We start from the raw sequence: 144,179 nt of genomic DNA on the forward strand, positions 1-144,179 counted from the left end.
TGACCTCCTCTGTAAAGTGCTTTGAGATCTACTGATGAAAAGCACTAGGTAAGAGCAAGGTATCACATTACATTGTGAATTGCCACCATGACTAATGTAGGGCTCAGAAACTTTACCTGTTTTTAAAAACACAAAGTCTTTACTGTCATTCAAAGAACACAAAAGCATCTTCAATTTATTTTCTTCCAGTCCAACTTTTTTTTTTTAAACCCTTTAGATGGTTATTTGTTTGATATAAGCATGGCTACACTCAGAAAAGTGACTTGGAATAGGTGTATAGTGCCATGCTTGTGATTCCCATTAAAATTGCTCCATTCATAACAATTTAATTTAACTGCCAATCCTGCAACCTGAGTTTAGGATCTGAAAATCAGAGATTATTTTTGGGTCACACATGACCAAGTTCTGATTGCTGAATCTTTAATGACTTTATTCATCATCCCAGAGGCAGAATAGACTCCAAATGTCTCAAACCTTCACAATCATGTTTACATGATCACTTTTCAGACCAAACCCACACTTATGCTCAAGAACTTGATCCTGCAATAAGCATCTGAGAGGAAAACACAAGGCCTACGAAATCTCTTTAGAAATTAAACTTTGTTTTCCCTTTTTGGCATTAAGAACCTTCTCTAAATTACATTAGCATTTCTTGGGAGCTGTGGGATGAGAATAAAGATCTAGGTTTAATTCAAGTATTTTTTACAGTATCCACACAAACAGAGATGGTGCCCCTGTGCTGAAGAGTTGACAATCTACATTTAGATGCAATGTGATGAGTGAGTGTAAACTTCGATAAGGAAGGTCAACATTTCAGCAGCACAATCATATGGTAACTTGCTGGCTTAGACTAGCCATGTTTAGTTTTTTTTTTTTTTTTTTACAAATGCATTTAACACACTTCGTTACATCCTGTGACCACTGACACGTCCTTGGGGTATCACGGAGGAAGTGAATTAAGGAGGGATTGGAAGACAAAAGGGTGGAGGCTGTGTGGGCCATGTATGGCTGCCAATGGGGGAAAACCACCTGGAGATAGTTGCAGAAGAGGACATCAAAGATGGCATAATTGCTGGAGGAGTGGGGGGGGGTCAAGAGCAACACTCAGATTATAGGTTGAATACAAAGATGGAGGTGGAGTTATAGAGGGAAAGGAGAAGATGTTACCTCCATGCAGTGGAGGGTTCAAAGAGGTGGATAACAGTCAGATTGATGGGTAAGGAAGATGATTTCAGCTCGGAGGAAGACAGGAGATGATCAGGGCACAGATGTCACATCTAGCTGCAAGTATAGATAGGAAGGGTTGGAACTTCACAACAGCTGGGAGAAAGAATGGCCAAGATTTGGCTACTGTAGCAGAATAAAAGCAGATAGAAAATGGTTAATCAGTGGAATAACCAATGTTCACTTATTTCAAACAAACTTTTTTCTGTGTCAGTGATGAAGCAAGCATGATGGCTGGAGGCCAATTTTTATTCTCACTTGATATAAATTCTCCTAGACGATCAGAAAGGGAATTTTAGCAAAACCAGGTATTTAACCCCTAATGATCACCAAAATCAGGTTTTTTGAGGGGGTCAGTTAAAACTTACAACAAGAGCTATATGGTGTAAAGGTTTATAGATTTGCTAGTGATGAGAGCATGAGGTTGTCTTCCCAGCAACTCTTCCTTTCTGAGATGGTCAGAACTCCTTAAGAAAGGAACACAGAAAAAGATGGAACACTCTTGGGTGGAGCTCTGTTTGTGGGTGGAGCTCGTGAGTACCACTACTTTTTTCTGCACTGGATCCACTGATTAGGTAACATGAAATTAAAGTTACCTAATCCATGGGTCAAATGCAGGGGGAAAAAAGTAGTGGTTTGCATAAGCTCAACCCACAAAGCTTCACCCAAGAGATACCAGAACAAGATACCACTTTGTGTGCTGCAAAACTTCATACGAATCGTTATCATTATTCCTTTTCTTTCATGTGTATTCTGATGGTGGATTGCCATCCTTCTTTCTTGCCTGCTTTGATCAGGAGGGAAAGTGAATGTTATCCCGTTAGTGTTCTAGTTCAGCATCAACTCTCCACTGGAGGTAAATGGGAGCAGTTTACATCTCTGAGCTTCTTTATGGCTGTCTGCAGACTCAGGCAGACACCACTATGTTAAAGAATCTTCAGATTGTGAACTGTGTATTTGCTACAATAAAGACTGGAACAAATTTTAATTGAAAGCCTAGAGGCTCGGGGGGGGGGGGGGGAGGGGAAGTTTGCAGGAGGGGAGTATTATGATGGCAGCCTCCAAAAATTACTGGCTCACCGAGCCCACTGGAAGCCAAACCCATTCAATCCCTGTTCTAAAATCCATCCACCCCCTATTCAGGACTTCACTGCCACATTGTCTATAGTGTCAAGAAGTTTCTTCTGAATCGAGCCCGAATTTGTTCTCTCAATGTTGCCACACATTTGTTCCTGTGCTACCCTAGTTCCTCTCCCCTCTTGGAGTTTACCTCCTTCAGATATGTGTAGAATCTAATGTCTTTTCGGTCGTCACTTAGAAATAATTAGAGCTCAGAAAGCTAGTTATTTAACAAGCGAGTTCTACCAGCTCCCTAATCACTTAGGCAAACTGTAGGAAGTTTTAAGAAAAACCAACGTTTTTCCCATAATGAGGTGTCCAGAGCTGAATACAATACTCCAGAAGCAGTCTCGTCAGGGCTGTACTGAGATCAGGCAGATAAAAGATTAAAACTGATTCTTTAAAAAGCCTAATTTTTTTTTTTTATTGTTCACGGGTTCACTGACCTCCAGAAGGTTTGTGATATTTCTTTTGAAAGAGAGACTGAACAAATTAACATAAATATACCAGGGAAGTTAGATTTATGGGGCCACAAGTTAGCAGTCTTTTTTGAAGATGGGGAAAAATCTAACAGTTTCAGTTATCAGTACACACAAAGCTTCAATCATGCAATGGAACGTGCCTAGGAATACTCAGTGGAGAGACGCCAATGGAGCGCCACCCAGGTCTGCCGGTATGGATCAGACTGTTATACTAGGAAGTAAGTCTGTTTGAAAATTGGGATGAATATAAAATAGCCAGGCCTAGATACTATACATCTTAGAGCATTAGGAAAACTAGCAAAATCAATAGTTCTTTTCACAGAATCTCACCTCCTATTCATCCAAGCTATTTATTTTACTTGTTGAAAATAAATTTTAAAATAGGAGCTCAGTGTTTCAGACATTTTGGATAGCCATTCATTTATTCCTTCTCCATGTTCATTAGTTAGTAACCAATCTAAAATGTATATGTTACAAAGAGAGCATGAGTGAAACATTTGTTATATACATATATAAACAATTCTTTATTCAGTTTCTGAAGCAGACTTGGATAATAAAGAGCAAAGCTTCTCCTCACATTGGAACATAACTGTGACAAATTGTGGAATCATGAAACTCAATTTTAAAAACGTATTTTTCCCTTTAACAAAAATCCTCATTGTGGACTGATCCTCAATGACTTTTCTTAAAGTCTTTCAAGCCAACAATAACTCAATATTGGTTCAGTGCAGTCATTGCTACACTACACTTCAATAAAGGCACATACTACAATACCCACTTAAGTACTTAATCTATATCTAAATTTCTCTGAGCTTCATGTCTTTGAAAAGTATAAGCTTCACTTATTAAAGGAAGATGGAAAGGAGAAGGGATAGTAGAACTTTCCAACATAGGAACAGAATAATAAAAAAGTCAGCAAATTAAATGTAATGTAATGAAATAGCTTGCAAGCACACAAATTCTTTCCTTATTTACCAAATTTTTATCTTGGTACTCATTATGTGAAGTGTCTTCTGAAAAATGTGTGGCTTAACAAAATGTATGTAAAATGGAAAAAGGCTGTGCAAAACAAGGTCAGTTTGAGGGAGAGACAACTTTGCTGGCCTCTGTCAAGTCTTTCAAGAGAATCCTTCCATAAATATAGCATTACATAATTCAACTGCACTTGGCTCAAATAAAGAGTAGAACCAAATAATTAGAGATTAAAATATCCCCTTACCTCCCGACTAAAGCCCCAATTCAAGAAAGGACCTAAGCACCTACTTAATTTGAAGCACATATGCAGCCACAGTGAGTCAGGACTGTTCACATGCTGAAAGTTAAGCATATGCTGAAATTTTTTGCTGAATCAGAGCCTGAAGGCGGGGGACTCAGTCACTCTGAAGCTCTGTCCAAAACAGTAGAATTCTGCTCACCTTAATAGCAGGATCTTCCCACTTCTCTCCCAAAGTTTTAATAGTCACCATAATGAGGTCTTCTACTACTAAGACTACTACACTTACAAAATAAATGATACAAGATTTAGTAACATACTCTAAATCAATACAGGTACTGTATCCAGTCACTTTGGCAGCAGTAGTTGAATTATAATGAAAACATTTCACTTTCTTTTTCAGAATTTGTGTTAGAACACTTCCTTTTAATAGTTTTACAGGGGTTTTTCCAGCCATGACTGCAAGGTTTTGTAGTGTATCTGATCAGATCATTAGTTTTCTCAGCCTTCTAACAGAGAAAGGCAAACTTGAAGCATGTGATGAACACTTAATTGTAGCTCAGTTAAGGATATGTGGTTATTTTTAATTTATATATATCCCATTCTCATCCTATCATCTAATACATGTTAAAAAAGTACAGTTTATTACAAACGATATATGCTCCGGTGTTTGGTTAATTCAATGTATTAACACCAATACTCTTTCTGAAGAAACCACTGAACCTGACTGCAAATGAAATTATGATGCATGTATTATAAGGGAACATATAAAAAAGAGTTTAGTAATTGTAAGCACTGAAAAATATTTTACAGAAAGATACTGAGAATTAATTTATTAATTGTAATGATCCCAGTTACCACACACATTGGTAGAAAGATGTCGTTTCATCATCGAGCAAGAACTAGTCTTACAATAATACAGTAAATGTTTTATTTACCATAATCCAGAACAGCCTTGGACAGCACAGTGTTTAGCTGGTATTAGAAGCAACCATGTATTCTGTTTCGGTTATACATACCCCTTTTATTATTGGGGATGTACAACCAGCTGTACAACACCCAGAGGAGAAACATTTTTCTGCCCTTTTTTTTTTTCTTTTAACCTATTGAGGGCTATCAAGTCAGTCAAGCAAAATTACAAAAGTCCATTTAATTTGATTACCTTAAAATAAACACAATAACCTTTTCCTGAGTAAAAAAAAGTTCAGTATTCCATCAAACACTCTCCTTCTCTCCTAAACTTTTTAATAACTTAGTGTATAATGAAAAAGGAGGCATCTAGAGAAGAAAAACAGCACAGTGACAATATATTTCTAATTTACAGACGCAGCTCTCCAGACCTTTTTAGGTTTTGAACACATTTGCTCCTTACTTTGGCCAGTTTAGTGTATTTGTTCCGGAGATTAAGGAAATGCTGAAATCAGTTTCTGCTCATGTTCCTGATTAACAGAGAGAGCTTCATTATATGGCAAGGAGTAGAGTTTGGACTTGTTGCACAATGGAAAGATTTAACATAACAGAAGAGGCAAGTACTGAAATGTCACACACACTGTTTAAATCAGTCACCTCTGCAGGGCTCAGATGGAAAACTATTAGTTTGCTGTTGGGCTGCAAACAGTTTCCTGTTGGGCTGGAATTACCAGTGCTGCAGAAAAAAAATATATCAACAAAATGGATGCAGAGAGAGGGGGCGGGAGCATGAACCCAATTTTGATTTAAACTATTATAAAGCTCAGATTTATCAACCAGGCATGTGAACAAAACCTAAGATCTAATAATTTCAGAAGTCAAAAGAGTCAAACAATTCCTTTTAGAAGTTACATGCCTGCATGAAAAAATAGCTTTGTAGTGATGGTATAGGATAGCAATGTCAGATAAAAATACATATATGATTATTACAAAATAGTCACTGAAAGATTATGTACTATAGTAATCCATTTTCTCATTGATAAAGTGCATTTATCTAGCCTGAGAGTAAGTTCCACATTGATAAAGGAATGCTAAAGCACTTCACCAATATAGATTACAGGAAATCCAGAGCTGTCCTGAATCCTACAGCCAGTTGTCTCAGCAGAGAGTCAGGAGGACATTTCTGAGAAGACCATCCCTCTGCCGGTCCAGTTGAGGTACTCCATTCTAATTCAGTACATCATTGGCAAGAGTCACTCAGCAAGTCACCTGTCCAATGCTATCTGAAGATTCCCACATTGATGGAAAGAGCCACTTCTGGTTTACGATGCTTAGTAGCCACCTTTCCCTCAGAGAAAACATCGTTCTGTAAACGCTGCGCTTGTCGGCTATAAGAAAATCAGACAGTGATATTAGCACTACAGCTTAATAATTAATATCAGTGTACTTCTAGGAAGCTGTAAATCAATTTGGAACCTGATTATTACTTTGGCAAAGATGACATTGCACTCCCACACTTGCTAATTGTGTATTTAAGTGTGCCCCAGGTGACCAAAGGGCTGATTTTCCACTGCTCTGTATCTTGGGAGGTCAACCTGTGCAGAGAGGGTGTAACATGCTACAAAATCAGAATGGTCACACAAAATGCAAGCTAGGGGAGAAGGGAAGGTTACTTACATGTAACTGGAGATTCGTCGAGATGTGTGGTCCCTATCTGTATTCCACTGAGGGAATGCACATGTGCCATGCACCGGAAATGGATCTTTTCAAAAGTGGTAGTGTCTGTTCTGTGCACGCACCCCTGCACTGCCTCGTGATTTCACCCGAGGCGATAAAGGATGGGGTAGGCCGGCCACATCTTTCGTTCCTTCTCCACCTACCATATTCACAGCAGAGGCGAAGGAGGATGGGATTGGAATACAGATAGGGGCCACACATCTTGAATAACCTCCAGTTACAGGTAAGAAACCTCCCCTTCTTCTTCAAGTGATGGCCTCTATTGTATTCCACTGAGGGTGATTAACCCTAGTTTCGAGGAGGGTCCCAGGAAGAGGATGGAACTGCGAAGTGGAAGACCGCTGCACTGAACAAGGTGTCCATTGCAGAATCATGCACTAGAGCATAATGAGAAGAAAAGGTGTGTACCGAACTCCACCTGGTTGCCTACATAGGTCCACAAGGGGTACGTCATGAAGCGCAGCCGTAGATGATGCCTGTGCTCTTGTGGAATGGGCCCAGATCCACCCGGTGGGGACCATCCTGATAGTTGATAGAGTGTAATGCATCCTGAGACCCACTTCAAGGTTCTCTGGATGGAGATGGCCTGCCCTTTAGTTCTCTCTGCTCCGGCAACAAACAGTCTGGGAGACTTCCAGAATGGTTTTGTCCTTTGTAGGTAAAAGGCCAGGGCCTTACAGACGTTGAGGGAATGAAGCCGCCATTCCTCATCTGAGGTGTGCAGTTTGGGAAAGAAAGTGGGTAGGTGTATGGGTTGGTTGAGGTGGAAGCAGGAAACCACCTTTGGCAGAAACTTGGGATGTAGGTGCATAAGGAGACCTTGTCTTTATGGAATGTGGTGAAAGGGGGATCTGCCATCATAGCCCCCAGTTCACCAACCCTCCTTGCAGAAGTAATTGCAACTAGGAAAGCTACTTTCTTAGAGAGAAGAGAAAGAAAGCAGAGGCCAGAGGTTCGAAAGGGGGTGGGGGTTCTTTAATGAGGGGAGGACCAGGTTGAGATTGCACTGAGGAGCAAGTCTGGATGGATGGGTATTTGCATACAAGGCCCTTCCAGAATCAGGCAATCAAGGGGTGGGTGAAGATGGAATGCCCTTCCACAAGAGACTGGAAGACACTAATGATTGCTACGTGCACTCTGATGGAGCTGAGGGCAAGCCCCGAGGCCTTTAGAGACAGAAGATAGTCTAATAGCACAGGGATGCCCACGGCTTCAGGGTACGACCTCTATGTTGGGCCCAGGCAATGAAATGAGCCCACTTGGCCTGATAGGACTCCACAAGGCGATCCTTTCTGCTATTGGAGAGAATATCACAGACAGTTGGCAAGCAGTCCTGTGCTAGCAGAGGCGTCCATCCAAAAAACAAGCTGTCAGGTGAAGTGCCCTTGGATCGGAGTGTCTGAGTTTGCCACTGTGTTGCATAACTAACTTGGGGAACACTGGTAGTGGGAGCGCGGGATGTTTTGACATACAGAGAAGAAGAGGGAACCAGAACTGGCAAGGCCAATATGGGGCAAGCAGGATGACCGTCACCCTCTCCCATCTGAGTTGGCAAAAAATGAGTAGTAGGAGTGGCAGTGGAGGGAAGACCGTTGTTCCAGTCCAACTAGTCAACCATCAGTGTGTTCCTCCTACAAGTGGGTACCGAGACCTCCCCTGGAGCAGCATTGGATGCAATTGGTGTTGGTGTGAGATGCAAAGAGACTCTGGTCAGAGTTCCCCAGCAGCCGAAAACATCCATGACTACTGTGTTGTGCAGCACCCATTTGTGGTCAGTTGCAAAGTTTCTGCTGAGGGTATTGGCAATCACATTCTGGGTTCCCACAAGGTAGGCTGTGGCCACGAGTATAGGCTATGATATGCACCATTTCCAGAGGCGTACAGCTTCCGCATACAGTGCTGGGGACCGTGTGCCACCTTGCTTGTTTATGTAGTAAACTGCAGTGGTGTTGTCCGACATGGCCAGGACATGATAAGAACAGACAGCTGTTAAGAACGTGTGGCATGCCTTGCATGCTGCTCGTAGTTTGAGGATGTTGATGTGCATCCTGGCTTCTTCGGCAATCTAAGTGCCTTGTGTCATGCAATGTCTCATTGGGTTCCCCAGCCCTCGAGTGATGCATCCGTTATAATTGTAACACTCGGTGAAGAAGGGAGGAAGGGTTTGTCCACCATTAAAGGGAAGAGATGACTTCCAGTGGAATGGTGAGAGGGGTGCCCATGGATGGGCACATGGGGGAGCAGATTGTAGCCAGAGTTGTAGATAGCAGAGGTGTAGATGAGCAAAGGGTGTGACATACATGCACGCTGCAATGTGAGCGAGGAGGGAAAGGCAAGTTCTGGCTGAGACCGAGGGACTGACGTCACCAAAGATGATCAGATCCAGTAAGTGCTGGAACCTGTCTTTTGGCAGATAGGTGTGTGCGGAGGCCGCACTGATGCATGCTCCTATGAATTCTAGGAATTGTATAGAGCGCAAAGTTGATTTTACTACACTGATGCTCATTCCCTCTCGGGGGGAGGGATAGCTCAGTGGTTTGAGCATTGGCCTGCTAAACCCAGGGTTGTGAGTTCAATCCTTGAGGGGGCCATTTAGGGATCTGGGACAAAAATCTGTCTGGGGATTGGTCCTGCTTTGAGCAGGGGGTTGGACTAGATGACCTCCTGAGGTCCCTTCCAACCCTGATATTCTATGATTCTATGATTCTTAGGGGAGAGTAAATAAGTTGGGATATCAATTCCCGAGCTTCTTTTCTGGACCGTGACACCAGCAGCCAGTCATCTAGGTACAGGAGGACAAGGATTCCTTGTTACTGGAGGTGACCCGCTACCATAGAGAAAAGCTTTGTGAAGACTCGTGAGGCAGTGATATCTCAAAACAGCATGGGCGGTAGGTGAACCGCGGGCTCGGGGAAGCTAGTCCCTGGCCCTGCCCGCCCCTTCAACCTGAGGCCCGGCCCCTCTGCCCCCCTGCCCCTGCTGAAGCCCACCTGAGGAGTGTAAACAGGATTCCCTCCTCATGACTACGGCTGCAATTATTTCACAGAGGTCGCAGAAGTCACAGATTCTGTGACTTTCCGTGACCTCCATGTCTTCTGCAGCGGCTGGTGCGGCTGACTTCAGGGCCATCCGAGCAGCTGGCCCCAGCGGCTCCCGGAGACCATCCGGAGAGCGGTCCCCAGAAGCAGCGGCCAGGGGGCAGTCAACCCCCTGCACTGGAGCAGGGCTCCCAACCCAGCAGGGCCCCAGAAGTAGAGATTTAGTCAGGGGTATTTTTGGTAAAAAAGTCATGGACACGTCACAGGCCATTAATTTTTATTTATTGCCCGTGACCTGTCCATGACTTTTACCAAAAATACCCCAGACTAAATCTTAGCCTTACTCATGACTATTCCAGTTGCCAAAACGCACTAAGATGTGTCTGCTGAATCAACTGCAGCCTGAAGTATGGCCTTAACGACCAACTTGCCTTCCTCTAGACTAGCTTGGAATTCAAAATGATCCCATTGAGGTAGCTTATCTGTGAATTTTGCCATCTGTCCATAGTGTAAGGAGTCGTATATGACCATTAGCACCAGATGGTTCGAGATCTGGAACTGGAGGCTGAGGAGACGGTCCAGCCTCTTGCCCTCTTGGTCAGTTGGGGTGGAGCGTGGGTGCTGTTGTTTACCAAGCTGCTTAGCAGCCTGATTCACCAGGGAGTTGGGCGGAGGAAGAGAGAACAGGAACTCTGACTCCTTGGATGTCCGTGCCTTTCATGGTTGGGGGCAAACATGGCCAGGGTCTGCCACACAGTGCGTGCAGGTTGCAGAATGTCCTCATTGATCAGTAGGGCCACTCTGGCCAGTATCGAAGAATGCAAAATGTCTAATAGGTGGCACTGCTTGTTCTGCATCTCTTCCCATGGTATTTTGAGGGCATGAGCTATCCTATGTAGCAGGCTCTTGAAATTGATGGTAGTTGTCTGGGGGAGAGGAGGAGATTGATAGTCTCATCCAGCGATATTGAGGGACATTCCTCTGGATCTGCCTGTGTGGGCTAATCGGGGTATCATCTAATCCTGGTTCTGAGCATCTACTTGGCAAAGGACAGGTTGGTGATACAGGAGAGTCCTCCCGTATTGAACAGGACAGTTCTGAAGGTAAATATTAGGGCCATGAGCTCCAATATGGCCAGCCTGGTTGATTCTGGCCATATTGTTACAGCAGTATAGTCCAGAGATACCAGTGGCTCCTGGGTTAAGGTAAGGGAGGGTATTGCCATGGTGCCATGGGACCTTCTGATAGTCATGTCTTCAGAACGGAAGCGGTGGGCCATATGTAATCTCCGGGCCCTCAGACTCCGAGGAGGAATTGGAGTCCTGCATCAATGGTGGTACTGACGGACCCAAGAGTGTCGTATGAACACGGCCAAAACGTGGAATATTGGATATGGAGATGGGCTTTTAGGAGGTGAGAGTACTGGGCACGCAGAGAGTACGTCTCTCCCATTGTCAACAGTTCATGAGGCCCGGGAGTGGTTGCGAGTCTCCCTGGAGTCAACACCACCTGATCGATGGACGGAACCAAGGCCAGTAAGATTCACTGGTTCCGAGACAGGCATTCACTGGACGCCGGTGGAGCTGGTGCCTGGGTGTGCTGGTCCGTAACCAGGACTGGCGGATCTGGCAAGCAATGCAGGCTTTTGTCACTCTTGTGGGTCTTACCCCTACCCCTCCTTGGCCAGAGCTCATGGATAGCAGAGCATCTTTCTTAGCCCTGGAGGAAGAGCTACTGCCATGTTTATGCGTGTGCTTCTGTGATTCATGGCTAGGCTCTGGCGTGGGTGCATAGCACTGGTGGAGCCAGTCTGGGGTTCCGTGGCAGGTGGTGTGCTCTTGGGAGTGATCAGGGCGATGTATGGGGGGGGAGAGGGGGTTCCCCGGCCAGGGTCTGACTGTGGCCCCATGGTGACCTCCAGGAGGTACTTCTTAAAGTGGAGGGCTCTGCCTTCCCTTGTATGGGCAGGGAAGGAGAGAAAGAGATGCTATACCTGGACATAGTGTGGGCTTCCCCCAAGCACTAAAGACAGCACTGTTTTTTGTCGTTGAGGGAGAACAAACAAGGGCAGGAATCCTGGCCTCTTTGTCATGCTCCAGTACCCAGAGGCAGGTTTGCTGGAGGCAGGGGATTTTTTGGCGGGGAACCACTAAGGCGATGTCCTGAGTCCGGAGACTTGCAGGACTTTCAAAAACAAGAAAACTACTATATAAAACAACAAAATCCTGAATAAAGAATAGAGTCAGGTTTTTTTGAGAAAAGTTTGGAAAATGTGTCACCAAGGATGAGAAGAGAACTGAAGCTCCGACTTGGACCATGCGGTGGTGAAAAGGAACTAAAGATGCAGTCAGTTCACCCTGCCCTTTATCGCCTTGGACGAATCCACGGGGCAATGCAGGGGCGCTTGCACGGACCAACAGACACTACTTCTTTGAAAAGCTCTGGGCATATGCCCATTACCCGCAGTGGAATACAATAGGGACCATCACTCGAAGAAGAACTGAGCCCCATAAGTTGAATGGGTTCATGGTACAGAAATAGTATTAAAAACAGTAAGTTTTTGAATTACTTTTATTCGGTGCACCTCCTTTGGTACTGTCAGGACTGAAAACTGTTACTGGGCGTTGACTATCCTTAGTTACATCTTCTGCCTCAAAGTATCACAGCACTAAAAATCTGTGAAACCTGGTAAACCCTTTACATATCTGAGAACACAAAAATACTGTAATAAATACCTTTTCTTTTTTTCCATTGCAAGCTGCCTCTGTGTCTCCTTTCCAATATCATCTCTCACAGTACTGAAGTCCTTACCATCCTCAAGTAGGAGATTCTGTTGCCAGAAAGTATTGAGTGCATTAGTTTATTGTTTTAGTTCTCATAATATATTACATCAGCCTCTTAGTAGTTTAATACAATTCATTTGGCTGAACATACACCTATACCCCGATATAACACGAATTCGGATATAATGCGGTAAAGCAGCGCTACAGGGGGGCGGGGCTGCACACTCCGGCGGATCAAAGCAAGTTCGATATAACGCGGTTTCACCTATAATGTGGTAACATTTTTTGGCTCCTGAGGACAGCGTTATATCGGGGTAGAGGTGTATTTTTAAAACTTACAATCTTTGGACCAAAACACCTGGGTTACTGAATCTGAAATAATACAGAGTGGTGGGATCCCCACAGTACCCTCCGCACTCTTCCATTAGGCTGGTAAAGAGCATCGGGAGAGGCAGCAACAGGAACAGTGCCCTGTCCCCACTTTCACACAAAGTGGTGACAGATGTTTATATGCAGTCACTGTCATACCCATGCAAAGGGATACAGAAGAATGAGGCAGAAATCAGGACACAGTGGATATTATTACTGTTGAAACTAAGTGCTTGTTCACTAATACGACTGGCTGTTAAATCCCAGCTATTTTCACAACTGTGTTAATTCTTAAGTTTACCTTTACACCGATAATGTCTCCATCTTTCAGGTGAAAGGGTGCTGACTGCAAACTCTCCTGTTTTTTCTTCCGTTTCCTCTTTGAAATTTGCTGGGTCTGAATAAAGCCAAAGTATCAAAGTGTTCACATGTCCTAAGCCTAGAGATTTCAGAGATTCTTAAACTGATTTTTGTTGGTTTCACCTTCTAAGGTATAAAACTCCTGTGGGCAGCTGCTCTTCAGCAACTGAAGAGTCTTATTTATTCTTAGAATTGCACATGCACCTATGTCAACAAGTTTTCCTCCACGTAGGCCCCTTACCCTCATTCACCCTGAGATTTCCCACTTATCCTTCCTCTTCTCCATACACATACTTTAAATCTCCCACATCCCTCCGACAAAGGAGGTCTAGATTATACTACATTTATAATCAGTTAACTATGGTCCTTAATCAGAGGATCTGCTTACTTCAGCAGAACTCTCAGTGTTATTTCCGTAAACTCATTCCAGCACCTATGGGATTAGAAAAAACCCAAAAAGAAAAAACAAAAAAGCACACATGAAAATTCAAACCTGCATTTATGGTATATAATCACATATTAAAATGGTTTCTGGTTTTATACTTATCTCTGGCCTGCAACCTTAGAAAGCTTTTCAATCTACATAAGCAATTTCTGAAGTACAGTAAAAGAAGCTGAGTGGAGCATTTCATCATGTGATCAATGCCACTTCCATCCACCCCAAAGGTCTTTTACCTCATTAACATTGCAGAACTTGGAAGTTCTACTGCAGGTGTGCCATTTCAGATTGGGGAGGGGAGGGGGGATACTTTAACTGTGATTCCAGGGGCTACTTAGGCACTTGAAAACTCTAGGTTTTTGACAGATAACTTAGCAATTAGCTGACAGGAGCACTGTATCTAATTCCTATCTAAAAGAAAGAAAATTAAATAATTATTAAACCCACTCAGCTCTAATACTAACATGGTCTGACATCTTTTGGCAAGTCACTTAAGGGACACTGGTTAGGTTTAAAATTTTAATGTATATTCTTATTTTGTTACTAACTCTACAGAGAGAGACTGACCCCGTCAGGACTCCTGGGTTCTATCTCAGCTCTGGGAGGGTAGTGGGGTCTAGTGGGTTACAGCAGGGGGCATATATAAGGTTATATATAAGAACATTAGAATGGCCATACTGGGTCAGACCAAAGATCCATCTAACCCAGTATCCTGTCTTCCCACAGCGGTCAATACCAGGTGCTACAGAGGGAATGAATGAACGGAACAGGCAATCATTGAGTGATCCATCCCCTGTCGCCCACTCACAGCTTCTGGCAAACAGAGGCTAGGGACACCATCCCTGCCCACCCTGGCTAATAGCCATTGATGGACCTTTCCTTCATAAACGTATCTAGTTCTTATTGGAACACTGTTATAGTTTTGGCCTTCACAACATCCCTGGCAACAAATTTCACATGTTGACTGTGAAGGAATACTTCCTTTTCTTTGTGTTAAATCTCCTGCCTATTAATTTCATAGGGTGACCCCTAGTTCTCGTGTTAGGTGAAGGGGTAAATAACATTAATTTCTCCACACCAGTCATGATTTTATAGACTTCTATCATATCCCCCCTTAATCATCTCTTTTCCAAGCTGAAAAGTCTCAGTTTTATTAATCTCTCCTCATACGGAAGCCGTTCCATACCCCTAATAATTTCTGTTGCCCATTTGTGTACCTTTTCCAATTCCAATATATCTTTTTTGAGATGGAGTGACCAAATCTGCTTGCAGTATTCAATATGTGGATGTACCATGGATTTATATAGAAGCAATATGATATTTTCTGCCTTATTATCTATCCCTTTCCTAATGATTCCCTACATTCTGTTTGCTTTTTTTTATTGCCATTGCACATTGAGCAGATGTTTTCAGAGAATCATCCACAATGACTCCAAGATCTCTTTCTCAAACAGCTAATTTAGACCCCATCATTTTGTACGTATAGTTGGGATTATGTTTTCCAATGTGCATTAACTTTGCATTTGTTAACATGAATTTCATTTGCCATTGGGTTGCCCAGTCACCCAGTTTTGTGATATCCCTTTGTAACTCTTTGCAGTCAGCTTTGGACTTGAGTAACTATCTTGAGTAATTTTGTATCATCTGCAAATTTTGCCACCTCACTGTTTACCCCCTTTTCCAGATCATTTATGAATATGTCGAACAGTACTGGTCCCAGTACAGATGCCTGGAGGACACCACTGTTTACTTCTCTCCATTCTCATCATTTATTCCTTCCCTTTGTTTCCTTTCTTTTAACTGGAGCCTGGCAATGCTTTCAGGATCATCTAACTATCCTTAATTTAATTTAATGACAAACCTTTTGTTATCTTAATCACCCTGCCTCTGTTTATAGACAAACTCCCTGCCCCAAAAGTGGAAGCTGTGAGCAGCACAGAACTCATAATATATATCACACTCAAGCTATGTTGCAGTTAAGAGCTCCGTCTGGGATTAGGGCGAGCGCTGTGAGCAGACCTCAGGTATGAAATGGGGTGGGGGCTCCTAAATGGCGCCCCAGTTCTACTGGCTTAGGATGCAACTGAACTCTCATTGTCCTTCCACTGACTTCAGTGAGAGTTGGATCAGGCCCTTAAAGAATAACCAGCCCCAAATCCACCTGATGGATAACACTGAATGAAATGTGTGTTCAAATGTATTTAAACTTTCCTACTTTACTTTTTTATTAACAGTCTCTGCACAAAGTAAAATCGTTGGCATCTGTCATTCCAGTCCCAAATTAGTTCCTCTGTCATTTCAGATCTTACCCAGCTGGAGATTGTCATCCACTCAAACTTCTCAGGGAAGTATTTTGCAATTTCGATTTTCTCCACAGGGAGAGAATAGTGAGCAGCAAGTCTATGCCTCAGTGCCCATGCTGTGCATTCTTTGGAGATATCCCACACCAAATCCACAGAGTGGTAGTAATCCCTCTCCCCGGGTATGCCCATCTGCACCCGAAGCAGCAAGTCACTGGGGCTGTGATCAGAAAAAATAAAATAAGGGGTAACAAAGTTCTTGTGAATCAAGCTTCCAGGAGCCATGCACATTCCTGATCAATTCTTCTCCTTCTAAGGAACAGTTCTGCTGGGAAATAAGAAGTAAAATAATCTGGGTTTGAAATAAAGTATCCTAGAACAAAGCACTGGCTGGAACCTTGACAGAAAGTTTTAAGTTAAGAACTGCTAGATTAAGTCTCATCTAGTAATGTACATCAATAAAATACTAATAGGTATTTGTAGTACTTACCCCAGATTCTCTTCCTTCTGTAAAGGCTCTATACAGATTTCTGTTCTGCCTCCCAGTTTATATTCACTAATAAAGAAAGACAGATGAGTTTTATTAAGATTACACCTTGGTTTTGTTTTTTTAATATTTAAAAATCATGTGTTATAATTTGACAAGTTACAGTTTAAAGTGCTGGAAAAACTCTCTTATGTTGAGTTGGAAAACTAAAGTCATAGCCTGTTTGAAAGCAACAAGAGAAAAAAAAAATCCAATAAGGTGCATACTGCATTTCAAAAATTCTAAAAAAAAAAAAAAAAAAAGTTAGCATAACCAATAAACTTAGCCTGATTAAAAAAATTAAAACAAAAACATGATATTCCAGATGAAAAACATCTAATTTATAACAGTTACTCAACTCACAACATTGAAATTACCAGGAATGCGTTTTCTGTTAATATTGACTGAACTGGTATATTTCTCCACCAATCCATCTCACAATCCAGTCATGTAGCGTTGCAACAGACTGAAGGTTGAGTGTTCAATTAGAAACCTACTTGAGTTGTTGCTGGTTGTTTCGTAAAAGCTTGCCTGGGCGCTTACTTTCCAATGTCCAGGCTCTGAGAAACTCGGGTGATGGGACACTGAGCTCCTGGAAGAAGGGCAAGGTCATGGCCTGAAAAAACCAAACATCTCTTCAGTAATTTTAGTTGCCAGTCTAGTTGCAAAGATGTAGTAATGCCACACAATGTAACCCATTTGACTGATCCTCTGTGCAGTATTTAAGCAATTATAAATACAGAGAATGAATTTACACAGATCTACTTCTACTCTGTTGTCCACTTAACTACTGTCCGGTGAGGACTACAAGGGGTGGATTTCCTTTTCAGCCCCAAAACAAATCTGAGTGAACTCCCTCCCCAACATTCCTCAGTTTAACAAACAGGTTCTGAGATTCTTTGAAAACACTTACAGACTCTGGTTTATATTTTGGTTTTAAAAGTGAATGTGATGAGACATGATCACTCCAGCCAGGTGCCGAGTAAGCTTTCCCTACTCTTTTGCAAAAGGTATATCAAATGCACACTGCTGTTCCCATTCTGAGTTGGTTTCTTTGATGTGCATAAAGGATGTAAATGTTCAACATGGCCTTTCATATTAGTTGGCCACACAAAAAGTGTTTGACTGAAACCAAGCTGTTCCAGTCTAACCTAAAAGTGACATGTAATATGGAGCATAGTTAAGAAGATAGTCACCCATGCAGTGAAAATGGAACAACCAATTGGGTGAATAATGTGCCCTTTGCAGTGGAATTTATAAAAATCTATTCAGTTAGTTATGTTTTCTTCTCCAAAAGCTTGCTACAATTGCTAAGGCATCAGGAATAATTACTAAAATGCATCTTAGATTCCACCCAAAAGGGCCAAATCCACATCTTCCAAAATGACATAACCAGGTCTTCTTAGTACCAAAAGCATTTATTGAATCATTAAATTCAACATATGAAACACAAAAAACTAATACAGGAACAATGTAGAAATGGAAAGTGGTTCTTTTGATAGTGTTTGTAGAGGTGTGTGTTTCTCTTATTTATCACTTTTACAATAACAAGATAAAAGTAAGCCTGCAAACCATAAAAGGTAAAGTTTCAGATGAAGTGCAGCATGATTCTAGCAGCTGGGAACATGTGAAAGGTAGAATGGCAATTGCAGGAAACAGATACTAGGAAAATGTCTGAGCTACATGCTCATAGTGCCTGTTGGTACTTACCACTGAACATGGCATAAAAGCAAATGCCATATCAGAACATACTGGAGATGAGGGGAAAAGGAAATAAGAAATATATATTAATATAGCTCACTTATGGAATCACAGTAGCATGGTGACATAGAAAGGATAATATCTAACCTGAATTTTCAGATCCTCCAGAAAAGCTTCTCCAGAGATTTCCACATCGCCTGCATAACAAAGCCCGATGTCTGACTGGACATATGTTGGGGAATCTTTAAAGAGATCAGTAGATACAGTTAAAGAAAACTGACATTATATAACCACATGTATTGTTCTATACCGGGGTGGGCAAACTTTTTGGCCCGAGGGCCACATCGGGGTTGCGAAACTGTATGGAGGGCCGGGTAGGGAAGGCTGTGCCTCCCCAAACAGCCTGGCCCCCGACCCCTATACACCCCCCTCCCATTTCCAGCCCCCGACTGCCCCCCTCAGAACCTCCGACCCATCCAACCCCCCCTGTTCCTTGTCCCCTGACTGCCCCCTCCCGGGACCCCCGTCCCTAACTGCCCCCCCCCCCAGGACCCCACTCCCTATCCAACCCCCCCCGCTTCCTGTCCCCTGACTGCCCCCCAACCCCTATCCACACCACCGCCCCCTGACAGGCCCCTTGGGACTCCCACACCTATCCAACCCCCCGTTCCCAGTCCCCTGACCGCCCCCACCCAAGAACCTCCGCCCCATCCAACCGCCCCGTTCCCTGTCCCCTGAGTGCCCCCGGGACTCCCTACCCCATATCCAAACCCCCCCTCCCCCCTCCGCTTCCTTACCATGCCACTCAGAGCAGCAGGAGCTTGCAGCCCCACTGCCCAGCCGGAGCCAGCCCCGCCGCCATGCTGCCTGGCAGGAGCAGCGGGCCAGAGCGCTGGCGGCGCAGCAAACTGAGGCTGCAGGGGAGGGGGGACAGCAGGGGAGGGGTTGGGGGCTAGCCTCCCTGGCCGGGAGCTCAGGAGCCGGGCAGGACGGTCCCGCAGGCCGGATGTGGCCCACGGGCCGTAGTTTGCCCACCTCTGTTCTATACAATACCTTGCTAAAAATTAGAACAGTTAATGAACAGTCAATTCAGTGTTCAATAAATGTGAGATTTCACTTTCATTTGTTTAATTAACCATCCATTATTATATAATTTGATAAAACCTCTAATACCTTTAGTAGGATGCAAAACTAGAAAGAATTCAGCCTGTCTTAATACTCCAAATTTCAGCTTATGACTGATTACTGACAACGACAAATGAAGAAATTCTTAAAACCCCAAAGGCAATATTGAACCATTTACCTCAAAATGAGTGGTGTGTCAGATTTGCCTCCTAATAACGTCTTAATTAGAAAGAAAGTATGTGCCTACTAAGTAGATCAGAAACCAAGGCAGAGTGTAAAATAACATGATTTTCTCCTCTGCCAATACATGTTAAGATGGTGTTCAACAACACAGGTACCAGGAATTTGACAAGGTAGCCCCAACGAAAGCTATTATCTGAACAGCATTCCAAGAAGTTTGGTACAGCTCCACATCGTACATAGCAAGAGTGGGAGATACTAATTAGTGAACAGTTATGCTAATTTGGAAGTGGGTAACAAGTAACAAGAAAAGATAGATAATGCCGAGTTCTTCTGTAATGCAACAGAACTCTGTACTGAAGAGGAGGGTTTTTTTCTTTGCTTGGCAGCAGCAGGAGGTGGAAAGTAGCTTTGTTTTTTCCAGTTTGCATGATTTCTCCACCTTCTTTTATTCCTTCCCCACTTCATTTTATCTTCCTACCTTAATTGGTTTTGTTTGATTTTATAAATTTTAAAAGAGCAAACATTTCTAGAAGAAAACAATGTATACATCACCCTTAGCAGCTATGCCTTATTTAGGTTTTAGAGTAGCAGCCGTGTTAGTCTGTATCCGCAAAAAGAACAGGAGTACTTGTGGCACCTTAGAGACTAACAAATTTATTTGAGCGAAAGCTTTTGCTCAAATAAATTTGTTAGTCTCTAAGATGGCACAAGTACTCCTGTTCTTTATGCCTTATTTACTCACCCATCATTTTACAGCTTATGAAAAGTTACATATCTACACTATCCCACAGTTCAGATTACAGAGGTGTGAACAGCAACCAGCACCGAACTGCTGCGCTGTAACTAACCAGTGTGAATGATGTGGGTGCAAACTATAAGGTTCCTAGTTCGCATTAATGTAATCCTCTTCAAATAGGACTACATTAATGTAATGTAACATTATGTGGGAGGAGTTATAGCGCAGCATGTTGGTGCACACTGCTGTTCACACCCCCGTAATCCAAACTGTGGGGCAGCGTACACAGCCTAAGGATTGTGGTTAGATGTTCGGCTGCATGTGTATGGTTTTTTTGTGTGCTGCCCCAGCTCTGCACAAACAGCCGTCACAGCAGAACTGGAGCAATCCACCCAATAACAAGATCCGTTAAGGTACGAAGGCACCCAGCCAGGTTTATTGTTGACAAAGCATGGTAATAGCACCTGGCAGACTCTAGGAGGATACTAAGACATGTATGCCCATGACAATGGATGCAGCTCAGTGAATGGCAGGACTTTCCATTCCCCCCTCGGCTGGACAAAGATACTCCCTCTGAAATACATTTTTATACCCTAATACAAACAAGGTAGTAGTGCCTCTGACATAGTTAGTTAGTGCACTCTGAGGTGGCTAGTTATTACCCATCACCTTGTACATGTTGGTTCAATTAAAACACTTCTATTACGTATTGTCATCCTAACCTTATCTTTTAGGAGGGGTCAGTGCGTTCCTGTTATTCTTGGGAAATGCTTATGTACCATCCTTAATATTGGAATGTTCTGGTACCACTTAATATCAGAATGTGTTTCCGTAAGAACTTTGTGCTTAGCACTTCTTAGGAAAGTGTATTTTTGCATTATTAGCCCTGTTCTTGCCAGATTCTGTGAGCAGGTCCTGCCTCATACCGAGCCTCTAATACAAGGGCTCTCTTCCTACTTAGGTTCTCTTCCTACTACAAGGATCAGAAGAAGATTGTACAACCCATAAAACATCAGGCCCTTCAAGAAGATATTCTAGAAATATTGTTGCCTAATTGGTAAATATGAGCTGGCCATTTGGTTTTGCAAAAGGCAACTCTCTCTACTCAAGAAGTTCTTGGAAATCTTTACTTCTGAACACCTACAACTCACCTCCTGCTGGAGATACTCGCAATGCCCCCATCATGCAGTTCACTTGATCCTGCATGCTCTCTTGCTGTCCAAAGTGTATCAAAGGCTTGTACCACCAGATGGGCACTTTCAGGAATCCCTGTACAGTGAATGAAAAATACTTGATTACTCACTTTCTGTACTATTACAAGTAAGTTAAGTTTGATTTTTGCATCAACAGAGAAGAAGAGTATTAATCTGCAATGTTAATTTTCCATCTTTGTTTTTTTTCTAATCTTGTTTTGTGTAAAGCACTCCTGCACGGGCCTCGGATTCCTGTTTGTTCTACCTGTATAGGGCCCACGGAGAGGGTTAGTGACAAAACTGGTTACAGCATAATGATGTCACCCCGTTTTGTCTCCAATAGGTGCAATGAACCCCTTACTCAGAGTCTGGTAGAGACTGAGACATGGTAAGAACTAGCTGACTGAGGCTTAATTAACATAAGACCTAAGTGACATTGCTAGTTTGGGGAAAAGCATCAGGCTGTATGACAAAGATTACATCTGCCTCTCTGACAGGGGTGTTTGTCCACCTTTGGTGACATTGCTTCACATTATGGGGCTCTGGTTAGATTCCCGACTGCTCTTAGATGATCAGGAAGTGGAAATGACCAGGATGACTCTCTCTGTCCACATCTGATCAGGAGGTTGCAACCATTTCTTTCTGAGGCAGACGTATTATCACACACTTCTTTGTCACTTCACTTCAAGCCTATTGCAATGTGCTCTACACATTTTAAAACCATTTGTGAACAACCTGATACAAAATGTGGTGGCCTGCTAAGTAGAGTCTCTCACCATGTGCACTTTACTGTACAGATCTGGACTGGCTACCTGTTGGTTACCAGGTGGAGTTTCAGGCTTTGTTTTTGACTTATAACGTTCTAAATGGCTTAGGATCTGCCCAACTGTAGCATGACACAAAGTGAAAATGTTACCTTGGGTGGCAGTTTCCCTTCAGTTATGACCAAAGTATCTCCACTGCAGACATTAAGCTCCTTCAGTCTGGCACCCTGAGGGAGCAGAAAGCATAGTGTGTTTTGTTAAATGAATGAGTTTTTTCACTTGTAAAAAGCATTCTGGGTGTGCAGGCCTTAAAGCCACAGGGGCTTGTTTTTCCATACAAGAGCATTTTATGCAAAAATCAAACTTTACTCACTTTCTGTACTATTAGCCAGGATGGGTAAGGAATGGTGTCCCTAGCCTCTGTTTGTCAGAGGGTGGAGATGGATGGCAGGAGAGAGATCACTTGATGATCACTTGATGATCACCTGTTAGGTTCACTCCCTCTGGGGCACCTGGCATTGGCCACTATCCGTAGACAGGATACTGGGCTGGATGGACCTTTGGTCTGACCCAGTATGGCCGTACTTATGTTCTTAAACTTCATCTGGCTGCTGATTACTTGATGGAGACTCAGCAACTGTTCAGCTGCACTAGACGGAGCAGGAATTTGGAGTATCGTGTTGTGCCACCACCTGACCAAATGTCGACACCAATGTACAAGTGTTCCCTTTATATGGGTCTGTGTTGCAAGTTTAATAGGCGTCCTATTGCTCTCTGGTTCCCATTTCCTCTGAAGCAAACTAAGTTATCAATAAATAATAATACCTAGCACTTATCAGTAGGTCTCAAAGCTCCTAACACACCAAATCCTAGGCTTCAGGAAACAATTTTATGGAAAATCTTTAACAATAGCCACAGCAAATCACTACAAGGCAAATACTTTGTGTGTTACATATTCTCTGTGTGTGTACATTCTCACTCTTGCCAAATCACCAACAACATAAAATAGATGTGGCCTGCAATATACCACAAACCTAGGAGCCCTTAACATATTTGCTTTTTAATGTAAAACATAGGGTTCTCTTACTTCCTCACTTAATGCTTCTCCAGCTTCAGAGCACCAGTCGATTCTTCTCAAATGCCAGTTGTCACCTGCAAAAAGCAGAACACTGAAAACAGTCAGCAAAATATCACTATTACAAAAGAATATGTAAACATGCTCTTCCCAAGGGTAATTCATACATTGCTCAACTTTGACAAATGTTAGAGATTAAATGGATGCCAAATTTAAGAGAAGAATTAAAAACTAGTTATAGATACCACACATGCTCAACTCCCTAAAACAATTTGTCGTTTTGCAACCACATTTTCCTATTTTATAAATGTTTCTCTCTCTCACTCTCTCTCTTCCCCTAACCCAGGGATGGCCAACCTGAGCCTGAGAACGAGCCAGAATTTACCAATGTACATTGCTAAAGAGCCACAGTATTATGGAATGATTATATACACGTGTGTATGTGTGTGTGTGTGTGTGTGTGTGTGTGTATACACACACATACACACACACACACACACACACACAATCATTATACACGCCTCTACCTCGATATAACGCGACCCAATGTAACACAAATTTGGATATAACGCGGTAAAGTAGTGCTCCGGGGGGGGGGGGGGGGGGGGGTCTGCGCACTCCGGTGGATCAAAGCAAGATCAATATAACACGGTTTCACCTATAACGCGGTAAGATTTTTTGGCTTCCGAGGACAGCGTTATATCGAGGTAGAGGTGTAATTTGATAATGTATATTATGCATTTGTAAGGTATAAACGATAATAACAACAACTTGTCTTAACGTTTTATTTAGTAGGACTTCTGGCAATCTTTGCTTTCAACAATTCCCTTGAAGTTTGGTTTGTGTTCAGTTGTGCTCACCCGCAGCAGTTAGCTTAAGTGGTTGTCTGTTAAAAACGGATCGGTGCTTGGATTTCACGTTTGAGTGTTGAGAAAACAGACTCACAAAGATAGGTCGAGGCAAACATCGAGATTAATTTTAGGGCCGCACCTCTGATGTTGGGGTATTATCCTTTGGTACAGATTTCCAGAAAGTAAGGATCCCCTCTGTCTTCTGAACAGATTTCAATCTGTCATCTTCCAAAAGTTCTATTATTTCCATCTGGGATGTTGCTTCGTCAGTGACTAAAGGGGGCTTCAGACAATCGGCTTCAGCACTAAAAGGGTCAATCAGAAATCTGATTTGAGGTCTTTTCTGCTGCAAATCTTGGAATCTTTCCTCAAAACTGTCCTTAAGATCTTTAATCATGCTCGCATATCTAGTCGTGCTCTGTTTTAGGGGTTCTGCTGCATCTTCTTTTGATCTGTCTGGAAGTTGTGACATTGAGGGAAAGTATGTCAGCTCTCCCTCAAGCATTTGTCTGTGAAACAACTGCAGTTTGTTCATGAACACAAATACACTATGCACTAGATCAGACAGCAACCGGAATTTTCCTTGTAAGTCCACGTTAAGTTTATCCAAATGCAGCAGCATGTCTGCAAGAAATTTCAAGTCTAGAACCCACCCAGGATCTGTAAGCTCAGGGTCTATTCTTTGCTTCTCCTCCATAAACAATTTTACTGGTTCCAGGAGCTCAAATAAACAGGAAATAACTTTACCCCTCGAGAGCCACCGAACTGTGCAGTGAAATGGCAAATCAGCAGGGAAGTTGTCTTCATCAAGTTCTTCAATTAGATTTTGAAATGGTTTGTGATTGAGTGCATTTGAGCGAATGAAATTCACAATTTGCAAGACTGGTTTCATGACGTGATCAAATTTGAGATTTTTAGATACCAGTTGCTCCCGATGAATAATACAGTGAAATGTCCAAAATTCGGGAAAGCTCTCATCAGACTTACAAAGCCCTACTAATCCATTCACAGATTCCCCACATGGATGGAGCCCCGTCCGTTGCAATAGCAGTGAGCGTCTGTAAAGAGAAGTGGTGTTTCGCAACTAGCAACATCAATGCCTCTTTTAGATCTCGTCCACGAGTTCTGTCCTTTAATGGCACGATATCCTGGAGTTCTTCCGTTACAACACAGTCGTCAGACACAGTCCAGACAAATACCCATAATTGAGCTTTATCCTGTACATTGCACGACGCATCCAAAGCGATGCTCAAATACTCACACTGCTGAAGTTGCAAGTGCAGTTGCAATGCAATGTCACTGTTCAGGTCGGAGATTCTGCGTTCTATTGTGTAGCGTGAAAGTTGCAGGCCAGAAATTTTCTTCTGTAGATTCTCATTCTCGGGTGACAGGATTGAAATCACATCATTGAGGCACATTTTTATAAACTTGTCTTCAGAGTAAGGCTTTTTTGCACGGGCTATGTGCCAGGCCACATAATAGGAGGCTAACGTTACAGTTTGCGATAGGTTGGCAAATCTGGTGAAGAACTGGGCTTCTACATCTGTTTGTTTTTTCAAAGTTTCCAGTTTTAAAGTGCAGAGTTCAGAACCTTGTGGGAATTCTTGATCCACATGTGCATGGCTAGAAACGAAATGACGCTGCAAGTTTGAAGATTTGAACTGAAAGACACACATCTGGCAAAGACGACACATGGCCTTACCATTACATTCAACAAAAAAGTACTCATTCTCCACCTCCTGTTGCAAGCCTCCATTTTCATCTGTGTATTTTCTTTTCCGTTTGAACCTGCCTTCCATTGTTAGATGGTGTAAGAAAAATTTTGATAAAAAATTTCCACACCAGCTAGTAGTCACTGTGTACTTTATTGAAGGAGACACAGGCTCCAGCCAGGGGTTGCTGAACCCCTGGCTCTGCCACAGGCCCCGCCTTTCACTCCACCCCTTTCACCAAGTCCCCACCCCCACTCTGCCACTTCCTGCCCCTGCCCCACCTTCGCCCCGCCTCTTCCTGCCCCATTCCGCCCCCTCCCCCAGTGAGCTGTGTCCTTGCTCCTCCCCCTCTCCCTCCCAGAGCCTCCTGGCGCGAAACACAGGCAGCAGGCAAGGGGACGGAGGAGGCGGCAAGGGAGGGGAGAGGCTGTGCACCGGGTTGAAACAGCTGATCGTGGCAGGAGGTGCTGGGGGAGGGAGAGGGGCTGGGCGCCGCGTCCTCGCTCTTCCCCCTCCCTTCCTGAGCTGCCTCAATACCGCGAAACATCTGATCACGGTGGAAGGCGCTGGGGAAGGGAGGGAGGCTGGATGCCGCGTCCTCGCTCCTCCCCCTCCCTCCCAGAGCTACAACACTCTGAAACAGCTGATCATGGCAGGTGGGAGGGGCAGGTGCTGATGGGGGGGGGGAGCGCCGGCAGGCGCTGGGGGGGGGCGCCGGCAGGCGCTGGGGGGGTGAGGGATTGATAGAGCTGCCAGTGGGTGCTGAGCACCCAACATTTTTTCCCCAGAGTTGACTCCTGGCAAGAACCGCAGATTTTCTTTTGAAGAGCCGCATGCGGCTCTGGAGCCACCAGTTGGCCACCCCTGCCCTAACCAGAGGAAACTAAGGCCTGGTCTACACTAGGAGTTTATATCGAATTTAGCGCCGTTACATCGAATTAACCCTGCACCCGTCCACACCACGAAGCTATTTAGTTCGACATAGAGCTCTTTTAAATTCGACTTCTGTACTCCTCGAAAACGAGAGGAGTAGCGCTAAATTCGAAATGGCAATATCGAATTAGGCTAGGTGTGGATGGAAATCGACGGTAATAGCTCCGGGAGCTATCCCACAGTGCACCACTGTGTTGACGCTCTGGACAGCACTTCGAGCTCGGATGCTCTGACCAGCCACACAGGAAAAGCCCCGGGAAAATTTGAATTCCTTTTCCTGTCTGGGCAGTTTGAATCTCATTTTCTGTTTGGACAGCGTGGAGAGCTCAGCAGCACTGGCAACGATGCAGAGCTCTCCAGCAGAGATGGCCGTGCAATCTAATAGAAAGAGGGCCCCAGCATGGACTGATCGGGAAGTCTTGGATCTCATCGCTGTGTGGGGCGATGAGTCCGTGCTTTCAGAGCTGCGCTCCAAAAGAAGGAATGCAAAGATCTACGAGAAGATCTCTAAAGCCATGGCAGAGAGAGGATACAGCCGGGATGCAACGCAGTGCCGCGTGAAAATCAAGGAGCTGAGACAAGGCTACCAAAAAACCAAAGAGGCAAACCGACGCTCCGGATCCCAGCCCCACACATCCCGTTTCTACGAGGCACTGCATTCCATCCTAGATGCGGCCGCCACCACTACCCCACCACTGACCGTGGACTCCGAGGATGGGATATTGTCCACGGCCGGTTCCTCGTCGGAAATGTTAGGTGACGGGGAAGATGAGGAAGGAGATGAGGAGGACGAGGCAGTCGACAGCGCTTGCACCGCTGATTTCCCCGACAGCCAGGAGCTCTTCATCACCCTTACCGAGATCCCCTACCAACCGTCCACAGCCTGTACCCCGGACACCGAATCAGGGGAAGGATCAAGCAGTGAGTGCTTTAAACATCTAAACATTTAATTTTAACATAACTGGAATATTTATATTGTTAAGAATGGGCTTTTCATTCACTCATTTAAACATAGAAACTTTTATTTATAACAAAACAGGAATATTAACTATATTAGCAATTTGGTGTTCATGATTTAGTTGGCTTAGTCAACTATTTAGTCCTAACTATGTATAAAAAATCAAATAATGTCCGGATATTCATGATTAGGCCACCACAGGACGCTCCACTCTGTAGTCCCTTATGCTGCACTTAAAGGAAAAGACGGTCAATGTGCCCGGGAATGGACAGAGAGTCCTCCTGGGATAGCTCGGCATAGCTCTCCTGGAGGTACCGCTCAAGCATGCGCATCAGGTTCCGCGGCAGGGCGATCTTGTTCGGTCCACCATGGTAACACACGTTCCCACGCCATGAGTCCATTAGGTAGTCCGGGATCATGGCACGGCACAGCATGGCGGCATACGGCCCTGGCCTCTGCATGGTCTCCCGAAGCATCCTTCCCCTCTCGGTCTCCGAGATCCTCATCAGAGTAATATCATACATGACGCCCTGCTTTAAATTAGGGAGGGGAATGTTAGTATTGGGACTGCTTTGCAGCCACGCAGTGGAGGCGGCAGAGGGGCAGCATACAGGGAGCTTTCCCGGGGACAGCCGCGAGGTGGTGGGACAGGGGAAGAGCTCATGCTTCCCTGATTGCTGCCAGCAGAGAGTGGCCTTGCATTCAGTGCGAAAGGAGCCCAGTGCTACTATTACATTTTTGAGCTGCCACAAGTCTACGGCTTACCATGTTTTCCTGCAACAGAAGTAGAGGTGTCCTGCCACGCTTCTCTGATCGCAACTGCAGGACCCCAGGCACTGAAGGCGAGGGCCGAAAATTCGACCTTGTCTTGAGTGCGCATGTGAAAGGTCCAGTGCATGGTGTTGTTCACAGAGAAAGACTATGTTCTTTGTTAGCAACTTCATTTATCTGTCTCAGGAATTCACTCCCTTTTTCCCATTCCCACAGACACATCTGCGACTGTCTCCCAACCCAGCCTGGCATCACACTCCCAGAGGCTAGCGCAGATTAGGAGAAGGAAGAGGAAGACGCGTGAAGACACGTTTTATGAACTTATGGACTGCTCACGAGAGCAGGCAGCCCAGACGACACAGTGGAGGGAGAACTTGTCACAAATGCACAGAGCAGTCATGGAACGGGAGGAGAGGTGGCGCCAGGAGGACCAGCAGGCTACTCAAACCCTGCTTGGACTAATGAGGGAGCAAACGGAGACACTCCGGCGCCTAGTGGATGTTCTGCAAGACCGGAGGCAGGAGGACAGAGCCCTGCTGCTGTCTATCTCTAACCACCCTCCCCCGCCACCAAGTCCCACACCCCCCTCACCAAAAGTCCAAAGAAGGAGGGGCGGCAAGGGCCGTTAAAACTTTCAGTCGGCCCCTGCACACTGCTGCAGCACTGGAAGGCTCTCGTTCCACAAAGTTTGAAAAGTCCTTTCCTACCCATCTCACACTAGCCCACGTCCAAGTTTCCTCCCCCCCCTTTTCATGTGCGGTTCATAATAAAACATCTGTTTCTGTTAAGTACTGTTTCCGAGAGTGTCTTTTAGAGGGGATTCTGTCTGAAGGGGGGGAAGGGGTTTGTTACTTGGACAGGACAGTCACCTGTAGCAGGCTACAGAGGTGGGGGCAGGTCCAGCATCAGGACACATACACAGTGCAGTCACCAGTTACCCTGGTCAGTCTGGGAGGCGGTTTTCATGTTCTGGGGTGCGAGGGGGTTGATCTGTGACTTTGTGGCGGGGGAGGGCAGTTAGAGATCTTATGCCGCGGTCCTTATCCTGGATCACAGAGCCACGCAGCAGGAGGTCTGTTACCCTCCGCCCCCTGCCAGAAAGTCACTTGGCCGACACATACACGCAGTCCCGGCCAGGACTGCTGGCAGGCTGCGTTGAAACAACCAATCCAGCACTGCGGAGCCTGTCATTCCCGGAGTTTAGAAGCATCATTTGCATCAGAACACTAAACCCGCCCCCCGCCACAGTCTGCGTCCCCGGTTTAAAACATTCCCGCGAAAACAGTAAGAAAGAGAACCTTGTTCATTAACAAAACGGAACAGATTTTATTTGTTGGGAAGGTGGGGAAGGGGGTATGTAACTTGGAAGGATAGTCAACAGTAACTGGGTAAAGAAACGGGGGCAGGTTCAGCATCTGTGTCCACAAAGTAAACAGTCACTGGAGACCCTGCTCAGTCAGGAACCTGGCTTTCAAAGCCTCCCTGATGCACAGCGCGTCCCGCTGGGATCTTCTAATCGCCCGGCTGTCTGGCTGGGCGTAATCAGAAGCCAGGCTATTTGCCTCAACCTCCCACCCCGCCATAAAGGTCTCCCCCTTGCTCTCACACAAATTGTGGAGCACACAGCAAGCAGCTATCACAATGGGGATATTGGTCTCGCTGAGATCACAGCGAGTGAGTAGGCTTCTCCATCTCCCCTTGAGACGGCCAAAAGCACACTCCACCACCATTCTGCACTTGCTGAGCCGGTAGTTGAATAGTTCTTTCCCTGAGTCCAGTGCGCCAGTGTAGGGCTTCATGAGCCAGGGCATTAGCGGGTATGCAGGGTCCCCGAGGATGACTGTAGGCATCTCCACATCCCCAACAGTTACTTTGTGGTCCGGGAAGTAAAGACCTTCCTGCAGCCGTCTAAACAGACCAGAGTTCCTGAAAACCCGAGCGTCATGAACCTTGCCAGGCCATCCAACGTTGATATTAGTAAAACGTCCCCGATGGTCCACCAGTGCTTGCAGCACCATGGAAAAGTATCCCTTTCGGTTGATGTACTGGCTGGCCTGGTGGTCCGGTCCCAGGATAGGGATGTGAGTCCCATCTATAGCCCCACCGCAGTTTGGGAATCCCATCTCGGCAAAGCCATCTATGATGAGCTCCACGTTTCCCAGGGTCACTACCTTAGATAGCAGTAGCTTGACGATTGCCTTGGCTACTTGCATGACAGCAACCCCCACGGTAGACTTGCCCACACCAAAGTGGTTAGCGACGGACCGGTAGCTGTCTGGCGTTGCGAGCTTCCAGAGGGCTATGGCCACTCGCTTCTGGACAGTCAGGGCTGCCCGCATCCGGGTGTCCTTTCGCTTCAGGGCAGGGGACAGCAACTCACACAGTTCGAGGAAAGTCCCCTTCCGCATGCGAAAGTTGCGCAGCCACTGGGATTCATCCCAGACCTGCAGCACTATGCGGTCCCACCAGTCCATGCTTGTTTCACGGGCCCAGAATCGCCGTTCAACAGTATCCACAAGACCCAGTGACAGCGAGATGTCCTGGGCGCTGGGTCTCATGTTCTCTGAGAGGTTGGAGCTAGTGTCCGACTTCATGCCGTCACGGTGGTGCCGTAGCCTCCTCTCATGATTTATCTGCAGCTGCCTCTGGTACAGGTGGATGAGAAGCTGCGATGCGTTGAGAACTGCCACAACTGCAGCGATGGTCGCAGCGGGATCCATGCTCGCACTGCTGTGGCGTCCGCGCTGTCAGTAATCAGAAAAGCGCGCGAACTGATTTCCCGCCGGCGCTTTCAGGGAGGGAGGGAGGGAGGGTGGGAGTGACGGACGGATGACGACAGGCGCCCAAAAGCACCCTCGACACATTTTTTTACCCAGAAGGCATTTGGGGCTCGACCCAGAATTCCAATGGGCAGCGGGGACTGCGGGAACTGTGGGATAGCTGCCCACAGTGCACCGCTTCCAATGTCGACGCTTGCCCCGTTAGTGTGGACTCACAAAGTCTCACAAAGTCGAATTACTGTCCTTAGTGTGGACACACACGTTCGACTTTGTAATATCGATTCCACATAGTCGAATTAACTAAAATCGAAGTACTCTCGTAGTGTAGACATACCCTAAGAAGATATAGAGGGGAAGTGAATTGTCGGCTTCAAAAAATGCTGTCAAATACAAAGAAAACAAAATGAAAAAAATTGAGAAAAATTAATTTTCAGTTATAAAAATGTTAAGCGTTACTTGTAGGTATATTTTCAAACAGATGTACGATTTAAGTTGATGATGGCCTCTTAAAAATGAACACAACTGTTGCTGTAAGAAAAGGGTATTTTTACTACCTCCAAAATTTCAGGGCTGATTTGCACTAGTTCTGGGATTATAATATGTTAATTACTGCCACAGAAAGAGCAGAGTGAGTACAAAGCATTATGGAAGAGCAGTTATGTTTGTTCTTGAATTTTTCCTCTGAGGAAAGTATTATAAAAATATTTATATATATTTGCATTTTAAGGTCTAAAATTTGACCTTCCTAAACTAAAATCCCTAAATCCAGACAGAATTATCTTCTTAAAGTACAGGAAAAAAGCATGTCCAACAGTCTTTTTAAGTGGGGGGAAAAAAGAATCCAAGTGATTTGAAACACAAATTTTATTAGAAAGAGAGCACCTAGTTCCACATGAAGTTCAAATTAAGGCCTAATTCAGCTTTTCAGGGTTGGTGATATAAAATGAGAACACGTAAGGAGCACAGTACTATTGCTTTCATGGCAGAGAAATCTATACTTACAGAAATTAATGAGGTTAATGTTTTTCAAACATGAATTTACCTACTGGGTGGCGCGCACACATACAGAGAAGTTTTAGTTTTTAGCTTGGCTGCTTAACATGTATTCTAATACAAGTAAATGAATGTAGATGAAAATGTTTTTTGAACATGAACTTTCCTATTATCTGACTTGCTTAAATTTGCAACCTTTACTTTACACTAACATAGAATGTTGTATTTAATACATATTAATTTCAGTGCTCAAGATAGAGGAAATGATGGCATGCTCCTTTTTCTCTCCTTTTTTCAAGCTATTTCCATTTTTTAACCAGCAGCAATGAGAAATGCTGTGCTGACAAAACCACCAATATAGACAGTCAATCACTAAATAGCTTCTGCATGCTCATTTCATTTAGCACTTTTAATAATGGAATGGTCCAAAGCACATGCTCACAGATGCAATTTTACCATTAATTTCACTTTTACAGCTTTGCTTTGGCAAAGTGATTTAAAGATCTCTTTTTATTTATTGTGATCACTGAAGTCAAGGGTGAGTTTTTGCCCAATTTAGACTGGCAAAGTACAAAGCATGAACTTTATTGGGCTGAGATTCCAGACCTTCATTCATTTTCTCTAGGCTCAATAAATCCTCTCTCTTTCACTGCATCTCACAATGATGCAAATGAGCTTAATTTAAACAATTACTTTTTAAGCTTGTAGGGTGTGCAAAAGGAATCTGGAAAACACTGAACACATTAGACAAACTACCTTGTACAACTAACCTGGTAACCCAGATTTCTCCAGCATTACGTTTAGACACTGAAAGAAAAGAAAAATACATGGTGATATTTAACCCCAGTACATAATTTGAAAAATAATTTCATTTACAAAACTAGATTTTCCAAAGTGTAACCTGATCTGCTACTATCTTAATGAATAGAACTGCACGCAAACCCTTACTTGACGCTTGTCGGAAAGCCATATCTGAGCCCTTAGAACAGAGGTGGGCAAACTACGGCCCGCGGACCACATCCCGCCCGCGGGACCATCCTGCCTGGCCCCTGAGCTCCCGGCTGGGGAGGCTAGTTCGCTGTGCCGTCAGTGCTCTGGGTGGCGGGGCTGCGAGCTCTTGCCAGGCAGCACGGTTGCGAGAGCCGCCGGTGTACTGTATTAAATTGCTCTCCGTAGGAATGTGCTACTTATGGTGTACTACTTACGGCTGCCAGTCCTGGTGCTCTGAGCGGCATGGTAAGGGGGCAGGAAGTGGGGAGATTGGATAAGGGGCAGCAGATCCCGGGGGGCAGTCAGGGGACAGGGATCGGTTGGATAGGCGTGGGAGTCCCGGGGGGCCTGTCAGGGGGTGAGGGTGTGGATAGGAGTCGGAGCAGTCAAGGGACAGGGAGGGTTGGATAGGGGGTGGGGTTCCAGGGGGGCAGTTAGGGGTGGGTGGTCCTGGGAGGGGGTGGTCAGGGGACAAGGAGCGGGGGGTGGTGGATGGGTCGGGGGTTCTGAGGGGGTCAGTCAGGGGGCGGGAAGTGGGAGGGGGCAGACAGGCTGTTTGGGGAGGCACAGCCTTCCCTACCTGGCCCTCCATACAGTTTCAGAACCCCGATGTGGCCCTCAGGCCAAAAAGTTTGCCCACCCCGCCTTAGAATATAAAATTGTTTTCATGTATAAATGTATACATATACAATTTTAATATTCTAGAGGAAGCAGCTTTCACAGCCTGTCAGAAAATAGACTTGTGCTATCCATTTATCACTTCTATGAGAGGACTTCTGTTGTGTAGGAGTTTGACACAACAACTTCCTCCCACAGGTTTCCTTTACTAAAATAAAGCCAGAATCTTAAAAAGCCCAACTCCCTCTGATTACTTTTAGTCTAAACTATGTGCGTGGTAGATACTACGAGTTTATGCTAGTTGCAATGAGAACTGCTGTGGCAGCAGCAGGGCATCTGCTATGAGGGCAGGCAGATGTTTCTTATATTTGCATTAATTTGTGGGAGAAAACTTCTTGACTTCTATACATCCATGGGATGGAGGTTAAAAAACTATATGTAAAAGTGTCTTCCAAAAGATTTTGAACTCACATAATATGTGTCCTTATGTTCAGCACCAACACTTTGCCTTAAAAATCCACAGGACCAACATGTGCGTGTTTTAAAGACACAATGACTCCAAAACACAGACCTCTCTTCAGTTTTCAAAAAGACTAATTCCACAACAAAATTGCAGATCCAGCCGCTTACACCCCACTTAATCATGATCCGCCCTGTCATAGTATTACATAGTCCCATATGACTAATAAAGTGACACTACTTGTAAAGACGATCACATGACCATGTCTAAGTCAGCTGGATTCTGATCAGTCCACAGGCAGACTCCTCTCCCCACCATCTTTAAGGAACTCAAGACATTTCTCTCCCCTTTTCTACTTTTGAAGTTTTCCCCAATAAATCAATTCCTTGGGGCACCTGCTGTAACATGGATGCTATTTTGAAGCAATACACAGTAGCAAGCAAGGAGTATCCAGGTGCAGAGGAGCTGGCATTGGAGAACTCCTGTAATTACCTCTCTCACAGATGCAGTCTCTTCCACTACTATCTCCATCTCTGGGGCTCCCTGCAGATCACTCCCAACAACAAAATACAAGAAGAGCTAAGAAAAGGATAGCATGTCAAATTAAAGTTCAGAGATCATGCAGCATGATTTTATATATACATATAATAGATTTACATGATTTTTAATTCCAGAATAAAGCTAAAACAGACTACTTCAGATACAGTACAAATATGGGGGAGTCCATCATAATTACTTATCTAAACTCTCAGAAGATATAGTTAAGAATGAAAACAGGTTAAGTTTTCTTTGTATTCACTGCATGTGCATGTTGGTTAATTACAGCAGGATTGTTTCTCTAACAAAACAAACAGCACTGAAATCCTCTTCTGGCAAAACATACAATAGGCAGTCCAGGTTCATCTTACAGTTAAAAATGAAATAAGGCAGGGAAGGTGCTGAGTCTAGTAAATGACAATGTTCCTGTTACCCCTAAGTCTCCAAAGTGAGTAAGCCCATTAGCATATTTTGTAAAAGGAACGAGCATTTCTCCTATACTGCTATTAACTCTACAAAGTGTTATGACGAGAAAATACAAATCAGGAATATTGGAAAATGTAAACATGATCAAAGCTCTTTTGTGCCAAGTCCTCTTTCTGTGTATCCCTACTCTTTTACCTGAGTGGAAGTTGGAGCTTTTCCATGACACAGTCCCAACAGGCTTCCCATCTTTAGCTCTGCTTCTTTGACAGTATAATCCTCAGGCACTTTAGAGAGGAGAAAAATATAGAAAACACAATAAAAGTTTGTTTCCAAAAAATATTAGTGCTGCCAGTGTGGTCATTAAAGTGATGATGCAAACACTTAACTGTTAATATATTTATTCATGCTTAGTTATCCAATCCATTCTAAAATCCTGCTATTGTGTATCAACTTTAATTATTTAACAATATTAACATTTATTTTATAATGTTTATAGGAATAGATGTTGTAAATCCACAAAGAGGGATTCTACTTTTCCTGAAACAGTTAGCAAGCAGCCTTAAAAATGAAAAGAGCTATGGACTCATATTTTTAGCAAGATTCAAATTACTCTATTTTCTTTATATATTTATTTACATGGCTTACTTACTGAATACTGATAGTTCTTTTCATCTACATACAGTATATTGTATTGGGTAGCTGTTCACCTTTTGTGCATTTCTGCAATGATCCAGCACCCAGTTCCTAATTAATACATGATTGGTAATAAAGTATTTAATATCAGTGAATTTAGATGCAAGTAATAAAAAAAAGACAATTAAATGGTTTATTTGTCTGATAGTGGAAATGCTAATAGACAAGTATTACTATTGGAAAAAGTCTCCTGTTTTGATTAATTATGGAAACACCATGAAATGCTGATTCATCACTTTAATGTGATATTAGACTTCTATATAGGAGCTGGGTGAAATTGTTACAATGAATAGTTTATTTGGTCAACCTGAAACTATTTGGCAAACACAATAAGAATTCATGAATAGATTAGACATTACTGAAAAACTGAAATATTTCAGTAATACATCTCTACCTCGATATAACGCTGCCCTCGGGAGCCAAAAAACCTTACCGCGTTATAGGTGAAACCGCATTATATCAAACTTGCTTTGATCCACCGGAGTGCGCAGCCCCCCCGCCCCCCCCCCCGAGCACTGCTTTACCACGTTATATCCGAATTCATGTTATATCGGGTCGCGTTATATCGGGGTAGAGGTGTATAACAACAAAACAGTTTCATTTCAACATTACCAAAATATTTTGAGTTTTTGGGCTGGAGTCACAAAGTAGCCTGAGGCAACAGCAGTGGCAACACCACAGCCCTCCTTTTAACTTTTAGCCCGTGGCAAGGGTCCAATTCCTTCTCTTCTTGACAGGGAGAAGTGATTTGAACATTGGTGTCCCACACTGCAGGCGCATGTCCTAGTCATTGGCCTAGGGGGTATTCTGGGGTGGGTCTCTGTCCATCTCTTCTCTCAAGTTGCTCCAGTTTGTATCAACAATTAGTCAGAGAAGAAACTGGAACTTGGGTCTCCCAGGTCTCAAGGGAGTGGCCTAGCCATTGCGCTACAGAACAACTCTCACTTTCTCCCTGGCCCAATGACTATTCATTATAATTATGAATGACTATGAACTGCCACTATGAATGACAGTGAATCCATTATTCACCCAGCTATACTTGTATGTTCTATTAAATGAGAAATATAGCAACTATGCATTTTCTCCTTAATTTTATTTGAAAGATTACTAGAGTGGCTTACCTGGAGAGAGAAGCTTCCCATTTCTGTTAATAGGTCTGAGACAGCTATCATCCACTACAATGGAGGAAAAAGAAGGACAAGATGGACTAAATAGATTAAAATCAAATTAAATTTGGCTCAGCTGTTTGGAGTGATAGAGGACTGAAAATTAACAAACTAACAGGTTTAGCTAATTAGAGGCATCTCATAGTTGAAAAATTGTTGTCCCTAAGGTGCAACACCAACATCACAACTTGGTAGCACTTCCCAGAGGTCCAGAAAACACTGCTAGCCTTGCCTCCTCGGCTGGACATTGCTTTCCTTTTATAAAGTCAGCTACCTTAGCAATAATGGCTTGAATACTGCGGCTGGCCAAAGTTTCCAACTTTGGACACACATTTTGAAAAATGCCTTGAAATAAGTCTTATAGAGAGGGATAGAAAGTATCAGTCTTACAGGAAGTCAATTTACCGGTCTCAGAATTGCTTTCCTTTGCAATGTGTTTGGTTTGTTTTTTAAAACAAGATGACAAAGTTATTTGACCTGCAAAAAATGGCTTCTAGGAAAAGTAGTGGGTGGATATAAATAAGGTACTCCTAGAATATGTATTTTTTCAACAGCAGTCAGTGTGGTACATTGCAGTATTTTTAGCCAGGAAGGTTTGTCATTTTATTCACAACTAGAGGAGTCTCAAATCCCTTACATCCTACAGCAAAGAAAAATTATTAAAGTCTTAATAGTAAAGATTAACTCCCATATCTCAAGTAATCTCCCTTTTGTAAACTATAAAAGCCATCCAGCAAACTGCAATAACCATATTACCAACTAAATAATTATTGAACAGTTATTTACCTAGCTCCTCCCCTAATTGCAGCTCCTGTATTGCTTTAATTTTGATATCTGACATCACCTAAGAGAGAAATATTAGTGACTATGTAATATAATAGACGATGCAAAACCAGAATGCAAGCTGTGTGTATATATAAGGCATTCAAGCACTAAGAAAGACTATTACTCTTCATTTAAAGTGCATTAATTTCTCTTTCATTTTGCTGTAGCATTTTACAAATCTGAGAAAATATCTCTTTAATATATTACCAATTTTCATGGTCACATTTTGGGATTTTTAAAACCATCAGCCCCCCCCCCCCCCAAAAAAAAGCAAATACAATATCATCAGACTACAGAGCAAAAGAAAATGCACCAAACAAGGAACGACAAACTGATGCACTATCCTGCACATAATGTTTAATATTCTTTCTATAGAATGAAACAACAATAGGAGAAAGAGCAAGAGAAATCTCAGAGGATTTATATCTTATGACAAGTTTAGAAAAGTGAAGTTGTATTTAATGTAGAAGGAGATTAAGAAGACAACTTAGGTGTATAAATAATGTGGGTGATGAAATCAGATAAAAAGATTTGAGGAGATGGGAATAAGATTCAGAAGATAGAAGAGTTTGAGATTTTGTACATAAAGTAATTAACATGTAAAATACTCATAAAAGAAGCAATAAAGGATGCGGACGTGAATATGTTAAAAAAGAGGAATTACACAGAAACCAAAATCTAAGTTGAATAATTAAAATAGCTTTAGATGAAATGCACAAATTCCTTCTGTTCTTTGACTTAAGATCTTTCCAAAACACACAGTCCACCATTTTTTCCTCATCGTACTCTTGCAACAAGAACTATTTTCTTCATAAAGAGATATTTAAAGTTCTGTTCTCCAGCACAGTCTCATGCAACACATTGTTTTCATGATGGCCCCATAGAAAAGCTGTTGTAGAAGTTTACTAATCTAACTCAGTAAATTTTAGTCTTCTTTAGGTTGTGATGCATTATGTAATTTAAAAAGTTTCTTCAAAGCAGACATGCATGTGCCTGTCTCTTTTACACAAACAATGTAGCTTATTTCGGCTCGTGTGGGTGGCAACGCCAAGCCTGCCACCCATGCTGTTTTGCTGACATAAGCTATTGTACTTAACTGAAAATTCCCAAGATGAAATCCTGGTCTCACTGAAGTCAATGGGAATTTTGCCATTGATTTCAATAGGGCCAGGATTTTACCCCCTGTGATTAGCCCAACTGAACTGAAGAAGCTGTGCAGAGTAAGAGAAGAATTCTGTTATATCCCTGAACAGTAACTCCTTTACTCACTGTTTCAACGGTTGCAGTAATTTTAACTTGCTTCTCGTCAGCTTCCAACCGGCAGAAATTTTTAACTTGTAGCCAGCTGATATCATGCATAAAAGCAGTCAAATTGCCACTTGCCACGTTCACCAAGCTGCAAACAAGATATACTTAGAGCGCAGATTTATGTACTATATGTAAGCAAAGAATACAGGGAAAATGTACATTACTTATGCTGAGGAAGACTGCTAAATGCCACAGTGTCTTATTGTTTATATATGAACTAGGTCTTATTACTACTGCTTATAACATGGTGACACCCAAAGACCCCTGTCAGTATCAGGGTCCTTCTGTGGTAGGTATTGTTAAAACAGAAGTAGTTATAGGGTAAATTTTTCAAAAATGCCTTAGGGACTTAAGGAGCCTAATTTCAATTTTCAAAAGGGATGTAGGCAGTAGGGAGTCTAAGGGTATGTCTACGCTACAAAATTATATTAGCCTAAATTACAGTGACGTATAGCCACCGCAGTAATTAAACCGCTTTTGCATGTCCACACCACGCTACTCGTGTCAGTGGTGCATGTCCTAACCAGGAGCGCTTGCACCAATTTAACTGGCATTGTGGGGCGGCTTCTGAAAGGCAACAACAGTCAACCTAACTAAATCAATGTTGATTTTATGCTTCTCGTGGGGCTGGAGTTAGTAAGTTTGTGTAGTGGGCAAGTTACATTGGCAGGAGTGACATTTTAGTGTAGTCGCTTACAGAGTTAGGTAGATATAAACTGCCGTACGTCGACCTAACTCTGTAGTGTAGACCAGGGCTAAGTCTCATCAAAAGCCAATGTTATTTTTAAAAATGGGACTTCAGCCCAGAAACTCCTGTCTACACTAGAAAGTTAGGTCAACCTAGCGATGTCGCTTACAGGTATGAAAAATTCACATGCCTGAGAGATGTGGTTAAGCCAACCTAAGCTCCAGTGTAGACCATGCTAGGAAGAACACTTTCCATCGCTGCAGTACATGTTTATGCTACAGCGGCACAGCTGCAACAGCAACATTTCTAGTGTAGACATACCCTACATCAGTCATTCAGAAAAATTTTACCCATAGCCCCTGCACTAAAAAGCTACTTTGATCTCCAGAGGCCCAGGTTTCTATTTGTTTTTATACACAAAGGAAATTAATTTGGTGGGCTTAAGCCAACATGATCTTACTACTACTACTACTACTAATATATGGAGATATACCTATCTCATAGAACTGGAAGGGACCCTGAAAGGTCATCGAGTCCAGCCCCCTGCCTTCACTAGCAGGACCAAGTACTGATTTTGCCCCAGATCCCTAAGTGGCCCCCTCAAGGACTGAACTCACAACCCTGGGTTTAGCAGGCCAATGCTCAAACCACTGAGCTATCCCTCCCCCAATCATACAATTTTTCCACAATCAGAACTTCTTGCTCAGCACAATGGCAAGTGTTGGAATATCAGTAGCATTCCATTTAAGAGGAATGATTAATGAGCCGATCTGCCGGTGGAAATGTACTCTGCTCCTGACAGAACTTCTGTTAGATCTTGCCATTTGTTTTTGTCCTTGTGGTTTAAGGCACTGGCGTAGGACTCAGGATATCTGGGTTCAATTCCTGGGTCTCTCCAAAGACTTCCTATATGACCATGGGCAAAGTCACTATTCACTTCAGCTCCCCGTCTGTACGATGAGGAGAATATTCCGTTTTCCAACCCTTTCCCAGTCTTGTCTATTAAGATTTAAGTTCTTCAGGGCAAGGACTGTCTCTTACTCTTCCACACAGTGTCCAGCACAAAAGGGCAGGCCCCTAGGCACTACCATAACATTGACAATAATGAGTAAAATACAGCCAGTATTACACACACACACAAAAAGTCATAGAATCATAGAATATCAGGGTTGGAAGGGACCTCAGGAGGTCATCTAGTCCAACCCCCTGCTCAAAGCAGGACCAATTCCCAACTAAATCATCCCAGCCAGGGCTTTGTCAAGCCGGGCCTTAAAAACCTCCAAGGAAGGAGACTCCACCACCTCCCTAGGTAACGCATTCAAGTGCTTCACCACCCTCCTAGTGAAATAGTGTTTCCTAATATCCAACCTAGACCTCCCCCACTGCAACTTGAGACCATTGCTCCTTGTTCCGTCATCTGCCACCATTGAGAACAGCCGAGTTCCATCCTCTTTGGAACCCCCCTTCAGGTAGTTGAAGGCTGCTATCAAACCCCCCCTCATTCTTCTCTTCTGGAGACTAAACAATCCCAGTTCCCTCAGCCTCTCCTCATAAGTCATGCGCTCCAGACCCCTAATCATTTTTGTTGCCCTCCGCTGGACTCTTTCCAATTTTTCCACATCCTTCTTGTGGTGTGGGGCCCAAAACTGGACACAGTACTCCAGATGAGGCCTCACCAATGTCGAATAAAGGGGAACGATCACGTCCCTCGATCTGCTGGCAATGCCCCTACTTATACAGCCCAAAATGCCGTAAAGTCTTTGTAATTAACCCAATAAATATTTGAAACTGAGGGGTATATTACTATGTATATACTAAATGCAAGTTTGGACACATGCATTAGGATTAATTGCACTTCCCTCCTAAGAGGAAAACCATTTCGTGCTTACAACTGAATTTTTACTTTTTGCCCTTTAATAAGTGCTAGTCAAGTAGTAGTGTTTTACAGGAAATCACCAGGTGTCACTACTCATAACTGTTCTAGTTATGGGTGCGAAGCAGTTTCCATTGCAACCTTGTTCTCACATCTCCATAACCGACACTAGTTTGGCTGATGTTTTCTATACCTGGTCTTTGACCAAAATGTGAAATTTGTTTGCTTGACAAAACTCCGTAGGGTTTAAATGATGTATTTTGTGGGGAAATATGCTTTTCTGCATTGTAAAAATATTCTAATCATGCTGAGTACCATAAAACACTTGAAATTTAAGTCTTGTATGAATATAGTCCCCAATGGAGAACCTGTTGCTTCACTTTTTATATTTAAAATGTTTTAAAACTTTAATGTAACCGATAAGTCAAAATTTATATCAAGAGCACTTGCAGTTGAAAATTTCCTTATGTCTGGAAGGGTACACTTAACTAATTGCATTTTCATGCACAGAGCCTTCCATTTAAGTGGAAGACCCGTCCACACAACGAAGCCATTTAATTCAAATTAAAGAGCCCTTTAATTCGATTTCTGTACTCCTCCTCGACGAGAGGAGTAGCGTCAAAATCGGTATTGTCAATCCGAATTAAGGTTAGTGTGGCCGCAATTCGATGTTATTGGCCTCCAGGAGCTATCCCACAGTGCACCATTGTGACCGCTCTGGACAGCAATCTGAACTCGGATGCGCTGGCCAGGTGGACAGGAAAAGCCCCGGGAACATTTGAATTTCATTTCCTGTTTGCACAGCGTGGAGAGCACAGGTGACCACAGAGAGCTCATCAGCACAGGTAACCATGCAGGCTGATAATCGAAAAAGAGCACCAGCATGGACCGTACAGGAGGTACTGGATTTGATCGCTATATGGGGAGAGGATTCAGTGCTAGCAGAACTTCGTTCGAAAAGACGAAATGCCAAAACTTTTGAAAAAATTTCCAAGGGCATGATGGAGAGAGGCCACAATAGGGACTCAGATCAGTGCCGCGTGAAAGTCAAGGAGCTCAGACAAGCCTATCAAAAAGCAGAGGCGGCAAACGGTCGCTCCGGGTCAGAGCCGTGGACATGCCGCTTCTACGCCGAGCTAAATGCATTTCTAGGGGGGGCCGCCACCACTACCCCACCTCTGACTGTGGATTCCGAGATGGGGATAATCTCATCAGGTACACCTGATGATTCCGCGGAAGGGGAAGAGGAGGAGGAGGAGGAGGAGCTGGCAGAGAGCACCCAGCTCTCCGTTCTCCCCAACAGCCAGGATCTGTTTCTCACCCTGACTGAAGTACCCTCCCAAGCCTCCCAAGCCAGTACCCAAGACCATGACCCCATGGAAGGGACCTCAGGTGAGTTTACCTTTTAAAATATAAAACATGGTTTAAAAGCAAGCATTTTTAATGATTAATTTGCCCTGAGCACTTGGGATGCATTCGCAGCCAGTACAGCTACTGGAAAAGTCTGTTAACATGTCTGGGGATGGAGCGGAAATCCTCCAGGGACATCTCCATGAAGCTCTCCTGGAGGTACTCCAAAAGCCTTGCCACAAGGTTTCTGGGCAGTGCAGCCTTATTCCGTCCTCCATGGTAGGACACTTGACCACGCCATGCTAGTAGCAAGTAATCTGGTATCATTGCATGACAAAGCCTGGCAGCGTATGGTCCCGGTGTTTGCTGGCATTCAAGCAACATCCGTTCTTTATCTTGCTGTGTAATCCTCAGGAGAGTGATATCGCTTAGGGTAACCTGGTTGAAATACGGGAATTTAATTAAGGGGACAGAGGTGGCCGTTCCTACTGGGCTGTTTGCCTGTGGCTGAAAAGAAATCCTTCCCTGCATTTAGCCAAGTGCAAAGGGGCGGGGGGGAGGATTGGCCCAGAGCTTTTCGCGTTTTGCTAGCAGGGATCTTCCCTGATACCAGCCACGCGGTGGGGGGAGGGATAAAGCACTCATCCCAGAGAATTCATGGCGGGTTGGGGGGGGTGTTAGTTTGGTTCCTGCAGGGATCTTCCCTGATACCAGCCACGCGGTGAGGGGAGGGATAAAGCACTCATCCCAGACAATTGGATGGTGGGGGGGTGTTAACCTTCAGCAGCAGAAAACAAGCTAACAGGAAAACTGCAGCACAACGGGCTTTGCTTGGTATGTGGGAAAGCAGGGCGCAGAAGCCTAAAGACAGTGGCTTACCATGGCAGCATGCAAGCTGAATTCTGTTGCCCGGACCTGCGTCTGTGATCTCTAGCAGCAAAGCCACAGGCACTCAATATTAAGAGGCAAAATGCGACCTTGCACAGAAATCACATGTGCTATGTAATGTGAATAGTATTTGTCACCGTGAAAGAGTATAAGCATTGTTCTGAAAAATGTATCTTTAAAAAAAATTCTCTCCTTTTTTCACTCCCTCCAGCAGCTGCAAATGTTTCAAGCCTCCCTCCTCCTTCGCGAAGGCTATCCCAGATAAGGCGTCGGAAAAAGAAGACGCGAGACGAGATGTTTGCAGAAATCATGCAATCCACCAGGAGTGAAAGAGCTCATCTGAATGAGTGGAAGGACACGGTTTGCAAGTATAGGAAAGAAGCCAGTGAACGTGAGGACAGGAGGGACCAACGTGAGGATATGAGGGACCAACGTGAGGACAGAAGGGACCAACGTGAGGAGAGGAGAGATGCTCGAGATGAGAGGTGGCGTCAGGAAGATCAGAGGAGGCAGGATGCAACGCTGGGGCTGCTGCGTGAGCAAACAGACATGCGTCTGGTGGAGCTTCAGGAACGGCTGCTGGAGAACAGAGTGCCGCTACATCCCCTGTATAACCCCCCTACCTCCTCACCATGTTCCATAGCCTCCTCACCCAGACGTGTAAGAACGCGGGGGGGAGGCTCCGTACACCCTCCCATTCCACCCCAGTGGACAGACCAAGCAAAAGGCTGCCATTTTTTTAACCTTTTTTTAGTGGGCTTTTCCTTCCCGCTGATCCTCCTCCCAAACCCCACTCAGGTTCTCTCCCTCTTTTTATAATCAATTAATAAAGAATAAATGATTTTTAAACAATAGTGACTTTATTTCCTTTGAAAGCAAGCTGGGGGAAGGGGGAGGGTGGGTTCCTTACAGAGAATGAGTCAATAAAGGGGGCGGGTTTTCATGAAGGATAAACAAACAGAAATTTCACACTGTAGCCTGGCCAGTCATGAAACTGGTTTTCAAAGCTTCCCTAATGCGCAGCGCTTCCTGGTGTGCTCTTCTAATTGCCCTGGTGTCTGGCTGCGCGTAATCAGCAGCCAGGCGATTTGCCTCAGCCTCCCACCCTGCCATAAAGGTCTCCCCCTTGCTCTCACAGAGATTGTGAAGCACACAGCAAGCAGTAATAACAATGGGGATATTGGTTTGGCTGAGGTCTGAGCGAGTCAGTAAGGATCGCCAGCGACCTTTTAAACGGCCAAATGCACATTCTACCACCATTCTGCACTTGCTCAGCCTGTAGTTGAACAACTCCTGACTCCTGTCCAGGCTGCCTGTGTATGGCTTCATGAGCCATGGCATTAAGGGGTAGGCTGGGTCCCCAAGAATAACAATTGGCATTTCAACATCCCCAACGGTTATTTTCTGGTCCGGAAAGTAAGTCCCTTGCTGCAGCCGTTTAAACAGATTGGTGTTCCTGAAGACGCGAGCGTCATGAACCCTTCCCGGCCAGCCCACATGGATGTTGGTGAAACGTCCCTTGTGATCCACAAGTGCTTGCAGCAGCATTGAAAAGTACCCCTTGCGGTTTATGTAGTGGGTACCCTGGTGCTCCGGTGCCAAGATAGGAATATGGGTTCCATCTATCGCCCCACCACAGTTAGGGAATCCCATTGCAGCAAAGCCATCCACTATGACCTGCACATTTCCCAAAGTCACTACCTTTCGTAGCAGCACCTCCGTGATTGCTTTGGCTACTTGCATCACAGCAGCCCCCACAGTAGATTTGCCCACTCCAAATTGATTACCGACTGACCGGTAGCTGTCTGGCGTTGCAAGCTTCCACAGGGCTATCGCCACTCGCTTCTCAACTGTGAGGGCTGCTCTCATCTTGGTATTCTGGCGCTTCAGGGCAGGGGAAAGCAAGTCACAAAGTTCCATGAAAGTGCCCTTACGCATGCGAAAGTTTCTCAGCCACTGGGAATCGTCCCACACCTGCAACACTATGCGGTCCCACCAGTCTGTGCTTGTTTCCCGGGCCCAGAATCGGCGTTCCAAGCCTATAACCTGGCCCATTAACATCATAATCTCCAAAGCACCGGGGCCCGCGGTCTGAGAGAATTCACGGTCCATGTCCATGTCCTCATCACGCTTGTCGCTGCGCTGCAGTCGCCGCCTCCTCCTCCTCGCCTCTTTTTTCTGGTCCTGGGTAAGCATAAACTCCACGAGAACGCGCGAGGTGTTTACAATGTTAATGACTGCGTTCTGGAGCTGAGCGGGATCCATGCTTGCTGCAGTATGGAGTCTGCAGAGTTCACTCAGGAAAAAAGGCGCGAAATGGTTGTCTGCCGTTGCTTTCAGGGAGGGAGGGGGAGGCTGTACCCAGAACCACCTGCGACAATGTTTTTTGCCCCATCATGCACTGGGGTCTCAACCCAGAATTCCAAGGGGGGGTGGAGACTGCGGGAACTATGGGATAGCTATGGGAAAGCTACCCACAATGCAACGCTCTGGAAATCGATGCTAGTATGGTAGCTTGGACGCACACCACCGAATTAATGTGCCTAGTGTGGCCGAATACATTCAAATTTATAAAATCGGTTTCCTAAATTCGAATTATATAAATTCGGATTAATCCCATAGTGTAGACATACCCAGAGAATTGAAAAGGTCAACTGGCAAATCCAACACAGCTGTATGCTGCCCAGGACAATTGTTACAATTCTCCTCTCCCACCACCACATATAAGCCCCTTAAAGATATCCTATGAAGTTAAATGCAAAATTAATCTCCCATTCCTGAAGTTGCATTAAGTACTTAAACACCATGAAATTCCAGAAGCATTAACTCAGCCATGCGGCATACATAAAGAGCTTCTTATTGCTCTTTCCCTTGTTAAAATGTAAACCTCTTTTCTTCACATACACCATAAATGCACATAGGATGTTCAGCATGGCAAAGTTAATGTTGCTGTAGCAATCATAACTTTTTGGAATTTCCCCGACTTCTAAGTGCTCCATTTCACAACCCTGAGATCATCGCATTAATGGTGGTGGCAAAATGACTAACAAGAATAGCAACGAGAACATGTAACAATGTAATTCTAGTCAAAGGAATTCTGCTTTGTTAACTGTCTCCTCATTTTGAAACAAGTGCTTAATAGGAAAGAAACACAATTATGATATTTACCTTTGGTCATGGCTATCTAAAACTAATATTGAGCTTCCATCTGCCAGGCCAACAATTCTGACTGTCTTCTTCATATCCTCTTCAGGAACGACTTGCCAATTGTCCACCTCTTTGTCAGATCCCGAACGGTTCATTAAGATGATCCCTCCTGGCGATGCTAAGGCTTTCCACAGGGTGCTCAGTTCTGCACTGCATGGAACGACATGCTGGGATTCGATGAAATGCTGACCTTTTCCTCCTTCATTATAGCCCGCCAACCGAAGAACATTTAGAAGCACGGGTTCATGGTCAAGACCTGGTAACACCTCCATACCACCAACCTGTAGGAAGCGTGTAATATCTGCAGATGAAGGGTAATCAACAATAGCAAGAGGCCTACGAAGTGCTGATGGTTCTAGTTGCTCAGTCATTCAGGACAAGGAAGTCTTGCTTTTCCCCCCCACCTCATTAGAATTAAGCCTCCCCTGACTGAATTCCACCTGAACAGCTTGCTAAAGAATATCAGAGGTGTCAAGAAGGGGATATAATGGGAACCCAGGGATTGCTGTAACTCTGCATCCATTCTGAAAATACTGGTGGTAAAGGAAAAAAATTGGGACAATAATGGAGCCATTTAATCTTTTAGCACAGAAATCCAGAGAACATCTGCAGCAATATTACCTGGATCTGACCACAAACATACTGAATCTAAGCTTCAGTCAGATGAATAATCATTGTCAATCCTCACTGATTGACCCCTTCAAGATATTTATGAACTACACACTTTTATTCAATACAAAAATATATACGAATAAGACCAAGGCAGCCCAAAAAATTAAAGTAATTTGAAAGTAAAGTTGGGCTATTCTGAAGTATAGCAAGAGAACAAAAATAAATGTACATGTCGAGAACAAAAGCTGAGACTGTTAACATTAAATTAGTTTTAATTAGTTATTGGATAAATCCTTACTATACAGAGACCTTTATGTTCAAAAGAAGAGAACGATCCAAGGAGAGTGTGCTGTGTTCAATGAATTATTCTTTTATATATGGTGTCAATCACTGATGCAGATTTAGCTGTCTGCTGGATGTTGTGCAGCTGAGCAAATTTTTGTTATTGCATCATAAACTGACCTAACAGACAGCAAATTTAAGAATCTGCTTTAGTTTAATTGGTATGGAATTTAAAAAAAAAAAATCTATATAGTAATCATCTGGGAATCTGATTGACTATCACACACTGTATGTGATACAGTCTGTTTACACATCTATATCCTACCAGGAAAATAATGTACCTTGAGATATATGAAGGGTATAGTCACAAGCAGCATAGAGAGAGCCATCTCTGAAGGAGGCTGGAGCAGCATCACTGATGCCAAATATCACCAGCATTCCTCAGGGAAGTATTATAAGGGATTTAAAATGACCAGAAACCTTTTTGAAGATTAAAAATCAGATCCTCAGGAATTGTAGAATATGATTTATTTTCCTGTTGTCTTACCTCCTTGCCATTCCACACAAAGACATCTGCCCCATCGGCAAGTCCAATGCCACCCAATGTCATCTCATCTCCTGAAAAGACCAAATCATCAAGATTTTCACAACAGGTAACCCATGTCAGCTGGCAAACTGGACACAGAATAGATTTCATTAATATTTGGATGTTCTATCTAGATGTAAAGTTGCTATGAAGAACAGATACAGAAGCCCAGGGCCCAGTTGTGTAAAGTTGATCCATGCCCATATGCCTCTGAGGAGTCCCACTAAGTCAACAGGACTACTGGTAGACATAAGGGTCCACCTAGGCAAATCCTTTTGCAGGACTATGACATTAAACTCTATTTGACGAATCTGTATGGTCAAAAACTTCCCACATGAGATTTTAAAGTACATTTTTATATTTAATTAACAATGCTAAATGCTGAAGTAGTCATGTACTGTATCCTTACAGCCAGTATTTGACATCCATGTGCTTAATTTTTGCATGCAACTAGTTTGATCTTCTTAGCATAATACAGATTAAATGGCAATTACTTTAAATCTACAAGGATTACATTAAAATTTGCAATTTACAACAGTTTTTTGTTTAGCTTCTGTTTTCTGACATTTATGCTATAAAAATTACTTGACTATTTTTGGAAAAAACTAATTTTCTGAGGCAGACAGACCAAGGCCTATCATAAGAACATAAGATCAGCCATACTGGGTCAGACCAAACATCCATTTAGCCCAGTATCCTGTCTTCCGACACTGGCAAATGCCAGGTGCCCCAGAAGGAATGAACAGAACAGGTCATCATCAAGCGATCCATCCCGTCACCCATTCCCAGCTTCTGGCAAATAGAGGCTGGTGACACCATCCCTGCCCATCCTGGCTAATAGCCACTGATGGACCTATGCTCCAGGAATTTATTTCGTTTTCTTGAATCCTATTATAGTCTTGGCCTTCACAACATCTTCTGGCAAAGAGTTCCACAGGTTGACTGTGCATTGTGTGAAGAAATACTTCCTTTTGTTTGTTTTTAACCTGCTGCCTATAAATTTCATTTCGTGACCCCTAGTTCTTGTGTTATGAGGAGTAAATAACACTTCCTTATTTACGAATAAATAACACTTCCTTATTTACTTTCTCCACACCAGTCATGATTTTATAGGCCTCTATCATATCTCATATCATATCCTCTTAGTCATCTCTTTTCCAAGCTGAAAAGTCCCAGTCTTATTAATCTCTCCTCATATGGAAGCTGTTCCATACCCCAAATCATTTTTGTTGCCCTTCTCTGTATCTTTTCCAATTCCAATATATCTTTTTTGAGATGGGGTGACCACATATGCACGCAGTATTCAGGATGTGGGCATACCATGGATTTATATCCAATTAAAAACTGAAGCAATAGATATTGTATTTCACTCAACAACTCAGATTTTTAAAAAAATCTGTCCTAATATCTAGAATGATAAAGCCATATTAAGTTGTAAGTGTCAAGACTAATGAAAGCCAAATTGATTATATCTTAACGGAGCTGTGTATTGTGATATTTATATAAAAAAAAAAAAAAAAAAAAAAAAAAAAAAAAAAAACACTTTCCCCTTCAAGTTTTCACTTCCACTAAGACATTCAGTTTAAAATGTCCAGTCCACTTGTTTGCTACTATCCTGCCTCTCAGATCCTCTACTTTTTAACTATTAGATAAATGCTAATAAGACATCATAAACATTCAAACGGATATCACAGTAAAATCTTACATGTCTGCAAATCTGATTAATTCTCAGAGACCTACACTTTCATCCTGCTTCCCACCAAAGGTTTCACAGAAGAGCCACTGTAAGGATCATAAAACTTTATTATGTTTTAATATTCTATTATTTATTATGTGTATTATCATAGTTCCTAGGAGTCTGAGTCATGGACCAGGTCCCCCCGTCGTAGACACTGAACAAACACAGATAAAAAACAGCCTCTGTCCCACACAGCTTCCAGCTAAGTTAAGTTTGCCATACATAAGATCAAGACTGAAGAGACTGCAGTGGATTTGCAAATACACCTCTACCCCGATATAACGCTGGGGTAAAAATCTATCTGGGGATTGGTCCTGCTTTGAGCAGGGGGGTTGGACTAGATGACCTCCTGAGGTCCCTTCCAACCCTGATATTCTATGATTCTATGAACGCGACCCGATAGAACACGAATTTGGATATAACGCGGTAAAGCAGTGCTCCGGGGGGGCAGGGCTGCGCACTCCGGTGGATCAAAGCAAGTTCGATATAACGCAGTTTACCTATAATACAGTAAGATTTCTTGGCTCCCGAGGACAGCGTTATATCGAGGTAGAGGTGTAGGTCAAACTGAACACTGAAGTAAATAAAATGTAATAATATATTTCTCAAATAAGTTAATAAATGGAACACCTTCAAAATGGCCTAAACAAAAGTATAGAGCATGCAAACAAACAATGAAACCTTATTTTATGCAGGTCTTACCATCAAGTGTTTGGTAAAGATGAAGTCCTGCTGGTAGAGACTTTGCAGTACTGAGAATCTTGTCTCCTTCCCAAAATTCCAACAGCTAATGGGTATAAATAAAACAACCAATTGTGAAAAAAAGCAAAAGTTGTAACCCCTCAGCAAAGTTTCAAACTGGTTGTAAAGGGTGAAATCCTGGCCCCCAAAATGAAGTTGAACAGAGTTTTGCTAATGACTTCAATGAGGACAGGGTTTCATGAATTATATTTACATTCTCTCTGTAAAGCAGATAAGCAGTATGCTAGAGCACTTTTTAGTTTTTCACTCAAATATTTTTAGCCAACTGTCATAAATGATTACCTAGCCAATAAAGTGTAGATCAAGCATTTGTGCCAAAGTTTGAAAATATTTTGTCTTTGTTTGCACTCTACATGAGAAATAAAAAGTGACTTGAGTTCTAAAACAAAGCCATTTCTAATTCCTGTGCTATTTGTCAAACTGAACCCGACCACTCTCTGGGAATTGTGATGTTTCTTTGGTATACTGGGGGGAAAAAAGTTAGATTTTCCAGTTTGATAGTTTCAAAAAAATTCTAGGACTTCTTTTCAGTATATGCTAACTCTAATTGCTGGGTATTTTCTTGACTCTTTTTCCAGTCCAGGTCAGCAAGCTCCCTCCTAGTATGTAGCTGAAACAGCAATACCCAGATTGCAGACACAAAATGTACAAGTCTGTATGTCAACTTTCAGGTATATTTTCATTACGATGGTGAAGAGTTTGTTTCATCATTTCTGTGGCTTCAGACAGCAAAATGTCAAATACTACAGAAAATTTCTTCTTCTCATACAGAGCACAGTCGTGTCCACAATTTTAAAATTGTCTTTAACTCAGGTAAAGATAAAATGTTTGGGTTAACACTCTTAAAAAAGTAAATACCTGAAATATCGATTGTCGCAGATCTCCTAGGGTTTTTCTTTTATCAATAGTCAGATCCAGCACACTTTCCTTCCAAGAAAGCGATGGGTGTAGGGCCCCATTGTAAAGTTTATAGTGAGAGCCCAAATGGAGGTGCAAATCAATATTATTGTCTGCAGAGTCACAATCCATCCTGTTTAAAAAAAAAAAAAAAAAAAAAACCATCAAAAATACATATCAATACCAATAGGCTAAAATGAAAGGTGATTTACTGCTGACTGTTCTAGAGTTGCCTCTGTGCATTCACATTTACGGGATTGGCACACCGTGGTGCTGAGCTCACAGCTTAACTTTATATCAGCACCAGAGCCACATGTGGGAATGCACAGAGGCCCAATGACCCTAAGACCACCCCAATGTCAGACAGCACACTACTGTCATGATATATACCCAAAATGTAACATATATTTGGAAACCTAGTAACTCACTGATCATTTTCAGAGTGGTAGCCGTGATAGTCTGTATCAGCAAAAACAAAACATAACAAAACAAAAAAAAAACGAGGAGTACTTGTGGCACCTTAGAGACTAACAAATGTATTTGGGCATAAGCTTTCGTGGGCTAGAACCCACTTCATCAGATGCATGGAGTGGAAAATACAGTAGGAAGATATATATACACACATAGTACATGAAAAGATGGGGGTTGCCTTACCAATTCTAACGAGACAATTCAATTAAAGTGGGCTATTATCAACAAGAGGAAAAATCACTTTTGTAGTGGTAATCAGGGTGGCCCATTTCAAACAGTTGACAAGAAATTGTGAGTAACAGTAGGGGGAAATTAGCATGGGGAAATTAGTTTTTAGTTTTTGTAATGACCCATCCACTCCCAGTCTTTATTCAGGCCTAAGTTGATGGTGTCCAGTTTGCAAATTAATTCCAGTTCTGCAGTTTCTCGTTGGAATCTATTTTTGAAGTTTTTTTGTTGAAGAATTGCCACTTAAATCTGTTATTGAGTGTCCAGGGAGGCTGAAGTGTTCTCTGACTGGTTTCTGAATGTCATAATTCTTGACGTCTGATTTGTGTCCATTTATTCTTTTGCGTAGAGACCGGTCTGGCCAATGTACATGGCATCATTAACACTTTTGCATGATGTATACACAATAAACCCACAAAGTACCTCATAGATAAGTGCTGCAAATATGTTCTTTTAAAGTATTTGGCAAGCAGGGTCTAAGCCATGCCTGTTCCAGAGAAAGGAATGAGGATCTGATGTAAATTAAGCAAGGCATCACCCAAAAACAAAGAAAAGCACATTTACATGCAAGGTAAACAAAGCCCTCAGGAGAGCAAGTGGAGAAAGATGAGCACTTAATTTCAAAAGGGGATAGAGACTACATCCTGTGACACCCTATACCCCATATGACACCCTGTACCCCATGCTCATCCTGTTATAGGATTATGGTATACTGTGTGCAAAGTATGCCTTGTGAGCTAAGTTTCCTCTAGGCTGCACCGGGGCTCAGGGCTGCGGCAGGAAGAGGCGCCTTTCCCCGCCGGCTCCAGCACGGAACTGCCCTGGACTTGCCAAGGCTGGGGGAGAGGCGCCCCTCCCCCAGCCCCAGCACAGACCTGCCGCGGCAAGGGGAGAGGCACCTCTTCCCCCCAGCCCAGGTGGTGCTGCAGGGGAGGGAGGAGAAAGCTGGGGGGAATCCTCTCCCCCCACCATAGCCCCTGGGCAGCCTGCATCCCAAACCCCTCATCCCCGGCCCCACCCCAAGCCGGAGCCCTCAACCCCCTTAGCACCCCAACGCTCTGCCCTAGCCCTGAGCCCCTCATCCCTGGCCCCACCCCGGAGCCCTCACCGCCCCCCCACAATCCTCTGCCCCAACCCTGAGCCCCACTCCCACACTCTGAATCCCTCGGCTCCACCCCCACCACATGAATTTTGTTATGCGCACCAATAACACATCACCTCCATATTGGTGCGCATAACAAAATTCATTGAGCACATGCGTGGGAAAAATTAGAGGGAACACTGCTTGTGAGGTATCATTTGAAAACTCAATCTGCTGAATATTATTATCTTGTTGAAATGTGTGCAACACTGCACATGAAATTATGATTTTACTTTATGTTTGTTACTGAAATATGCTGTAATTCTGGGCAATACCCTCAGACCATCTTCACAAAGCCAAAGCATGCCAGCTGGGTGCTAAAAGGCCATTACCTGATTAATCGGAGATTCACCAGCAGGGGCGTTGTAAACAAGAAATTTACAATTCTCCTGATGGTTGACAGCTTATGTATACCATGGAACTGCCTGACCCCATGACCCAACAAAGACTTTTCCACTACAAAGGGTCAGAGTATAAAAAGCAGAGACAGTGACTGCCTCATCACCTCTCCTCCCCCATCTCTAATCACAGCAGCAAGATCACTTGAAAGACAATAGGAGCATCATTGAACTGGGGGGAGTAGTCCTACCTGGAAGGCTTTTTGGGTGAGAGAAACCTTTTTGCTTTCAAATCTTATTTAGCTTGGTAAAGTTTAGGAATTAGCTTGCATGTTTATCTTTTCATTTCTTTTGTAACCAACTATAACTTATATGCCTTATCACTTAAAACGTATCTTTCTCTAGTTAATAAACTTGTTTAATGTTTTATCTAAACCAGGGTGTTTGACTGAAGTGTTTGGGAAGCCTCTGCTTGAGATAACAAGGCTGGTTGGGCATTTTCGTTACCCTTTGCTGGAATGACAAACTAATTTATAAGCTTGTACGGTCCAGTGGGATACTGAACAGTACAAGACGTGCATTTCTGGGGGGCAAGGCTGGGTCTGAGGGATATGCAGATGTAGCCCTGTATCTATTCATGGATGGCTGGGCATAGCATTCACGTACTCAGCTGGGAGTGATTTTGCACGCTGGTGGCTGTGAGTGATCAGAGCCTGGAGAGGTCTGCTATTCACTAGCAAAGCATTGTAAAAGGCACCCTGGATTGGAGATTTAAGGGGACACAGAAGTTCAGGTTGCACCTGGAGGAAGTCACACACCCTCCAGAAGCATTCCTGCCTCTTGAAGCTGGTTCAACGAACTTTGCAAAGACAGCACATGTCTACACCCCAGCAAGAGGAAATAAGCTTTGCCTGGGCTTATTTTTCAAATAATACATTTCAGTGATTTCCTGGTCTATAGAAAGAAAGGGGAGACAACCACATAATTATCTGTCACTGCAGGGACTAATGGGGCCAGAGCTCTTGAAATCATAGAATGATGGATCCTTGAGCCAAGGGAGTTGAAGTCTCTGGGAACTGAATACAGGTGAAAAATCTGCTTAGCAAAGACTAATTTGCTGAAATTTAGTTTTAGTCTTAAGAGACCTGTTTTTACTTTTGTTTGCTTGTAATCCCTTCCATCTTTATTCCTTATGCTTGGTATCACTTAAACTTTTGACTTTATAGTAAAATTAAAACAAATGTAATAAACAAATTCAGTGTTTTGGTTAAAATAGAGTATTTGTTAACCCCAGTTAAGGTAACAAGCTGCTGGGTACTGCCTCTTTAGGACAGCAGCAGATTTATCTTCTATAAGTATACACCAAAAGGGCTGGACAGTACAGGGCAGATAGCTTTGTGGAAATTTGGGACAGAGGAGTGTTGAGGTCACCCTGCAAAAGTACATGGCCAGTAGAAGCTAGAGTATGACCTGGATGCTTGGCTGCTGGCATCAGAACAGTGAGCCACAGCACCATAGCATTTAAGGCACTCAAAGTTTACAGGGCAGGCGATGACAAAACTCCTTACTGATCTGGGTTGAATCTCAAAGTGTCAAAGGCCCTCAAACAAACAAATGTATGCATTGTGCAGTGCAGAATAAAGAAACCCTCCAAAAACATGCTAAAATATTTGTTAAATAGTGCTGATTTCTTCCGGGCCCTTCAAAGATCCATTTGTAATATATTTAATTTGTTTTATGGAAGATAACCCTAATCTTAGTTTTTCTACCCAACTTGCAAATCAATACTCTAACACAACTGCACAATGGAAACAGAAGCTGCTCAGAGCCCCAAGATCTACAGCTAAGACCAAAAAGGTACATCAGCCCTGATATCTGCTACTTGCATCCACTTTTAATCTGCAAGGCAAAACAAGGTTTTTATAAAAAATAAAATTCACCCTGTGCAAAGGGGCCACACAAAGCCTATACATCACTTAAGGCTTCATTTGGAGAACTTTGGGTTTAAAGACTGCAGAGAGTGAATTCCAATAGCACAGTTTAAGTGAAAGTTTCTGTTCTGCTACACACCTGCTATTTTATTGTAGGGTGGTTCCTTTCTCCCCCCATATCTCTATAAAGATACACCTCTACCCTGATAGAACGCTGTCCTTGGGAACCAAAAAATCTTACCGCGTTATAGGTGAAACCGTGTTATATCGAACTTGCTTTGATCCGCCAGAGCGCGCAGTCCCGCCCCCCTGGAGCGCTGCTTTACTGCGTTATATCTGAATTCGTGTTATATCGGGTCGCGTTATATCGGAGTAGAGGTGTAGCTCTAACAAAATTCCTTCCATTCTATCCCAGGAGCTACATTAATTTACTTAAGTCTAGCACAATTTTTCATTTATTTTTTTTAAAGTGAACTTGTTCTACAATTATATTAGTTTGACTGAGAAAGTAGGCCAGTAAAGGAATGTAACAGGGAGGTAGAGGAGAAGGCAGCAGACTAGAGTCAGGAATCCTGGATTCTAATTCCTGGATTCACCAATGACCTGCTATGTGACCTTGGGTTAGTCATTTCATCTACATGACTCAGTGTTTCTCATCTGCAAAATTAGGATAATGATACTTTCCTTCCTTTGTAAAGCACTTTGAGATCTACAAATGAAAAAGTATTATGATGATGATTATATTACATACCTTCTCTTCCGCAGTTCAATGTTCGCAGCATCCATTTCATTCAAGAGATGGCCAGGAACCCGATATCTTGGATTTGCTTGTGCTGTGACCAAAGCAAGCTGGTTAGTTTGGATTTAGTTGTGTAAAGCCATACTGACAGGCTTGGAAGTGGCTTAAGGCCAGACCTCCCAATATGGTAATCTTTTAAAGTCTTTAATGAAGAAGGTGGTGGCTTCTTTTATAATACAGTCTTAAGTTACAGGTAGATACAACATGCAAATTTTATTTCTGTTTATATTCCTATTAAGTGTTACTTAATGAAATATTAGGCATAACTGTTACAGTATAAAAATTGTTGCTTGTATTTTCATTAATTTGCCAGTTTGTGGAAGAGGCTGGAAAATCTTGGCATCTGGAGACCATTAGCTGCCTAATTTATTACTACCATTCACACCACCCCATTAAATCTCCTACTAACCCTTTCCTCCATTATGTAGTGGGAGGATTTTTCTATTCCTTCTGAACAGAAAATATATATAAGAACTCCACTGCTGGGTTGTTGGGTTTTGTTTGTTTGTTTGTTTTAAGTAAAAATAATTTTGTGGCGGTAAGAAGAGTATGGTGAGTATTTTTCATACCTTCAGATGGTCTTTTCAACTGGGATTTTCGATAAAACAGCATGTAGGCACTCTCTTTACCTTGAAATTGTTTCTCAATATCCTTCTCCTTAATGGGCTGGACTTTTGAATCATTCAAGTCAAACCAATGGGAACCAGAGGCGCTGTCCTTTAGCACTGTACATAGACTTTCTGAAGTCCACTGGACATCACTGTTCTGAGAAGGGCTTTGCAGAACTTGTCCTTGGCAATCTGACCCAAACTGGAGCTGATGGTACATCTCCTTTAGACTAACCTTATTATCATCAGGACTAAGTCGAAATATCTGAGAATGATTCTGCAAATACTAAAAAGGAAGAAAAACAAAGAAAAACAGTAGTGTCATAATGAAGGAAACATCTATTAAATGTGCAAAGCTGCATTTGCCACCTCCAAGCCTTCTTTGCATGGCTTGACCTCCCTGAAGTAACAACCACTTTTAGGTATCTCCAAAAAATCTGCTTCTGCCATGCTTCCTATAGTGATTCATCTTGATTTGTATAAAAAAAACCCTTTGTTGCTCCCCTCTCCCTCATGAGTCAATCCTTGGGCTGCAAGCTCCTCAGGGCAGGAACCTTCCCTTCTTGTCTGTAAAGTGCCAGCCACATTGTAAGCACTACCACAAAGAAAAAAAAACAGCATCAAGAGTGAGATCACGAATTTTAAAGTCACAAATTTTAAAGTTACTGGCCTAAATTCATTTGGTACTCAACTTGACACCATATAAGGGCCCCAGTTTTCCAAAAGTGCTTTGCTCCTGCCTTCTGAAGAAGAATGTAGAGAGTGTCCCTCACCTAAACAGAATACAGCTTGGTCCATTAGCACACTGTAGCTTTCACAGAACTTGAACCTTGGTCTCTCTCAACTTTTGCCATAACCCCACCTACCTGACACCCCCCAAAAAGGTCTACAATGAGAACTACAGGAAAAAAAACCTTCAGTAAATTAAAGTGTGAAATAATAAAGATAGGTTAGGGACTGACAGCCCAAACAGGATCCCAAAGTGAATACAGAAAACTAAGAACAGCTACTTGGCAAACAGATATAGTAAACACCTTTGATAAAGTAGAACTGCACATAAGTGACCAAAGGACAGGGTTGTTTCCTAAACTCCCAGAGTTTTCCTATTTAGTTTTTATTTATTGTATGTCATTTTGTTTTCTTCTTGTATATGCTTCTCAGCAAGTCTCCAGAATAAAACCCGTGTTGCAAGATTTTTGTTGAACTAATATCGTTCATTAATTTAAGAGAGAATCGTCTGTTCCAGTGGCCTACCTCTGGAGACAAACAGGATAGATAAGTAACATGGCACTGAGTTGACAAACAACACTGTTATCAAGCCCAGCAAACAGACAAATTGAAGTGGAATGTTGGGTGGGGAGTAGGGCAGCGGCGGGAGAAGAAAGATGATAAACCAGAACAAGGATTTTCCATGGATGAAAATTAATACTTTATACCACTGTACCATACCAATCAGAGCTTATGGACTTTAAATTGGTCATTCGTCCATAGGACTAGTGGTTTTTGCCACAGACCAGGGCCTTTATATTTCAGGAGCATCCAGCGGTCCCAATCTTGATTGTGCCAAGTGAAGTACAAACACACATAAAGACACCCCTGTCCCAGACAGCTTACAATCTAAGCACTTTATATAGTAAATCCAAACCTCAGATAAGTGTAATTTCTGATCACTAACAAAAGCACATTCTTGAAGTATCAAATGAGTTGATTTCAGTGTATGTTCATATAGTCTCATTCAAATAAGCACACACATGCATTAATCAGAACATGTCAGACAGATCTGTTCACTGAATGTACTGACATCATGAAAACCCACACATATGTGCATACACATTATAGTTGTTGATAACAGACATTCAATCATGACAGAAAACATTGTGCATGTTCAGTATGCTTTTTTGCTCATAGGTTATTTCTCAGTTTACTTTGAATCTCAGCAAAGCAGCTACTCCTCTAAGACAGCTCTGTCTGAATTTCACAATTTAAAGTATTTTTGAATTATTCAAAATGTGAAAATAGTTTTGCATTTCAGTGAAGCTTTCTCGGGAGTGCTCAGGACTGCAAGTCACCTTGCTACCTGATTTTGCGGTGTGTGTGTGTGTGTGTGTGTGTGTGTGTGTGTGTGTGTGTGTGTGTGTGTGTGTGAGAGAGAGAGAGAGAGAGATTTCTAGTGCTAAACTGGGTGTCAGCTCCATGTCACTCTAATCTGTTAGCCATCAAAACAATCTCATCAGAAGCTCTGCCAGCCTTTACCTTGCCTTGCAGATTAACTCTAGGTGCACCCCAATCCTTGAGCCCCCTTGAACAGCATTCCTCTGTAGTATCCAGCCCCTGACACCGGACACTCACAGAAATCACCAAGTTCGCTGTCTCCAAAGAGACAGTGTACATACCAGCCTGTCTAGTTCAGCTAAGGAGTCGCACCCTATATATATAATAAAACCAAAAATAAGTGCATTAACAAAGAACAGAGATTCATGAATACAAGGGACTGGTCAGTAAGAATAACATGCTCCTACAAGCTCTAGCAAGGGGTGTTCCTCATTGAAATGGATAACAAAATGTCTTTTTTGCTTCTCCTTATATTTCCCCAAAATTAATTGTTTTGATGCCAGAAACAAGACAACTTCCCCATGGTTTTAGTTTCTGGTGCCTTCCCATGTTGATTTCACATCCCCACCCTGGTCAACCTGACTTTTCCTGTTGGACTTCCTCAAATGCAGCTTCCTTTATGTTTAATTTACAATAGAGACAGCATGGATAGGTGATTTCACACCCCTTTGTCTGGCAAAAAGCTGCTCGTCAACCCTGCCAGGAACACAGATTCTAAACATATTTTCAATACATGCATACGACTTCTTAAATAACATGCATACATATAGCTGGCAATACTTACAACCAGCATGATATAAGCTTTCATTTGATACCTCACACAACATCCTTTATAGATAAATACTATGACAGCAAAGTGGTAGGTGTAGTGAATTTATCTGGTCTGACAAGAGTTACACAGAGTGATGACCCACCAATGGGCCTGTGTGTCACAACTCTTAAGAAGAATAATTCAAAAGGTTAAAAATGAGTTCAAACTCAAAATTCAAATGCAGCAGTTTCCTTTACTATTGCAATGCAATTCTTGAACTGGCAAGCCTGAGAATTTAGCCAAAGTGATAATTTTTTGGATGTGTTCTAAACTACCAATGAGTAGGATTCAGAATAAGAGTTTCATTACAATCATGACTACTGAGTTGCTAATTCAAGTGTACTATATTTTTTAAATCATTAATATTTCTATATGTACTGACACTTCTAAATACATTGCTATATGCATTTTCATTCATAAATTAAACTTACATTACAGATAGTCTGCTGGGAAAGGAGAGCCACTGTTTCTACTACTGTTCTTAACATTTGAAGTTTTAGAAGAACACAAGTTTAAAAAAATTTCTTAAACTGAAAATTGTGAAGTGATTTGTTAGTAATAGGTTTAGCTAAAATTTAATGTACCTATTAGAGTTTTACTGTTTTTGTTACCTTTCGTATTGGTCCATATTGTTTCTTGTATTTTTTGTTCCAGGACATTCCTTTTTTCTCCAATAGTTTCTGCCCTAACTGATCCACAGGAATTTGTTTGGATTCTTCCTAAAGGAACACAGTTAACAGCCATTGAAATGATGAAGTGGTGGGCAAAACCTCAAACACACCAACCAAGAAGTATGCAACAAACAGGAATGGTAATAAACTAATGGGTTTTGCTAACCTTTGCAATAGCTTGGGTAAACTACTTAAGGCTACTAATGGATTGGCCAAACAAGTATTCAGAGAGATCCAGTGGATGACTACTTTTATATTAAACATCAACTTCACACTTTCAGTCTCATGCTCCTTGCTGAATTACTAGGACAAGTTTAGATTCTTTTCACTTACCCCACCCCTCTTCCAGATCAGTAATTAACAGGAAGCAGTAAAGATCTGTTTACATACCATACCTCTGATAAGATCCCTTTCAGAATTGTCAGTGGATTCTCCATTTCTTTGATATTTTCAGTATCTTTCTGAACCTTCTCTTCAGTCATCAGTTTGCTTTCCTCCTCCTGAAAAAGATCATTGATGGGGTCCTTACTACAAAGCTATGGAAATAAAGATTAGTAAATACTATTATTTCAAACAGAGACGTGTATTTTTCCTTTTGCTTTCTAGCACAGATTCTTTTCTTTTACAGAATTATGGGTACCCATGCGTAACTGCAGCAGTTAAATGTGGAGAAAATGTCATTGAAGAAGTCATATCAGACCACACACACTTACTCGCCAACAGGGTTGGCCATAGGGGCAGGCATCATATTGCTTGGGTGCTCCACTCCCCCCACCTCCTTTTTTTAAATAAACTTGGATGCTCAGAGGCATCAAATACAATTTCCACTCTGGATGGCAAAACACTTTGGTATGCAAGGCTGGCCCCATTACTGTTGTCTACAGAAGGCTCCTGATCACTCAGGGTATGTCTACACTACGAAATTAGGTCGAATTTATAGAAGCCGATTTTATAGAAATCGGTTGTATACAGCCGATTGTGTGTGTCCCCACATAAAATGCTCTAAGTGCTCTAGTCGGCGGACCGCGTCCACAGTACCGAGGCTAGCGTCGACTTCCGGAGCATTGCACTATGGGTAGCTATCCCACAGTTCCCGCAGTCTCCGCCGCCCATTGGAATTCTGGGTTGAGATCCCAATGCCTGAATGATGCAAAACAGTGTCGCGGGGGGTTCTGGGTACCTGTCGTCAGGCCCCTCCCCCTCCGTCAGAGCAACGGCAGACAATAGATTCGAGCCTTTTTACCTGGGTTACCTGTGCAGACAACGTACCACGGCAAGCATGGAGCCCGCTCAGCTCAGCTCACCGTCACCATATGTCATCTGGGTGCCGGCAGACGTGGGACTGCATTGCTACACAGCAGCAGCAGCTAACTGCCTTCTGGTGGTAGACGGTGCAGCATGACTGATAGCTGTGGGGCTGGCAGCCGTAGGGCTGCATTGCACCAGCCCCTTGCCTTTTGCCTTTTGGCAGTAGATGGTATATTATGACTGGTATCCATCGTCGTCATATTGCGGTTCGATCAGAGGCACCTGGACAGACATGCTCAGTCCTATTGAACTGTCTTGATGATGATGGCTACCAGTCGTAGTATGCTATTTTCTGCCAAGCGCCCAGTATTTTCTGCTAAGCACCCAGAAGAGGCCGAGGGCGATCTGGGTGCTGGCAGACATGGGGCTGGCAGACGTGGGGCTGCATTGCTACACAGCAGCAGCCCCTTGCCTTTTGGTAGAAGATAGTATATTACGACTGGTATCCGTCGTCATCGTACTGCAGTGGCTATCAGTCATGCTGCACCGTCGGCTGCCAGCTTAAGATGTAAAAAATAGATTTGTTCTGTATTCATTAGCTTCCCCCTCCCTCCGTGAAATCAACAGCCTGCTAAACCCAGGGTTTTGAGTTCAATCTTTGGGGGGGCCATTCTGTGTCACAGTTGTTTGTGTTTCTCCCTGATGCACAGCCACCTTTGTTGATTTTAATTCCCTGTACCTGTACACCATGTCGTCACTCACCCCTCCCTCCCTCCTTCCTTCCCCTGGTCCGTCAGATACTAGTTTCGCGCCTTTTTTCAGACCAGGCGCCATAGCTAGCACTGGGATCATGGAGCCCGCTCAGATCACCGCGGCAATTATGAGCACTATGAACACCACGCGCATTGTCCTGGAGTATATGCAGAGCCAGGACATGCCAAAGCAAAACCAGGACCAGCCGAGGAGGTGATTGCAGCACGGCGACGAGAGTGATGAGGAAATTGACATGGACATAGACCTCTCACAAGGCACAGGCCCCAGCAATGTGGAAATCATGGTGTTACTGGGGCAGGTTCATGCCGTGGAACGCCGATTCTGGGCCCGGGAAACAAGCACAGACTGGTGGGACCGCATCGTGATGCAGGTGTGGGACGATTCCCAGTGGCTGCGAAACTTTCGCATGCGTAAGGGCACTTTCATGGAACTTTGTGACTTGCTTTCCCCTGCCCTGAAGCGCCAGAATACCAGGATGAGAGCAGCCCTCACAGTTGAGAAGCGAGTGGCGATAGCCCTGTGGAAGCTTGCAACGCCAGACAGCTACCGGTCAGTGGGGAATCAATTTGGAGTGGGCAAATCTACTGTGGGGGCTGCTGTGATCCAAGTTGCCAGGGCAATGAAAGACCTGGTGATATCAAGGGTAGTGACTCTGGGAAACGTGCAGGCCATAGTGGATGGCTTTGCTGCAATGGGATTCCCAAACTGTGGTGGGGCCATAGACGGAACCCATATCCCTATCTTGGCACCGGAGCACCAAGCCACCGAGTACATAAACCGCAAGGGGTACTTTTCAATGCTGCTGCAAGCCCTGGGTGGATCACAAAGGACGTTTCACCACATCAAGGTGGGATGGCCGGGAAAGGTACATGATGCTCGCGTCTTCAGGCACTCTGCTCTGTTTCGAAAGCTGGAGGAAGAGACTTTCTTCCCGGACCAGAAAAAAACCGTTGGGGATGTTGAAATGCCTATCGTGATCCTTGGGGACCCAGCCTACCCCTTAATGCCATGGCTCATGAAGCCGTACACAGGCAGCCTGGACAGGAGTCAGGACCTGTTCAACTACAGGCTGAGCAAGTGCCGAATGGTGGTGGAATGTGCGTTTGGACATTTAAAAGCGCGCTGGCGCAGCTTACTGACTCGCTCAGACCTTAGCGAAAAGAATATCCCCATTGTTATTGCTGCTTGCTGTGCGCTCCACAATATCTGTGAGAGTAAGGGGGAGACATTTATAGCGGGGTGGGAGGTTGAGGCAAATCGCCTGGCCACTGATTACGCGCAGCCAGACACCAGGGCGGTTAGAGGAGCACAGCAGGGCGCGGTGCGCATCAGAGAAGCTTTGAAAACGAGTTTTGTGACTGGCCAGGCTACGGTGTGAAACTTCTGTTTGTTTCTCCTTGATGAACCCTCCGCCCGCCCGCCCCCCCCCCCCGGTTCACTCTACTTCCCTGTAAGCCAACCACCCCACCCTCCCCTCCCCCCTTCGAGCACCGCTTGCAGAGACAATAAAGTCATTGTTACTTCACATTCATGCATTCTTTATTAATTCATCACACAACTAGGGGGATAATTGCCAAGGTAGCCCGGGATGGGTGGGGGAGGAGGGAAGGAAAAGGACACACTGCAGTTTAAAACTTTAACTCTTATTGAAGGCCAGCCTTCTGATGCTAGGGCAATCATCTGGGGTGGAGTGACTGGGTGGCCGGAGGCCCCCCCACTGTGTTCTTGGGCGTCTGGGTGAGGAGGCTATGGAACTTGGGGAGGAGGGCTGTTGGTTACACAGGGGCTGTAGCGGCGGTCTCTGCTCCTGCTGCCTTTCCTGCAGCTCAACCATACGCTGGAGCATATCAGTTTGATGCTCCAGCAGCCGGAGCATCGACTCTTGCCTTCTGTCTGCAAGCTGACGCCACCTATCATCTTCAGCCCGCAACTTGCTCTGTTCATCCCGCGATTCAGCACGCCACCTCTCCTCTCGTTCATATTGTGCTTTTCTGTAATCAGTCATTGACTGCCTCCACGCATTCTGCTGTGCTCTGTCAGCGTGGGAGGACATCTGGAGCTCTGTGAACATGTCATCCCGCGTCCTCCGTTTTCTCTTTCTAATCTTCACTAGCCTCTGTGAAGGAGAAACATTTCCAGCTGGTGGAGGAGAAGGGAGAGGTGGTTAAAAAAGACACATTTTAGAGAACAATGGGTACACTCTTTCACGTTAAATTTTGCTGTTCACATTACACAGCACATGTGCTTTCGTTACAAGGTCGCATTTTTCCTCTTATATTGAGGGCCTGCCAGGCCACAGATTTCGGCTTGCAGGCAGCCATGGTAAGACAGTCTTTTGGCTTTTTTAACCTTCTTAACATGTGGGAATGGTTTCAAACAGTAGTGCTCTCATTTCCCATACCAAGCACCCATTGGGTTGGCCATTTAAAATGAGTTTGCAATGTAAAAGGAGGGGCTGCGGTTTCAGGGTTAACATGCAGCACAAACCCAACTACCCCCCCCCACACACACCCAATTCTCTGGGATGATCACTTCACCCCTCCCCCCCACCGCGTGGCTAACAGCGGGGAATATTTCTGTTCAGCAGAGCAGGAACGGGCACCTCTGAATATCCCCTTAATAAAATCGCCCCATTTCAACCAGGTGACCGTGAATGATATCACTCTCCTGAGGATAACAAAGACCGATAAGGAATGGATGTTGTCTGCATGCCAGCAAACACCGGGACCATACGCTGCCATGCTTTGTTATGCAATGATTCCAGACTACGTGCTACTGGCCTGGCGTGGTAAAGTGTCCTACCATGGCGGACGGGATAAGGCAGCCCTCCCCAGAAACCTTTTGCAAAGGCTTTGGGAGTACATCCAGGAGAGTTTTCTGGAGATGTCCCTGGAGGATTTCCGCTCCATCCCCATACACGTTAACAGACTTTTCCAGTAGCTGTACTGGCCGCGATTGCCAGGGCAAATTAATCATTAAACACGCTTGCTTTTAAACCATGTGTAATATTTACAAAGGTACACTCACCAGAGGTCCCCTGTGTGCCCTCAGGGTCTGGGAGCACGCCTTGGGTGAGTTCGGGGGTTACTGGTTCCAGGTCCAGGGTGATAAACATATCCTGGCTGTTGGGGAAACCGATTTCTCCGCTTCCTTGCTGCTGTGAGCTATCTACATTATCTCCATCCTCATCTTCCTCGTACCCCGAACCCGCTTCCCTGTGTGTTTCTCCAGTGAGGGAGTCATAGCACACGGTTGGGGTAGTGGTGGCTGCACCCCCTAGAATGGCATGCAGCTCCGCGTAGAAGCGGCATGTTTGCGGCTCTGCCCCGGACCTTCCGTTTGCTTCTCTGGCTTTGTGGTAGGCTTGCCTTAGCTCCTTAATTTTCACGCGGCACTGCTGTGCGTCCCTGTTATGGCCTCTGTCCTTCATGGCCTTGGAGACCTTTTCTAATATTTTGCCATTTCGTTTACTGCTTCGGAGTTCAGCTAGCACTGATTCATCTCCCCATATGGCGAGCAGATCCCGTACCTCCCGTTCGGTCCATGATGGAGCTCTTTTGCGATCCTGGGACTCCATCATGGTTACCTGTGCTGATGAGCTCTGCGTGGTCACCTGTGCTCTCCACGCTGGGCAAACAGGAAATGAAATTCAAAAGTTCGCGGGGCTTTTCCTGTCTACCTGGTCAGTGCATCTGAGTTGAGAGTGCTGTCCAGAGCGGTCACAATGAAGCACTGTGGGATAGCTCCCGGAGGCCAATAACGTCGAATTCCGTCCACACTACCCCAATTCCGACCCCCTAAGGCCGATTTTATCGCTAATCCCCTCGTCGGAGGTGGAGTAAAGAAACCGGTTTAAAGGGCCCTTTAAGTCGAAAGAAAGGGCTTCGTCGTGTGAACGTGTCCAGGCTTAATTCGATTTAACGCTGCTAAAGTCGACCTAAACACGTAGTGTAGACCAGGCCTCAGTTACTGCCCCTCCTAATTTCCACCATTCCCTCACCCTCATGATGCAGCCTGTCAGACGAGATGACAAATATTAGATTCAAAGATTGCCAGTGCAGACAAGGTTCAGTGAACAGAAATTCCATGAGCTTTTACAGTGTAACAAAATAATGTTTGAAGAGGACTATCAAAACCTCTTACTGTATAGGACATTGACTTCTATAGATGCTGAAGTCATTGGAAATTTTTGATATGGGCTGGTCAGCCTCACAGACAAAGCTGAAAGTTTAGCCTTCTAAACTTGGTAGGCCCCTTAGAGTCTAAATCCCTCTCTAAATCATATACTATGACTTAACTCAGCGGGATAGCAAATAGACAACCAAATCTAGTCACAAGGTTTGATACAGTTTCCAGTCTCTGATTAGAAGAAATCATTCTTTGACTGAATAAAGGGTCTCTTCACATGAAATGAGTGCATGACAAAGGCCATGAAGGACAGCTTAAGTGAATGCCTCACTAGACTATTTTGTTGATACAAAGTGTACTTAATGCTTTAGTACAGTCTACATTAATACATCTCAAGGAATTGAAACTCGCCAAGCAGGAGAAAAGCCATACAAAATGAGTGTTCTAGACTTACTTGCAATTGCCAATTTCCTAATGCATCAACATCTTTGATATAAACATGGTAGTGTCCTCCATAGCAGCCACCTTTGTGTATAATAACAGAGAAGAGCTCATACATGTACTCCGAATCCTCCAACTGAGTCTAAAACAAGAGGAAATTAATAAACCCTATAAGTCTTTTACACAACAACAAGGAGGATTTTACACTATGGACAAAATTTCAGCTGTTTTAGTGGGGAAAAAGATCAATCAATGCAGTTCTCTGTTATCCACCATTATTCCAGAGTTAGAGATACATTTGAACCAAGCCAAAGATGCATTTAACTACTTTAGAAGTAAAATATTTTCAGTAACAGTGGTCAACATAAAAGTATGTTTTATTCAAATACTGAAACATGCCAACTCGGCTGTCCCTGAAATTACTATTCATACTTAGTGAAGTATAGTTAGCAGCTCCATTAGCTAATATTGTGTTGAATATTTCAATTGAATGCTGTTGAAATCCTTTTGTTTGGAAACAAAAATGTTTATCATAAACAAGTTTATACCACTTATTCCTAGGCATAGTTGCAATTTTCTGGAAAGTTACAAGTAAATAGTTTAGGAGTTCTAAGTTAAAAGTGACTTCTTGAGAAATGATGGTGGGGGGTGGGCAGTGATGAGCTGCCAAAATATTAACAACAGGTTCCCTCCTCCTCATCCCACGAGGGAGTCGTGGCTCCCCCCCGGGACTCCTGCCCCATCCAACCCCCCACGTTCCTTGACGCCCCCCCGGGAACCCTGCCCCATCCACCCCCCTTCCCTGTCCCCTGACTGCCCCCTGCCGCCCCATCCAACCACTCCTCTCATTCCGGATGGCCCCCGGGGACCCCTGCCCCATCCAACCACCCCTTCTCTCTGTCCCCGACTGCCCCTGGAACCCCTGCCCCTGACTGCCCCCCACCGCCCCATCCAACCCCTGCTCCTTCCTGACTGCACCCCCGGGACCCCTGCCACCATTCAATCCCCCTGTTTCCTGCCTTCTGACCACCCCAACCCCATCCACCCCCCACAACCGCCCGAACTCTCCTGCCCTCTTACAACACCCCCTCCCTGCCCCCTTACCGCGCTGCCTGGAGCCGCTCGGCCGGGGCCGCGGGGCCCGAGCCAAGCCAGGGCTGGGCTGGGGCGCTCGGCCGAGGCCGGGGCGCTGGGCTGGGGCTGGAGCGCTCAGTTGGGGCCGGGGCGCTCGGCCCTGGGGCGCTTGGCCGGGGCGGCCAGAGCGCTCAGGCAGGGCTGGAGGGCCTGGGGCTGGAGCGCTCGGCCGGGACCGGGCCAGGTCCGGGTCCGGGCCAGAGCCGCTCGGACGGGACCGGGCCGGGTCCAGGCCGGAGCTGCTCGGGCGGGACCGGGGCCGGAGCGCTCGGCCGGGACCGGGCCGGGTTCGGGACCGGGCCGGAGCCGCTCGGCCGGCCGGCACTGGCGCCGGGGGCCCGAGTTGGGCCGGGCCGGAGCCGCGGAGCCCGAGCCGGGGGCACATGGCTGGGGCGCTCTGCTGGGGCCAGGTCGGGGCTGGGGGCGCTCTGCCGGGACCAGGCCGGGACCGGGCTGGGGGCGCTCTGCCGGGACCGGGACCGGGCTGGGGCACTCAGCCGTGGCCAGGCCGGGACCGGGCTGGGGCACTCAGCCGTGGCCAGGCCGGGGCACTCAACCGTGGCCGGGGGAGCCAGGCCAGAGGGGGCCGGGGCCGGGCTGGAGGGAGCCGTTCGGCCGGGCTGGGCTGGGCCTCGCCGCACCTTCCTGGAGCCCCCCCCCACGCCCCAGCCTGCCTGCTGCTTCTTTCAGGCTTCCCGCGAACATCTGATTCGCTGGAAGCAGGGGAGGGGGAGGAGAAGGGGCGGAGCGTTCAGGGGAGGAGGGGGACGTGAGCTGGGGCCGGGGGCAGGGTGGACAGCTGCCCGAGCCTTTGTTAAATAAAGCCCTTTTAGAACCGGTTGTCCGGGAACAACCGGTTCTAAAAGGACTTCTAAATTTAACAACCGGTTCCTGCGAACCGGTGGGAACCAGCTCCAGTTCACCACTGGGGGTGGGTGTCTAATTTCACTGGCCCCTCTAAAAGGCTTTGTTAACTCTGGAAACTTTGCGAAGCTTAACAATGCAGCTTAACTTTTACAAAAATTAAATAAAAGCAAAATTATAATATGCTCCTCCCGCAAAGCTAATGTTGAAAAACTCTTCCTCAACTGCCAATTTGCAGAACTTTAAAGACCAAAACCATGGTGATTAAGATTTTAGGAAAGCAGACTTTAAAGTGTGTCTGCAGTAAGTATATTATTTACATAGTTTAAGGACTAAAGTTAATTACATAAAGGCTTTGTTTTGTTAATAACTATGTTTTGGTTATATTAATATGACTATTCATCTGTATAGATTTCTAAGAGAATGCATAAACTATAAGGGTGTGGCAATATACAACTGAGTTTCTATATAATGCTATTAGATAATACCAACATAAAAATTAATGTAATGCAACAACTAACTTTCAGGTAATGAGGTTTTTGCCTGGAAATGTTCAATTAAGTTTTATGCTATTACTGATTTTTCCCATTTGTCAGTACTACACATAAAAGCTTTGTGTTCGCACCACAAAAGTTAGAGTTTCCAACACTATTAAAAGAGATCTCTTTTGGAAGGACAGATTGCAGACAGAGGGAAAGCCATACAGTTTCTCCTGCAAATAGCCTGTGACCTGACCAAAAAGGTAAAATGAAATATGGCTCATTCTGGAGATAAATTTCCCACATATTCAGACAGAGAACAAATTAAGACAAAATTGTTCAAACCTGCTCACAAAAAGGCCTGAGGTTAATCCGGATAGGGAACGTATAGCAGCCTGTTTCCTTGTATCGTTCACACTTCTCAAAGTCAAAGTTAAACCTCAGGAGCGAGACAGTAAGAAAGGGAGGCAACTTACGTAGTTTAGCACACTGTAAAATGAACAAAAAAGTTTTAAGTATGAGTTTACTACAGCAAAGAAGCAGCATGTCCTCCATTCTAAACACAACTCTCTCAGGCTGTCAGAAGAAAAGTTCCCCAAAAGGTTTCAATAGAAAGCAATCAGCCATTATGGATTTTGTAAGAGGATATCATTCATTAAAGAGAAGATTCCAAAGGTAATGACAGTGGAAAGTAAAAATTCAAGCAAACTATGTAAGGGAGAAGTCTGGATAGCACATCAAAAGATGTATTTCACCACATTACATATTATGTGAAATGGTAAGTGTCGTAGGACAGATGAACAGTTAGTGACCTAGTTCTAGTAAGTGCCAAAACAATCACTAGTCAATTCTTTGACACTTCCAAGAGAGACCCAAGTAATAAGTAGTAGATGCTATACCATCTTTTATTCAGACCCACTCCTTGACAAGTCGTCCAGTACTGCACTAGTCTAAATGTTTCTCTTTCCCTCTGACAGGTTATGAGGTCCATCAGAGAAAAACCTTTGACTCCTTCGGGGAGTTCAGACATACCAGTTTTGAGGGACAGAGCACACAGACAGCCTAAAGAGTTTACAGCCTGCTGAGATGAATGAAAGCAGTTTACCTTCTTTTAGAGGTGAATAATCCTGCCCTCTTCCCCACAGAGAAAGAAGTGCAATGCAGGAGTTGGGGGTACAATTAACGGCACAGGATGTGAGGAAAGGTTTAAGGAGCTTAAGCTGGGGAGGCACACTTCCTGGACAGCACAGAAGAGTCCTTTAGGGGCTCCCCTGTGCAGTATGCTCGGCAGTGGGGATTCAGGGTCATGGGTGACTGATCCACTGCTACATTTCCCATCTTGTGCACTCTGCAGACATTTACAGTCAGGTGATGTTGGTGTAAAATGCCACCAACAATGATCTGAGTCCAAGATTCAAGAATGAGGTGATTCTCTGCTTGTCTAGCACTTGTACAAGTGGAGTTACACTGATCTGCAAATTAAGCATACCTGACAAAAATAAAGACGCCCTGATTTTTGGCATTAATGTTTGGACAAGATTGCTGGTTTGCACTTGCTGCTTACAAAGCAGCTCTCAGCCACCTCTAAATTTCTGTGAAAACGTAATTATTTCCATTACAAAAAAACAAAAAAAACAAGGCTTTCCTATACAGAAAATATTTGAAACTATTCCTGAATATATCCATGCAGATATGAATCTAAGTCAATATTTACCATTGTACATGTACACCAGATGCAATATGCACTTTATATTTTTAGTATCTGAACAAAACGATATCTGTTAAATTCAATTAATACTTAACTTGTAAGTTAAACGTATTTTGCAAAATACATCTACTGGCATATATTACATATATTTCAAATACAAAATTAACCCATTTCATATGTTCTATATTTTAAAAGTTAAAAGAAGCTTTCATATAGTGAACAAGATGCATTAAACATGTATGGTTCTCACCCTATAAGGGTAGCAAGTCAGCTTTTATAATAGTTAATCTGCCTGCTCAACACAGGGAAACTTGAGATTGTTTTCCCTTTTGCTGATCAGTGCATTTCCTACTCCTGGGGGAATTCTGTGCCAACAAATTAAAAATTCTGCACACAATATTTTAAAATTCTGCAAATTTTATTTGACAAAATAGCACTACATAATCATGCCAGTTTCAATTTTGGTAATTTATTTCAAAATACCTGTCAGCAAGTATATCTGTAACAATACAGACACAGAAAAATTCCCCCAGGAGTAGAGAGTTAAAGAAACCCTTATGACAACCCAGTTCCTGCTTCTCTGCTTCCCCACCCCCGGCCCAGACACTCACATCCCCTATCAGACAGCTGTGGGTCGTCCCCCCGGGCACAGACACTGACAGACCCTACCTCCTAGAGCCCAGGGATCCAGAGGGAGAAACAGCCTGATGCTGGGTCCCGGGCTTGCACAGAGTTTCCTGCGCACCGCCACCTCCGTCCTATAGGGTATGCTGGGAACTGCAACTGCTGGGAACCCTCCAGTTCCCTCCCCCTCCTGCTGGCCTTGTCTTCTATTTGCGAGCTGGGCTCTGACAGGTCCAACAGCCCCTAGTGTCAGTCAACATCTTTGCAGCCCATTTCTGTGGGAGGGGAAAAGGAAACTGCACGCACAACATTAATTTCTGCAAAATTCTGCATTGTTCAGTGATGCAGAATTCCCCCACATCAAAGGATAGAAGTGTTGGAGGCTCAAAGAGGTTCAGCCAATGCATTTACAACTATTTTACCCTCATGGAGGTGCAGACAGCCCCAGCACCGAATCAGGACCAGAAGAAGCATGAAAAGAGCAGAGTGTACTCCAGCTCCAAGATCAGAATAGTGGTCAAAAAGCAGCTTCATGGTTCAGAAGGCATGTCTACACTGGGAAAACTTGGAAGTATATTTCTGCATTCGTGCAGATCCCCCACCAGCAAGAGTGGAAGTGCTAATGTACAGCAGGAACAGGCATTTAACAACTGGTTTAATCTAATTCTGTAAAAAGTGCTAGGAAACACTCCCATTTGCCGGGGAAATTTTAGTAGCCTTTGAGGAGAGGATTTGTCAAACCCTGCCCAGAGCCATCAGTCTTAACTAGAAAGTTAGATTCTTTCATAATTTACTTTTAACAAAGGCCAGTTGTGGCCTTCTGATCTTCTCCAAGTTGTTTAGCTGCAGCTTGTCCTGTCCATTCTTGCCTCCAACCACAATGGGGATTATTTTGAGGTGAGCGAAGAGATCTGCTCTTCCACACTGACAGACTCATTCAGAAAAACCTTATAATTTACTAAGCCTGAATGAACACTTGGATGCTAACTCAGACTAAGCTATTATGTGTTGAAGTGGTGCTGTAAATCACTGGAAGATTATTACTGATGATGAATTGATATTTCATACTGCCCAAACCTTACCCCATCCATCCAGGAACTAGTAAGAAACTGCAACAATGTACATGTTAACACAAGACATAAATTTTTTAAACTATTCTTATACCGGGGGGGAGCGGGGAAGAGAGGTCTTTTCACATGTTCTCCACTTAAGGTGACTGCTACGAGTTCATATGTTAATCAATTCGGCAGAGAATGCTAAAGCCCTCCCTAATGTAAAGTACCAATACCAATCTTCTCCAAATTCCTCAACTGCTGTCAAACTGGATGCTATGGACAAGGTAACCCATTACCTTTGCTGCTTCAACCAGTTTGTTGCACGCTCCACATCGGTACAAGTTATCATTTTCAAAATATTCCTCTTCCACATACATGTTCCACAGGGCCTCCTCCAAGCCAGATACATCCTTGACTGCCACCGTTAGATCTAAAAAATCCTCCTATACAACAGTACAGTAGAGAACAAAAGCCAATACGTTGTGTAAACGAGGCCAGATTTTGATATTTGGTATACTACAGCACATTTGCATGCAGACACAATAGCAGATTTGTTAAATATAAAGAAACACACTAATGTAAGTCATGCGTCTGGATTAAAGAAATCTCTCTTATCACTTTATTTCAGCAATACTAGTATTTGTAGGATTAAAAAAAAACAAAAACTGTTTAATTCCTCTGTCATAATTTAGTTTTGTAAGAAGTCCTGGTTGTAAAAAACATAGATTAGAAAAAGTAAAACTAGATGGTAAAACGTGAATGAAACAAATGGCAGTTTCACTGTAGTAACATCATTACTTACATCTTAATCATATCTACCATTGACGATACACAGTAACTCAGCTAGAAATTGCCATAGTGCTACTGTTTTCTTCTGATGACTCATGCCCTCACTATAGCTTAGAAAATACCAGCCAAGACTCAGTATGAACAAATAAGCCTTGAATATTTTCCATGTGTTTAGAAGTCTGCAGAGTCCTAACCCATAAAAGCTGCATGGTTCCAATAAATTGATTATTAGAATGGTCAAAATATTTAATTAACTTGGAATATTTTGTGGGGTTAAGCAAGCATTTACACGTACAGAAAATTTAACATCTTCAATAAACCGTAACCTGCTTAACAAGTTGCTAACAATCTATGCTATTAAACACACACAAAGCTATCCTAGGAATTTACCTGTCTCTCACTGACATTCTTGCACTCCTTACAAACAATCTGGTTAACAACAGTCCCATGGTACAACTGATTAATAAGGTCATGGCCAGAAGTCCCCACAAGGGAAGTTTCCAAAGCACTGAACAGAATCCGATTTAACTCTTGTACATCATGTTGTCTCATCTCCTGCAAGACAACATAGGACACATTTTTAAAAAAGGGTTTATTAGTGCAGTCTCCTGCTTTTCATATTATGATGACTAAAGCATTTTCTAAAAGCAATAATCAAAAGTTACATTAGAGACATAACAAAGGCCTTAAAAGGAAGCAAGATACAATGTGAGAGTTGCCTACTACCAAGAGAGGAATACTATGCTAACTTAAAAGTTTGTTTTTCCCCCCTACTTCTTTCCAGCCTTAATTTACTTCCATTACACTGCTCTACAGCCAAAATGCTTCTGAAATAAATGTAGTCAAACTTTACTAATTCTGGGTCACTGAGAACGAAAATGATGCTTAAAATTGTTGATTGGCTCTAGTTTTCAAGATATGCTATTGGGTCAGTATATATGACCCTTGACTTGGGAATGGCGGAGGATAAGTGAGTTATAAAGGGAAGGGATCTCAATTTAAACCAGAAATGACTAAAATACATCTTTGACTGGATCTATGAATAAATCTATGACTGGGTTTGGACAGTACTTGCTTTTTAGGCAAAACAATGAATGATGCAATCTGAAGCTGGTATTGCGTCATACATGATATGAATTGCATCATGTTATTCCTAGAAGTCATGGATGATGCAATCATAACGAAGCTTACATCACTCTGCCCTATATCAGCTCTAGAAATCATACAGTGTCGTGCTCTCTTATTTGTCAGTGTTTGATTTTGCAAAGAGACACATTTCTGTTTAGCCAAAGTGAGCAGAGATGCCTCATACTTGTGTGAACAGTGCAGATAACTTCTGCTATGTTTGTGGTGAAGTGACTTTTGCATCACAAAAGCGCAGTATAACCACTATGGTTAAGAAAGCCTATCACCTTTATTTTGGCTGCAAAATTGGAGATCAGGACAAGAGGTGGGCCCCACACATATGCTGCAACACTTATGCAACAAATCTTTGCCAGTGGTTGAACAGGAAAAGGAAATCTATGCCTTTTGCAGTGCCAATGATTTGGAGAGAGACAACAGATCATACCAGCAATTGTTACTTCTGCATGGTGCCTCCAGTTGGGAAAGGTGTGTCAAAGAAGAAAAAGTGGACTGTGCATTATCCAAACAGTCCATCAGCTATACGCCCAGTACCCCACGGAGAAGGACTGCCGGTTCCTGATGCACCAGAATCATTCTCACTTGAGTCAGACGAGGAAGAGGAAGAGAATGAAACTTCTGGTCCTGAACCATCAATGTCACAGGACCCACATTTTCTCCCATCCTCCTCCTCTGAACCACACCTCATAACACAAGGTGAACTGAATGACCTTGTCAGGGATTTGGAACTACCCAAGAGTAAGGCAGAGCTGTTGGGCTCCAGACTACAGCAGTGGAATCTCCTGGCAGGTGATGTTAGGGTTTCCATGTTCCGTGACCGTCAAAAGGATCTTGTCCCATTCTTCTTCATGGAAGGTGATCTTGGAGCCTGCAACAACATCGATGGTGTGATGGCAGCCCTCAACATCGTTCACGATCCAGATGAGTGGAGACTGTTCATTGATTCATCGAAGACGAGTCTTAAAGCTGTTTTACTGCATAATGGCAATGTTTTGCCATCAATTCCAGTTGGTCATGCAGTCCACATGAAGGAAACCTATGACAACATGAAACAACTTTGGAGGTGCATAAACTATGACCAACATCAGTGGCAGCTTTGTGGCGATTTGAAGGTTGTTGCTCTCTTGCTTGGTCTGCAGACTGGATACACAAAGTACTGCTGTTTTCTCTGCCAATGGGATAGTCATGCAAGAGATTCCCACTACATCAAGAAAGATTGGCCACTCCGACAGTCATTGGAGCCTGGGAGGAAAAGTGTTCAGCATCCACCACTTGTTGAATCAAGGAAGATTTTGTTACCACCCTTACACATCAAGCTGGGTCTGATGAAGAACTTTGTCAAGGCCATTGACAAAACACAAGCAGCTTTCAAGTACCTCCGTGGAAAATTTCCAAGGTTAAGTGAAGCTAAGATAAAGGAAGGTGTCTTTGTTGGTCCTCAGATTCGTGAACTTCTTCCAGATGATGTATTTGACCATGCACTGCGTGGCAAGGAAAAGACGGCATGGAAAGCCTTCCAGTTAGTGGCAATAAATTTTCTCGGAAACAACAAGGCAGACAACTACAGGTTGTTGGTGGAAAACCTCCTCAAGGCATACAAAAGCCTTGGTTGCAACATATCACTAAAGATACATTTTTTGCACTCTCATCTAGATTTTTTTCCACCGAACTGCGGAGCAGTGAGCGACGAGCACGGCGAGCGATTTCTCCAGGACATTGCAACAATGGAGAAACGCTATCAGGGCAAATGGAGCCCATCAATGCCTGCAGACTATTGCTGGACAGTGACAAGAGATGCTCCATTTAATGAATACAAGAGACAAGTCAAGAAGCGCCGAGTAGACACTGAATAGGATTAAACTATGTACATAATAGTTTTTTGCCTTTTGTTTCATAATAAATTTTATTTATATAACCCTTTTGCTGATTTTTAAAGTGTTACATAAACAGGACAGGTGAAATATTATCATGTAAAGCAACCATAAACACATGAAAAGACCTAGGCTTACAATTTATGATTAAAACTCTACTATCTACACAATATACATAGACATAAAATGTAAAAACTTAAATATCTTAGAAACAGTAGCCAATCAGTTGTTTTAATTGTCATATTTGAATTCAGCACATCAAAATACATAATAAATAGCACATTTTATCTCTGAAGCAGACGACTTCTCAAAAATTGTAGACCAGTGTTATTTATGCTACAAGCATGCATAATGTAAACCAGGTCATACACTCTACTCCCACTGAACTCAGTGGGACTATTCCCTTTCATAAAGTAAGTGCCTAATTATTTGAAGGACTTGGAGCCTTAAGTCATCAGGCAAACAGTATTGCTGCAAAAAATGAAAAACTACAGAAATATTTTAAAAATATATTTTATATCTGTAGAAACCCATTTTCTTGTTCGCCATAGGAAATAGTCAATATGTGCTTTCAGTGGGGATGCAGACAAAAAAAGAAGAATATTTGCCAACTTAAAAATATATTTCCCAGCTTGAAAAATTCTAAACTTTCTCACATGTCAAAATATTTCAAGTCTCCAAGAGTCATCCTCTCCCTCTTTTGGAAGAAACTCTTACAAGCTGTGTCCTTACAGATACCATACTGTACCTCATTGCTGTTCCATCCAAAGCTCTCAGTGAGGTCTGTTGTAGATGCAGCCTGCTGATCTAAGAGCAAAAGCTGAGCAAATAATCGTTGTAACTGTAATGGAATTATTCGAACCTAAATGTTTAAAAAAAAAAAAAAAAAGGTTTCAGGAAGCAACTTCAAAACCAGTACTTTAAATAAAATGAATTAGGATTTAGCACAGAAGTGAGAATAAGCCACCATCAACCCAGTAGCACTTGTGTTCTAATTATAACTTGGCCTACTTCACAATTCTATAAACATGGATACATCTTTCCAAAATCTACATTCATCCTTAAGTATCTCTGAGAAATTTAAATTCATTATTTCAATGGTGGTAAATTAATATACAGAAAGAAAAACAATTAACTTAAATTTAAGCTATCATAATATAAACAGTAACTTTCTTTTGTATTTTGCACATTTTAGCACCTCAAAAAACAAAAGAACATGGCCTTCGGAGATTTAATTAAATCATAGCTAGGACAGCTACCTATTGTAGCTTTGATTTACAGAGAAAACTCACTTCACCAACAACTTGCTTCTATCACTTTAAACAGAGAATACAGAAACAAAATCTGTGTTCCAATGCTAGTAAGCATTTTAAAAATAAAAATTAGGCACCATCCTGTAATGTCTGGTGCATAGGTAGACCACTACATCTGCAAGGCTCCAGAAGGATGCAGCAGTCCCACAAACAAGAAGTCACAGAATTGGAGCCTTAATTAGTAATAAAGAAAATATGGAACAGTACTGTACAAGTTTTGGGCCTGCTCTTGCTCCGACTGAAGTCAGAAGGACTTTTGCTATTGGATTCTCTGGGAGTAGGATCAAGATCTATAATATTATTGCAAAATAACTGGCGCACCGGCTTTCACCAGTGCACAAAACAGAATGCATTGACAAACCAAATTCTTGGCTTCACATAAATTATTATATTTCCCAGTATGGTCAGAAATTGTATTCCCTCTTGATTCAAACCCTCATTTTTCTGAATCAACCTACAGCAGAGGATAATAAGAGTAGATTTTAACACCTTTACATCTGGTTTATTGATATCTTCCAGAGAACCAAGTTCTTCAGGGCCTAGGGAAAACAGTGCTTCTGTAATGGAAAAGGAAACATGACTTGAAAATAAAGAAGCTTTACATTCATATGTATCGTATTTTAGTTTATTTGTATGAAAAGTTATCAAAAACATCCCTGGAAATCCTTAAGTATCTTAAGAAGTTTATTCCTGAAAGACATTTGCACTTTTTTGTACCAATTTATTTTCACCCCATCCAAATTAAATACCAATATTAAGAAACATACAAATGGTTAGATGTCTTGAAGAATTGCTTCTTCATAAGTTAATGGTTATGTGAAAAGTGAATGAGAGGCAATGGCCAAAGTGAAACTGCATCCTATTTTAAATAAGAAATTATAAGCACATTTGTGTCTCTATGATGTGAATTATACATAAAATATCTAGACAGGATATAAGTCTTTTTGCAGAAGTGAGAGATATTAACTTTATGGACCACCTGCTCTTTGGTTTCATCTTGGCTGCTACAGCTTATCTGGAAAAATAACAGGAGTACTTGTGGCACCTTAGAGACTAACAAATTTATTAGAGCATAAGCTTTCGTGGGCTACAACCCACTTCTTCGGAGCTTATGCTCTAATAAATTTGTTAGTCTCTAAGGTGCCACAAGTACTCCTGTTATTTTTGCGGATACAGACTAACACGGCTGCTACTCTGAAGCTTATCTGGAGTGAACAGTGCTTTTGAAATTGGCTTTCCATTAGTAATGTTTTATAAATAACTGACAACAACTGACAATGCAGAATTTCTAGTAAAATATTGTTAGTATGACATGTTGCTGGTAGAGACAAAAGCAGGGACTTTTGCTCTTTTGGACATTCAGAGAGCTTTCTACAGTTTTGACTGGACTTTCTCTGTTCTGATTGGTTATTTACTTCAATCCTACCCTCCCTCCACATTCTCTCCACCTCAGCTTTACTCCATACCTGCCCCTCTTCTTTCCTGCCCTTCCCTTTTCTTTTATTCAGTGTATCCCTTCTTAAATGAACCCCCGCCCCACCCCAAAGAAGGGGGGGAAACGTGGAACACAGTGTTTGCTGCCATCACATCTTTCACTCTGCTAGTGTGTTCTACTCCTCCCTCCACTCTGGGTCTGTCTGGTCTATTTAGCTTGACAGCTCTTTGGAGGGAAGGACTGTCTTCTTTTCTGTGTTTGTACAGTAGCTGGCACAATGGGGTTGGCCCTTAGGCACTACTGTAATAAACATGGTTAATTTTAAAGTTACTTTAGAAAGTTATATTTTAAGATACAGTACCTCTAAATTCTGGCGTGAAATGCAAAGTCTGGAGAAGGGAATTGAGGTAGCAGGTCCCGCCCTGATTTTTGATACCACTTAATTTGGTGAACTCCCTTGGAGCGGGAGGTTCGGTATCTTTGGACTTTGATTTCTTCCCTTTTCCACATTGATTATTTGACACAAAGGAAAAGTCCTCTTCAAATAAGTCTCCAAACATTGTGAAGCCACAGTATAGTCCTTCAGAGATCCAACATAAATCACCATTTAGCACAAAAACTGCAATATTAATTGGTTATGCAGTACATGCTAATTGAATCTTGAGCATAGTATTTTCAAAAGTTCTCAGCCTGGGCCTAACTATGTCACCACTGAAATCACTGATGCCTCCATTCTATCTAGTCATCTATTATAAATCACAAATATCAACTTTTAGCTATAAAACAAGATAATCTTAACGTTTTTATTGTTTTTGTACTTTTTAATGTCCACAGATTCGGTTCCTGGACCTTTTGTAATTTTATTCCAATCTTAGCAACCAAAGCCTTGTCTACACACAAACTTGCACCAAAATACCAGCTTTTATTTATACTGTTGCGGTTTAGTTGCAAGTCTGTACACGGATACTTATTTTGGAATAAAAAACACCCTATTTTGATTTTGGTAAAAACAGGGCACGTCTTCCAAAACAAGAGGGTCCATGCACAGACTTGTAACCAAACAACAAACGGTATCAATCAAAACCAATGTAGTTAGTTGGATGCAAGTGTGTGTGTGGTGCTTGAAAGTGTGTGTTTAGACAGCGCCAAGCCAATGTAATTAGGCTTGGCAGAATATGATTTTTTATTTTTGTTACAATTTCGACAGAGAACATCATTTTAAAGCCCCCTCCCCCATGTTTATCTATTTTGTGCTCGCGGTTGCACAAAATCATGGGTTTTAACAAGCACTTTCCCCGGTTTTTCCGGGGGGAGGTGTTCATTCACAGTTGTAGGGCCGTAGGGGGGAGGGAGGCCTGAAATCCCCCCCGCAGCCCAGCCACAATCCCTGCGCCGTGCCGGGCAGGTAGGACGCAAACGCCCCGCTGAGAGGGGTCTGGTCCCCGGGCCGCGCAGGGGAAGGCGCACCACAGGCCCCCCCATGACGTGACGGGGATGCGTATCAGCCCCTCCCCCCCCGAGCTGCAGCTTCCCCGCCGTGGCCCCTCCCCCACACGGCAGGGGGCTCCGACGGGGAGTCCCCATCCCCGCTCACCGCTCACTGCCGGGACGTGGAGCCACACTTGAGCTGACACCAGCACCGCCGCCAGCTCGCCGCCGCCATGGTTGTTTTGGCTCCGTTGTCAGCCGGCTCCCGCAGGGCCCGATGGGAGTTGGAGTCTTTCCCTGGGGCCCTGGGCGCCCGCACCGCCGCCTCCCGCAGCCCGGACTACAACTCCCACAAGCCACCAGGCCACGCGCCGGCTGGAGTCAGCGGCCACCAACCAACCCCTCGGCGTCCGCTAGGGAAACTGTGGGTAGCCCCGCAGCACCCTCGGTAGCGGCATCTGACCGGAAGCGGCGGGCGCAACGCCTTCTGGGAGGTGTAGTTGACTAGGAGTGGGTGCCGCAAGGCCCTCTGTAGTTGCCTGGGAGTAGTTACCGCATTACCTGCTGGGAGATGTAGTCTCTCTAGCGAAAGGTGGCTACTCTGTGAGAATTAATCTAATGGGGAAAATTTTCCAAAAATGTGGTACAAAGACTCATAAAATGCCACCCATCCCTTCTCAACACAGGCGAGGATTTTTTAAATATATAAAAACGTCCGGAAAATACGGACGTATGATAACCCTACCCACTGCCCCCTCTCCTCTTGGGGTGTCAGCTCGCTCAGCCTGCGGATTGCAACCCCGCCGTGCTGCTGCAACCCTGCGCCCCACGGTGGCGTCTCTGCAGCCAGCTGCTGGTGCGGGGGACCCGCGGCCGCTGCTCCCTCCTCCGAGCATCCCCCGCGGCTCTGGCAGAGCCTCAGTCTCCCCCCTCCGTCCCGGCCGTGAGAGGAGCCCGGGGGCGGGTCCTGGCGCAGGGGAAAGTTTCTCGGTGCGCGGCGGCGGCGGCTCCCGGGAGCCCGAACTCCCCCACCCGGGAAGGGCCTGCGCTGCAGCGTCTCCCGCAGCCTGAGCTGCCGCAGCCTCGCCGGGTCCGGCTGGGAGCAGGGTGGAGGCTCCCCTGAGGGAGGTGAAGGGTGGGGGACTCTGAGGTGGGGGGGATTCTGAGGGTAGGGGGCTATGGGAGGGGGTGGGGGGCTCTGAGGCAGGGGCTGTGGAGAGTGGGGGGCTGTGGAGGGGTTGGGCTCTGAGGCAGGGGCTGTGGACAGTGGGGGGGCTGCGGAGGGCAAGCTCTCAGGAGAGGGGGCACTGAGGCAGGAGAAGGCTGAGGATGAGCCCTGTGGAGAGCGGGTGGCTCTGGGGTGAGGCCTGGGGGGTCCGGCGGGCGGGCAGGAGGCGGCTCTGGGGTGAGGCCTGGGGGGGGGGGTCTGGCGGGCGGGAGGAAGCAGCTCTGAGGTGAGGCCTGGGGGTTCCGGTCGGCAGGCGGGGGGCAGGCGGCTCTGGGGTGAGGCCTGGGGGGGGTCCGGCGGGCGGGCAGGAGGCGGCTCTGGGGAGAGGCCTGGGGGGGGGGTCTGGGGGGCGGGAGGAAGCAGCTCTGAGGTGAGGCCTGGGGGTTCCGGGCGGCAGGCAGCTCTGGGGCGAGGCCTGGGGGGGTCTGGCGGGCGGCAGCTCGGGTAGGGTTACCATATGTCCTGATTTTCCCGGACATGTCCGGCTTTTTGGTCCTCAAATCCCCATCCGGGAGGAATTTCCAAAAAGCCCGACATGTCCGGGAAAATAGGGAGGTATGGTAAGGGCACCGCCTCCTCCCCGGGCTCCAACTTTCCCGGCTCCCGCCGCTCTCCACCGCAGCAGGGGCCGAAGCAGTGCAGCAGCAGCCAGGGGGCGGGAGGGAGAAGGGGGAATGCGGGGTGCTCAGGGGAGGGGGCGGAGTTGGGGCAGGGACTTTTTTACAGTGTCCTCTTTTTGCAGTATTGAAATATGGTAACCCTATTGAAACTAGAATCTATCAAACACACGTGTTGCCAAGTCCTGCAGTGTTATCATGAGTCTTGTGATATTTAGTGATTTTCTTAACAACTCAGTTCCTGGAGTTGGAAGGTTGCAGTAGAATCTCGTCTCTCCCTCCCCCCCAGCCCCCCCCAAAAAAAAGCCAGTGGGAGAGTTTTCTAGCACTGGAGATTGGAGGCAGAGCTTGAAAGCGAGAAGTAAATATACCAGAAGGCAAATAAAATGACCCAATGTTCATTTATTTTTAAATAATGGTTTTTAATCCAATCTCATGATTTTGGGACACTGTAATGGGGTTGGGACTCACTGCCGCCGCACCTCCTACTGGTTGTCTTGGGAATTAGCTCAGTCCAGTGGAGCGCCCCCTCCTGGTGGTGTCCCAACCGTCATCTCGCCCTCGGTTGGCGTGTCTGAGCCCACGTCGCTCACCAACTCGCGGCGTCCTCTTCGGGACCACTGCCCTCCAGCAGTGCCCCTCAGTCCTTCCACACCCCTTTCCGGGGGGGGGGGGGTCAATCAGCAGTCTCCTTGTCCAGCCACCGTAGTCAACCACACACCCCAAAGTCTAATCCCTCCCGTCAGGGATTTGGCATGGTCTGTACTGGCCGCTCCCTACGGCCAATAGCTAGATATACTGCAAGGGGATGGGGGAGACCCAGGCCCACCCTCTACTCTGGGTCCCGACCCAGGGACCCTCGGGCGACAGCCTCGCTGTCCTCCTCTCCCCTCGTCTGTCCGCCTCCCTGGGCCGCTTCCCCTACCGCCCCTTGCACCCGCTAGGCCCTTCCAATCAGGGCCTGCAGCCTGGCAGGCCTCAGGCTAGAGCTCCCTTCTGCTCCCTGAGCCTGGCCAGCACTGCGCTGTCCGCGGTGCTAGTCTCCCAGTTTGGAGATAGACCTTCCCCTCTCGAAGGCCTGGGACAGACTGCCTGCTCTCTCCCTGAGCAGCCTTTTATAGGGCTGAGCCTGGCCCTGATTGGCTCCCAGTAAGCCCTTCTCCCATTGGCTGTGTGTCTGCACAGGCCCAGTGGCCTGCCGCAGCCCATAATCTCAGGGAGTGGGACAGCCGCCCCACTACAGATACCTGTCTTGTAATTTTTCAGTGCAGGGGCTTGGCAATAATCAACTGCTGACAATGTGCTCTGTGCTGTTCAAAATGCAGGAATAAAGATGGTCCCTGCTCCAAAGAGGTTATAATGCTGAAGGAGTTTGCAGTGTAGAATCTTCTATTTACTAGCAAAGGCTATTCCAAAACAATCCACAGGATGAAAGGCCCAGGGAAGCAGAGCAATTAACAGGAGCAGAGGGAAACCTTCCCATAGTTGGGACCCTCCTTCCAGATGGTGCTGGGGTTGCCTCTCGCAGTGAGGTTACCTCTCTGGGGGAGGGAACTCCAGTTGCTAGGAAAAGGCAGGTGTTAGTAATGGGAGATTCGATCATTAGAAACGTAGATAGCTGGGTTTGTGATGACCGGGAGAACCGTATGGTGACTTGCCTGCCTGATGCGAAGGTTGCGGATCTCTCGAGGCATCTAGACAGACTTATGTGTAGTGCTGGGGAGGAGCCAGTGGTCGTGGTACATGTAGGTACCAATGATATAGGGAAGGGTAGGAGAGATGTCCTGGAGGCCAAATTTAGGCTGTAGGGAAGAGACTGAAATCCAGGACCTCTATGGTGGCATTCTCAGAAATGCTCCCAGTTCCACGCGCAGGGCCAGGTAGGAAGGCAGAGCTTCAGAGTCTCAATGCGTGGATGAGACGATGGTGTAGAGAGGAGGGGTTTACATTCATTAGGAACTGGGGAAACTTTTGGGATAGGGGGAGCCTATACAGAAGAGATGGGCTCCACCTAAACCAAAGTGGAATCAGACTGCTGGCACTAAACATTAAAAAGGTTGTAGAGCAGTTTTTAAACTAGGAGATGGGGGAAAGCCGACTGCTGCAGAGGAGCATGTGGCTTGGACAGAGACTTCTCTTAGGGGAGAGAGTCTATTGATAGAGAATCTCCAGGTTATAGTCAGGAGCAGAGGAAGGAAGAGGATAATGTAAGGGCCAGATCAGATGATAAACATTCACATAAAAAAGAATTGACACATCAGAAAAGGGCAGACAAATAAATAGTGACAAGTTTTTAAAGTGCTTGTACACAAATGCTAGAAGTCTAAATAATAAGATGGGTGAACTAGAGTGCCTTGTGATAAAGGAGGATATTGATATAATAGGCATCACAGAAACCTGGTGGACTGAGAGCAATCGATGGGACACAATCATTCCGGGGTACAAAATATATCGGAAGGACAGAACAGGTCGTGCGGGGGGGAGTGGCACTATATGTGAAAGAAAATGTAGAATCAAATGAAGTAAAAATCTTAAGTGAATCCACATGTTCCATAGAATCTCTATGGATAGAAATTTAATGCTCTAATAAGAATAACACATTAGGGATCTATTATAGACCATCTGACCAGGACAGTGATAGTGATGATGAAATGCTAAGGGAAATTAGGCTATCAAAATTAAGAACTCAATAATAGTGGGGGATTTCAATTATCCCCATATTGACTGGGAACATTTCACTTCAGGATGAAATGCAGAGATAAAATTTCTCGATACTTTAAATGACTGCATCATGGAGCAGCTGGTACAGGAACCCACAAGGAGAGAGGCAACTCTAGATTTAGTCCTGAGTGGAGCGCAGGAGCTGGTCCAAGAGGTAACTATAGCAGGGCCGCTTGGAAATAGTGACCATAACACAATAGCATTCAACATCCCTGTGGTGGGAAGAACATCTCAACAGCCCAACACTGGCATTTAATTTCAAAAGGGGGAACTATGCAAAAATGAGGGGGTTAGTTAAACAGAAGTTAAAAAGTACAGTGACTAAAGTGAAATCCCTGCAAGCTGCATGGGCGCTTTTTAAAGACACCATAATAGAGGCCCAACGTCAATGTATACCCCAAATTAAGAAACACAGTAAAAGAACTAAAAAAGAGCCACCATGGCTTAACAACCATGTAAAAGAAGCAGTGAGAGATAAAAATACTTCCTTTAAAAAGTGGAAGTCAAATCTTAGTGAGGCAAATAGAAAGGAGCATAAACACTGCCTAATTAAGTGCAAGAATGTAATAAGAAAGCCAAAGAGGAGTTTGAAGAACGGCTAGCCAAAAACTCCAAAGGTAATAACAAAACGTTTTTAAGTACATCAGAAGCAGGAAGCCTGCTAAACAACCAGTGGGGCCCCTTGATGATCGAGACACAAAAGGAGCGCTTAAAGATGATAAAGTCATTGCGGAGAAACTAAATGGATTCTTTGCTTCAGTCTTCACGGCTGAGGATGTTAGGGAGATTCCCAAACCTGAGCCGGCTTTTGTAGGTGACAAATCTGAGGAACTGTCACAGATTAAAGTGTCACTAGAGGAGGTTTTGGAATTAATTGATAAACTTAACATTAACAAGTCACCGGGACTAGATGGCATTCACCCAAGAGTTCTGAAAGAACTCAAATGTGAAGTTGCGGAACTATTAACTATGGTTTGTAACCTGTCCTTTAAATCAGCTTCTGTACCCAGTGACTGAAAGTTAGCTAATGTAACGCCAGTATTTAAAAAGGGCTCTAGAGGTGATCCCAGCAATTACAGACTGGTAAGTCTAACTTCGGTACCAGGCAAATTAGTCGAAACAATAGTTAAGAATAAAATTGTCAGACACATAGAAAAACAAACTGTTGAGCAATAGTCAACATGGTTTCTGTAAAGGGAAATCATGTCTTACTAATCTATTAGAGTTGTTTGAAGGGGTCAACAAACATGTGGACAAGGGGGATCCAGTGGACATAGTGTACTTAAATTTCCAGAAAGCCTTTGACAAGGTCCCTCACCAAAGGCTCTTATGTAAATTAAGCTGTCATGGGATAAAAGGGAAGATCCTTTCATGGACTGAGAACTGGTTAAAAGACAGGGAACAAAGGGTAGGAATAAAAGGTAAATTCTCAGAATGGAGAGGGGTAACTAGTGGTGTTCCCCAAGGATCAGTCCTCGGACCAATCCTATTCAACTTATTCATAAATGATCTGGAGAAAGGGGTAAAAAGTGAGGTGGCAAAGTTTGCAGATGATACTAAACTGCTGAAGATAGTTAAGATCAAAGCAGACTGTGACGAACTTCAAAAAGATCTCACAAAACTAAGTGATTGGGCAACAAAATGGCAAATGAAATTTAATGTGGATAAATATAAAGTAATGCACACTGGAAAAAATAACCCCAACTATACATACAATATGATGGGGGCTAATTTAGCTACAACAAGTCAGGAAAAAGATCTTGGAGTCATCGTGGATAGTTCTCTGAAGATGTCCGCGCAGTGTGCAGAGGCAGTCAAAAAAGCAAACAGGATGTTAGGAATCATTAAAAAGGGGATAGAGAATAAGACTGAGAATATATTATTGCCCTTATATAAATCGATGGTACGCCCACATCTCGAATACTGCATACAGATGTGGTCTCCTCATCTCAAAAAAGGTATACTGGCACTAGAAAAGGTTCAGAAAAGGGCAACTAAAATGATGAGGGGTTTGGAACGGGTCCCATATGAGGAGAGATTAAAGATGCTAGGACTCTTCAGCTTGGAAAAGAGGAGACTAAGGGGGGATATGATAGAGGTATATAAAATCATGAGTGATGTGGAGAAAGTGGATAAGGAAAAGTTATTTACTTATTCCCATAATACAAGAACTAGGGGTCACCAAATGAAATTAATAGGCAGCAGGTTTAAAACAAATACAAGGAAGTTCTTCACGCAGCGCACAGTCAACTTGTGGAAATCCTTACCTGAGGAGGTTGTGAAGGCTAGGACTATCACAGCATTTAAAAGAGAACTGGATAAATTCATGGTGGTTAAGTCCATTAATGGCTATTATCCAGGATGGGTAAGGAATGGTGTCCCTAGCCTCTGTTTGTCAGAGGATGGAGATGGATGGCAGGAGAGAGATCACTTGATCATTGCCTGTTAGGTCCACTCCCTCTGGGGCACCTGGCATTGGCCACTGTCGGTAGACAGGATACTGGGCTAGATGGACCTTTGGTCTGACCCGGTACGGCCGTTCTTATGTTCTTATTATGTTAAAACACCTCCCCTCAAGCAATGCTGCTCTCATTATTAGACCCCATCCCCTTAAACAATACTGCACAGCAAAACAATTCTCCTTCCCTTAAAATAATGCTTACTCTTCCTATCCCCCATGCTGCCCCAACCTATTTGTTCCTCTCCTGCTAGCACAGGGCCTCCCAGCTCCTTCACTCACCCCTTGGCCCCTGTGTGTCCTACCCTACCCTTAAAATAGCAGCAGCTCAGAGGCTCAGCCAGTGGACTCCTTTGCCTGCTGAAAATCTGCCAGTTCCCAAATCTGTTCCACCTCTCCTATTGTGTTGCAGGAACTGTTGTCCCTGGACTCCTCTACTCAGCACTGCCCAAGAGGAAGAAATGACCAAACATCTCAGGGTTCAAGTGAAACCCACAGATGCCTGATGTAAGCAGAGTCTGAATGAGCTCTCTTCTGACTCAGTGGTGAGCTTTGGAAAAGACTTCAGGAGCTGATCTCGTTTGCATGGACACACCCACGCTGCCTACCTAGGTGCTCAGCATGATGGGATTGCTTGCCCAAATGATCACTTGTGGCTAGTATTGGATCCCAAGGGTTATTATCCTTGTTGTGTGAACCGAGGGCAGCAGAACTGTACCTGACATACCCTGATGGAAGGACTCACCCTCAACTGAATGGCACTCGCTAGGCAGGGGACATGGGTTCCAAAGCCCAATGAGTTGAGAGAGTGTGGGGTGGTATCTCTTTAAGGAGACTTCCTATTATCATGATATAATAAAAGGGTTAGTTTAGACTCAATTGGGAGTCTTGTAATATGCTGCAGAGCTGAAATTACTGGTACCTAGGTATAAGTATTAGACCTACTTTAGGATAGTGTCTCTATTGCAAGAGACTGCCCAGTATGCACTAGCTGTGAGGCTCTCCCACTAACAGCTGAAATTGCTGAGAGCTGTGTTAAAGGGGGGGCTCTGAAGATATCTTGGTGAGTGGCTAGCCAGGTGGCTGGTGGAGAGGAATGCCAAGTGACCAGCAGGGTGGCTGGTGGAGAGGTGTGGCATGTGGCCAGCAGGGCAGCTGGTGGAGAGAGTCAGAGCAGAGCCCCGCAGAGAGGCGTGGCAATCAGCCATTGGGGTGACAAGCGAGTGCCAGAGCAGCTCGCTCTGGAGTGTGTAAGGTGCTTCCTTACTCCCCCCTTCCACACAGGGTGGGAGATGAACTCTGCGGATGAACCTCTGAACTCTGGGGCTGCACTGGCCAAGGACAGCAACTGTGAGTGGAGTGCAGAGAAGGGATGGGCACATTAAAGGGACTTTTGGGTTGCTGGGGGAAGTATTGCCTCTTAGAGGTGCCCAGGGGGTGGTGTGTAATTGTCCCAGGTCCCTGGGTGGGGGCTTGAGCTGGTTTTGTGTTGTATTATTGAAAAGGAACCCCTAGATCCTGAACCCGGCCCTTGTTGCTGCTGGCTCCACCTAGCAGAAGGGTTACACCTAGAACTAAGAAGGATGACAGGAAGTCTCACTAAAGCAGGACTAATCCAGTACATTGGAACTGTGGTCACCATAGGGAATGAGAATGTCCCAGTGTGCATGGGGCCATATGGCAGCATCCACAATTCCCAGCCATGTTCCCAGTAACTTGGGTGCTATAGGATAGCTGGCAAGATCTTCCATGAATGTACCATCACAAACATAGTTTGGCAGGGTAATAAGGGAAGAGAGCAACCCCATGCATAAGAATGGGTGAAAATCTTCTGTTCAAACTTTTTTGTTGATGAAAAATTGGCATTTGGACTAAATGAAATTTGTGGTGTCTACTTTCCATGGAAAATTTTAGTTTTGTCAGAAAACCAAGTGCTCGAAAAGAGAAATATTTCATCCAAAACACAAAATATGACAAGTTGGCTTTGTAGCCATAGAGCCTAATGGGAGTTGTAGTTGAGTTTCCTCATGTCCCCATTTCCCTCTATGAGTGGGGCTCTCCAGCCAGACTACATCTCTCAAGATGCACTAGCTTCCCTTTCCAAGAGGGAACCCTGATGCATTATGGGAGATGTCGTCTGACCTGAGAGCCTGGCCTACAGAGGAGAATGGGGGCACCAAAATTAAAACTTCTATGGAGTTACTGAGGCAGTACTCCCTAATTGGAATATTTCTGTTTTGGGACAAAATACTTGAGTTTTAAACTATTTCAGAGTTTAATTATCCATATAGATAGAAAGTTTTTTCTAATATCTAACCTAAATCTACCTGCAGATTAAGTCCATTACTTCTTGTCCTACCATCAATGGGCATGGAGAACAATTGATCACCATCCTCTTTATAACAGCCCTTAACATATTTGAAGACTGTTGTCTGGCCCCCCCTCAGTCTTCTTTTCTCAAGACTAAAATACCAGTTTTCTTAACCTTTCACATAGATCTGCTTCTCTAAACCTTTTTATAATTTTTGTTGTTCTCCTCTGGACTTTCTCCAATTTGTCCACATCTTTCTTAAAGTGTGGTGCCCAAAACTAGACACAATTCTCCAGCAGAGGCCTCATCAATACTCGCCAAGTATAGTGGGAGAATTACCTCCCATGTCTTACATACAACAGTCCTGTTAGTATACCTGTAGTAGTCTCGGCCGAGGTTCGGCCCTCAGCGGGGCTGTGGGGTATCCCACCGCCTCGCTCTGGTCCGCCGTCAGTCCTGGTCCAGCGGTAGTGTGGGACAGCAAACACACGGTTAGGGGCTCAGGCCCTTAAGCAGGGGCTGAGCCAATAGGTCAAAAAAAAAACCCAGGCCCTCAAGCAGGGGCTGAGCCAACAGTTCGGGAACCCAGGCCCCTAAGCAGGGGCTGAGTCAATGGGTTGTAGCAGCCCAGGCCCTAGGTCAGGGCGGGGCAGCAATCAAATAGTCAGTCAGGAACCCAGGCCCTTACGCAGGGGCCGAGTCAATGTTTGTAGCAGCCCAGGCCCTAGGTCAGGGCGGGGCAGCAATCAAATAGTCAGTCGGGACCCCAAGCCCTTAAGCAGGGGCTGAGTCAAGGAGCAAGAGGTCCCAGCCTCTCTAGGCCAGGAGAAAGGGGGAGTCTGCCACCCAAGGAGTGGGTGGCAGGGAGGACGCAGGCCCTCCCACTCCACTGCGTCCCAGCCCGGGGCCCTAGCAGCGGCGGAAACTCGCTGCTGACAGTGGGGATCCTGGCCGCAACACACTGACATAGGCTCTGGCAGTGCTGCAGACAGACTGGGGTCGGCTGCCCCCGGGCTACTTCCACACTCCCCCTCGTAGGGTACCTGGGCCGTACTAGTGTCCTCGGTGCTCTCCACCAGCATCGGTTCCTCCGGGTAGCAGGGCCGGCTCCAGGCACCAGGCAACCAAGCACATGCTTGGGGCGGCACCTGGAAAGGGGCGGCGGGGGGAGCACGGCGCGGCGCTCGGCGGGGGGGGCGGGCGCTCCGGCGGCGCGGCGCTCAGGGGGGGGGTTCCGGCGGCACTCGGCGGGGGGGGCGGGCTCCGGCGGCGCGGCACTCGGCGGGGGGCGGCGCGGGGCGCGGCGCTCGGGGGGGTGGCGTGGCGCTCAGCGCGGGGCGGCGCTTTTTTTTGCTGCTTGGGGCAGCAAAAAAGTTAGAGCCGGCCCTGCCGGGTAGGTAGCAAAGGGTATGTTCAGCTCCTCCTCGGGATAGCAGGAAAGGGGCAGGCTCGGCTCCTCCTTGGGGTAACTGGAAAGGGGCAGGCTTGGCCAGTCCTCCTCAGGGTACCGGGCGAGGGGTAGGCTCGGCTGGCCTGGTGAGTCAGCAGGCCAGTCGCGGCCTGCTGCTGTCTCCCAAGCGGGAGCTCGGCCACAGACGTCTGCTCTCTCCGCCGGCTTGTTCTCCACTGAGCTCTGCAGGCGGGCTTTTATACTTCTGGGTCGGCGCCGTGACCTCTGAGGGGCGGGCGCTGGACCCGGTGGCTCCGCCCACGTTGGTGTTAGGGGAGGTTCGGCCCTCAGTGGGGCTGTGGGGTATCCCACCACCTCGCTACAATACCCGTGAATGATATTAGTCTTTTTCACAACTGTATCACATTGTTGGTTCATATTCAGTTTGAGATCCACTATGACCCCTAGATCTTTTTCAGCAGTACTACTGTCTAACCACTCATTTTCCATTTTATATTTGTGCATTTGATTTATCCTTCCTAAGTGTAGTACTTTGCATTTGACTTTATTGAATTTCATTTTGTTGATTAAAAGCCAATTCTCCAATTTGTCAAGGTCTTTTGAATTCTAATCCTGTTCCCCAAAATGGTTGCAACTTCTCCCAGCTTGGTGTCATCCACAAATTTTATAAGCATACTCATCTTCTCCATTATTCAAGTCATTAAAGAAAATATTGAATAATACCAAACCCAGAACAGACCCTTAGAGGACACTGCTAGATACACTGTCCAAGTTTGACAGCAAACCATTGAAAATTACTCTTTGAGTACGGTTTTTCAACTAGTTCTGCACTTACCTTGTAGTAATTTAATTTAGGTCACGTTTGTTTCCTTATGAGACTGTCATATGGGGCTGTTTCAAAAGCCTTACTAAAGTCAAGATATATTACATCTATAGCTTCTCCCCTAACCACTAGGCCAGTAATCCCGTCAAAGAAGGAAATTAGTTTGTTTTGCATGATTTGTTCTTGACAATTCCATGTTGGCTATTACGTATCACCCTATTATCCTTCAGGTGCTTACAAACTAATTGTTTAATAATTTCTTCCAACATCTTTCTAGGTATCAAAGTAAAGCTGACTGATCTGTAATTTCCCAGGTCCTCTTTGTTCCCTGTTTTAAAGATAGGTACCATATCTCCAGTCCTGTAGAATCTCAACTGTCTCCCATGAGTTCTTGCAGATAATCCTAATGGTTCTGAGATAGCTTCAACTAGTCCCTAAATTACTCAAGGGTGAATTTTATCAGGCCCTGCTGACATGATTACATTTAACTTATCTAAATATTTTTAACCAGTTCTCTCCTTATTCTGGCTTGTGTTTGTTCCCCCTTGTTAATATTAATTATGTTAAGCATCTGGTCACAATAAACCTTTTTGTGAAGATTGAAGCAAAATAGGCATTAAACACCTCAACCTTCTTGATGTCATCAGTTATTAGCTCTCCTTCCCTGCTAAGTAGAAGATCTAAACTTTCCTTTGTCTTTCTCTTGTTCCCAATGTATTTATAGAACCTCTTCTTATTGCCTTGGAGAAACTATCTGGGTTTGTGGCTGTGTGAGCCATGCTAACTGACAATCTACCAGAATTTAATTTTCACCTGGCAGGCATTAAGTTCAGGTCCTGCAGAGTATCTAGGTGGGGCCTGAAACTCTCATCTTGTTATTTATAGTATTGAAAATGAGAAAATGCAAATGGCTGCCTGGGATTTTCCATTAGATTTTCTGCCAGCTTGCTGCAGCTACAACAACCATCTCCCTCATGCATTCATCATGGCTGCAGTGATTCCTCACAAGATCCAGTGGGTTGCAATGGTGCTAGCAGTACTGAGGGCAGAGAGACTCTCTCCTCCTTTGCTCCCATCTCCCTGTGGTGCCCAGCCCAGCACAGAGCTGCTCAGGAGGAGAAGGCAGCAACTACTGGCTGTTCATAGCCTGTATAAGCAAAGCCCTCAGGAGATGTGGTTTTAAGGGGAACAGGTTGGGAGCTTCACTTGGCACCCTATCCCTACCCTTGAAATGCCTACCTCCAGACCCTGTCCCCCTGCGGGGGTGATTCTCAGGTCACTCAAATTTCAGTTTTGATCAAACTTTCCAGAACTGCATAAGCTAGCAACATGTTAATTCATCTCTTGAAATGATTCAAAGCAAAAGCCATTTTAATTGTACATTTCATTAGTACTGGCCATGTATGAATAGTGTCTTTAGCACACTTGAAGGTGGGTCCTGAAATGATTTGCCTTCCTGAAAGTGGGGGTGTTTATGCTAAAATGTCTGAGAACCACTGCCTTAAACACTAGGAGCCAAATTCCTCCCTGGTTGAACTCCACTCAACTCTATCTATCTGTAAACACCACCATGGGCACTTTGATGCAAATACCAGAAATGTTTTCAAGCGTATACTTCTGTGATCATTCATAAGATCAATTTGGCCCTCCCTCTAACAGCTTTAAAATCTCCTCTGGCCATCATTATCTGGAAACAAACTAGATCTAATAATCATTAACTAGATGACATGGAGAACGCAGCAGAAGCCAACAGTTATAAATCTTTGTGTTTGCTCCTGAAATTTGTTTTCTCGTCAAGAAGGAAGGTTTATTCAGGTTTTGAGTTCCAACAGGAAGATGGTGACTGCCCTTCTCCTTCGCTATCAGCATGCTGCATGGACGCTTCTCCTGATGATCGCTGGCTTTTCAGAAGGTGGGAAGCTGGTGGTTCTTCCCATGGATGGAAGCCACTGGCTCAGCATGCGTCAAGTAGTGGAAAACCTCAGTCAGAGAGGACATGAAGTGGTGGTTGTTATACCTCAAGTAAGTTGGCAGTTGGGAATAACAGAGAACTATACAGTGAAAACATATCCAGTAACTTATACAAAGGAAGATCTAGATGTAAACTTACAGACATATATTGATGTTCACCTAGCGGGACAACCATTTCCATTTAATGTTCTATCAATATATAATTCTTCAGTAGCAGTTTTCAGTCTGCTATTCAGTCACTGTAAGAGTTTATTTAACCACAAGGAACTGATGCAATATCTGAAACAAAGTGACTTTGATGCTGTCCTCACAGATCCCATTTCTCTTTGTGGAGCACTAATTGCTAATTATTTTTCACTCCCATCTGTGTTCTTCATGCGAGGATTACCATGCAATTTACATTACAAAGCAAATCGATGTCCAGATCCTCTCTCTTACGTCCCAAGAATTTTTACAATGAACTCAGACTACATGACATTTTCCCAACGATTGAAAAATGTTTTAATTGACTCTGTAGAATTCTTCTATTGCAATGGTTTCTATGCACAGGGTCTAAGCTTTGCCTCTGAGGTTCTGCAAAGAGATGTGACACTGTTGGACCTTCTGAGTTCTACATCCATTTGGCTGATGAGATATGACTTTGTGTTTGAGTATCCCAGACCAGTGATGCCCAACATGGTCTTTATTGGAGGCATAAACTGCGGTGAGAGAAAAGCTCTGCATGAGGTATGGTGTTCTTTTTTACTCTTCACATCAAACATTGACAAATGCAGTGCTTTTAAGTGACATGAATGAAATGTGAGTAAATAGTATATGAACATTTGGTGGCACTGACTGCTTTGGGGGAATTATTTAACTATTCTTTGGCAGAATCTTTCCACCGATTGATATGGAATTCATACTTCTCTTGGCATGGGCACGTAACTTCCATTTAAATTGCTAAGATTTCTCCAAGCATATCAAGGAGAAAAAGGACACAGTCTTTCCGCAAGCTCTAAAACTGAACTATTGTCCTCAGTACAGTCCTGAAATATAGTTCTGGCTTCATTTGTATCATTTCAGGCTTAAAATTCTTCAGTTTAACAAAAGTTTTTAAAAAAATCTTAGAATCTCTTCTGGTTTTTATTCTGTTCTCAAACACCATAACATTGTTTTGGTCACATGTATGCATCATATGTTTCCCATCATAGAATATCCATGTTACTTTGTAGATCACAATGAGAGCCAAATGTCAATTTGAGTTAGAAGATAATTAGCCTGGAAGAATGGATTTTTAGAGATATACAGATGAGCAAAGTTCAGTTAAGATTACATTTTTATTCTTTGTGTTTCCTTTAACAGACAATTTTTCTGATGTTTGTTCTGCAGTATTTTTTAAAACCCTGAATAATTTTTGCATGCTACTATGTAACTTGTAGAACAGTAGGTGGAATTGGGCATCTGTTCTCTGACACAATGCAATAGGAAATTTATTGCATTTCCAGATGCCCTTTAGTGTCTGGTAAAGTTACTGAAATACTTTATAGAGACAATGTGGGGAAGATAATATCTTTTACTGGCCCAACTTCTGTTGGTGAGAGAGACAAGCTATCAAGCTTACACAGAGCTCTTCTTGAGGTCTGGGAAAAGTGCTCAGAGCATCCGTCTAAATACAAAGTAGAACAGATTGTTTTGCATAAGCACCTTTCCCAGACCTGAAGAAGAGCTCTCAGAAGATTGGTCTTTCTCACCAACAGAAGTTGATCCAATAAAATATATTACTTCACCTACCTTCTGTCTCTAATATTCTGGGACCAACACAGCTACAAGAACACTGCATACATGAAATACTTTATAATAGTGATCTGATTTGTTACCTTGAATTACAATCTCTTTGGGGCCAATGTGTGTCTCTAAACTTTTCTAACCCTTTTCTTTTCACATGCAATATTTAGTCATTTAGGACTTGATGCAAAAGATCACTGAAGTCACTGAGATTCTTTCCATTGACTTTAATGGCCTTTGAATCAGACTCATAAGAGATGCATCTTACTGTACTTCTGGCGCTTCACCTTCTTAGGGCAGAGTATGAGGATTTTTGAACTTGGGGTTTGCATATTTAGAATGGATATAATTCCTTTTTACTGAATGACCCCAGTCCTGATCTTAGAAAGTCTTCAGCTTTTTTTTAAATGCCTTTCAATATTTTATTTGAATTTGTTTATTTATTTTTATGAATAAGACCCACAGAGATTAATACAGTCAAAGTGCACATATAATAAAAGGGAAAATTAAACTCTGACAAGACAAAAGCTAATGTGGTAGAGTCACTATAAATTTACTGGGAGCCACTTAAATCAATCCTAAGGGGCCACATTATAAGATAGTCACATAAAAATCATGTACAAAAACAAGGAGAAACAGATTGAAAACTTCATCAGTTTATTGTATTCTCTTCACCAATGTAAATATATATATATATATATGCTGGAGAGAAGAGTAAGCATTACTTTAAATAATAGTAGACACAAATATAGTCAATGACTCTTGAAAAGGCAGAAAAAACATTAAAATATCTTAAAGCAAGAACAAAGGAATAGGCAATAAAACAGGAAAGCTCCTGTTTTGGCAACTTGAGAAGGAAGAAACTCAAAATGCAATTAAGGAGCTGTTGGATGAACCTGGGAAATTAATAACAGGTCCACACTGGTCAAATTCCTATATCAAGGCCTATGTTTGTAAAATAAAAGTCTGGCTAGAGATAGTAAGCATCTCTATTGCTACTTCTTGCATACCCATGTCAATGAAGAAGTTTAAAAGAAAGACAAGGGCCAAATCCTCAGCTGGGATAAATCAGCATAGCGTCATTGACTTCAACTGAGCAATGCAGATTTACATCAGCTGAGAATTTGGCCCATACATTAAGATGCATGAATAGACAAATCTTAAAGTACAAGATATATTTTATACTTTGGAAATGATAATATACCACAGTTCTTGCGGAACAGCTTAGTGTTCAAAGCCAAATTGCAAAATTTCTGCAAACACTTACAGTGAAGCTATAAGACACAGAAAGAAGAATAAAGATGACAAGTTTCAATTCCCTCCCATGCATCTTCATTTTGTGCACCATCATAACGGTTTTGTTTTGTTTTGTAAAACTGGTTTTAAAGGATTTTGTCTCACTGTGTGAATTGTTATATTTTAAAAGCAAACTGGAAAACAAATTCTGTCACATGCAACCATAAAGTCTCCCAGCATGGGTCATGAGCTGGGTTTGAATGCTGGATCTTAGGATCTTTCATACAGACCTCCACCACTTGAGCTACAGGAGCAAATATTCTCCTTTATGTGGACACGTCATTAAAGGACTTAGCTGCATAACCTACTGACAAAGTCATGTGCTAGAGATTAATAGAATGTTAGAGATCAGGAAATCTGGTTTCTCTTCCTAGCTTTAATGATAAGAGGTAGGATAGCCAAAGGACATAGATTTGGCACATTCATTTTGCAAGGTAATGTGGCTGAGTAGCTAAGACTTGGATCTACCGTACGAGAGACCTGGGTTTCTTTGCTAGAAGTGCTCTTGTGCAACTTCTTAGTTCTCTTATTTGTAAATGGTGTGTGTTTGTGTGTGCAGTGAGGTGCTAAGTAGGGTGACCAGACAGCAAATGTGAAAAATCGGGACAGGGGGTGGGGGGTAATAGGAGCCTATATAAGAAAAAGACCCAAAAATCGGGACTGTCCCTATAAAATCGGGACATCTGGTCACCCTAGTTCTAAGTCTTGACTACCATCTAGGGCTAGGGTATGAAGCCTTGGTCAGTAAATAAGGCCTATGAAGTGCACAGAAATATGAACAGCAGTCAGAACAACAGAGAGCAGGATTCATGAATTCTGAGCTGTCTGCATAGTGCATCCCCATGCATTGAAGAGTTTCTTTCTGTCCCTGAAGAACATTGCCTGCTTTTGCAGTGCAGCAGAACAGGCAGCCTATTCCTGCTGAAATGCAAAATGTTCCTTAAAATCCAGTATGTCCCCAGACAGCGCTTCCTAGCCACTGGATTAGCATAAGCATGGCCACATATGTGGGACATTCCAAAATCTCCCCCCATACCAGGGACACTGCACTAGCTCCCCCCATTCCCAGGGCCGGCGCAACTCATTAGGCAACCTAGGCGGTCGCCTAGGGCGATAACATTTGGGGGGCGGTGACCGCGGCGGCCGGATCTTCGGCCGCCCCGGTCGTCGTTGGTATTTTGGGGCTGGGACCTTCCACCGCCTCTGTGGAGGGCGGCATTTCGGGGGAGGGACCTTCCGCCGCCTCTGTTGGGGACGGCATTTTGGGGGCGGGACCTTCTGCCGCCTAGGGCGGCAAAAAAGCTGGCGGCGCTCCTGCCCATTCCACTATTTCCCCCTATTGAGAACCAGCATGAAGCCTCCTGTTATCACACACCTGGTTTAAAGAGGCCACTAGATGTGCCTTTTTCGCTTGTACCTATTGCACTGCCTATTTTGTAAACCATGTGGTACAAATAGCTTTGCATGATCTTTTCATGTTTGGGTGATAATTTGGTTATAGATGTGATATATTGAAAACTGTGTTAAAATTACAGCCTCTCACTTTAATGTAAGGGGTTTCCTGGCCCTGCTTGCAGGCTAGGGGGCTCTGTAGGAAAGCATGTGATCTGGGTCTTCAACTGTTGGCCTGCAAAGAGCCAGCCTACAGCAAGGTGGGTGAGTTGCGCCTCTCTGCCTTAGGGAGCAGACTGCTTTGTCTCTCTGTTTTTGTTCTTGTGTATAAGAGTTCTGGATTCTAATAAATAAAGTAGTGTTATGTTGCAACCTTCCAGAAATATAAAAACACAAAATACTCTAACTATTCTGTGTGTGTGCCATGTGGGTGACCAGATAGCGAGTGAGAAAAATCGTGACGGGAGGGGGGGTGTAATAGGCATCTATATAAGAAAAAGCCCAGAGTATTGGGATGTCTTTATAAAATCAGGACTCTGGTCACCCTAGTGTCATGAACATAACAATAGGATTATAATTTAATAATTGTTCATGAACTCCAGAGTTCTTCAAATATCGGTTCTTATGAGCCCAACCCTAATACAAATAGAGGGTTAAAAAATCCAGGGAACTCCCTGAAATGATGCAGGGAGAAAACAGTTCTTCTAGTCTCATGTAAAACCTTCTGCAGATGCGCCATGGGCCTGGGGCTCCATGGACCTGGTATGGCTAGGCAGGGAGCAGGCAGAGCTTGATGAGAGAACATAATTCTCCTTTAAACCTGCAGGGATATTCAGGTACATGATAATGCTGAAGGTATGCATTGTATACTGCTTCCCACTCTGTGCTGTGAATAGGGTGGCAATGCCATTCACCCAGAAGGCCTGCCCCCACATGTGACCCCTTCCCCATTGTGCATACAAAGTCACACTGATGTGGGGAGGATGGTGCGCTCTTCAAAATGGCATCCCCAGTTCATGATACAGGAGAAACCCAGGTCTAGTTTAATCTCAGCACTGGACAGGAGACAAATCTTAGAAAAGAAGGACTGTCCGGCTTAGAAATGAACAAATGACCTGCCTAGCTATGATACCCCTTCCTTGAGGTCTTTTGTAGCAACCATTGGTAAGAAGGTATGTGGGAGCTATGTTGCCAGGTTGGAGGCTGGCCTGAGGAATTGTATATAGAAACAGGCTCCAAGCAAAATGCACACAGAAATCATGTATATCTCTGGACGCCTTCAAATCTGGAGGGCCATGACTCCTGTTAGATCTGTCGGGCCCAAGTAAGGTGATCTCACAGACAACAGCTCCAGAAACTGACAATCCTAGCATTTTTCAGCCCTTCCATTGTTTCCTGAGTATGGCACAATCCACTTCATTGTTAGTGTAAGGGGACTGTTGCCCCCTTACTAACATTCAGTGGGGGTGTTTTGGTTGGCTAGCTCCCAGCACTAAAAGGGGAAGGGTCGATGGCAAATCAGGAGCCTGAGACTGACAGTCCCCAGGAACAATGGGGAGAGGCCAATGCTCCAGATCAGCCTGATTGACAGGGCGGGCAGACTAATCAGCATGACAGGAGGCCAGGGTGGGTCCCGTCCTCCATGTGAGCTGGAATTGCCTGGATCAGACTGAGTGGGGCCGAGCTAAGGAGAAAGCAGGGGCCCAAGCTGAGCTGGAGAGCAGAACCGTGCCAGATCCAGAGGGGCCAGAGGCGCAGCCACAGAGCCAGAGACACAGCCCAGGGAGAGCAGATCGTGTGCTGGGAGCAGAGCCGCAGCCACAGAGCCAGAGACGCAGCCCAGGGAGAGCAGATCCTGAGCTGGGAGCAGAGCCGCAGCCACAGAGCCAGAGACGCAGCCCAGGGAGAGCAGATCATGTGCTGGGAGCAGAGCTGCAGCCACAGAGCCAGGTGTGGTGAGCAAGTGGGGCCAGCCAAGGGGGGACCTTGGGCAAAGGGCCCAGCACAGAAAGACACCCCCAGACAAGGGCCCTTGCAGGCCAGACCGGGAGGGGGACCTTAACCTGACGGGGGGCTGACGCTGGGAAGAAGGGTCCCACCACTCAAAGCCCGGAGGTGTGTGGCCACCACCATTGCAAGTGTCCAACCCGCAGCATACTTGCAGCACAGCCAGGGCCTGAGACGGAAATCTGGGACCTACAAGGAACAGACTGTGAAGTGCCCTGATGTCCAGAGACACTGTTTGTGATGTTCCCTGCCACAAAGCAGGGTGATGTGTTTTCCTTTAACCTTTCCCATTTTTCCTTATTCTTTTCTTTAGATTAATTGTTAATTAAACAACTTGTATTTGTTTTAAATTGTATGGAATAATCAGTGGGTCAGGGAGGTGCCCAGTGCAGAGAGAGTACCCCGGAGTGGGGACACCCTAGCCCCTGTCCTAGGTGACCACAGCAGGGTTGGGGGTTGAGCCCCCCAGGAATCCTGGGCCCAGCCTTGTTGGGGTTACGAGGACTCTGCCAGACAGGAGAGTGGAAGGGGAGCCCTCAAGGGCAGGGAGGCCTCTGGATAAAGGGAGTGGGAGTGAGGACTCAGATCCTTTCGCTAGCCCACTTCACCGGGGTAGTGCAGAAGCCAGGAAAGTTCCCCACAATAGCGGGACCATTCCCCCGCTTACATTAGCAATACTACATTAATGCTCTCTCTGTTCTTGAAATATGGGGCCAGATCCTCATCTGGGGTACAACAGTGTAACTCCATTGACTTTAGTGAAACTGTGCTAATTTACCAGCTGAGGATTATTATTCATTAATTTACATACAGTATGTTCTTTCTTTATTGCCTGGTTTCCAAAAGTAATATTATAAAACCCCAACGAAAGGTTTCACAGGTTCTGCTTTCAGCTACTTTGCCGTAGTTCAAAGTTCTAAGTGCATTTTTGTCTAGGACATTTGAGTTTAGGACTCAGGATGACCAATATTCTGCATCTACATGGACTTTCCAGAGGTCATCTCGCATTCATTAACTTACCTGATGATTAAAGATAAACTCTGGTGGAAGTTCATGAACCATTAAAAGTTCAGAAACAGATGAACCTCACTCAGCATGGAGTTATGCAAGCAATGAAACAAATTAATTCAGATATGGCAAAATTTGGCCCAGTTTGGCCCCTAAAACTCAATTGCTGAAAAGAGAGCACTACCTTCACCTTTGCATTGTGTCTTTACTTGTAGGTAAAGCTGGTGAGGTTTTTTTTCCACATAAAAATGGGGTTTCATCAAACCCAATTTTTTTCCACAGGAAAATATCATTTGACTAAACTAAACAATTTTTCAATGGGAAATTTTGAATTTGAAATTTTTGTTTTGATTTTGGAAATCAAAAAAATTTGAAATTTTTGTTTCCTCCTCCTCTCACTTCCCCACTGAATAAATAAAATAAATGATGTCCAGGATTTTTTTCTCTTTTTCAGTTTTTCCTCTCTTACTTTGTTTCCTTTTTCCACTCTAACTTTCCAAAACTTCCTCAACTTAGGAAAAGTTATTGATAAAAATGAAATTTTGTTACTCAGTAACTTTTCCAAAGCTGGAAACATTTTGAAGGGTTTAGTGTGGGAAAAAAGTAAGTGGGAAACTCCCATCTCCAATCCCCCAAAAAGCAAAACTGAATTAGACATCGGTCATTCTATTGCATTGTCTGGGAAAAGACAGGGGGAAGGAAAAAATTGTCAAAACAGTTTTGGTTTTTGAAAACTGAATCCAAATGAAAATTCCGATTCAAAATAAAATTTTCTGGAAAAAAAAGGAAAAATTCAAATGAAAATTTGTTTGAATTTTTTTACAGGAAAAACCCGAGCAGTTCTAATTGTAGGCATGCATCTATAACTTGGTGCCTTGTATTGCACATGAAAATTTGGCCCTCTGGGCTTACTCATAACAGTGCGCCATCCATTATGTACTGTGAAAACCTAACAGCTAACCTTAAATGCTGCCATTAAACACAGGTCTTAGTTTAAAAAAAAAAAATCCTTAGCAATTAAGGCCATGTTGCAAGAGCAGTACAAAATGGTGCAAATATGTGAAGCATATTGCCTGGAAAAAAGTTATCTGTCTAGTTATATAGTACAGTGATAGAGGAGCCATCTATCTGAGCATCTTACTTCCCTATATGAATATTTCCTTCCAATCCCTGCTGTGAAGGAGGGAAGTATTATTCCCGTATTACAGCTGGGGAACTAAGGCACAGAGAGAGTAAGTGACTTGCCCAACGTCACATATAGAATCCAAGAAAGAGCAGGGAACCGAACACTTGTCTTCTGCCCTACACTCTACTTTAGCCCTGTTTTGAATGTCACCGTCTGAGCCACTAGCACTATCAGCAGTGCTTAGCGTTCTGGAGGGCACTTATCCAGGTGGGAATGGGGGCCTAGATAAGACATCCTATACCCAACGTGCAAGCAGCTGCAGGCAGGGGTGCTGGAACAATTTGTATAGTGGGGGTGCTGAGAGCCATTGAACCAAACTGTAAACCCTGGATATGGTGGAAACCACTTCAAGCCAGGGAGTGCTGGCGCACCCCCAGCACTGTTAGTTCCAGCACCCCTGGTGCAGGACTATGCCCACGGGAACATAGTCTATGAGTAGACTGCATTCAGCGTGTTTGGAGATTTAGGGTCTGAGCCAAAGCCCACTGAAGCCAATGGGTGTCTTTTTAATGAGCTCAGTAGGCTTTGGATCAGGTCCTTTATGCCAGATCTTGTCCTCTGCTAACCTAACACCTACAGACATCACCAGGGGTAGGGCACATCCTTCCCCATAAGGCGAAGTCAGTTCAACTTTGATGAATGTTTATCATTAGCTGAACATTAATACAATATGGATTTTCTAGGCAGCCCATGAACAAAGTTAACATTATTTTCTCAAGGCAAAGATCACGAAGTTGAACTAAGGAGACCCTTAAAGCTAGCTAACTGGCAGGTCGCCCTAGTACATGAACTTGGTTTTTAAACATCTGTAGAATTTCTGTAGTGAACATCTTAAAAATCTGAAGATCCTTCACCAGATGAAACTTCTGGTGGAGTTTGCCCTAGTAAAAATGGAACAAAGGCCTCAGGGTTTGGCTCTCTAATAAAACGATTTGGCTAATACGTCCTTTCTATAATATTAAACACTCTTATCAGTAGCAAAGAATAATCTGGAGCATTTGAAAAAAATGATAAGAATTTCTGACTTTATAATTAGAAGGAATTCTAATAACTCTGCATAGTTCAGATTCCAGGTGGATTGTTTAGGTCAGGACTACACACCATGGCAAAACTTTTCCAAGCCTGCGTAGCCAGAAGTGGCATTTGGGATGACTACAAAAGGTTTGTGGCCCCTTTGGGTACTCAGGGGATTTTCTAACAGGTGGACATATCCTCATCGGGGGTAAATTGTCATAGTTCCATGGGAGTTGTGCTATCTTACACCAGCTGAGGATCTGGCCCAGTGTTTAAGTCTCCATTCCCCTGAGTGCCATGGGTGCTGCACAGGCCCTCAGGGCAGGGCAGATTTAGGGTGTTAGATTCTCTTGTGGGCAGGGGTGAAAGTAAGTTAAAGGACTTACCGGTATGCCGGAGTCCTGGATGGGGGCGTGGCCTCAACCAGAAGAAGCGGGGCCTTTAAATCACCCCCAGAGCTACCAGCTGCAGAGGCGGCTGGGAGCCACGGGGCTCAGGGGCGATTTAAAGGGCCTGGGGCTCTGGCCGCCGCTACCGCAGCGGAGCTCCGGGTCCTTTAAATCGCCGACGGAGCCCTGCCGCCGCTATCCTGGGGCTCAGGCAGCGGGGCTCGGGGCTCCAGCGGTGGGGAGCCCCGGGCCCTTTAAATCGCCACCCAAATCCCGCTGCCTGAGCCCCGGGGTAGCGGCAGCAGGGCTCCCATGGGGATTTAAAGGGCCAGGGGCTCCTGCCGCTGTGGAGAGCTCTGCCCCAGCCCCGGGGAGCCCAGAGCGGCGCGTCCCACTGCTCACTGCCCGGAGTGGAGCGGAGCCGAGTCCCTCCCTGCCTGCGCCCTGCCAGGAGGAGCAAACCTTCCAGGTGAGTGAGAGGTAGAGGGGAGGGAGCCCAGCCGAGCCGGCGGGGAGGGAGCACTTAAAGTGACAGTGCACTCACTGTCTCTCAGACTTCCCTAACACACACACACACACACAGGCTCTCACACCCACATACACTCTGTCTCTCACAGTCCCCCTACAGACTGTGTCTCTCTCTCTCTCACACACACACACAGAGTCTCACACTCCCCAACACACACACTGTCTCTCACACAATTCCCCAACACACAGTCACACACACACAGTCTCTCTCACACACAGACTGGCTCTCACATCCACATACACTCTGCCTCTCACAGTCTCCCAACACAGATTGTCACACACACACATAGTCTCACACTCCCCAACACAAACTCTGTTACACAATCCCCCAACACACAGTCTCTCACACACACACACACACACTGGCTCTCTCACACATACACACACTCTGTCACACGTGCACACGCACGCACACGTATTATTATTGTTGTTATTACTGCTTAGTACTTCCTGTCAAAATGCTCGTGGTGAGTCAGGAGTGGCTAGGGACTGCAGGAGGGCCGTGGGCTCTGGCAAGATGCAGCCCCCATATGACAGCATGTAGCCTGCCTTGAACTGCAAGCCAAGCGCCAGGCACCACAAGCCACCACAGCAGCACAGAAGTGTGGCAATACACCATATACCATGCCACCCTTACTTCTGCGGACAGTGGCCTAGGAATTTGCTAGTTGTAGCAGTTACTCATTGTGACGTTATCTGATTAAAACATGACCAGGCAGATCACAGTTGCAACCGCTGTTATATATTTGCAACAAATCTTGTAGAAAACATGGCATGTAAGATGTCTATGGAAAGGTTATGATTTGCTGAATATGTTCATGCTATTTGTATGAATGTATCATTTTTGTATTTGAAGTTATGAGTATTGGCTCTATGTCTGTATTTCAAATGTTTGCTCCTGGGGTAACACCCACAAGGTAGTTAGCCAGCACATCTTGAAGGGACTAGTCAAAGTAAGTGGCTCATCAATGGGCTATGGGAGACGCCCATCTACATTGAATGGACTTTCCTGTGGACATTGCATATGAAGTATAGGTAATGGCCTGGAGGTGATGGGGTGGGGGGGAGCCCGTAGAAGCCAGGGGTGATGGTGGGAGGGGGAGGGGGAGCGCCAAAATACAAGTTCGCCCAGGGCACCATTTTCACTAAGGCCGGCCCTGAAACAGTCCCAGTGGCATAGTGACAGCAGGATTTATAGACTGTTATATCAGGACAGTGGCCATGTCTTACTGCCGGTCTATAAAATGCCTAGCACAGTGGTGTGCTTTAATAAGACGTGTAAATGGCAGTGATTCAGTAGGCTTGTTTTTAGAAAGAGAGATCACTAACATCAAGTACAATTAGCATAAAACAAGGAATGGCAATTCCTGGCAGCTGCTAATCGAATGTGTGTGAATGAGGAGTACAGTAACTCCTCACTTAACGTCCTCCCGGTTAACGTTATTTAGTTGTTACGTCACTGATCTAGTAGAGAACATGCTCGTTTAAAGTTGTGCAATGCTCCCTTATAACTTTGTTTGGCAGCCGCCTGCTTTGTCCACTGCTTACAGGAAGAGCAGCCCGTTGCAGCTAGCTGGTGGGGGCTTGGAACCAGGGTGGGCTGGCAGCCCCTCTACGTTCCCTGTGCAGCAGCCGCCCAGCAGGCTATCAAGTGCCAGGCAGTTCAGGTGTCCCTCCCCCCACTGCCATGTGCTGCTCCTGCCCTCTGCCTTGGAGCTGCTCCCAGGAGACTCCTGCTTGCTGTGTGTGTGTGGGGGGGAAGTGGGGTGCTGATGTCAGGGTGTCCTCCTCCCCCCCCATGTACCCCATCTCCACAGAGCACGGGGGACGACACGATAGGGCTCAGGACGGAGGGAGCTTGCTGGCAGCAGCTGCTGTCGCAACTTGCTGATCTACTTAAAAAGTCAGTGTACTTACAGTGGGGTCAGCGTTCTTAAAGGGCTAATGTGTGTGTCTCGCTCTCTGTCTCACACACACTGTGTGTCTCTGTCTCTCTCACACACTCACACGGTGTGTGTGTGTGTGTGTGTGTCTCTCTCTCTCTCTCTCTCACACACACACACACACACACACACACACACACACATTGTGTGTCTCTGTCTCACACACACATGCACCCCCCGGCACTTTGGAAAGTGGAGGGAGTGGTGCGCTCTAGTGGGATAGCGTGGGGTCATCATCACGTTCATTTTCCACAGGGAATTGTTTGAAGCCACTGCCGTGCGTCTATTGTGTCTCCTCCCTCCATTCGTGCTGCCTTGTAGAGTGTGAGGCTACATTAACAACATGTTAACCCTTAAGGGCTCAGCCAAGTACTAGTTCATCATTTAGCAGTAAGGCATTCCCTGGGAAATATCCCACCCTCTGACTCCTCCACTTCAACCAAGCTTCACAATCATTCATTGCTGTGTACAGTATTAAATTGTCTGTTTAAAACTTATACTGTGTGTGTGTATATATATTTACATAAAATGTCTTTTGTCTGGTGAAAAAAATTTCCCTGAAACCTAGCCTATTTACATGAACTCTTATGGAGAAATTGGATTCATTTAACATTGTTTCTCTTAAAGTAGCATTTTTCAGGAACATAACTACAAGGTTAAGCGAGGAATTACTGTAACTCTATTGAAGTGAGAGGGGTAACTGTGGTAAGTTTCTATTTTTTTCTTAGGATTGGTCTACACTAGCAACTTATGTTGGTGTCACTATGTCGCTCAGGGGTGTGGAAAACCCACAGCCCTGAGCTACGCAGCTGTACTGATCTAACTCCCAGTGCAGACAGCGCTGTGTCGATAGGAGGGCTTCTCCTGTCCACACAGCTACTGCCTCTCAGGGAAGTGGATTAACTACACTGATGGGAGAAGCTCTCCTCTCAGTGCAGGTGACTGCATCGGTGCAGCTGTGCCCCTGCAGCGTTGTAAGTGCAGACAAGCCCTTCCATTCCTCCAAGCTGAGCCATTTTATCTTCACTTCTCGGTACTTCTGCTGATTCCGGTTTTATCTTCAGAGATCATATAGTGGCTTAACTGGGACTAACTCACATGCTTATGTGCTTTGCCTGACCACGGCCAAATATCACATACTCTTGCAGACTCACCAAGTGTCCTGTATCTTGTGTTACCTCCTGCATTCCCCTAGCCCAGGATGAATATCACAGACTCAGCCTGGCTGTAGGAAGGGCCTGCAATTACCAGTCATGGTCATCAGATGCCGCTATGGCTGTTATGGACCAGGATGTAGGAAGTCTGGCCTAGTAGTCAGAGCAGGAGTCAGGTCTATTGGGCAGAGCAGGTGTCCAGGCTCGGGAACGAGAGCCCGGGGCCAAGCCAGAGTCAGAACCAGGAATCAAAGCTGAGGATCAGAGCCGAGGTCAGATATCAAACGCCAGAGCCAGGGTCAAGCTGGAGTCAGGGTTGGAAGTCAGAGCCGGGGGCAGAGCCAGGACTGGTCCCTGAGGATAGGAGGCGAGGTGTACGGGCAGGAGGAGAGGCAAGGATCAAGCATGATGGGAAGAGGAGCAAAGGCAGGAGCCGAGTGGGAACCAGTAACAGGGCAGGGTGCGGGAGGCAGGCACAACAGGAAACCGCCTTGTTGCTTAGACAAACTTCCTGTTCCTCCTCCTGGCTCAAATAGTGTAGTTGGACCAATCGGTGGAGCTGGGCGATCCTCCAATCAGAGCTCCCGTGGGTGGTGCCTTGTCTCAGATTATAGCCCTAGTAGCTTCTCAGCCCACTCAGTTTCAGTAGCCATTGGATGGTGGCCAGGATGTGGCAGATCTCTGGGAACTCTGAAGCATTGGTTCAAGACTTGCAACATCATAATGGTTTAGCAGGCAGTTGAGTAGTCTCTGTCTCACTGCTCCCCTTGCTGAACCTGAGCAGGGGCAACAAATGGAGGTGACGGGGACAGAAGGTGAAGCAGGCCCTGTACTAGCTCTGTGCTTCCTCACTCGTCCACAGCTTCAGCTGCCCCCATCTTCCTCTGGAACACCACAACAAACCCAGCTGTCCCCAGCTTTTTCTCCTAGATTTTATTCCTCTAGCTTCATTCTAAAGACACAGCCACAAACCTGTTTCATCCCTCATAGTCCTCAGCTACCTCATCTTGCACTCAGACATCCATAAACCCAGCTGCACCTATCTCCTCCATAAACACACTTCATCACCCACCCTCCAACTTCTACCCTTGCAGTTGCTTGGGGCAGGGTATATTGACCTGCAGTTGAAGTTTGCAGTCATATACACATTATTTGCAAATACATATGTTATTTAATGAGCTATTCTTCATATTTGTAAAACTTTGCATGATTAGCATTCCCATTAAAAGACTGCAGTGCTCTAATCTCAATTTTTCATTATGTTCTTTCTATCACCACTCACGCTTTTCCAAAGTTTAGCACTTGCCCTTTTGTTCTGGTACAGATTGCTACCCATCTCCACCAACTCCATAAATAAATATACCTCTTTCTGTCAGAAGACCACAAAGAACCAGATTGTAACCAGATGGTTAAATTATAAGAGATAAGTAACAGATAAATATCAGAAGTTCCTGATAACTGTTTGCTGTCTGTAGCCATCTCTCTTTCACTGGTACAAATGCCAGCTCTGTGCATTGAAAATCATAACTAACAGCAGGAAAAATACATCAGAGTAGGAAGATCAAATGGATTTTGTCAATTCCTCTCACTGCTCTTGTAATTTACTCCTTATCTCAAAGTCCCAGGCATTTCACCAGAATCATAGCCTCTGCCCTGCCTATGGGCCTTGTGTTCAGGCACTCTGTGACGTGTCTGCCTCTCCAAACTAAGAGATGTTGATTTTATTTCTGAAAAAGCCTCATAAGAGACAGTCTCAGATACACTGACTAACCTCACAGAATTAGATAAGGGGCGGGGAGGGGGTGCTCAGCACTTCTTAAAAAGTCCCCAACTCCTTGCAGAATTGGGCCATATGTATTCAAACTCTGTTACATTAAGGGCACTTCTGCCGCATGGAAGCCTGTTCCTGCAAAGTGTTGGGCAGAATCAGGACCCAGCTGTGCAAGGCCTTAAGGGCATGATTCTGACCACTGAAGACAATGGGAGTTTTGCCACTGATTCTAATGGGAGCAGGCTCAGAGCCAACATACTCACACAGTCGAAGTTTCTGCCTGCTCATGTCGACCTCTTCCTTGGTTTGCCTCATTCACAAGGCTTCTGTGTTGGCTTTAATTTTGCTTACCATATAAAGACTTCAACAGGCTTTGGATCAGGCTTGTAGGGAGGTTTTCTATATATCATTTATTTGTATTACAATACTGCCTAAGGGGCTGCAATCATGATCAGGGCCCCACTGTTTTAAGTGCTGTACAAACACAGAATAGAAGGGTGGTCTCACCCCAGTTTCCCCTTCAAGAAAAGCTGAAGAATAATGTTCTAATACAAAGAATTCCACTGGCCTCTTCCAGAATGGTCACCACCTCCCATTCTTTCTAATCGGAGTGAAGCGAAGCTGCCTTTAGTGGAAGGAAGTTTGCAATGCTTGTATTTTACCCCAGAGTTACTTATATATATTAGGGTGAACAGATGTCCTGATTTTATAGGGACAGTCCCGATATTTGGGGCTTTTTCCTATATAGGCTCCTATTACCCCCCACCCCCATCCCGATTTTTCATACTTGCTATCTGGTCACCCTAATATATATTTAACTTCAGCTTAATGTAGTTTTTATCTGGGAATGTATTATGTTTGTACAGTTCCTAGCGCGGTAGGGCTGAGACTTAGTGTGGCTTTTAGGTCCCATTGCAATTGAACTGTTAAATAATAAGAGAAGACACAGCATCAAACAGTCGGAAGGAATGTGGGGAGAGAGAATGAGAGACCCAGCAATAACAGCATGCATTAACTAGGCCAGCAAAGTGCACAGCTACTTCTGTCTGGTTAAATTATAAGAGATCAGTAACAGATAAATACCAGAAGCTACTGATATGTGTATCTATATGCCCTTTACTTCTATCTTGGAATAGATTGATTGGAATTCAGGTTAAGTCCCAATATCCTACACTAAATATAACAAATAGTATAAAAGTATTTCACTGCTGCTTTTCCAGTTGTTTTTTGGCCTTTGTATCATCTTCTTTTCTGCCTATATCCATGTAATATGTTTAGATATTTAATAGGTAGGGAAAATAAGCTAATAGAAAGCTTTCCTAAGGAGTTTACTCAAAAACGAATGAGCAGGGCCGGCTCCAGGCACCAGCAAACCAAGCATGTGCTTGGGGCTGCATTCCAGCCAGCCTTTTTTTTTTTTTTTTTGCTTGGGGCTGCAAAAGCCCAGAGCCGGCCCTGGGGAGCAGCGCCCGCACCTTATGGCCGGGCAGGCTCCGACCGCAGGACACTCAGGTTGGGGGCCGCCCCGCGGGGTGCACGGAGCCGCCTGCAGGCCCAGCGCCACAGCCGGGGCTGGGCGAAGCAGCCTGAGCCACCCAGGGACTGCAGCAGGGCGGCCAGGAGCAGCAGCGGGGCCATAGTGGGGACCGGTGCCCGGGGCACTGCCGTGCGGGGCCCACATCCCACTCTCCGGGGCTCCGCTCCCTCTGGGGCTGCCCTGCCCCGGCTCCTCAGCCCTCTGCCGGGCGGTCCCCCAGCTCTGCCCTCCCAGGTCCTGGCCGGTCCTGGAGGGACCCTGGCTGGAGGGACCCTGAGCTGAGGCGCAGCCCGGGAGCCCCGCTGCTTACCCCAACCCTGCCAGCGCCGGACCGGCTGGAGGCGAGGGGGGAGTGGGTGGAGTTAGCACTGGTGGGGGGGAGCCCAGGGCTGGGGCGGCAGGGGGTGCGGGTGGGGGAGGGTGAGGTGGGAGGGAGAGTCCAGCGCTAGGGCGGCGGGGGGGAGAGCCCAGCTCTGGGGAGGCAGGGGGTGCGGGTGGGGGGGAGAGCCCAGGGCTGGGGTGGGGGGCAGCCAAAAAAATTTTTGGTTGGGGCGGCAAAAAACCTAGAGCCGGCCCTGCAAATGAGTAAAGTTTCTCCCTGATGCAATTCCATTGACCTCAGTCGACTTACCCTGAGGATAAATTAACACAAACAAAAACTTCAATTAGGGACAGTTCAGGCTGAACTAGGACACACCCCTGGCCCCCACCCAAAACCTTAAAAGCAAATAAGAATAAGGGAAACATCTTGCAGTGCTGTTGAGAACAGACTCGCTGCTCCATAAGGCTTTCGCTTCCATCGCTCACAGTTATCAAAAAGATTCTGGATGGGAGCTTCGCTATTTCATGGATTTTTTTTGTGTACAAAAATGTTTCAAATACACCATTAAACTAACTCTTTGGCACATCTTAGTAAAATGATCCTTTTTCTTACTTCATGGAGCAGGAAAGTTTGAATTGATGCACTTTGTAACATGGGGAAAAGAAAGGTAATTCCTTCACAAAGTAATATTTTGCTGAAGGTACTGCTGTACTTTTTTATTATTAAAGGTCACAATCTCTTTGTTTAAAGGAGTAATATTTAAGACATCTTCCTTTGTAATTCATTTGGCAGCTCTTCCAGCATTTTGCAGTAGGCCAGCTCCTCTGAACCTCCTTCTTACCACAGGCAAGAGGAACATGATCTGTCTGAAACCCCCCATTAAACTGTGTCATAGGACATTAATGTGATGTTAACTCAGGTGATACAGCAACTTGATACCTGTGAACTCAAGTGCACGATAAAGCCACCACTTCTCGGTCTGGCTGTAGGCCCAAGTTCATAGAATCATAGAATCTCAGGGTTGGAAGGGACTCAGGAGGTCATCTAGTCCAACCCGCTGCTCAAAGCAGGACCAATACCCAGACAGATTTTTGCCCCAGATCCCTAAATGGCCCCCCTTAAGGACTGAACTCACAACCGTGGATTTAGAGGCCAATGCTCAAACCACTGAGTTATCCCTCCCCCCGTTGTATGTACAGGAAAGAAAGAAGCACAACTGAGGCAGAATTTTGGGTCCAGTGGAGGAACGAGTCATTCTTCTGCCCCCACCAGACTTTCCCTACTTGAGGGACTGTGATGTTCTGGAGGCAACACAGATAAGTAAGGGGTTTTGTCACTGCCTGCCCTGTAACCTTGGGGGCCTCTGTGCCATGCAGCTATGGTTCAGATCCCTGACACCAGTTGTCAGTCCACAAGCATATGATCTCGCCCTGCCTCTCACCAGTTCAGTAACTCTTCACAGGGTGATACCAACAATCCTTCCAATCTGGAGTGTCCCTAAATACATCCTGCCTGAGTTCTGAATGACCAGCTATTTGCACTGCTCCACTCTAGCTCGTCACCCCTGAAGGCATGAAACCAGCTGCCCAGATATCAGCTTGCTTTGACACATGCACTCCAAACAGTTTGCACGCTTATATATTAGATAAAATCCCTTTTCTAATAATAGTGTAGTTGGACCAATCGGTGGAGCTGGGCGATCCTCCAATCAGAGCTCCCGTGGGTGGTGCCTTGTCTCAGATTATAGCCCTAGTAGCTTCTCAGCCCACTCAGTTTCAGTAGCCATTGGATGGTGGCCAGGATGTGGCAGATCTCTGGGAACTCTGAAGCATTGGTTCAAGACTTGCAACATCATAATGGTTTAGCAGGCAGTTGAGTAGTCTCTGTCTCACTGCTCCCCTTGCTGAACCTGAGCAGGGGCAACAAATGGAGGTGACGGGGACAGAAGGTGAAGCAGGCCCTGTACTAGCTCTGTGCTTCCTCACTCGTCCACAGCTTCAGCTGCCCCCATCTTCCTCTGGAACACCACAACAAACCCAGCTGTCCCCAGCTTTTTCTCCTAGATTTTATTCCTCTAGCTTCATTCTAAAGACACAGCCACAAACCTGTTTCATCCCTCATAGTCCTCAGCTACCTCATCTTGCACTCAGACATCCATAAACCCAGCTGCACCTATCTCCTCCATAAACACACTTCATCACCCACCCTCCAACTTCTACCCTTGCAGTTGCTTGGGGCAGGGTATATTGACCTGCAGTTGAAGTTTGCAGTCATATACACATTATTTGCAAATACATATGTTATTTAATGAGCTATTCTTCATATTTGTAAAACTTTGCATGATTAGCATTCCCATTAAAAGACTGCAGTGCTCTAATCTCAATTTTTCATTATGTTCTTTCTATCACCACTCACGCTTTTCCAAAGTTTAGCACTTGCCCTTTTGTTCTGGTACAGATTGCTACCCATCTCCACCAACTCCATAAATAAATATACCTCTTTCTGTCAGAAGACCACAAAGAACCAGATTGTAACCAGATGGTTAAATTATAAGAGATAAGTAACAGATAAATATCAGAAGTTCCTGATAACTGTTTGCTGTCTGTAGCCATCTCTCTTTCACTGGTACAAATGCCAGCTCTGTGCATTGAAAATCATAACTAACAGCAGGAAAAATACATCAGAGTAGGAAGATCAAATGGATTTTGTCAATTCCTCTCACTGCTCTTGTAATTTACTCCTTATCTCAAAGTCCCAGGCATTTCACCAGAATCATAGCCTCTGCCCTGCCTATGGGCCTTGTGTTCAGGCACTCTGTGACGTGTCTGCCTCTCCAAACTAAGAGATGTTGATTTTATTTCTGAAAAAGCCTCATAAGAGACAGTCTCAGATACACTGACTAACCTCACAGAATTAGATAAGGGGCGGGGAGGGGGTGCTCAGCACTTCTTAAAAAGTCCCCAACTCCTTGCAGAATTGGGCCATATGTATTCAAACTCTGTTACATTAAGGGCACTTCTGCCGCATGGAAGCCTGTTCCTGCAAAGTGTTGGGCAGAATCAGGACCCAGCTGTGCAAGGCCTTAAGGGCATGATTCTGACCACTGAAGACAATGGGAGTTTTGCCACTGATTCTAATGGGAGCAGGCTCAGAGCCAACATACTCACACAGTCGAAGTTTCTGCCTGCTCATGTCGACCTCTTCCTTGGTTTGCCTCATTCACAAGGCTTCTGTGTTGGCTTTAATTTTGCTTACCATATAAAGACTTCAACAGGCTTTGGATCAGGCTTGTAGGGAGGTTTTCTATATATCATTTATTTGTATTACAGTACTGCCTAAGGGGCTGCAATCATGATCAGGGCCCCACTGTTTTAAGTGCTGTACAAACACAGAATAGAAGGGTGGTCTCACCCCAGTTTCCCCTTCAAGAAAAGCTGAAGAATAATGTTCTAATACAAAGAATTCCACTGGCCTCTTCCAGAATGGTCACCACCTCCCATTCTTTCTAATCGGAGTGAAGCGAAGCTGCCTTTAGTGGAAGGAAGTTTGCAATGCTTGTATTTTACCCCAGAGTTACTTATATATATTAGGGTGAACAGATGTCCTGATTTTATAGGGACAGTCCCGATATTTGGGGCTTTTTCCTATATAGGCTCCTATTACCCCCCACCCCCATCCCGATTTTTCATACTTGCTATCTGGTCACCCTAATATATATTTAACTTCAGCTTAATGTAGTTTTTATCTGGGAATGTATTATGTTTGTACAGTTCCTAGCGCGGTAGGGCTGAGACTTAGTGTGGCTTTTAGGTCCCATTGCAATTGAACTGTTAAATAATAAGAGAAGACACAGCATCAAACAGTCGGAAGGAATGTGGGGAGAGAGAATGAGAGACCCAGCAATAACAGCATGCATTAACTAGGCCAGCAAAGTGCACAGCTACTTCTGTCTGGTTAAATTATAAGAGATCAGTAACAGATAAATACCAGAAGCTACTGATATGTGTATCTATATGCCCTTTACTTCTATCTTGGAATAGATTGATTGGAATTCAGGTTAAGTCCCAATATCCTACACTAAATATAACAAATAGTATAAAAGTATTTCACTGCTGCTTTTCCAGTTGTTTTTTGGCCTTTGTATCATCTTCTTTTCTGCCTATATCCATGTAATATGTTTAGATATTTAATAGGTAGGGAAAATAAGCTAATAGAAAGCTTTCCTAAGGAGTTTACTCAAAAACGAATGAGCAGGGCCGGCTCCAGGCACCAGCAAACCAAGCATGTGCTTGGGGCTGCATTCCAGCCAGCCTTTTTTTTTTTTTTTTTGCTTGGGGCTGCAAAAGCCCAGAGCCGGCCCTGGGGAGCAGCGCCCGCACCTTATGGCCGGGCAGGCTCCGACCGCAGGACACTCAGGTTGGGGGCCGCCCCGCGGGGTGCACGGAGCCGCCTGCAGGCCCAGCGCCACAGCCGGGGCTGGGCGAAGCAGCCTGAGCCACCCAGGGACTGCAGCAGGGCGGCCAGGAGCAGCAGCGGGGCCATAGTGGGGACCGGTGCCCGGGGCACTGCCGTGCGGGGCCCACATCCCACTCTCCGGGGCTCCGCTCCCTCTGGGGCTGCCCTGCCCCGGCTCCTCAGCCCTCTGCCGGGCGGTCCCCCAGCTCTGCCCTCCCAGGTCCTGGCCGGTCCTGGAGGGACCCTGGCTGGAGGGACCCTGAGCTGAGGCGCAGCCCGGGAGCCCCGCTGCTTACCCCAACCCTGCCAGCGCCGGACCGGCTGGAGGCGAGGGGGGAGTGGGTGGAGTTAGCACTGGTGGGGGGGAGCCCAGGGCTGGGGCGGCAGGGGGTGCGGGTGGGGGAGGGTGAGGTGGGAGGGAGAGTCCAGCGCTAGGGCGGCGGGGGGGAGAGCCCAGCTCTGGGGAGGCAGGGGGTGCGGGTGGGGGGGAGAGCCCAGGGCTGGGGTGGGGGGCAGCCAAAAAAATTTTTGGTTGGGGCGGCAAAAAACCTAGAGCCGGCCCTGCAAATGAGTAAAGTTTCTCCCTGATGCAATTCCATTGACCTCAGTCGACTTACCCTGAGGATAAATTAACACAAACAAAAACTTCAATTAGGGACAGTTCAGGCTGAACTAGGACACACCCCTGGCCCCCACCCAAAACCTTAAAAGCAAATAAGAATAAGGGAAACATCTTGCAGTGCTGTTGAGAACAGACTCGCTGCTCCATAAGGCTTTCGCTTCCATCGCTCACAGTTATCAAAAAGATTCTGGATGGGAGCTTCGCTATTTCATGGATTTTTTTTGTGTACAAAAATGTTTCAAATACACCATTAAACTAACTCTTTGGCACATCTTAGTAAAATGATCCTTTTTCTTACTTCATGGAGCAGGAAAGTTTGAATTGATGCACTTTGTAACATGGGGAAAAGAAAGGTAATTCCTTCACAAAGTAATATTTTGCTGAAGGTACTGCTGTACTTTTTTATTATTAAAGGTCACAATCTCTTTGTTTAAAGGAGTAATATTTAAGACATCTTCCTTTGTAATTCATTTGGCAGCTCTTCCAGCATTTTGCAGTAGGCCAGCTCCTCTGAACCTCCTTCTTACCACAGGCAAGAGGAACATGATCTGTCTGAAACCCCCCATTAAACTGTGTCATAGGACATTAATGTGATGTTAACTCAGGTGATACAGCAACTTGATACCTGTGAACTCAAGTGCACGATAAAGCCACCACTTCTCGGTCTGGCTGTAGGCCCAAGTTCATAGAATCATAGAATCTCAGGGTTGGAAGGGACTCAGGAGGTCATCTAGTCCAACCCGCTGCTCAAAGCAGGACCAATACCCAGACAGATTTTTGCCCCAGATCCCTAAATGGCCCCCCTTAAGGACTGAACTCACAACCGTGGATTTAGAGGCCAATGCTCAAACCACTGAGTTATCCCTCCCCCCGTTGTATGTACAGGAAAGAAAGAAGCACAACTGAGGCAGAATTTTGGGTCCAGTGGAGGAACGAGTCATTCTTCTGCCCCCACCAGACTTTCCCTACTTGAGGGACTGTGATGTTCTGGAGGCAACACAGATAAGTAAGGGGTTTTGTCACTGCCTGCCCTGTAACCTTGGGGGCCTCTGTGCCATGCAGCTATGGTTCAGATCCCTGACACCAGTTGTCAGTCCACAAGCATATGATCTCGCCCTGCCTCTCACCAGTTCAGTAACTCTTCACAGGGTGATACCAACAATCCTTCCAATCTGGAGTGTCCCTAAATACATCCTGCCTGAGTTCTGAATGACCAGCTATTTGCACTGCTCCACTCTAGCTCGTCACCCCTGAAGGCATGAAACCAGCTGCCCAGATATCAGCTTGCTTTGACACATGCACTCCAAACAGTTTGCACGCTTATATATTAGATAAAATCCCTTTTCTAATAATAGTGTAGTTGGACCAATCGGTGGAGCTGGGCGATCCTCCAATCAGAGCTCCCGTGGGTGGTGCCTTGTCTCAGATTATAGCCCTAGTAGCTTCTCAGCCCACTCAGTTTCAGTAGCCATTGGATGGTGGCCAGGATGTGGCAGATCTCTGGGAACTCTGAAGCATTGGTTCAAGACTTGCAACATCATAATGGTTTAGCAGGCAGTTGAGTAGTCTCTGTCTCACTGCTCCCCTTGCTGAACCTGAGCAGGGGCAACAAATGGAGGTGACGGGGACAGAAGGTGAAGCAGGCCCTGTACTAGCTCTGTGCTTCCTCACTCGTCCACAGCTTCAGCTGCCCCCATCTTCCTCTGGAACACCACAACAAACCCAGCTGTCCCCAGCTTTTTCTCCTAGATTTTATTCCTCTAGCTTCATTCTAAAGACACAGCCACAAACCTGTTTCATCCCTCATAGTCCTCAGCTACCTCATCTTGCACTCAGACATCCATAAACCCAGCTGCACCTATCTCCTCCATAAACACACTTCATCACCCACCCTCCAACTTCTACCCTTGCAGTTGCTTGGGGCAGGGTATATTGACCTGCAGTTGAAGTTTGCAGTCATATACACATTATTTGCAAATACATATGTTATTTAATGAGCTATTCTTCATATTTGTAAAACTTTGCATGATTAGCATTCCCATTAAAAGACTGCAGTGCTCTAATCTCAATTTTTCATTATGTTCTTTCTATCACCACTCACGCTTTTCCAAAGTTTAGCACTTGCCCTTTTGTTCTGGTACAGATTGCTACCCATCTCCACCAACTCCATAAATAAATATACCTCTTTCTGTCAGAAGACCACAAAGAACCAGATTGTAACCAGATGGTTAAATTATAAGAGATAAGTAACAGATAAATATCAGAAGTTCCTGATAACTGTTTGCTGTCTGTAGCCATCTCTCTTTCACTGGTACAAATGCCAGCTCTGTGCATTGAAAATCATAACTAACAGCAGGAAAAATACATCAGAGTAGGAAGATCAAATGGATTTTGTCAATTCCTCTCACTGCTCTTGTAATTTACTCCTTATCTCAAAGTCCCAGGCATTTCACCAGAATCATAGCCTCTGCCCTGCCTATGGGCCTTGTGTTCAGGCACTCTGTGACGTGTCTGCCTCTCCAAACTAAGAGATGTTGATTTTATTTCTGAAAAAGCCTCATAAGAGACAGTCTCAGATACACTGACTAACCTCACAGAATTAGATAAGGGGCGGGGAGGGGGTGCTCAGCACTTCTTAAAAAGTCCCCAACTCCTTGCAGAATTGGGCCATATGTATTCAAACTCTGTTACATTAAGGGCACTTCTGCCGCATGGAAGCCTGTTCCTGCAAAGTGTTGGGCAGAATCAGGACCCAGCTGTGCAAGGCCTTAAGGGCATGATTCTGACCACTGAAGACAATGGGAGTTTTGCCACTGATTCTAATGGGAGCAGGCTCAGAGCCAACATACTCACACAGTCGAAGTTTCTGCCTGCTCATGTCGACCTCTTCCTTGGTTTGCCTCATTCACAAGGCTTCTGTGTTGGCTTTAATTTTGCTTACCATATAAAGACTTCAACAGGCTTTGGATCAGGCTTGTAGGGAGGTTTTCTATATATCATTTATTTGTATTACAGTACTGCCTAAGGGGCTGCAATCATGATCAGGGCCCCACTGTTTTAAGTGCTGTACAAACACAGAATAGAAGGGTGGTCTCACCCCAGTTTCCCCTTCAAGAAAAGCTGAAGAATAATGTTCTAATACAAAGAATTCCACTGGCCTCTTCCAGAATGGTCACCACCTCCCATTCTTTCTAATCGGAGTGAAGCGAAGCTGCCTTTAGTGGAAGGAAGTTTGCAATGCTTGTATTTTACCCCAGAGTTACTTATATATATTAGGGTGAACAGATGTCCTGATTTTATAGGGACAGTCCCGATATTTGGGGCTTTTTCCTATATAGGCTCCTATTACCCCCCACCCCCATCCCGATTTTTCATACTTGCTATCTGGTCACCCTAATATATATTTAACTTCAGCTTAATGTAGTTTTTATCTGGGAATGTATTATGTTTGTACAGTTCCTAGCGCGGTAGGGCTGAGACTTAGTGTGGCTTTTAGGTCCCATTGCAATTGAACTGTTAAATAATAAGAGAAGACACAGCATCAAACAGTCGGAAGGAATGTGGGGAGAGAGAATGAGAGACCCAGCAATAACAGCATGCATTAACTAGGCCAGCAAAGTGCACAGCTACTTCTGTCTGGTTAAATTATAAGAGATCAGTAACAGATAAATACCAGAAGCTACTGATATGTGTATCTATATGCCCTTTACTTCTATCTTGGAATAGATTGATTGGAATTCAGGTTAAGTCCCAATATCCTACACTAAATATAACAAATAGTATAAAAGTATTTCACTGCTGCTTTTCCAGTTGTTTTTTGGCCTTTGTATCATCTTCTTTTCTGCCTATATCCATGTAATATGTTTAGATATTTAATAGGTAGGGAAAATAAGCTAATAGAAAGCTTTCCTAAGGAGTTTACTCAAAAACGAATGAGCAGGGCCGGCTCCAGGCACCAGCAAACCAAGCATGTGCTTGGGGCTGCATTCCAGCCAGCCTTTTTTTTTTTTTTTTGCTTGGGGCTGCAAAAGCCCAGAGCCGGCCCTGGGGAGCAGCGCCCGCACCTTATGGCCGGGCAGGCTCCGACCGCAGGACACTCAGGTTGGGGGCCGCCCCGCGGGGTGCACGGAGCCGCCTGCAGGCCCAGCGCCACAGCCGGGGCTGGGCGAAGCAGCCTGAGCCACCCAGGGACTGCAGCAGGGCGGCCAGGAGCAGCAGCGGGGCCATAGTGGGGACCGGTGCCCGGGGCACTGCCGTGCGGGGCCCACATCCCACTCTCCGGGGCTCCGCTCCCTCTGGGGCTGCCCTGCCCCGGCTCCTCAGCCCTCTGCCGGGCGGTCCCCCAGCTCTGCCCTCCCAGGTCCTGGCCGGTCCTGGAGGGACCCTGGCTGGAGGGACCCTGAGCTGAGGCGCAGCCCGGGAGCCCCGCTGCTTACCCCAACCCTGCCAGCGCCGGACTGGCTGGAGGCGAGGGGGGAGTGGGTGGAGTTAGCACTGGTGGGGGGGAGCCCAGGGCTGGGGCGGCAGGGGGTGCGGGTGGGGGAGGGTGAGGTGGGAGGGAGAGTCCAGCGCTAGGGCGGCGGGGGGGAGAGCCCAGCTCTGGGGAGGCAGGGGGTGCGGGTGGGGGGGAGAGCCCAGGGCTGGGGTGGGGGGCAGCCAAAAAAATTTTTGGTTGGGGCGGCAAAAAACCTAGAGCCGGCCCTGCAAATGAGTAAAGTTTCTCCCTGATGCAATTCCATTGACCTCAGTCGACTTACCCTGAGGATAAATTAACACAAACAAAAACTTCAATTAGGGACAGTTCAGGCTGAACTAGGACACACCCCTGGCCCCCACCCAAAACCTTAAAAGCAAATAAGAATAAGGGAAACATCTTGCAGTGCTGTTGAGAACAGACTCGCTGCTCCATAAGGCTTTCGCTTCCATCGCTCACAGTTATCAAAAAGATTCTGGATGGGAGCTTCGCTATTTCATGGATTTTTTTTGTGTACAAAAATGTTTCAAATACACCATTAAACTAACTCTTTGGCACATCTTAGTAAAATGATCCTTTTTCTTACTTCATGGAGCAGGAAAGTTTGAATTGATGCACTTTGTAACATGGGGAAAAGAAAGGTAATTCCTTCACAAAGTAATATTTTGCTGAAGGTACTGCTGTACTTTTTTATTATTAAAGGTCACAATCTCTTTGTTTAAAGGAGTAATATTTAAGACATCTTCCTTTGTAATTCATTTGGCAGCTCTTCCAGCATTTTGCAGTAGGCCAGCTCCTCTGAACCTCCTTCTTACCACAGGCAAGAGGAACATGATCTGTCTGAAACCCCCCATTAAACTGTGTCATAGGACATTAATGTGATGTTAACTCAGGTGATACAGCAACTTGATACCTGTGAACTCAAGTGCACGATAAAGCCACCACTTCTCGGTCTGGCTGTAGGCCCAAGTTCATAGAATCATAGAATCTCAGGGTTGGAAGGGACTCAGGAGGTCATCTAGTCCAACCCGCTGCTCAAAGCAGGACCAATACCCAGACAGATTTTTGCCCCAGATCCCTAAATGGCCCCCCTTAAGGACTGAACTCACAACCGTGGATTTAGAGGCCAATGCTCAAACCACTGAGTTATCCCTCCCCCCGTTGTATGTACAGGAAAGAAAGAAGCACAACTGAGGCAGAATTTTGGGTCCAGTGGAGGAACGAGTCATTCTTCTGCCCCCACCAGACTTTCCCTACTTGAGGGACTGTGATGTTCTGGAGGCAACACAGATAAGTAAGGGGTTTTGTCACTGCCTGCCCTGTAACCTTGGGGGCCTCTGTGCCATGCAGCTATGGTTCAGATCCCTGACACCAGTTGTCAGTCCACAAGCATATGATCTCGCCCTGCCTCTCACCAGTTCAGTAACTCTTCACAGGGTGATACCAACAATCCTTCCAATCTGGAGTGTCCCTAAATACATCCTGCCTGAGTTCTGAATGACCAGCTATTTGCACTGCTCCACTCTAGCTCGTCACCCCTGAAGGCATGAAACCAGCTGCCCAGATATCAGCTTGCTTTGACACATGCACTCCAAACAGTTTGCACGCTTATATATTAGATAAAATCCCTTTTCTAATAATAGTGTAGTTGGACCAATCGGTGGAGCTGGGCGATCCTCCAATCAGAGCTCCCGTGGGTGGTGCCTTGTCTCAGATTATAGCCCTAGTAGCTTCTCAGCCCACTCAGTTTCAGTAGCCATTGGATGGTGGCCAGGATGTGGCAGATCTCTGGGAACTCTGAAGCATTGGTTCAAGACTTGCAACATCATAATGGTTTAGCAGGCAGTTGAGTAGTCTCTGTCTCACTGCTCCCCTTGCTGAACCTGAGCAGGGGCAACAAATGGAGGTGACGGGGACAGAAGGTGAAGCAGGCCCTGTACTAGCTCTGTGCTTCCTCACTCGTCCACAGCTTCAGCTGCCCCCATCTTCCTCTGGAACACCACAACAAACCCAGCTGTCCCCAGCTTTTTCTCCTAGATTTTATTCCTCTAGCTTCATTCTAAAGACACAGCCACAAACCTGTTTCATCCCTCATAGTCCTCAGCTACCTCATCTTGCACTCAGACATCCATAAACCCAGCTGCACCTATCTCCTCCATAAACACACTTCATCACCCACCCTCCAACTTCTACCCTTGCAGTTGCTTGGGGCAGGGTATATTGACCTGCAGTTGAAGTTTGCAGTCATATACACATTATTTGCAAATACATATGTTATTTAATGAGCTATTCTTCATATTTGTAAAACTTTGCATGATTAGCATTCCCATTAAAAGACTGCAGTGCTCTAATCTCAATTTTTCATTATGTTCTTTCTATCACCACTCACGCTTTTCCAAAGTTTAGCACTTGCCCTTTTGTTCTGGTACAGATTGCTACCCATCTCCACCAACTCCATAAATAAATATACCTCTTTCTGTCAGAAGACCACAAAGAACCAGATTGTAACCAGATGGTTAAATTATAAGAGATAAGTAACAGATAAATATCAGAAGTTCCTGATAACTGTTTGCTGTCTGTAGCCATCTCTCTTTCACTGGTACAAATGCCAGCTCTGTGCATTGAAAATCATAACTAACAGCAGGAAAAATACATCAGAGTAGGAAGATCAAATGGATTTTGTCAATTCCTCTCACTGCTCTTGTAATTTACTCCTTATCTCAAAGTCCCAGGCATTTCACCAGAATCATAGCCTCTGCCCTGCCTATGGGCCTTGTGTTCAGGCACTCTGTGACGTGTCTGCCTCTCCAAACTAAGAGATGTTGATTTTATTTCTGAAAAAGCCTCATAAGAGACAGTCTCAGATACACTGACTAACCTCACAGAATTAGATAAGGGGCGGGGAGGGGGTGCTCAGCACTTCTTAAAAAGTCCCCAACTCCTTGCAGAATTGGGCCATATGTATTCAAACTCTGTTACATTAAGGGCACTTCTGCCGCATGGAAGCCTGTTCCTGCAAAGTGTTGGGCAGAATCAGGACCCAGCTGTGCAAGGCCTTAAGGGCATGATTCTGACCACTGAAGACAATGGGAGTTTTGCCACTGATTCTAATGGGAGCAGGCTCAGAGCCAACATACTCACACAGTCGAAGTTTCTGCCTGCTCATGTCGACCTCTTCCTTGGTTTGCCTCATTCACAAGGCTTCTGTGTTGGCTTTAATTTTGCTTACCATATAAAGACTTCAACAGGCTTTGGATCAGGCTTGTAGGGAGGTTTTCTATATATCATTTATTTGTATTACAATACTGCCTAAGGGGCTGCAATCATGATCAGGGCCCCACTGTTTTAAGTGCTGTACAAACACAGAATAGAAGGGTGGTCTCACCCCAGTTTCCCCTTCAAGAAAAGCTGAAGAATAATGTTCTAATACAAAGAATTCCACTGGCCTCTTCCAGAATGGTCACCACCTCCCATTCTTTCTAATCGGAGTGAAGCGAAGCTGCCTTTAGTGGAAGGAAGTTTGCAATGCTTGTATTTTACCCCAGAGTTACTTATATATATTAGGGTGAACAGATGTCCTGATTTTATAGGGACAGTCCCGATATTTGGGGCTTTTTCCTATATAGGCTCCTATTACCCCCCACCCCCATCCCGATTTTTCATACTTGCTATCTGGTCACCCTAATATATATTTAACTTCAGCTTAATGTAGTTTTTATCTGGGAATGTATTATGTTTGTACAGTTCCTAGCGCGGTAGGGCTGAGACTTAGTGTGGCTTTTAGGTCCCATTGCAATTGAACTGTTAAATAATAAGAGAAGACACAGCATCAAACAGTCGGAAGGAATGTGGGGAGAGAGAATGAGAGACCCAGCAATAACAGCATGCATTAACTAGGCCAGCAAAGTGCACAGCTACTTCTGTCTGGTTAAATTATAAGAGATCAGTAACAGATAAATACCAGAAGCTACTGATATGTGTATCTATATGCCCTTTACTTCTATCTTGGAATAGATTGATTGGAATTCAGGTTAAGTCCCAATATCCTACACTAAATATAACAAATAGTATAAAAGTATTTCACTGCTGCTTTTCCAGTTGTTTTTTGGCCTTTGTATCATCTTCTTTTCTGCCTATATCCATGTAATATGTTTAGATATTTAATAGGTAGGGAAAATAAGCTAATAGAAAGCTTTCCTAAGGAGTTTACTCAAAAACGAATGAGCAGGGCCGGCTCCAGGCACCAGCAAACCAAGCATGTGCTTGGGGCTGCATTCCAGCCAGCCTTTTTTTTTTTTTTTTTGCTTGGGGCTGCAAAAGCCCAGAGCCGGCCCTGGGGAGCAGCGCCCGCACCTTATGGCCGGGCAGGCTCCGACCGCAGGACACTCAGGTTGGGGGCCGCCCCGCGGGGTGCACGGAGCCGCCTGCAGGCCCAGCGCCACAGCCGGGGCTGGGCAAAGCAGCCTGAGCCACCCAGGGACTGCAGCAGGGCGGCCAGGAGCAGCAGCGGGGCCATAGTGGGGACCGGTGCCCGGGGCACTGCCGTGCGGGGCCCACATCCCACTCTCCGGGGCTCCGCTCCCTCTGGGGCTGCCCTGCCCCGGCTCCTCAGCCCTCTGCCGGGCGGTCCCCCAGCTCTGCCCTCCCAGGTCCTGGCCGGTCCTGGAGGGACCCTGGCTGGAGGGACCCTGAGCTGAGGCGCAGCCCGGGAGCCCCGCTGCTTACCCCAACCCTGCCAGCGCCGGACCGGCTGGAGGCGAGGGGGGAGTGGGTGGAGTTAGCACTGGTGGGGGGGAGCCCAGGGCTGGGGCGGCAGGGGGTGCGGGTGGGGGAGGGTGAGGTGGGAGGGAGAGTCCAGCGCTAGGGCGGCGGGGGGGAGAGCCCAGCTCTGGGGAGGCAGGGGGTGCGGGTGGGGGGGAGAGCCCAGGGCTGGGGTGGGGGGCAGCCAAAAAAATTTTTGGTTGGGGCGGCAAAAAACCTAGAGCCGGCCCTGCAAATGAGTAAAGTTTCTCCCTGATGCAATTCCATTGACCTCAGTCGACTTACCCTGAGGATAAATTAACACAAACAAAAACTTCAATTAGGGACAGTTCAGGCTGAACTAGGACACACCCCTGGCCCCCACCCAAAACCTTAAAAGCAAATAAGAATAAGGGAAACATCTTGCAGTGCTGTTGAGAACAGACTCGCTGCTCCATAAGGCTTTCGCTTCCATCGCTCACAGTTATCAAAAAGATTCTGGATGGGAGCTTCGCTATTTCATGGATTTTTTTTGTGTACAAAAATGTTTCAAATACACCATTAAACTAACTCTTTGGCACATCTTAGTAAAATGATCCTTTTTCTTACTTCATGGAGCAGGAAAGTTTGAATTGATGCACTTTGTAACATGGGGAAAAGAAAGGTAATTCCTTCACAAAGTAATATTTTGCTGAAGGTACTGCTGTACTTTTTTATTATTAAAGGTCACAATCTCTTTGTTTAAAGGAGTAATATTTAAGACATCTTCCTTTGTAATTCATTTGGCAGCTCTTCCAGCATTTTGCAGTAGGCCAGCTCCTCTGAACCTCCTTCTTACCACAGGCAAGAGGAACATGATCTGTCTGAAACCCCCCATTAAACTGTGTCATAGGACATTAATGTGATGTTAACTCAGGTGATACAGCAACTTGATACCTGTGAACTCAAGTGCACGATAAAGCCACCACTTCTCGGTCTGGCTGTAGGCCCAAGTTCATAGAATCATAGAATCTCAGGGTTGGAAGGGACTCAGGAGGTCATCTAGTCCAACCCGCTGCTCAAAGCAGGACCAATACCCAGACAGATTTTTGCCCCAGATCCCTAAATGGCCCCCCTTAAGGACTGAACTCACAACCGTGGATTTAGAGGCCAATGCTCAAACCACTGAGTTATCCCTCCCCCCGTTGTATGTACAGGAAAGAAAGAAGCACAACTGAGGCAGAATTTTGGGTCCAGTGGAGGAACGAGTCATTCTTCTGCCCCCACCAGACTTTCCCTACTTGAGGGACTGTGATGTTCTGGAGGCAACACAGATAAGTAAGGGGTTTTGTCACTGCCTGCCCTGTAACCTTGGGGGCCTCTGTGCCATGCAGCTATGGTTCAGATCCCTGACACCAGTTGTCAGTCCACAAGCATATGATCTCGCCCTGCCTCTCACCAGTTCAGTAACTCTTCACAGGGTGATACCAACAATCCTTCCAATCTGGAGTGTCCCTAAATACATCCTGCCTGAGTTCTGAATGACCAGCTATTTGCACTGCTCCACTCTAGCTCGTCACCCCTGAAGGCATGAAACCAGCTGCCCAGATATCAGCTTGCTTTGACACATGCACTCCAAACAGTTTGCACGCTTATATATTAGATAAAATCCCTTTTCTAATAAAAGTTACGTATTGCCTGGCCCGACCCAAAGGCACATACTCTCCAGTCCTGTGCCCCCGCGCCCCTCCCCCCAGGAGCTGGTGGGATTAGCTGCCCTGGCCAAGGGAGGTGGGGCTGGAAGGTTCCTCCCTGTTACCAGATTTGCCCATTACTTTGGGGTATGCTCATTTATTTGGGTTACTCTTCTGGGGAAGGGGATTCTGTAATTCTATCAATGTACTCAAGTATCAGGGGGTAGCCGTGTTAGTCTGTATCTACAAAAACAACAAGGAGTCTGGTGGCACCTTAAAGACTAACAGATTTATTTGGGCATAAGCTTTCGTGGGTAAAAACCTCACTTCTTCAGATGCATAGAGTGAAAGTTACAGATGCAGGCATTATATACTGAGACATGGAGAGCAGGGAGTTACTTCGCAAGTGGAGAACCAGTGTTGACAGGGCCAATTCAATCAGGGTGGATGTAGTCCACTCCCAATAATAGATGAGGAGGTGTCAATTCCAGGAGAGGAAAAGCTGCTTCTGTAATGAGCCAGCCACTCCCAGTCCTTATTCAAGCCCAGATTAATGGTGTTAAATTTGCAAATGAATTTTAGTTCTGCTGTTTCTCTTTGAAGTCTGTTTCTGAAGTTTTTTTGTTCAATGATAGTGACTTTTAAATCTGTAATAGAATGACCAGGGAGATTGAAGTGTTCACTTACTGGCTTTTGTATGTTACCATTCCTGATGTCCGATTTGTGTCCATTTATTCTTTTGCGGAGGGACTGTCCGGTTTGGCCAATGTACATGGCAGAGGGGCATTGTGGCACATGATGGCATATATAACATTAGTAGATGTGCAGGTGAATGAGCCATTGATGGTTCATTGTGGCAGCATCCACAATTCCCAGCCATGTTCCCAGTAACTTGGGTGCTATAGGATAGCTGGCGAGATCTTCCATGAATGTACCATCACAAACATAGTTTGGCAGGGTAATAAGGGAAGAGAGCAACCCCATGCATAAGAATGGGTGAAAATCTTCTGTTCAAACTTTTTTGTTGATGAAAAATTGGCATTTGGACTAAATTAAATTTGTGGTGTCTACTTTCCATGGAAAATTTTAGTTTTGTCAGAAAACCAAGTGCTCGAAAAGAGAAATATTTCATCCAAAACACAAAATATGACAAGTTGGCTTTGTAGCCATAGAGCCTAATGGGAGTTGTAGTTGAGTTTCCTCATGTCCCCATTTCCCTCTATGAGTGGGGCTCTCCAGCCAGACTACATCTCTCAAGATGCACTAGCTTCCCTTTCCAAGAGGGAACCCTGATGCATTATGGGAGATGTCGTCTGACCTGAGAGCCTGGCCTACAGAGGAGAATGGGGGCACCAAAATTAAAACTTCTATGGAGTTACTGAGGCAGTACTCCCTAATTGGAATATTTCTGTTTTGGGACAAAATACTTGAGTTTTAAACTATTTCAGAGTTTAATTATCCATATAGATAGAAAGTTTTTTCTAATATCTAACCTAAATCTACCTGCAGATTAAGTCCATTACTTCTTGTCCTACCATCAATGGGCATGGAGAACAATTGATCACCATCCTCTTTATAACAGCCCTTAACATATTTGAAGACTGTTGTCTGGCCCCCCCCTCAGTCTTCTTTTCTCAAGACTAAAATACCAGTTTTCTTAACCTTTCACATAGATCTGCTTCTCTAAACCTTTTTATAATTTTTGTTGTTCTCCTCTGGACTTTCTCCAATTTGTCCACATCTTTCTTAAAGTGTGGTGCCCAAAACTAGACACAATTCTCCAGCAGAGGCCTCATCAATACTCGCCAAGTATAGTGGGAGAATTACCTCCCATGTCTTACATACAACAGTCCTGTTAGTATACCTGTAGTAGTCTCGGCCGAGGTTCGGCCCTCAGCGGGGCTGTGGGGTATCCCACCGCCTCGCTCTGGTCCGCCGTCAGTCCTGGTCCAGCGGTAGTGTGGGACAGCAAACACACGGTTAGGGGCTCAGGCCCTTAAGCAGGGGCTGAGCCAATAGGTCAAAAAAAAACCCCCAGGCCCTCAAGCAGGGGCTGAGCCAACAGTTCGGGAACCCAGGCCCCTAAGCAGGGGCTGAGTCAATGGGTTGTAGCAGCCCAGGCCCTAGGTCAGGGCGGGGCAGCAATCAAATAGTCAGTCAGGAACCCAGGCCCTTACGCAGGGGCCGAGTCAATGTTTGTAGCAGCCCAGGCCCTAGGTCAGGGCGGGGCAGCAATCAAATAGTCAGTCGGGACCCCAGGCCCTTAAGCAGGGGCTGAGTCAATGTTTGTAGCAGCCCAGGCCCTAGGTCAGGGCGGGGCAGCAATCAAATAGTCAGTCGGGACCCCAAGCCCTTAAGCAGGGGCTGAGTCAAGGAGCAAGAGGTCCCAGCCTCTCTAGGCCAGGAGAAAGGGGGAGTCTGCCACCCAAGGAGTGGGTGGCAGGGGGGACGCAGGCCCTCCCACTCCACTGCGTCCCAGCCCGGGGCCCTAGCAGCGGCGGAAACTCGCTGCTGACAGTGGGGATCCTGGCCGCAACACACTGACATAGGCTCTGGCAGTGCTGCAGACAGACTGGGGTCGGCTGCCCCCGGGCTACTTCCACACTCCCCCTCGTAGGGTACCTGGGCCGTACTAGTGTCCTCGGTGCTCTCCACCAGCATCGGTTCCTCCGGGTAGCAGGGCCGGCTCCAGGCACCAGGCAACCAAGCACATGCTTGGGGCGGCACCTGGAAAGGGGCGGCGGGGGGAGCACGGCGCGGCGCTCGGCGGGGGGGGCGGGCGCTCCGGCGGCGCGGCGCTCAGGGGGGGGGTTCCGGTGGCACTCGGCGGGGGGGGGCGGGCTCCGGCGGCGCGGCACTCGGCGGGGGGCGGCGTGGGGCGCGGCGCTCGGGGGGGTGGCGTGGCGCTCAGCGGGGGGCGGCGCTTTTTTTTGCTGCTTGGGGCAGCAAAAAAGTTAGAGCCGGCCCTGCCGGGTAGGTAGCAAAGGGTATGTTCAGCTCCTCCTCGGGATAGCAGGAAAGGGGCAGGCTCGGCTCCTCCTTGGGGTAACTGGAAAGGGGCAGGCTTGGCCAGTCCTCCTCAGGGTACCGGGCGAGGGGTAGGCTCGGCTGGCCTGGTGAGACAGCCTGCTGCTGTCTCCCAAGCGGGAGCTCGGCCACAGACGTCTGCTCTCTCCGCCGGCTTGTTCTCCACTGAGCTCTGCAGGCGGGCTTTTATACTTCTGGGTCGGCGCCGTGACCTCTGAGGGGCGGGCGCCGGACCCGGTGGCTCCGCCCACGTTGGTGTTAGGGGAGGTTCGGCCCTCAGTGGGGCTGTGGGGTATCCCACCACCTCGCTACAATACCCGTGAATGATATTAGTCTTTTTCACAACTGTATCACATTGTTGGTTCATATTCAGTTTGAGATCCACTATGACCCCTAGATCTTTTTCAGCAGTACTACTGTCTAACCACTCATTTTCCATTTTATATTTGTGCATTTGATTTATCCTTCCTAAGTGTAGTACTTTGCATTTGACTTTATTGAATTTCATTTTGTTGATTAAAAGCCAGTTCTCCAATTTGTCAAGGTCTTTTGAATTCTAATCCTGTTCCCCAAAATGGTTGCAACTTCTCCCAGCTTGGTGTCATCCACAAATTTTATAAGCATACTCATCTTCTCCATTATTCAAGTCATTAAAGAAAATATTGAATAATACCAAACCCAGAACAGACCCTTAGAGGACACTGCTAGATACACTGTCCAAGTTTGACAGCAAACCATTGAAAATTACTCTTTGAGTACGGTTTTTCAACTAGTTCTGCACTTACCTTGTAGTAATTTAATTTAGGTCACGTTTGTTTCCTTATGAGACTGTCATATGGGGCTGTTTCAAAAGCCTTACTAAAGTCAAGATATATTACATCTATAGCTTCTCCCCTAACCACTAGGCCAGTAATCCCGTCAAAGAAGGAAATTAGTTTGTTTTGCATGATTTGTTCTTGACAATTCCATGTTGGCTATTACGTATCACCCTATTATCCTTCAGGTGCTTACAAACTAATTGTTTAATAATTTCTTCCAACATCTTTCTAGGTATCAAAGTAAAGCTGACTGATCTGTAATTTCCCAGGTCCTCTTTGTTCCCTGTTTTAAAGATAGGTACCATATCTCCAGTCCTGTAGAATCTCAACTGTCTCCCATGAGTTCTTGCAGATAATCCTAATGGTTCTGAGATAGCTTCAACTAGTCCCTAAATTACTCAAGGGTGAATTTTATCAGGCCCTGCTGACATGATTACATTTAACTTATCTAAATATTTTTAACCAGTTCTCTCCTTATTCTGGCTTGTGTTTGTTCCCCCTTGTTAATATTAATTATGTTAAGCATCTGGTCACAATAAACCTTTTTGTGAAGATTGAAGCAAAATAGGCATTAAACACCTCAACCTTCTTGATGTCATCAGTTATTAGCTCTCCTTCCCTGCTAAGTAGAAGATCTAAACTTTCCTTTGTCTTTCTCTTGTTCCCAATGTATTTATAGAACCTCTTCTTATTGCCTTGGAGAAACTATCTGGGTTTGTGGCTGTGTGAGCCATGCTAACTGACAATCTACCAGAATTTAATTTTCACCTGGCAGGCATTAAGTTCAGGTCCTGCAGAGTATCTAGGTGGGGCCTGAAACTCTCATCTTGTTATTTATAGTATTGAAAATGAGAAAATGCAAATGGCTGCCTGGGATTTTCCATTAGATTTTCTGCCAGCTTGCTGCAGCTACAACAACCATCTCCCTCATGCATTCATCATGGCTGCAGTGATTCCTCACAAGATCCAGTGGGTTGCAATGGTGCTAGCAGTACTGAGGGCAGAGAGACTCTCTCCTCCTTTGCTCCCATCTCCCTGTGGTGCCCAGCCCAGCACAGAGCTGCTCAGGAGGAGAAGGCAGCAACTACTGGCTGTTCATAGCCTGTATAAGCAAAGCCCTCAGGAGATGTGGTTTTAAGGGGAACAGGTTGGGAGCTTCACTTGGCACCCTATCCCTACCCTTGAAATGCCTACCTCCAGACCCTGTCCCCCTGCGGGGGTGATTCTCAGGTCACTCAAATTTCAGTTTTGATCAAACTTTCCAGAACTGCATAAGCTAGCAACATGTTAATTCATCTCTTGAAATGATTCAAAGCAAAAGCCATTTTAATTGTACATTTCATTAGTACTGGCCATGTATGAATAGTGTCTTTAGCACACTTGAAGGTGGGTCCTGAAATGATTTGCCTTCCTGAAAGTGGGGGTGTTTATGCTAAAATGTCTGAGAACCACTGCCTTAAACACTAGGAGCCAAATTCCTCCCTGGTTGAACTCCACTCAACTCTATCTATCTGTAAACACCACCATGGGCACTTTGATGCAAATACCAGAAATGTTTTCAAGCGTATACTTCTGTGATCATTCATAAGATCAATTTGGCCCTCCCTCTAACAGCTTTAAAATCTCCTCTGGCCATCATTATCTGGAAACAAACTAGATCTAATAATCATTAACTAGATGACATGGAGAACGCAGCAGAAGCCAACAGTTATAAATCTTTGTGTTTGCTCCTGAAATTTGTTTTCTCGTCAAGAAGGAAGGTTTATTCAGGTTTTGAGTTCCAACAGGAAGATGGTGACTGCCCTTCTCCTTCGCTATCAGCATGCTGCATGGACGCTTCTCCTGATGATCGCTGGCTTTTCAGAAGGTGGGAAGCTGGTGGTTCTTCCCATGGATGGAAGCCACTGGCTCAGCATGCGTCAAGTAGTGGAAAACCTCAGTCAGAGAGGACATGAAGTGGTGGTTGTTATACCTCAAGTAAGTTGGCAGTTGGGAATAACAGAGAACTATACAGTGAAAACATATCCAGTAACTTATACAAAGGAAGATCTAGATGTAAACTTACAGACATATATTGATGTTCACCTAGCGGGACAACCATTTCCATTTAATGTTCTATCAATATATAATTCTTCAGTAGCAGTTTTCAGTCTGCTATTCAGTCACTGTAAGAGTTTATTTAACCACAAGGAACTGATGCAATATCTGAAACAAAGTGACTTTGATGCTGTCCTCACAGATCCCATTTCTCTTTGTGGAGCACTAATTGCTAATTATTTTTCACTCCCATCTGTGTTCTTCATGCGAGGATTACCATGCAATTTACATTACAAAGCAAATCGATGTCCAGATCCTCTCTCTTACGTCCCAAGAATTTTTACAATGAACTCAGACTACATGACATTTTCCCAACGATTGAAAAATGTTTTAATTGACTCTGTAGAATTCTTCTATTGCAATGGTTTCTATGCACAGGGTCTAAGCTTTGCCTCTGAGGTTCTGCAAAGAGATGTGACACTGTTGGACCTTCTGAGTTCTACATCCATTTGGCTGATGAGATATGACTTTGTGTTTGAGTATCCCAGACCAGTGATGCCCAACATGGTCTTTATTGGAGGCATAAACTGCGGTGAGAGAAAAGCTCTGCATGAGGTATGGTGTTCTTTTTTACTCTTCACATCAAACATTGACAAATGCAGTGCTTTTAAGTGACATGAATGAAATGTGAGTAAATAGTATATGAACATTTGGTGGCACTGACTGCTTTGGGGGAATTATTTAACTATTCTTTGGCAGAATCTTTCCACCGATTGATATGGAATTCATACTTCTCTTGGCATGGGCACGTAACTTCCATTTAAATTGCTAAGATTTCTCCAAGCATATCAAGGAGAAAAAGGACACAGTCTTTCCGCAAGCTCTAAAACTGAACTATTGTCCTCAGTACAGTCCTGAAATATAGTTCTGGCTTCATTTGTATCATTTCAGGCTTAAAATTCTTCAGTTTAACAAAAGTTTTTAAAAAAATCTTAGAATCTCTTCTGGTTTTTATTCTGTTCTCAAACACCATAACATTGTTTTGGTCACATGTATGCATCATATGTTTCCTATCATAGAATATCCATGTTACTTTGTAGATCACAATGAGAGCCAAATGTCAATTTGAGTTAGAAGATAATTAGCCTGGAAGAATGGATTTTTAGAGATATACAGATGAGCAAAGTTCAGTTAAGATTACATTTTTATTCTTTGTGTTTCCTTTAACAGACAATTTTTCTGATGTTTGTTCTGCAGTATTTTTTAAAACCCTGAATAATTTTTGCATGCTACTATGTAACTTGTAGAACAGTAGGTGGAATTGGGCATCTGTTCTCTGACACAATGCAATAGGAAATTTATTGCATTTCCAGATGCCCTTTAGTGTCTGGTAAAGTTACTGAAATACTTTATAGAGACAATGTGGGGAAGATAATATCTTTTACTGGCCCAACTTCTGTTGGTGAGAGAGACAAGCTATCAAGCTTACACAGAGCTCTTCTTGAGGTCTGGGAAAAGTGCTCAGAGCATCCGTCTAAATACAAAGTAGAACAGATTGTTTTGCATAAGCACCTTTCCCAGACCTGAAGAAGAGCTCTCAGAAGATTGGTCTTTCTCACCAACAGAAGTTGATCCAATAAAATATATTACTTCACCTACCTTCTGTCTCTAATATTCTGGGACCAACACAGCTACAAGAACACTGCATACATGAAATACTTTATAATAGTGATCTGATTTGTTACCTTGAATTACAATCTCTTTGGGGCCAATGTGTGTCTCTAAACTTTTCTAACCCTTTTCTTTTCACATGCAATATTTAGTCATTTAGGACTTGATGCAAAAGATCACTGAAGTCACTGAGATTCTTTCCATTGACTTTAATGGCCTTTGAATCAGACTCATAAGAGATGCATCTTACTGTACTTCTGGCGCTTCACCTTCTTAGGGCAGAGTATGAGGATTTTTGAACTTGGGGTTTGCATATTTAGAATGGATATAATTCCTTTTTACTGAATGACCCCAGTCCTGATCTTAGAAAGTCTTCAGCTTTTTTTTAAATGCCTTTCAATATTTTATTTGAATTTGTTTATTTATTTTTATGAATAAGACCCACAGAGATTAATACAGTCAAAGTGCACATATAATAAAAGGGAAAATTAAACTCTGACAAGACAAAAGCTAATGTGGTAGAGTCACTATAAATTTACTGGGAGCCACTTAAATCAATCCTAAGGGGCCACATTATAAGATAGTCACATAAAAATCATGTACAAAAACAAGGAGAAACAGATTGAAAACTTCATCAGTTTATTGTATTCTCTTCACCAATGTAAATATATATATATATATATGCTGGAGAGAAGAGTAAGCATTACTTTAAATAATAGTAGACACAAATATAGTCAATGACTCTTGAAAAGGCAGAAAAAACATTAAAATATCTTAAAGCAAGAACAAAGGAATAGGCAATAAAACAGGAAAGCTCCTGTTTTGGCAACTTGAGAAGGAAGAAACTCAAAATGCAATTAAGGAGCTGTTGGATGAACCTGGGAAATTAATAACAGGTCCACACTGGTCAAATTCCTATATCAAGGCCTATGTTTGTAAAATAAAAGTCTGGCTAGAGATAGTAAGCATCTCTATTGCTACTTCTTGCATACCCATGTCAATGAAGAAGTTTAAAAGAAAGACAAGGGCCAAATCCTCAGCTGGGATAAATCAGCATAGCGTCATTGACTTCAACTGAGCAATGCAGATTTACATCAGCTGAGAATTTGGCCCATACATTAAGATGCATGAATAGACAAATCTTAAAGTACAAGATATATTTTATACTTTGGAAATGATAATATACCACAGTTCTTGCGGAACAGCTTAGTGTTCAAAGCCAAATTGCAAAATTTCTGCAAACACTTACAGTGAAGCTATAAGACACAGAAAGAAGAATAAAGATGACAAGTTTCAATTCCCTCCCATGCATCTTCATTTTGTGCACCATCATAACGGTTTTGTTTTGTTTTGTAAAACTGGTTTTAAAGGATTTTGTCTCACTGTGTGAATTGTTATATTTTAAAAGCAAACTGGAAAACAAATTCTGTCACATGCAACCATAAAGTCTCCCAGCATGGGTCATGAGCTGGGTTTGAATGCTGGATCTTAGGATCTTTCATACAGACCTCCACCACTTGAGCTACAGGAGCAAATATTCTCCTTTATGTGGACACGTCATTAAAGGACTTAGCTGCATAACCTACTGACAAAGTCATGTGCTAGAGATTAATAGAATGTTAGAGATCAGGAAATCTGGTTTCTCTTCCTAGCTTTAATGATAAGAGGTAGGATAGCCAAAGGACATAGATTTGGCACATTCATTTTGCAAGGTAATGTGGCTGAGTAGCTAAGACTTGGATCTACCGTACGAGAGACCTGGGTTTCTTTGCTAGAAGTGCTCTTGTGCAACTTCTTAGTTCTCTTATTTGTAAATGGTGTGTGTTTGTGTGTGCAGTGAGGTGCTAAGTAGGGTGACCAGACAGCAAATGTGAAAAATCGGGACAGGGGGTGGGGGGTAATAGGAGCCTATATAAGAAAAAGACCCAAAAATCGGGACTGTCCCTATAAAATCGGGACATCTGGTCACCCTAGTTCTAAGTCTTGACTACCATCTAGGGCTAGGGTATGAAGCCTTGGTCAGTAAATAAGGCCTATGAAGTGCACAGAAATATGAACAGCAGTCAGAACAACAGAGAGCAGGATTCATGAATTCTGAGCTGTCTGCATAGTGCATCCCCATGCATTGAAGAGTTTCTTTCTGTCCCTGAAGAACATTGCCTGCTTTTGCAGTGCAGCAGAACAGGCAGCCTATTCCTGCTGAAATGCAAAATGTTCCTTAAAATCCAGTATGTCCCCAGACAGCGCTTCCTAGCCACTGGATTAGCATAAGCATGGCCACATATGTGGGACATTCCAAAATCTCCCCCCATACCAGGGACACTGCACTAGCTCCCCCCATTCCCAGGGCCGGCGCAACTCATTAGGCAACCTAGGCGGTCGCCTAGGGCGATAACATTTGGGGGGCGGTGACCGCGGCGGCCGGATCTTCGGCCGCCCCGGTCGTCGTTGGTATTTTGGGGCTGGGACCTTCCACCGCCTCTGTGGAGGGCGGCATTTCGGGGGAGGGACCTTCCGCCGCCTCTGTTGGGGACGGCATTTTGGGGGCGGGACCTTCTGCCGCCTAGGGCGGCAAAAAAGCTGGCGGCGCTCCTGCCCATTCCACTATTTCCCCCTATTGAGAACCAGCATGAAGCCTCCTGTTATCACACACCTGGTTTAAAGAGGCCACTAGATGTGCCTTTTTCGCTTGTACCTATTGCACTGCCTATTTTGTAAACCATGTGGTACAAATAGCTTTGCATGATCTTTTCATGTTTGGGTGATAATTTGGTTATAGATGTGATATATTGAAAACTGTGTTAAAATTACAGCCTCTCACTTTAATGTAAGGGGTTTCCTGGCCCTGCTTGCAGGCTAGGGGGCTCTGTAGGAAAGCATGTGATCTGGGTCTTCAACTGTTGGCCTGCAAAGAGCCAGCCTACAGCAAGGTGGGTGAGTTGCGCCTCTCTGCCTTAGGGAGCAGACTGCTTTGTCTCTCTGTTTTTGTTCTTGTGTATAAGAGTTCTGGATTCTAATAAATAAAGTAGTGTTATGTTGCAACCTTCCAGAAATATAAAAACACAAAATACTCTAACTATTCTGTGTGTGTGCCATGTGGGTGACCAGATAGCGAGTGAGAAAAATCGTGACGGGAGGGGGGGTGTAATAGGCATCTATATAAGAAAAAGCCCAGAGTATTGGGATGTCTTTATAAAATCAGGACTCTGGTCACCCTAGTGTCATGAACATAACAATAGGATTATAATTTAATAATTGTTCATGAACTCCAGAGTTCTTCAAATATCGGTTCTTATGAGCCCAACCCTAATACAAATAGAGGGTTAAAAAATCCAGGGAACTCCCTGAAATGATGCAGGGAGAAAACAGTTCTTCTAGTCTCATGTAAAACCTTCTGCAGATGCGCCATGGGCCTGGGGCTCCATGGACCTGGTATGGCTAGGCAGGGAGCAGGCAGAGCTTGATGAGAGAACATAATTCTCCTTTAAACCTGCAGGGATATTCAGGTACATGATAATGCTGAAGGTATGCATTGTATACTGCTTCCCACTCTGTGCTGTGAATAGGGTGGCAATGCCATTCACCCAGAAGGCCTGCCCCCACATGTGACCCCTTCCCCATTGTGCATACAAAGTCACACTGATGTGGGGAGGATGGTGCGCTCTTCAAAATGGCATCCCCAGTTCATGATACAGGAGAAACCCAGGTCTAGTTTAATCTCAGCACTGGACAGGAGACAAATCTTAGAAAAGAAGGACTGTCCGGCTTAGAAATGAACAAATGACCTGCCTAGCTATGATACCCCTTCCTTGAGGTCTTTTGTAGCAACCATTGGTAAGAAGGTATGTGGGAGCTATGTTGCCAGGTTGGAGGCTGGCCTGAGGAATTGTATATAGAAACAGGCTCCAAGCAAAATGCACACAGAAATCATGTATATCTCTGGACGCCTTCAAATCTGGAGGGCCATGACTCCTGTTAGATCTGTCGGGCCCAAGTAAGGTGATCTCACAGACAACAGCTCCAGAAACTGACAATCCTAGCATTTTTCAGCCCTTCCATTGTTTCCTGAGTATGGCACAATCCACTTCATTGTTAGTGTAAGGGGACTGTTGCCCCCTTACTAACATTCAGTGGGGGTGTTTTGGTTGGCTAGCTCCCAGCACTAAAAGGGGAAGGGTCGATGGCAAATCAGGAGCCTGAGACTGACAGTCCCCAGGAACAATGGGGAGAGGCCAATGCTCCAGATCAGCCTGATTGACAGGGCGGGCAGACTAATCAGCATGACAGGAGGCCAGGGTGGGTCCCGTCCTCCATGTGAGCTGGAATTGCCTGGATCAGACTGAGTGGGGCCGAGCTAAGGAGAAAGCAGGGGCCCAAGCTGAGCTGGAGAGCAGAACCGTGCCAGATCCAGAGGGGCCAGAGGCGCAGCCACAGAGCCAGAGACGCAGCCCAGGGAGAGCAGATCGTGTGCTGGGAGCAGAGCCGCAGCCACAGAGCCAGAGACGCAGCCCAGGGAGAGCAGATCCTGAGCTGGGAGCAGAGCCGCAGCCACAGAGCCAGAGACGCAGCCCAGGGAGAGCAGATCATGTGCTGGGAGCAGAGCTGCAGCCACAGAGCCAGAGACGCAGCCCAGGGAGAGCAGATCATGTGCTGGGAGCAGAGCTGCAGCCACAGAGCCAGGTGTGGTGAGCAAGTGGGGCCAGCCAAGGGGGGACCTTGGGCAAAGGGCCCAGCACAGAAAGACACCCCCAGACAAGGGCCCTTGCAGGCCAGACCGGGAGGGGGACCTTAACCTGACGGGGGGCTGACGCTGGGAAGAAGGGTGCCCAGTGCAGAGAGAGTACCCCGGAGTGGGGACACCCTAGCCCCTGTCCTAGGTGACCACAGCAGGGTTGGGGGTTGAGCCCCCCAGGAATCCTGGGCCCAGCCTTGTTGGGGTTACGAGGACTCTGCCAGACAGGAGAGTGGAAGGGGAGCCCTCAAGGGCAGGGAGGCCTCTGGATAAAGGGAGTGGGAGTGAGGACTCAGATCCTTTCGCTAGCCCACTTCACCGGGGTAGTGCAGAAGCCAGGAAAGTTCCCCACAATAGCGGGACCATTCCCCCGCTTACATTAGCAATACTACATTAATGCTCTCTCTGTTCTTGAAATATGGGGCCAGATCCTCATCTGGGGTACAACAGTGTAACTCCATTGACTTTAGTGAAACTGTGCTAATTTACCAGCTGAGGATTATTATTCATTAATTTACATACAGTATGTTCTTTCTTTATTGCCTGGTTTCCAAAAGTAATATTATAAAACCCCAACGAAAGGTTTCACAGGTTCTGCTTTCAGCTACTTTGCCGTAGTTCAAAGTTCTAAGTGCATTTTTGTCTAGGACATTTGAGTTTAGGACTCAGGATGACCAATATTCTGCATCTACATGGACTTTCCAGAGGTCATCTCGCATTCATTAACTTACCTGATGATTAAAGATAAACTCTGGTGGAAGTTCATGAACTATTAAAAGTTCAGAAACAGATGAACCTCACTCAGCATGGAGTTATGCAAGCAATGAAACAAATTAATTCAGATATGGCAAAATTTGGCCCAGTTTGGCCCCTAAAACTCAATTGCTGAAAAGAGAGCACTACCTTCACCTTTGCATTGTGTCTTTACTTGTAGGTAAAGCTGGTGAGGTTTTTTTTCCACATAAAAATGGGGTTTCATCAAACCCAATTTTTTTCCACAGGAAAATATCATTTGACTAAACTAAACAATTTTTCAATGGGAAATTTTGAATTTGAAATTTTTGTTTTGATTTTGGAAATCAAAAAAATTTGAAATTTTTGTTTCCTCCTCCTCTCACTTCCCCACTGAATAAATAAAATAAATGATGTCCAGGATTTTTTTCTCTTTTTCAGTTTTTCCTCTCTTACTTTGTTTCCTTTTTCCACTCTAACTTTCCAAAACTTCCTCAACTTAGGAAAAGTTATTGATAAAAATGAAATTTTGTTACTCAGTAACTTTTCCAAAGCTGGAAACATTTTGAAGGGTTTAGTGTGGGAAAAAAGTAAGTGGGAAACTCCCATCTCCAATCCCCCAAAAAGCAAAACTGAATTAGACATCGGTCATTCTATTGCATTGTCTGGGAAAAGACAGGGGGAAGGAAAAAATTGTCAAAACAGTTTTGGTTTTTGAAAACTGAATCCAAATGAAAATTCCGATTCAAAATAAAATTTTCTGGAAAAAAAAGGAAAAATTCAAATGAAAATTTGTTTGAATTTTTTTACAGGAAAAACCCGAGCAGTTCTAATTGTAGGCATGCATCTATAACTTGGTGCCTTGTATTGCACATGAAAATTTGGCCCTCTGGGCTTACTCATAACAGTGCGCCATCCATTATGTACTGTGAAAACCTAACAGCTAACCTTAAATGCTGCCATTAAACACAGGTCTTAGTTTAAAAAAAAAAAATCCTTAGCAATTAAGGCCATGTTGCAAGAGCAGTACAAAATGGTGCAAATATGTGAAGCATATTGCCTGGAAAAAAGTTATCTGTCTAGTTATATAGTACAGTGATAGAGGAGCCATCTATCTGAGCATCTTACTTCCCTATATGAATATTTCCTTCCAATCCCTGCTGTGAAGGAGGGAAGTATTATTCCCGTATTACAGCTGGGGAACTAAGGCACAGAGAGAGTAAGTGACTTGCCCAACGTCACATATAGAATCCAAGAAAGAGCAGGGAACCGAACACTTGTCTTCTGCCCTACACTCTACTTTAGCCCTGTTTTGAATGTCACCGTCTGAGCCACTAGCACTATCAGCAGTGCTTAGCGTTCTGGAGGGCACTTATCCAGGTGGGAATGGGGGCCTAGATAAGACATCCTATACCCAACGTGCAAGCAGCTGCAGGCAGGGGTGCTGGAACAATTTGTATAGTGGGGGTGCTGAGAGCCATTGAACCAAACTGTAAACCCTGGATATGGTGGAAACCACTTCAAGCCAGGGAGTGCTGGCGCACCCCCAGCACTGTTAGTTCCAGCACCCCTGGTGCAGGACTATGCCCACGGGAACATAGTCTATGAGTAGACTCCATTCAGCGTGTTTGGAGATTTAGGGTCTGAGCCAAAGCCCACTGAAGCCAATGGGTGTCTTTTTAATGAGCTCAGTAGGCTTTGGATCAGGTCCTTTATGCCAGATCTTGTCCTCTGCTAACCTAACACCTACAGACATCACCAGGGGTAGGGCACATCCTTCCCCATAAGGCGAAGTCAGTTCAACTTTGATGAATGTTTATCATTAGCTGAACATTAATACAATATGGATTTTCTAGGCAGCCCATGAACAAAGTTAACATTATTTTCTCAAGGCAAAGATCACGAAGTTGAACTAAGGAGACCCTTAAAGCTAGCTAACTGGCAGGTCGCCCTAGTACATGAACTTGGTTTTTAAACATCTGTAGAATTTCTGTAGTGAACATCTTAAAAATCTGAAGATCCTTCACCAGATGAAACTTCTGGTGGAGTTTGCCCTAGTAAAAATGGAACAAAGGCCTCAGGGTTTGGCTCTCTAATAAAACGATTTGGCTAATACGTCCTTTCTATAATATTAAACACTCTTATCAGTAGCAAAGAATAATCTGGAGCATTTGAAAAAAATGATAAGAATTTCTGACTTTATAATTAGAAGGAATTCTAATAACTCTGCATAGTTCAGATTCCAGGTGGATTGTTTAGGTCAGGACTACACACCACGGCAAAACTTTTCCAAAGCCTGCGTAGCCAGAAGTGGCATTTGGGATGACTACAAAAGGTTTGTGGCCCCTTTGGGTACTCAGGGGATTTTCTAACAGGTGGACAGATCCTCATCGGGGGTAAATTGTCATAGTTCCATGGGAGTTGTGCTATCTTACACCAGCTGAGGATCTGGCCCAGTGTTTAAGTCTCCATTCCCCTGAGTGCCATGGGTGCTGCACAGGCCCTCAGGGCAGGGCAGATTTAGGGTGTTAGATTCTCTTGTGGGCAGGGGTGAAAGTAAGTTAAAGGACTTACCGGTATGCCGGAGTCCTGGATGGGGGCGTGGCCTCAACCAGAAGAAGCG

The 144,179-nt window shown here is 45.0% G+C and overlaps 3 protein-coding genes across 3 annotated transcripts; 2 read left to right on the forward strand and 1 right to left on the reverse strand.

Annotated features, from left to right (window-relative positions):
• Positions 1-5,144: 5,144 nt before the first annotated feature.
• USP40 (ubiquitin specific peptidase 40) lies at positions 5,145-81,987 on the reverse strand. Its single transcript, XM_065412902.1, has 32 exons — positions 81,891-81,987; positions 80,658-80,876; positions 79,351-79,418; positions 78,297-78,410; positions 74,925-75,089; positions 74,042-74,188; positions 70,704-70,847; positions 67,895-68,023; positions 61,686-61,790; positions 61,231-61,338; positions 57,658-57,982; positions 57,041-57,122; positions 52,142-52,313; positions 51,224-51,308; positions 48,745-48,815; positions 47,265-47,584; positions 39,259-39,385; positions 37,951-38,008; positions 37,120-37,173; positions 35,501-35,589; positions 34,835-34,921; positions 33,045-33,081; positions 23,289-23,353; positions 22,354-22,428; positions 21,396-21,513; positions 18,348-18,442; positions 16,997-17,115; positions 16,464-16,529; positions 15,983-16,193; positions 13,176-13,271; positions 12,458-12,552; positions 5,145-6,335 (listed from the first exon to the last, which is right to left on the reverse strand). The coding sequence occupies exons 2-32, from the start codon at positions 80,854-80,856 to the stop codon at positions 6,227-6,229; spliced, it is 3,735 nt and encodes a 1,244-aa protein (XP_065268974.1). The 5' UTR covers positions 80,857-80,876; positions 81,891-81,987; the 3' UTR covers positions 5,145-6,226.
• Positions 81,988-90,425: 8,438 nt separating this feature from the next.
• On the forward strand, positions 90,426-131,963 carry LOC135885341 (UDP-glucuronosyltransferase 1A8-like). The gene is made up of 4 exons (XM_065413014.1): positions 90,426-90,459; positions 92,801-92,810; positions 95,177-95,990; positions 131,940-131,963. Exons 1-4 carry the CDS (start codon positions 90,426-90,428, stop codon positions 131,961-131,963), a joined length of 882 nt encoding a protein of 293 aa, XP_065269086.1.
• Positions 131,964-134,229: 2,266 nt separating this feature from the next.
• Positions 134,230-135,096, forward strand: LOC135885342 (UDP-glucuronosyltransferase 1A8-like). The gene has a single exon (XM_065413015.1). The coding sequence runs from the start codon at positions 134,230-134,232 to the stop codon at positions 135,094-135,096; it is 867 nt and encodes a 288-aa protein (XP_065269087.1).
• The last annotated feature ends 9,083 nt before the right edge of the window (positions 135,097-144,179 follow it).

The sequence above is a fragment of the Emys orbicularis genome, chromosome 11 (genome assembly GCF_028017835.1).
Source record: "Emys orbicularis isolate rEmyOrb1 chromosome 11, rEmyOrb1.hap1, whole genome shotgun sequence".
Taxonomy (NCBI): Eukaryota; Metazoa; Chordata; order Testudines; family Emydidae; genus Emys; species Emys orbicularis.

Coding starts and splice junctions, on each gene's coding strand:
- USP40 (XM_065412902.1), bottom strand. CDS start 80,856: ATGTTTGGAGACTTATTTGAAGAGGACTTTTCCTTTGTGTCAAATAAT. Junction 57,983..61,230: donor AATATGGACCAATACGAAAG/GTAACAAAAACA, acceptor CTTCCTTTTTAG/TATTTGCAGAATCATTCTCA. Junction 21,514..22,353: donor AAGGGAAACTGCCACCCAAG/GTAACATTTTCA, acceptor TTCACTGTACAG/GGATTCCTGAAAGTGCCCAT.
- LOC135885341 (XM_065413014.1), top strand. CDS start 90,426: ATGGCAGCATCCACAATTCCCAGCCATGTTCCCA. Junction 95,991..131,939: donor AGAGAAAAGCTCTGCATGAG/GTATGGTGTTCT, acceptor GTTCATATTCAG/TTTGAGATCCACTATGACCC.
- LOC135885342 (XM_065413015.1), top strand. CDS start 134,230: ATGATCGCTGGCTTTTCAGAAGGTGGGAAGCTGGTGGTTCTTCCCATG.